This window comes from Amphiura filiformis, chromosome 16, assembly GCF_039555335.1.
Source record: "Amphiura filiformis chromosome 16, Afil_fr2py, whole genome shotgun sequence".
NCBI classification, from domain to species: Eukaryota; Metazoa; Echinodermata; class Ophiuroidea; order Amphilepidida; family Amphiuridae; genus Amphiura; species Amphiura filiformis.
Genome location: NC_092643.1, coordinates 45,434,810 through 45,578,988, shown reverse-complemented (window position 1 = coordinate 45,578,988; position 144,179 = coordinate 45,434,810). Strand labels below are relative to the sequence as shown.

The window sequence follows — 144,179 nt, the reverse complement described above, 5'->3', positions numbered from 1 at the left end:
GGGAAGGAGAGAAAAGAGAAAAGAGGGAAGAAAAAAGGAAAGGAGAAGAGAAAAAGGAAAAAGAGGGAAGAAGAGAAAGGGAAAGAAGAAAAGAAAAAGAGGGAAGAAAAAGGGAAGGAGAAGAGAAAAGGAAAGAAGATCTATACTACTTTCATTGTGAAATTTGTACTCTGAAACACTGATTTTTTAGCTTCTAATGTGCCAAAACCAGGAGCTTCAGGGGCCTCCGCCCCCTTGACCCCCGCCGGGGCTTTGCCCCTGGACCCCACCAGGGGCCATATGGCGAGCCCCTGGACCCCACCCATTTAACGTTTCGCGCCAAGCTCGCTCGCACATAAATACTACAAGTTTTTGTCAAAAATTGGGAAATTTTTTAATCTTGCCCCCCGGAAGGTCAGGTCTGGTTACGCCCCTGGGTTTTGCGACCGGCGCAAAAACTCCGATTTTGGAGTTTTTGCGTATACTAAAAGTAATTAAGATTAAGCATGTTTAAACAATTTTATAACATTAGTTTTGATGCGCAAAAACTCCAATATCGGAGGTTTTGCGACCGGCGCAAAAACTCCGATTTTGGAGTTTTTGCGCACGCTGTGGTGTTTTTTAACTATAATAGTCACTGTCGTCCATGCGCAAAACCTCCAAAACGGAGTTTCTGCGCACGTTATACGCAGAACCTCCGGTTTTGGAGGTTTTGCGCTCGGGCGCAGAACCTCCGGAAATGGAGTAACTTCATACCTCGTAATTTTGAACACCAGGGTTTAAAGGATTAGAACATGTTACACTAGTGTTCTGAGGTAATAACACCTGTGTTCTCTACATTAACACTAGTGTTCTCTAAATAAGTTGAACACGTGTCATGTGTTAAAAAACCGTTACATTAACCCTAACCGTACTAAATACTACAAAATACTACTTAATATATGCGCTGTTCGTGCATGCATCGTGGTGTGATGACGCAATCGCCCTAAGTGATATATAGGCACGGTTTCGCTGGCCAGCGAAGCCCAAGACCCGTGGGGTCTCGGGTTCGAATCCCACCCAGAGCAAACAACTTCTTTCCTTCTTTTCTCTCTTTATTCTTTCCTTCTTTCCCTTCCCGTCGCCAAAAAGCCCTTAGGCGGTTAGGGTTAATGAACGCGTTCCATGTGTTCTGGTCAATTTACAGTGTACCTGTTGAACGATTACAGCAATGGAGGGTTACGCATGATTGATGTCGAGGCTTTTTCCCTCCCAAGCTCAAAAACTAGTTTGGGCAAAGCATTTGCTGGATCCTAGTTGTGATGATTTTTGAAGCATTTGGAAACAAATGTACTTTCAAAATTTCAGACTGACACATCAGCTTTATGGAAAACAGATGCTCCAAATTGTGTTCTTGCCATGCTAAAAAAATACTTAACTGGCTGAAACTCTTAGGGTCTGGTATGTCTATAAGAAGAAAATAAAAGATAATCTTGGTTATAATATTATTATTTCCTTCAGGATTCCATTTGGTGAAATTGCAATACCGTAAAACCCCGTCTACAAGCATATAGAGTGCTTCTGATAAAAGCTAAATTAATCCAGGCGCCATTATGGAATTAGAGCAAATAAATTATAGATCCAAGCACATACAAACAGGAAGAAGAATAGAGCACGAAGTGCGATGGAATTGCAACTCCGATCATCGATGTGAGGTCAGCGAAACAGCGATCGTCACGCTTGCAACATGTGGACGTAGATGGCAGCAGCATTTTTCTTTAATTAGCATATTCGTGACGTCATGTTAACGTAAGTCTCCACAGCCCTTTTTTAGGTAGATTTTCGTACTATCGTGGTGGCAGCAGCATTTTTCTTTACTTTTCCAAAATGGCCCCGCCCGGGAGACGCCATTGGACGCCATGTTAGTGCAGGGTAATACACAGGGGAAGCCGACGCTGTCGCCACCTTTTTGTATTGCGCTAGTATACGAGTTGCAACGGCCTGATACAAACAAGTATTATTGTAAGACCACTCTATTGTATTTGCATATTTACGCATGTATCGTATTAATTTAACTTTCATCAAAAACACTATATATGCCTGTAGACGGGGTTTTACGGTATTCGTTTGAAAACCAAGAAATTCTTCTTTTATCAAAATTGGTTTGATCGTGGTATACATACCCTTGAGGATCTTAATAGAGGATATAATTTTATTAAATCTTTTGAAGATCTTGTTCTTGAATTTGATATCTCTATAGTATTATAAAAGACAGAAGAAAGTACAACTATCTTATGAAAGGAATTTCGATGGACTGGTTTTATAAGCCCCCTAATGTTCAAGAAAGTATTTTTGACAAGATTGTTGAAAGTTTATTTGAAAAAAGCAAAATTACCAAGTATTCATACACTAGAAAGGAAAACGAGCAAGGTACACCAACATGATGTGGGGAAACAAGTAACATACAGACTAGACAATATGCAGGGGGGGGCAAAACCAGCAAATGTAGGCATAGGAAGTAAGCAAAGTTCGATAGCCAAAATTACCAGTTCAAGGCTCACAAAAGTGCTAAACCTGCAAAAACAACAAGGATCAATGGTAATACAAAACTGCACTAGAACATGTGATGAAAATCACTGTGCATATAAACAGACACGCTAAACCAAACATCCAGAGTAGGCACAAAATAAGCAAAGTTCGATCCAAAAATTCAATTCCAGAGCCCACAAAAGTGTCAGGAAAACAGTACACTGGAAGTGATGAAAATCACTGTGTACATAGATCAAACACTAAACGGACAAAAAACAACCGACGTTTCGAGCAGATAAACTGCTCTTCTTCAGGGACAGACAACAAAATATAAAAGCAAACAACAAAAACTAGTAAACTGTGCTTCATTGAAGTAAGACATGCTTATTTTGCTCTGAGCTTATCTTGTTTGCTACTGAGTTCTATTTGAACTTGCCTTCAGTTTTTGACTTGAATTTGTTTTTAAATTACAGCATGTAGTTTTTGTTGTTTGCTTTTATATTTTGTTGTCTGTCCCTGAAGAAGAGCAGTTTATCTGCTCGAAACGTCGGTTGTTTTTTGTCCGTTTAGTGTTTGACTGCTATGTACACAGTGATTTTCATCACTTCCAGTGTACTGTTTTCCTGACACTTTTGTGGGCTCTGGAATTGGCAATTTTTGGATCGAACTTTGCTTATTTTGTGCCTACTCTGGATGTTTGGTTTAGCGTGTCTGTTTATATGCACAGTGATTTTCATCACATGTTCTAGTGCAGTTTTGTATTACCATTGATCCTTGTTGTTTTTGCAGGTTTAGCACTTTTGTGAGCCTTGAACTGGTAATTTTGGCTATCGAACTTTGCTTACTTCCTATGCCTACATTTGCTGGTTTTGCCCCCCTGCATATTGTCTAGTCTGTATTTTACTTGTTTCCCACATCAAGTTGGTGTACCTTGCTCGTTTTCCTTTCTGTTGTTTATATTCAAGGTATCCTCTTGTATCATTTATTGATCCTTGATGTGTTTTGTGTCCTCGTCCGTTGGATTCACCATTACCCACTTTTTTTATTCATACACTATTTTGAAAACACAGGATGGACCTGGAAAAACTGCATGAGAGCTTTTGGATTGATGTTTTAAATATGGATCAGGATACGGATTGGAATGAAGTTCACAATAATAACTTTTCTTGCAGTATTGAAACTCAACTTAGGGCTTTTTACTTTATAGTGTTTCACAGAGCAATTTGCACAAACAAGTTCCTGCATAAAATTGGTAGAATTGATTCCCCATTTTGTGGTTTTTGTAATAATTCTGAGAAATCCTTGGTACATTTATTTTGTGATTGTGATAAAATTAAATTCTTGTGGAACAGTCGGACCCAATTTATTGAAAGGAAAACGGGTGACAATATTACAATTTCTTACTACCGAAAATGTTTGGGATTAATGTCTATGACTCCATGGACTCTGAGCACAGAATTGTAATCAACTTTCTTGTATAATGTTTGAAGTTTTATATTCATAGATGTAAATTTCAAAAGACTGAACTCCCAGTTTCCAACACTGCAAAAACAAGTGTTTATATTTAAACACCATATTGTGTTTATCAGAGCAACACTTAATAAACACATAATTCATGTTAATGGTCTAACACTAATGTTAATTTTTCTAACACTAATGTTCATAAATTAACACTTGGTGTTATATTACAAACATTAGTGTTTGTAATATAACACCAAGTGTTAATTTATGAACATTAGTGTTAGACCATTAACATTAATTATGTGTTTATTAAGTCTTGCTCTGATAAACACAATATGGTGTTTAAATATAAACACTTGTTTTTGCAGTGAAGCTTTTATGAACTTTGTGAGATTGAAACTAAATAGGCCTACAGAGTATAGGATTGCCGAAGGTAAAGGTAAATTGGGCAAACATTTCAAGAAATTTACATGTGACCTTAATAAGGACTGATGTCACTTTGCCTGCCAATCTATTTTCATTTGCAATTCCTCTTTTTTAAACTTTTTTCTCATTCTGCACCTGATGAAAATAACATGGGAAACTTGTCCTTTTGTCTGTAGGCCTATTATTGTTTTTTGTGTTGTTTGTTTTCGTTTTGTTTTATCCTTTTTGATGTTAAAAAATTTATAACATAAAATCAGCCATCTTTTGTATAATATTATTAGTTTTTAAATCATAGCCAGTAACACCATAGCTGTCCAAAGATAAAAAAAAAACCTCTTAACAAGCATTCAAAACATGCATATAGCCTAAATACAGGGGCGTAGCCAGCTTTTTTTTGTCGTGGTGCAAAATAAAATTTTTGTGGCACAGACGAAAACATTACAGTTGCATCATACAATACATAGAGACAAAGGGCTTTATTGGGACGATGAGCGCGCGTAGCGCGCAAAAATTGGTATTTTACACTATTTCCGCCCATTATCAGGATGGAAAGGGCTTAATCTTTGCAATAGGCTATGTACGCGTAGCGCGGAAAAATTGTGTATTTTCGGGCTGAATTTCGGTAGAAAAGGGCTCCTTGCCCCTTTTCTTTTCCTTTGCTCTCCTGATTTTCCCTTTTATTTTTTGTCAGAGGGCACTTTTTCTTTCATTTTTTGTCAGGGGGGCACTCTGCCCCTCCCCCTGCTGGCTACGCTACTGCCTAAATATCTTCACTTTTTCATTTTTATTTCAATGGTTAGTTTCCAAAATGAGTAGGGGGGGAGAATATGAACAATTACAATTGAACAGACATATTTGTGTGTGTGTGGGGGGAGAGAATATGAACAATTACAATTGAACAGACATATTTGTGTGTGGGGGGATATGAACAATTACAATTGAACAGACATGTTTGTGTGTGTGTGTGGGGGAGAATATGAACAATTACAATTGAACAGACATATTTGTGTGTGTGGGGGAATATGAACAATTACAATTGAACAGACATATTTGTGTGGGGATATGAACAATTACAATTGAACAGACATATTTGTGTGTGTGTGGGGGAGATATGAACAATTACAATTGAACAGACATATTTGTGTGTGGGGGGGGGGGGGGGAATATGAACAATTACAATGAACATGTTTGTTTCAGAATCGATAGCCTGAAAGCCATAATGTGTGATTTGCTTCACAGCGACGCCCTCAATTTTACTCGGATTTCTACTTTTTGCATAATTATAAGGCCCATTGGTATACTAAAATACCACGTAAAAGACTAAGCCTGAAGTGCTTTAATAACAGTAAAATTTAACTTTTTGTATTAAAACCGGGTCGACCCGGTTTTATTCATAGTTCAACGATCGAGTGTTTGCTAACATGTACCGTGGATGTCAGCTTGTATACACGTCGAGCGCGATGCTCCGTGCAGTTACATGTAATACGATCGGCGAGCAGATCGGCGAGCGTAGTACACACATTGTAGACGTTGGAATGAAATCGCAATTTTCTTCATTATACCTCATTTGTTTAGTTCGAAATTAGATGAGAAGGGGATAATGTGATCAGTGAAAACAAAAATTTAAATAAGAATCTATTCTTTATAAAAATCACACATTATTGCTTTAAATAAGTCTTTGTGAATCTTTGAGGATGCGAGATTTAATTGCATATTAAAAAAAGAAATAAAACACTCTAAAATGAATATTGTTGGCACTGTTTTGAAGGAACAAAAAAAACAAAATGTGGAATTTTAACTTTGAACTAATTCCCAGTTTAGGTCATAGAGAAATATAAGTGCAGTATTTTTCCGATCATGACTATATATAGCTTCTAATCAACATCCAGGGTAGATCCTTCGTAGAATTTTGAACAAAAAAAATTGTATAAAAATTTAATAAATGTTGACTCATCCGATTCTTAAAACGAGATTTCAAAAGTTCACATTCACAGAAAAGTCAATGGCCAATTTACTTGTTGTTTGTTAAAGCCAGCAGAAGAGTCCTTTGTCCCAGGCTTTACCAGACAAATTCATACATATTTGTATATTTGGATTGAATGCAAGGTCACAAATGCCAATTGTTATTTTGAAATAATACCCACCTTCTGTATTTAAAGGCCTATTCGCTCATTCGGAAAATATTGTAACTATCATCCAAATTCATTTATTTGCACCTCTGTTTATAGATGTGCTGCCAGGGTTTACGCCGAAACATGTGTATTTTAGTTAAAACTGTATTTGAATGTGGCTTCAACTTATTCATCAAAACTGATTTTTGGCCATTTTTTCATTGCAAAAATACCAAATGACAATTTTAATGACTTGTCCTTCACTTTTAAGGGCTGGGGTATGAACGTTTGGACAGTATTTATTGTGGGATATTAGAGCACATCAGACATATCAAATTGCATTCTGAATACGAAGAATGTCCTTCTGATATCAAATAATTTTGATTGCAATTGAAAAAAATATATATCCACTTTTTCTGGGATCACTGAGTCAGCCTTTAATTGACAAGTTACTTTCATTTTCTGATATCCATGTGTATTACTAAGTCACAAAAAAGAGGACATTTTGGTGGAATTGAGTGTCGACCACAGAATTCTTTGCTTTGTTTGTTTGTTTGTTTGTTTGGACTGATCAAACAATAGTTTAAAAAGGTGTTATGGGAGGGATTGGGTGCTAAAAAAGCCATTTTTGGAATTTCTCTTATGATATTACTTAAACTTTCAGCTTTCTTTTACTTTTTATTTGATACAAATCGCACATCGCGGTCAAAAGTTGTGTGTAAAAAACTTCCAACCGATGACGCGAAAAACTGTCAAAATAAGCATTTATCCCATTTTAACACATGCATTATATTTCTTATGTATTCTTTTGTTTTCAAACAGTGTTATTTAAGTAATCAACAAATATAAATTAATTACAGGCCAAAATACATCAATGGAACATAACAAATTGCTGCATATATAAAATTCAAGTGATATGACAGTAAAAATAACCATTAATCATAATATGCTAATTAGCTAAGTAATATTCATATTTCAATGTTATAACTTTAAAATAGATTTTCTCCTATTTCATATTTTAGCGGAAATGCGCCTTAAAAAAAGTGGAGGCAAAAAAGTACACCCCATTGACAGAAATACTCTCAGAACCAGTGGCGTCACCAGTGGGGGGGGGGGCTGCCCCGGGCACAAAAAACTGGGAAGAAGAGTTAAAAATTGGGAAGGGGGAAAAAGGGGAAGGAGAGAAATAGAGGGAAGAGAAAGGGGAAAGAAGAGAAAAAAGAGGGAAGAAGAAAAAGGGGAAAGAAAAAAAGAAAACAAAGGAAGAAAAAAGGGAAGGAGAAGAGAAAGGGGAAGGGAGAAGAGAAATGGAAAGAAAGAGGAAGAAGATCTACTACTTTCACTGTGAAATTTGTACTCTGAAACACTGATTTTTTTCTTCTAATATGCCAAAACCAGGAGCTCCAGTGCGCTCCGGCCCTTGTCCCCCACCGGGGCTTTGCCCCTGGACCCCATCAGGGCTCCTAAGGCGGGCTTCTGGACCCCAACCGTTTAAGAAGGGCAGCCATATAGTGATCAACCTTAAGACTGAGGTCCCTGAATCGATTCCTTGTGCAGTCTCTTTCTTGTAAATCTTATCTCATTTGTCAAGTAGAGAAAAGTTTCTCCAAGTCTGGAGATCTATTTCGGGGGTTACGATGACGTTTACCAATTGACACCAGCAAATTTTACATGGTGGTACATTTAATATCATAAACAGTCCCTTACTATCATGCTTCACTATGTCTAGCTTCATAAATAGTCCCTTACTATCATGCTTCACTATGTCTAGCTTCATAAACAGTCCCTTATCATGCTTCACTATGTCTAGCTTCATAAACAGTCCCTTACTATCATGCTTCATTATGTCTAGCTTCACAAACAGTCCCTTACTATCATGCATCACTATGTCTAGCCCTGTCTAGATTCATAAACAGTCGATTACTATCATGCTTCACTATGTCTAGCTTCATAAACAGTCCCTTACTATCATGCTTCACTATGTCTAGCTTCATAAACAGTCCCTTACTATCATGCTTCACTATGTCTAGCTTCATAAACAGTCCCTTACTATCATGCTTCACTATGTCAAGCTTCATAAACAGTCCCTTACTATCATGCTTCACTATGTCTAGCTTCATAAACAATCCCTTATTATCATGCTTCACTATGTCTAGCTTCATAAACAGTCCCTTACTATCATGCTTCACCGTGTATAGCTTCATAAATAATCCCTTACTATCATGTTTCACTATGTCTAGCTTCATAAATAATCCCTTACTATCATGCTTCACTATATGTCTAGCTTCATAAATAATCCCTTACTATCATGCTTCACTATGTCTAGCTTCATAAATAATCCCTTACTATCATGCTTCACTATGTCTAGCTTCATAAACAGTCCTTTAATTAAATTAAATGCACTTGGCAAATCTAAGAAAAATACCTGACTTGATTGTAAACCAAAATGAAACTACAACTGGAATGACGAAATAGTTACTTTTGCCCAATTCCTGTAATACTTACAGTAAACAATTATATAAAAACAGGACAAATCTGTTCCAACTGACCAGCAGGGAACCAAAGGATGGATCCAAAAGTGTCACACTAGGCTCACTAGCAATAGATGAAATTAAAAACATGGAAAATATAACACAACATCCAAGGGGGGGTAACACAAAACATATATTAAACAAATTTTAAAAACCCGACATTTCGAAAAGATAAAACTTTTCTTTTTCAATTCCTTTTGGGCATAGAAATACGGATATGCTCTCTTAAGTTGCTTGCCCCATTTTTTAAATATTTTTATTATAAGACATAAAAAATAGCTGACCCGGCCAAGCAAAATGACTAAGGACAATGTTGACAAAATTGTTTTGTTTTAGTTCATGTTTTTTAGTGTTTACATACCCAATGATTTTCTTATGTCATTTTGATGCCACCTATACATATAGGCCTACTAAAATAGCAAATTAAGGGGGTACTACACCCATGTGGTAAATTTGTGACTATTTTTGCATTTTTCTCAAAAAATAATTACACACTGGTAGCAAAAGTTATGTATATTATTGGGGCAAGGAATCCAATTACTACACTGAAATTTCAGTGACTCAAGACAAGCGGTTAATGTTCAGTATATATGAAAGGAAATGAGGTACATCCTAGCGGTACCTTATTTCTGATCATAAATAAGGGGTGGTGCAATAATTATGTGTCCCCCGGGGTGGTGAATTCTCAAAATGGTCTGCTAAAAATCGCGTGCCCCCCCCCCCTTGCCTCCCCTTTCGACGTGCCAAAAATCTTTGCCCCCCTTACACATGCAAGATTTTGGGGAACCCGAATTTAAAACCTTAAATTGTCTTATCATATAATGCGAGCGCAGCGAGCAGGAAATTTTGCATATTTGAACGTGTTCCTAACGTTTTCCTACGCCTTTTTAGGGCATAATATAGAAACGGTACCTGAAATATCTGTGCCAAAAATGCTTGCCCCCCCCCCTTTCGACCTGCCAAAATCGCTTGACCCCCCTTTGACGCGCCAAAATGCTTGCCCCCCCTTTTGGCCTGCCAAAATCTTTGCCCCCCTATAATTCACCACCCCGGGTACACATAATTATTGCACCACCCCTAACAAACCGCTTGTCTTGGGTCACTGAAATTCCAGTGTAGTAATTGGATTCCTTGTTACCACTGTGTTATTAGTTTTTGAGAAAAATGCAAAAATTGACACAAATTTATCGAGGGGTGTAGTACCCCCTTAAAGCTGATCAATTGATTCTTCACAACACCGTCCTAATTTGACCTGATTGAGTCACATAATACAAAATAGAAAAGATATGTATTGAAATGATAACACACACATTTTCATTTACAAAATATAATAATGAAAAAAAAAAGTGATTGTTTGAATAAATTTTTGAAATATCATTGTAATGTGATATCCATCTTGGTTGAACAAGTTGTTACTCTATATTTATGATAATGCACAAATGATTTGAGTAAATAGCAGGGTTGGCGATTTGTTTTTAATTTTTTTTTTAAGTGATTTAAATCACATTTTTTGTTTTTTATTCCAAGAACTGCCATATCCAATGATAAAGTCAAAAGACACCAGTGGAATGCGCAATCATATAAGGTATTTACAAAAAATCAAAACGTGTTTTTACATGTGAAAATTTCAAAGAAATTATGATTTAAATTGTGATTTAAATCATGCCAACCTGGTTATCAAATCATCATCATCATCAGTCGGCTGCGGAGCAGGCGACTACAAGCTTTCTCCAACTGTTGCATGATCTTGGGCAAGCGAAACAATTTTGTTTGACTGCAGCATCCCTTCAGTATCTCCCAGGAGGTGCTGTACATACTGTACAGTATCCGCGGCCGTCCCGGTTTCCTCTTCCCATGTGGAGGAATATAAAGGGCGTATTCTTTCACAGGCTCGTCATTTTCAAGACGCAGTATATGGCCGAGAAATTTGAGTTAATGACGCTTGACTCTGGCAACCAGTGGAGTGGTGTTGGTCAGATTATATCAAATAGAAGTGAAAAACCTGCAGATCAACAGAAATGAAAATGAAAGACTGCCTATAAGCTCCTATATATAAATTGCAAATATGGTGAAATTTGGGCTGTAAATAAAATACCGTAAAACCTCGTCTACAAGCATATATAGTGTTTTTTATTAAAGCTAAATTAATTCGAAACAAGTGAAATATGCCAATACAATAGATTGGTCTTAGAACAATACTTGTTTGTATATGCTTGGATCCGTAATTTATTTGCTCAAACTCCATAATGGCGCCTGGATTAAAGCCATATTATAACATTTGCTGAGGAAGACGCCCTCACTGAATTTTTAAAATTCCTTTTTTTACACGATTAAATTGTACTTTATTAAACCAATATACCCTGCAAAAATCAAGACTCTAAGTGCTGTAGTTTTGTCAAAATCCGTGATTTTGAATTAAAGGCTGATTCAGCGCTTTATTATTACGATGGAATTATTAGTCGACCGCATACACGATGTTCATAACACACAGTACGTCACGGCGTGCGGGACGGTGATATACACAACAAAGGGTCGTACCAAAACATGACCGAAGGAGTGGTACGTATTGGCGACATGTGCGCTGGTAGTAAATTCCAATTTTCTTTGCTTTGCCGTAGTTGTTCGGCTCAAAAATAAAAGGGGATAGGCCTATATCTGACAGTAAAAGCTAACATTTTATGGCAAAGAAATGCGAATCTATTTTGTTTGAAAATGTTATAATATTGCTTTAATGGAGCTTTCATCAGAAGCACTCTATATGCTTGTAGACGAGGTTTTACGGTAGAGGTGTATGGTATTTCAACCTGCCGTGAATACACCCACATACACCCACAAAAAGACAGACATTGTTCTCGGTATGGCAATAAGAATTGAATACACAACGTCCACATTTGCTTCCCAGCAAACACAAAAACGTTGTTATGTTAAAATATTTAATTTATAATCTTAAGTTATAATTTGGGTTTTGGTTTAGGTAAAAACGTTTTAATAACATTAAAATGTCGGGTTATAAGGTCATGAAATCGTTTATCTCGCACACTTGACCGATTCAACTGTAGGCCTATCAACGATGACACAGTATTTTTGTGTGCTGATTCTGGGAGTATGATATGGCATAAAATTAAGTGGACACTAGTAGTACCCACTACCCAGTATCATAAAAGTAATTTGACAGAATCACACGATATTCCATATAGGGGGCCTATAAAGGCAAACTGAAAGTAGGTCATGTAGTTGTCAGAATAGAACAGAATAGTAGTGCCAGGAGCTGCCAGGTATTGACAATAAACAAAATTCCCTAAGATTAATGAAACGTGTCTGAATCTCCGGTCTTCTTAAAAATGAGACAAAAAGACAAATTTCTTGTCAAAAAGGAAACAATTTTTGTTTTAGCAACCCCGGTTAGCAACGCAAATCATTTCAGATAGAGTAGCCTATACCTAATACCAAAGGTTAAACAAGTTTACTGCAGACAGGCAAACCTAGCGGTTTTTAGTTCTTCGACTCTACACAAAGAAAAAAATTCAATCTCTTACAATTGGGGATCTATTCATGTATATAATATCAGGTCCCCCACTGTAAAAATCGGACCAGCCAAATTTGCATGCTACAGAACCTGAAATATAAGTTCCCGCGAATCACAAATTGACACACGTATGGGATCGGGAGCTGCCATGGGTGCTAATGGAGGTTGTACTTCATTAATATATTCTTGTTCATTGATTGGTTAAAAGTGGATCACATGACCAAAAATAGTTCTAACCATCAGTACTTCTATCCGCAAACTTACACCGTAAATAGTATTTTCAATGTCCCCGGATGAGCCGTAAATAGTAAAAGTAGGCCTACCTTTAAGCCGATCATGATGCAGTCATGTCTACAGTAGAATTCATCTCGACCTTTGCAGGACTTAAACCCCATTAAAAGCTTTTAAACCAAGATAACACTCATTGAAACAGCTCAACTGATTAAATCGGATCTTCTCTGGTTGTGCACATGTGTCTGTTTTACATGTGCGATATCGCAATAAAGTTGGTATTATAGCTTCAGTTGGGTAACCGATTATAAAGGAAACGGAAGTAAACAATGGTATGTGGACCTTTGTTCACGAAATGAGACAATGGCCTGCTTTTTGTTAACCAGCATTCTTGAAAATAAGCAACATAATGATTGTTGACTTTAATAACACGGTTTGGAAATAATTTCTTCATATTTTTGGTGTTATCTGTCGTTTACATATCCTTCCTAAAACACAAAAGTGCGACCTCTCCAAACACCTAAATTAGCTAAAATTTAGGACATGTTACAAAACTATATTTTCTAGAATTTCATAGAATAGTTTAAATGTAGCTTGTACCGTTTTTTTGTGGCATCCTTCAGAACGGAGCGGTCCGTTACCAATATAGCTCAATATTTTCGGTCAAATCTCCATTCAATTAACACGGGGAGTTGGCTAGCTATGAGCTAGCTATGCTTTGCCCTCACTCATATTCTACGAAAGTGCGACCCTTCTGAACATCTAACCTAGCTGTAATTGTAGGTCATGTTAGAGAAATATATTTGCTAGAAGTTTGGAGAATAGTTTAAATATTGGCCGGTTATTTTTCACACAATGATGTTAACTAGGCAAATGCAATATACTTCGAACGTACGCTATTTGTAGAGGTCACGTGTCAATGGTGAGAGCACTGTGTATTGTGTATAGGAAAACGGACAGTAACTGCAGTATGATAGTACAAATTCTATTCAAAAGAAACTAAATGCTGAAAACAACTATTATTTTCAATCTTGCATAAATCAAACTAACTATAAATCCAGGGGACCATTATTTTTCTTTATGGCATACAGGTTAACTCATGTAAAGGCTGGCAACTAGGTTTTGACTTCTACCACTGTGTACAGCACAGATGAGAATAAATCCCAAATCGGGCTATTCCAGTTGATATCCAGACACCCCCTATGGAAGATATGACCTTCTCCTACACGGGGAGTGTGAATTTCAAATGGGGACTACCTGAATAATCATAGGGTTCCCAAACTTTTTTCCTATGACCAAAATTTCATAAGCAAAATATGATATGACCACAGCATAATACAAATGCTGTTAAGTGTTACTTACCTAAACTTATTCCAGTAGCATTACATTACGTTACATTACATTAACCAACACTTAGGGCCTATATAGCGCCTTTACCGCTGGATTCAAAGCGCAATAAAACAAAAACAAAGAAGCAAAAAACAAGAAAAACTAAACATAGGAAATCTGAAACAGATGAGTTTTGAGAACAGATTTGAAGGTTTCAACTGTTGGAGAATTACGAATGTGATTTGGAAGATTATTCCAAGCTCTGGGCTAGCCACTGAGAAGACCAATGGTTGCTAGAACTGTGATGTCAACTCGAAGGTCAAACAATGAACTAGCAAAAGCAGCAACTAGCATTGAATCATATTGTAAATTTCCTATAATAGACTTTCCTATTGCATGCCAACTTCAAATCTTTATCATGCATGCTTAAATTGTTCAGTATTAACAAAATGCATTTTTTTCAAAAGGCATGAAATATCTTGCCCCTAAAGTGAAAGTAAAACTGTCATTTGCTTTCTCTGGTTTGACCGTTTCTGGTTAAAAAAGGGGTGTATTGTTCAGGTGAAATGAGATATAGCAATCTCTTGTCACACTTGACCTGATTGGAAAGGATAGAATTCCACGTTCTTTGTTAAATTCTTCTTCTTGATTATCTTATTTTCAGCAATCCCATGATTATGATGTGTAACTACTTTTTAGATATGACAAAGCATATTCTAAGCTTTCCCAGATAAAGAATTGCATTTCAAAAAAATTGTGGAAATGTTGATATCTTTTTGGAAAATATGATTTATCTCCCAAGGAAATGCAGATAATGTGGCTTTAACTTCAAGGTACGGCTTGTCAAGTCAACAACCTTCACAATGGCATCAATTATAAATGGTTCAGAATCATGGACAATGAGGTCTACCAATAGAAAGATAGTAGATTCATATCATTCGAACTCTGGTACACATGCTATACCGTAGAAGACTCAGCAGCAAATCAGCTGGACAAGATACGAGTATGTTTGAGTGTTAATTTTGTTATGGGTGGATATTAAAGGAGGATTTCGTAATCCTAGCATCCTCTTTTTATGACATTTTTCAGTAGATATCCACGAAAAAGTTTATTTCCAAAATTTCAGTTGATTCCGATTTTGCGTTTGCGATTTATGCATGATTATGTGTATTACACTGCTCCATAACCAATGTGTTGTAATTTCGTTCTGGTGCACCAGAACGAAATTCAAATTTGGTGATATTTTTGCTAAACGAATTAATCTGCAAGAAATATTTGGTACATAAACATTATGTAGCCAGAGGTATCCAGTGGTGTAAAAATCTCAACTTTTTTTGGGAAAAGTGGGGGATGAGGCTGTGGATCACGAAATGCCCTTTAAAAACATACCGGGGTAGGCCCTACATTATTCAAAACTTTAATCATAGGCCTACTAAATATCATTTCACTAGTGGAATGTGACCAATCGGATAAAATATTCTTAGAAACATCATTGAACAAGGTTTCCTTATGATCACTACGAGAACTAAGAAAGAACCACTGAATGAATGTAAAACATAATGTTGGACCCGTTGTTTGGAATAGTGAAGTTTTACCGTATCTGGGATGACCTCGTTCGTTCACTTTCATTTTCTTTTACAACAGTTTGCTCGCCTCATGAGGGCGTACGATACGACGAGCTGTAATTAGTAGTAATTAGCACGATAAAATAGTTTTGCGAAGAAATGGACAAATTGGACTATGTATTTTAGACTTTAAATGTTTTAGTTAGCTTAGTTAGATATTGCGATCGGTTGTACTAGTATTACTTCCAAAGTTTATTTTAGACGGAGGATCACAAATGTCCCATAATTTTCTTGGGCACAATACGGAAAATTGGCAAAGTTGGTAAAGCTTACCAAGCCAGCCAAGCAAAAAAAAATCCAAGGTCATTCATGCAAAAACTTGTTTAAACCCAATAGATTAAACCCGTCTAGGAAACCAGGAAATAAATTGCAACATGAGCTGGGAACGAATTCGGTTGTTAGTCCGTAGCTTTGGACTTGGTACAGACGATGCTGGTGTATTTAGCCGTACACAGGTAAGAAAAGGATCTAGTCGAGTCATGAATGATGAGGGAAATGTTTTAGGACTAGTAAGTATTGGATCGAAGTACAGTAGTGATAATTTTTGTAATGTTTTTCTTGTAATGTGTTTTGGGCTAAGGCCATATGGGGATGAAAGTTTCTGACTTGTATCAACCTGCCATTATGCTTTGAATGAAATTTTTATTTTCAACATTTTTTTCATCAAACAAGTACATGTAGAAAATTAAAAGGCAAATTCAAATTTATCATCAAACCACATAATTTTACATCAAATTAAAGACCTTGTGATGTATTACCGAATATTATATACCGCCCAAGACTACTTAGGACTGATTGACTGATTCGCCGCTCACCAGAAATAGTAAGTGCATAATATTTACGATATCCAACATTGGCGATTTAGATAAAACCGTTTTAAAAGACTTTTGCGAAGGAATTTTGGTATTGGGAGGAAGCTTAAGTGTTATAGACAATAACAAACACCAGTGGAACTTTTGTGATCAAGGATAAGACGGATTTTGAACCATTCGAGTTTCGCGGTAAGCTTACCTTTTGCATTTCTTGAGCAGACGACATTTTGCAACCGCGGCGGTATCGCGGTAGTATTTGAACACTGACGAATTTTACGAACTTTACGGATACGATTGTAGTAGTATTTGAACACTGACGAATTTTACTTAACTTTACGGAATACGATTGTAGTAGTATTTGAACACTGACGAATTTTACTTAACTATACGGAATACGGTTACTTGTTTCTCTTGTCACGATGGCAAAACAAACACCTATTTTTCATGAGTTTGATGCACAAGACGGCGATGTGGAGTGTTACTTGGATCAATTACAACAATATTTCATTGCGATGGACATTGAAGACAATGATGAAAATGCAAATAAAAGAAGAGCAATCCTTCTCTCCAGTGTGGGTACAGATGTGTACCAAACTTTACGGGATCTGAGTTACCCGCAGCAACCAAGTGGTAAGACTTACAAGCAACTTACAGACATGATGAAAAATCATTACAGACCACAGAGGTTAGTTGTGGCTGAGAGATTTCGATTTCATCCGACCAAACAGGCAAGTGGTCAGTCAATCACTGATTATTCTACGCAGTTGAAGAAGATGGCAGCGCTTTTGCGAATTTGTGGGGATCAGCTAGAACAAAATTTACTTAGACAGATTTATTTGTGGTTTGCAATCAGAGAATACACAACGGAAGCTACTATCCCGTAATTACACATTTAAAGAAGCGGTTGACATGGCTCTGGCGGAAGAGGCAGCACTGAAGGATGTACGAGATATGAGTGCCCGGGACAGGGTTCAGTCAACAAAATTGGTAAGGGAAACCAATATCATAATAATAGATACAAGAAACGTGATCAACAACAGCAGACATGGCAGAGTAAACCAAACATGAGTGGTAACCGTCATGACCGTAAGCGCTGTGATAGATGTGGATTGAATAATCATACGAGAGATCAATGCAAATTCAAGACGTACACTTGCTACAATTGCAACGAAATGGGTCATTTGAAATCAGAATGTAAAGCTCCGAGAAGGAGGAAGCAACCAACAAGTAATTATGTTGATGAAGATGAAGATCGTGACGATGATGAATATTATGGTACCTTAGGGGCAGTGTCCGATTTACAAATTTTTTCCTACCTGCACTGGTGCATGTAGCCCAAAATTTCTACATGCACAGCAAAAAGTGTGCATGCACCAAAATTAAAGCAAACATAAAATCACATTGAATCACGATCATTGTCAGTTAAGCTTGTAATAATATTCCCGGCTCCACTGTCATTGTCATTTTTATGCCGATCACTCGCCGATTTCTTAGCCAAAACACTGGATGCTGTGGCTTCATCTGCTCTAGAACTAGTCGCCGACGAGGTGCACGATTTCCAGAATGATGCAAGTGTTTTTGAGCTATTTCCTTTTTTGCTGGACATTATTATGATTATTTTCCGTACGTAAACAAATATTTCCCACGGTTTAAATTCGGTTCTTTTTTTTCAATGAAATGAAAATGACAGTTTCTACATGTGCGAGGGTATCGGGAATTGGTGGATGACGCCACATTACGCTAGCCCTCTAAGGGAAGTCATAGTCTCGGACCAGACTGTATGTGGCTATCTCGAATGTTCGTTAGGATCGACAAGTACTAGTATCAGACCGACGCAAACTGGCTGTGTAGGAGACTAGGGAAGTCAATGAAAAAAAGTGACAGTTCTCACGTGATAGGGGTATCGGGAATTGTCAATTGCGCGATTTGCGCCAGCCCTTCTAATGAAGTCAGGATATTGCGCTAAAAATAGATTGGGTTTTTCCAAATCGGACTGACTGCTTGTTTACTTTTGTATATTGCCTTGTCATATCGCTAGCGCTAAAATCGTACATGCACGCGTGCAGGCAGGGAGTGAAAAACTGCATGCACAGAGGGAATGTTACATGCACTGGTGCAGGTATGCAGGTGGTAAATCGAACACTGCTTAGGGGATTCTACTTTTATGATTGAAGGTGATGACGATGTGCAAGATGGAGATGGAATTCATTACTCCAAACCGCAGTGATGGTTCAAGTTAACGCTCAAGGTATACCGTTGAATATGGAGGTAGATACTGGAGCATCATCATCAATGATAAGCAACAAAGTCAATGAAAAACAAATCAAACATTAGCAATTGGGGCCAGTAGAACGTCCTTTACATGCATATTCTGGCACACCGCTGAATCTTGCAGGACAGATTGTAGTTGATGTTAAATATGATGGTCAGACAGCACAGTCGTTAGCCCTCGTAGTCGTATATGCTGACAGATATGCACCCCCATTGTTTGGTAGAGATTGGTTGGCAGTCATCAGACTTGATTGGCCAAGTTTGTTTCCAGAAGCAGGACTATACAGCATCAGTCATTCATCAATGGACAAGTTGAAAGGAAAGTACAGTGAGATATTTCAGTCGGGTCTAGGCACGGTGAACGGAGTGAAGGCGACGCTTCACGCCAAGGAGAATGCAGTTCCTATTTTTCACAAGGCTCGCTTGTACCTTTTGCACTACGTCCAGCTGTTGACAAAGAGTTACAACGAATGCAAGATTTAAGGCATTATTTTTCCGGTAGATTTCAGCGAATGGGCTACACCACTAGTTTGTGTACCGAAGGCTGACGGAAATGTGCGATTGTGCGGAGACTATAGTACAAGGTTTCAGTCAACAAATCCATCCACACCGATGAATTTCCAATGCCAACACCTGAGGAGGTTTTCAGCAAGATGGCAGGAGGTCAGAAGTTCTCCAAGATTGATCTGAAGTGTGCATATCAGCAAATGTTATTGGATGACAAATCACAAGAACTTGTTACGATAAATACGCAGAGAGGCCTATTTCGCTACACACACGATTACCGCTTGGAATTTCTTCAAGTCCAGCGATTTGGCAACGCTTCATTGAGCAAGTGCTTGCAGATCTTGATTACACCTGTGCCATAATGGATGATGTGCTAGTGTCTGGCAAAGACGACACAGAACATCTTCATAGCGAACGTGGAAAAAGTGTTCCAGCGATTTCAGAAGCACGGTCTCATGAGTCAAACCGAGAAGTGTGTGTTCATGGGAGACAGAGTAGAGTACATGGGTAGGAGGATATCTGCGAAAGGCATTCAAGCGACTGATGAGAAGATCAAAGCCATCAAGGAGGCACCAGTACCGCAGAATATAACAGAGCTAAGATCGTTCTTAGGCATGGTGAATTTCAAGCGCAGTTTGTTCCTCATCTATCGACTGTAGTTTATCCACTGAATGAGCTACTTGGCAACAAACCGTGGGAGTGGACAGAAGCTTGTACAACGGCATTCAACACAGTGAAAGAAACGCTCTCATCAGATAAGTTACTTGTACATTACGATACCAAGTTACCATTGGAACTAGCAGCAGATGCTTCACCATACGGTCTAGGTGCAGTAATTATGCATGTATTTGACGACGGTTCACGACGAACAATTGCTTACATGTATGCATCAAGAAGCCTCAACAAGCACGAGAAAGGTTATGCACAGCTGGATAAGGAAGCACTGGCAATGATGTTTGGATTGAAGCGGTTCCACAAGTATCTGTATGGAAGATTCTTCACAATCTTGACGGATCACAAGCCTTTGGAACGGATATTAGGACCGAAGACTGCCATACCAACGCTTGCTGCACAACGTCTACAGAGATGGGCAATCACTCTATCAGCATGCAACTATGAGCTCAAGTTCATTCCATCTAAGCAGAATGCATTAGCCGATGCATTATCACGCCTACCTTTGCCTTTTGTGGATGAAGAGACCGGCGCTATCTTCAAGGTGGAGGATAAGTTATTGGACAGTTTGCCCATCACTAGTAAGCTGATTAAACAGGCAACACAAACAGATCCAGTATTGTCTAGGGTATTGAATTTACCAGAACCGGTTGGCCAGCAGAAGTTGAAGATTTACGATACAAACCATATTTCCACCGCGAGATACGAAGTTATCGGCCTAACAGGACTGTATTCTGTGGGGATTGAGGGTAATCGCTCCTGTGAAATATCAGAAAGATATCCTGGAGGAGTTACATGTTGCACACCCAGGAATGGTCAGAATGAAAGAAATGGCGCGTAGTTACGTATGGTGGCCTAACATGGATCAGGAAATTGAACAAACGGTTCGACAATGTACAAGTTGTCAGCAAACGAAGAATAGACCAGCTCCGCCCCATTGACACCTTGGATGTGGCCCGGATCTCCATGGCAACGAGTGCATATTGACTATGCCGAGAAAGATGGTCGTCATTTCTTGGTTATCATAGACGCCTATTCAAAGTGGCCAGAAATCATCCTGATGAAAAACAACACATCAGCAAGCTCAACGATTAAAGTGCTTAAAGATTTGTTCAGCAGATATGGATTTCCGCTACAAATAGTCAGTGACAATGGTCCACAGTTCAAGTGAGGAGTTTCAGCATTTTCTGAAAGTTCATGGTGTGAAGAGTGTTAGAGTAGCGCCATATCAGCCGTCAAGTAATGGTGCTGCAGAGCGTATGGTGCAGTCTTTCAAGAGGAGTCTAAGTTCATCTAAGGATAGTAACCAAAGTTTGCAACAAAGGCTAGATAACTTCTTGATGATCTACAGAGCGACAAAGCATGCAACCACTGGTAGCACACCAGCCAGTTTATTTCTGGGCAGAGAGATTCGCACACGCTTGTCATTAGTACGGCCCAATTTACAAGATGCAGTGACAAATAAGCAGAGTGCACAGAAATCAGCACATGACGCCGGTACCAAATACAGAGAGTTCTTCACTGGAGATTCTGTTGTGGTCAAAGATCTTCGCAAAGAGGAAACTTGGTGGCCTGGTAGCGTGGCAGAGCGTACATCGCCTAAGTCGTACATTGTGACGCTTTACGGATGGAAGAGTATGGAAACGACATGTAGATCACTTACGGCGTGGAGAGGTGATGCCATCACGACAAACTACTCAAAGCAATTTGCTACCAGCTACAGAGAGTGATTTGCCAATAACGCCATTTCAAGGATCAGCTCCAAGTGAATGGACTGTCAGAGAAACAAGTCCAAATCTTCCGTCCCCAAGTGAAAGCACTAGTGACAAGACACCGGTAGATGTAAATATTCCAAGTCTAGCGATAGTATCTCGCGGAACTGTTCCGGAAGCAGCAGCGCAAAGAAATGCACGGCCAAGTCCATCATCGGTGCCACGTCGCTCGCAGAGGAATGCACGGCCTCCATGGAGACTAATTCAAGAGCTGTAACAATGTCACAGAAGAATTATGTATATACGCTTTTAAAAAGTTCAACTGTTTGGAGTTATGCACGTTAAAAGTTCAACTGTTTGGAGTTATGCACGCTTTTTTTCATGTTTAAAAGACATTAAGAAGTTTTACGCAGTTGTATTCATCGCTTTTGGAAAGATAAGGAGGAAGGAGATGTGATGTATTACGAATATTATATACCGCCCAAGACTACTTAGGACTGATTGACTGATTCGCCGTTCACCAGAAATAGTAAGTGCATAATATTTACGATATCCAACAGACCTGAAGTAGTACAGGGAACCTATACCATATCATGGTTCCTTTTGTTAAAATCTGACTTAAAGCAATGTGATTTGCATAAAGAATAGATTCGTATTTAAATGTTTGTTTTCACTGATCACATCATCCCCTTTTAATTTCGAGCCAAACAAATGAGGTTAAACGAAGAAAACTGCGCTTCATTCCAATGCCTACAATGTGTGTACTACGCTCGCCGATCATATTACATGTAACTGCATGGAGTACCGCGCTCGACGTGTGTACACACAAGCTGACACCCACGGAACATGTTAGCAAGTACTCGATCGTTGAACTCTGAATAAAACCGGTCGACCCGGTTTTAATACAAAAAGTTATATTTTACTGTTATTAAAGCACTTCAGACTTAGTCTTTTACATGGTATTTTAGTATACCACTGGGCATTATAATTATGCAAAAAGTAGAAATCCGAGTAAAATTGAGGGCATCGCTGTGAAGCAAATCACACATTATGGCTTTAAGCTGTCATGTCACCGACAGCACTTTACAAACTTTATAAGGCAGCATCAATAACGAAAATGTCATACCGATATAAAATGGCACATTTGTTTGCCCGGTTTTAAAGTTTGTGTTGTGAACTAGCCCTTGACTTGAGTAAGGGTTTGGGATTTTATTTTCCTACATAGTCAACTACCGTAATGTATTTTGTCATTCTTACATGTAAGGGCATTTCGTGATCCAGTGCATCATCCCCCCCCCACTTCTCTTTAAAAAAGTTGAGATTTTTATACCACTGGAAACCTGCTCAGTGCTCTGGCTACATAACGTTACAAAAAATTTCTGGCAGATTAATTTGTTTAGCAAAAATATTGTGAAATCTGAATTATGTTCTGGTAGTTAGTTTATGTACACCAGAACAAAATTTATAATACATCAATTGTCTATGGAGCAGTGCAATGCACATATAAATCATTCGCAAACTTAAACCAGGGTGACTTTGGACAATCTGGGGTGACTTTGAACACGCATCTAGGACAGGGTTGCTTGATAAAATCAAATGCTTTTTTGATGTAAATTTAATTCAATGATTTTTTTGAAAAAAAGTCCATGTGATTTAAATCGAGCAACCCTAATTTCCCATGCGTGTCTTAAGTCACCCCAGTGTTCAAAGTCACCCTAGTGTTCAAAGTCACCCTAGTGTTCAAAGTCACCCTAGTGTTCAAAGTCACCCCAGTGTTCAAAGTCACCCTAGTGTTCAAAGTCACCCTAGTGTTCACAGTCACCCCCGTTTACAGAACGCACAATTTATCGGAATCAACTGAAATTTTGTGAATAAGCTTTTTAGTGGATATCTGAAATATGTCATAAAAAGAGGATGCTAGGATCACGAAATACTCCTTTAAAACTGAAATGATAAAAATTTGATTGGTTCCGTTTATTCTTTGCTTCCCTGTGGTTCCCTGTGGATCCTGCCCGGGCCCACCTGAGGTGTCGAAGATCACAGTAGGTCCAAAACTTAAAAACGTTCCATCATATTATAATATATCTCAAATTGTTCTTCTCATCACAGGGAATAAAAAAGTGAATTGTCATGGTCATTTTCACAGTAAAGGGTGTAACTTTTGATTTTTAGGGTCAAAATTTCAAACCACTTAAATATGTTTCTGTTTACTGAAATCATGCATACATTGTAGAAGCAACTTAAATTCCAGTAAAATAATGTTTCAAGGCTTAAACCTTTTGATTTCTAATAAAAAATTTGACATTTCCATAACATTTTGGTTAAAATCTAAGAAAAAATGTATTGTACATAACCTCAGAAAATTATGACATGAAAGCTGGAATACATGTGAAATCCCATTCCAAAGTAAGTCAACAGATATAAGTTAAATTTTATACCATGTTTTGCTATGTTTGTAATTGCAGTTTTGAAAATTTTTAACATCAAGCGTCATTTACAATGGAAATTTCCCAACCTTAAACATATTTTTTAAGTTTTAATTGGGTTCCTAAAATAATTTGAATGTCTAACTTCATGTACATGTACAAATACTACTTGATGAAAGGAACCTCCCAGCCAAGTTTCACAGAAATTGGAGTTATTTTTAGAATTGGCAATTCAAGCGATTTGTGTTTCGGAGGCTTCAGTTAACAACACAGGTGATCATAAAAGTAAAATATTTGGCTAACTACTACAAGTTGACATAAAGAAATAGGTAAAAAATATCACAATTACCAATTTTCATGCTTTGCTTCTAAGTATTGAATTTCAGTTGTGGCAAAAATTAAATTATCCCAGCAAGTCATTTTTTTTGTTTCGGAGGCTTCATGTTAACAATAGTTAAACATTGCAGAAGTAGTTTTTTTGAAAACAACAGTGTTGGGATCATCTAAGCTGTTATTTTCTTGTGTGTATTGAATCAATGATTCTATGCGGCAGATATTGTAGATTTATCACATGAAAATTTTTTCACCCATTTGTTAAGTATGGTGTTTTTTGCATGTGAAGCCTCCGAAACAGGCTTTTTGGGGTATCAGTATATTTTTCAAACATAAAACCATAATGTCAAATTTTTTTTTAATTTATGACATTCTGCACATATCAAGTAATAATTACAATGCAGATATCAGTATGAAACACACCAATTTAGATATGCATAGATGATAATTAATCTTATTGTTGTTTCGGAGACTTCATTTGTTTCGGAGGCTTCAATTGTTAACGGAAAGTTTGTATTGGGTCCCATTTTCAAACGGTGATATATATCTCCACGATTTAAAAACATGTGACTTGAGGATCTACTTTGCTACATTTTGATAAATAGATTGGATGAGCTCTTTTATTTATATTTGCACAAGCTTGCTGAACAGTTTGTTTCGAAGACAAAAAAAAAGTTAACGGAAAAACGGCTCTTTGAAGTCAAGATTTTATAAAAAATTTTAAAAGCTTGCAAATCGACTAATTTTTGTTACCCATTTCAAGTTAAGATAACAACTGTTATGAATCAAGAAGAAGTGAAGAAATAACCAAGAATTATGAACCAAAGCTACACCCACAAAGTTTGTTAACAATTGTTAACGGAAAATGAAGCCTCCGAAACGACAAATATCGAAGTCCGGTTATCAAAAATACAGGGCTGTTCACAATTAAATCTAATGTGGCAGTGTTTACTGAACATATGACTGTACTTTCAGGATAAGAAAAATTATCCATGAACTAACTGAAGAAAACACAGGGTTTTACAAAAATGTTACTGTTTTTATAGTTTTTCAAAATGGCAATATTAAGTACATTTAAGCCTGCTAAAACTGAACGCAGTAACTCCCAAAGCTGATTATGCTACCCAAGGTAGCTGCTAACTAGATGACTTATGTGGCCAAAAATCATGGAATTCTGTGGCTTTATTAGAACACTGTGGATTAAAATGTTAAAAATCCAAAGTTACACCCTTTACCGTGAAAATGACCATATACTATGGTGCTTAGTTCAGGAGTTATTTAGGTTATACAGGTCAAATGTCAAACATTTCATACACAGATCAAAATTAAATAAGCGGCCTTTTTCATCAAATCTGGTCTCAAATTACTCCCCTTAAAGGAGGATTTCGTGATCCTAGCATCCTCTTTTTATGACATTTTCAGTAGATATCCACGAAAAAAGCTTATTTCCAAAATTTCAGTTGATTCCGATTTTGCGTTATGAGTTATGCATGATTATGTGTATTACATGTACACCGCTCCATAGACAATGTGTTGTAATTTCGTTCTGGTGCACCAGAACGAAATTCAAATTTGGTGATATTTTTGCTAAATGAATTAATCTGCAAGAAATATTTGGTACATAAACATTATATAGCCAGAGGTATCCAGTGGTGTAAAAATCTCAACTTTTTTTGGGAAAAGTGGGGGGATGAGGCTGTGGATCACGAAATGCCCCTTTAACATAGGAACTCTCAAACATTTCTTTTAAATCCACTATTTTAGTGTATTTTTGTATTAATATTATATTATCATGTCACCCTTCTGTTAGGGACTGTGCAATAATTACGTAACCGGGGAGGGGGTAAATTCCCACATGTATGACATGCCAAAATTGCTTGCCCCCCCCTCCGCCGGCCTGCAAAAAATTACACCCCCTCGGTCTGCCAAAAAAATCTTTGCCTCCCCACTTTGCACATGCCAAATTTTTTGGATCCTTTGCAAACCTTATTATGGTCTAGATGTATATGTCGCAAGCGTAATGAGCAGAAAAATGTGCATATGTAAGCGTTTCCGTATTGTTTTCATGAGCAAACTGGCCGTCTAAAATGACGGCCAGACGGGTGGCTAGCTAAGACCCTGTGTTTTATATCTAAAGACGTCAATGATTGTGTACCAAAAATTGCTTGCCTTGATAGGAAAATGTTAAGAACATGTTCAAATGTGCAAATATCCTGTTCGCTGTGCAAGAATCTTGTATGGGTGTTGGGGGGCAAAAGTTTTTTGGTATGTCAAAAGGGGACAAAGATTTTTGGCAAGGCCAAAGTGATTTTTGGCAGATCATATTTTTTTTAGAATTGACCATCCCGGGTTACACATGATTATTGCACAGCCCTTATGAACCACCTTACCTAACCATTATCGCTGCAATCAATATATTTTGTTCATTTCCACAGTGGAGATTTCCATGGGTGATATGGGCCATATGCCGCATTGTAGCTGCAGTCTATTACACAATTGCCATGTCTAGTACCTTCATATTCTTACTAGCTACCGACCCAATGAGTGCTGCAACCGCTCTCGTCTTTGTGACAGATTGGACGTGTATATTAGTAACTGTTTACTTTCTACTGGCCACTGTGAATCTGTTTCTAGATAGGAAACATGGCAGGTATTATCATTATTCAGACAGAGAAAGCTTGCCTGCTGTAGGTAAATATTACAATTTTTCTACATAATACAATGTAGTGTATCTGTGGCGTAACTAGCAGGGGGAAAGCATGCACATATTTTGGGGGGCTTTGGGCGCCAGCCCCGGGTCAAAGTAGAGGGCGGCAAAAAAGCGAAGGGGCGGTGGAAGAAGAAGGCGGCAAAAACAGGGCGGAAAAAAAGCGAAGGGCTGCAAAACGCAATTAGTAAAGAAAAAGGGCGCCAAAAATTGAAAAAACATAAAAAAATTTGAAAAAAGGTTGCTTTTGGGACGCTAGCGCCTAAAATCCCTTTTTGCTACTACATGTATGTACAATGTAGTACCGTATTCATTTCAATAAGCGCCAGTGGCGCTTAACAACTTTTGTCATTTCGGGTAGGCGCTTATTTTTTACCTCGTTTACCAAATTTTTTCTTAAGGGGCGTAACACGTTTATAATTGAGACAAATTTCCGTATGTTATAGGTCCTGAGACGTTCTAGTAGCTTTTCTGATGCAGAAAATGTATTGCAAGTTTACGCAGGACTTGTAGTCCTGCAGCTATTTCACTGTATCAACATCTATCTGTCACATTAACATTAATGGTACCCTTTAGCAAATGAAAATACCCTGGGTGGGCGCTTATTGGAGCATGGGCGGCGTTGGCACTTATTGGAACGAATACGGTATACATTTATTTTGAAAGTAAATTTCTCACCTAAAATAAATTGTGGCAATGACAAATCAATAAGACAAGATTTCTTTTGAACAAAACTGAAACTTTTACTCACTCTTGTCGGTTTCACCAGATATCATGTAATGGTTGATAGGCATCATCTGAATCACCAGAATGATAATTGTTGATCCTTACTTCCAGTTAGACTTATCCCAACTGTAAAGAGTGTATTTTCAGTCAGGAACTGACTTTTCCAGTATAAATGTGCAAGTGTGTGAATATGTCCCCCTTATTTTAGAAACTGCCTCAATGTTTTAGGAGCTGAACAGTGGTATAGCCAGGGGCAGATCCCCCCTGAGAAGTTTTGACCCCTGTCAGAATTGGAATACTCATAGTTGGTCTTGCATATTAAAGGAGTATTTTGTGATCCTAGCATCCTCTTTTTATGACATTTTTCAGTAGATATCCACGAAAAAAGCTTATTTCCAAAATTTCAGTTAATTCTGAAATATGCGTTTGCGAGTTGTGCACGATTATGTGTATTGCACTGCTCCATAGACAATGTGTTGTAATTTCACGATATCTTTGCTAAACGAATTAATCTGCAAGAAAGTTTTTGTATATAAACATTATGTAGCCAGAGGTTTCCAGTGATATAAAAATCTTAACTTTTTTTGAGAAAAGTGGGGGGATAAGGCTGTGGAACACGAAATGCCCTTTTAACTATATCTAGATACTAAATTGTATTTTTACTGAATTCTCCTTTCTACAGAGCTCTCATGGAGACACAGGGTACAATGGTGTCTAATGAACATCTACATGAATTTCAGCATTATCGTCACCGTCGTCTATTGGTCCTTCCTTCGTATGCCTTTACCAATCATATTTGACCTCACATGCCATACGTTTCCGTCTATCCTTGGAATCGTTGAAGTCCTTCTGACACCGATACCAGTCCGCATACAGCACGTGATCTACGTGTGGATTTACGGCGGTATTTATGTGACCTTTACTTTGATCTTTTATGCAGCTAATGGTGAGAGTCCCTTTACAGGAAGTAGCGAGATCTACCCCAACATCCTTGATTGGGCCAAACCAAGAATGACAATCAAAGCTATGGTAGTTGTTGTTCTGGCTATTTTTGGGTGCCAGTTGTTTCTCTGGGTATTGTATAAATGCAGGGTGTATGTTGCAAGGCGTTTTATGTATAGTGCTATTCCGCTAGCCAGTGATGCGTACTTACATGGAAGCGAAGAGCAGAATGGGAATATTCCTGGGGATGCGCCAGTGACAGCGTCACAGCAGAAAGGTGCTGAAAAAGAAGAGGTTGAGGAGGAAGTTTTGATGTTAAACTCGGCAGTAAAAAGCAGTGAAAATCAGGAAGTATGAATTTAAATCTTAATTAATGACCAAATCATTTTTATTGGACCATTTTTAACAGTAGTACCGGTATTGTATTATTTATATTGACAGATTTATTATATTATTTTTAAAGTGTAAAATATAATACTAACTATGTTATTTAAGGCTACTTACCAAGTCAGCAGCAGCCACGTGAATTCTGTATGGCTAGTCCTGCATTTTTTTAGTAGTTCTCCACTCAGGGGTGAAAATAAGAGAGCTTGAACCAGGGGTCACTTTGGCAAAAAAATGGCCCCAGGTTCACCAAGATTTGGAGTGAACCAGGGGCCGATTTGGATGAACCAGGGCCACCTACCAGGGGTGAATGTAAGGAATGGTGGACCACAGGCTACTTTTACGTAAAAATGGCACCTTATTCAACAATTTTAACTAGGAACCAGGGGCCATTTCCCATCACCAAGGGGTCAATAAAAATGTACTGGATGAGTTGAATAAGCACTAGTTTTTTTGAATTTGATATGTTTTGGTTCTCTATCCAGGGAACCAGTTTGATGAGAAAAGTGTCCCCTGGTCAGGCTGGTCTACTAAAATTGAGACGGACCAGAGGCCATTTCAGAGTTTCTGGGGGCCAAATGGCTCCTGTCTCCCACTTATTTTTGCCCTTGGCTCCACTATTGTCCCCAATCAAGCTAAATGAGGACAATGTTACCAAAGTTAAATACCAACTAATTTATGATTTGCCCGGAATATATTCACAATTAATTATAGCTGAACTATAGGCATAATGGGCTATATTCCAGTTGAAATCCACACACCCTGTGTATGGAGGACATGACATAATCTGCCACACAGGGAGGGTGAATTTCAAATTGAGTTGCCTGAATGGGTGACTCGGACTGACTCCACTTGAAATCCACATCCCCTGTGTGGAAGATTAAGATTGTGGTCTTCCATAGGGGTATATAAGGTCACTCTAAAAGGTTATTTGATGTTGTAAACCACATGTATAATAGAAACACTAATATACATGTAATATTGAATGGCTTTGAGTGTGATGCAAGAAAATATTGCACAAGAATTACATATATTTTGCATCAAGTGCAGTATATTCTTGTATCAGACAAAAATAAGCTATTGAATATTATTATTTTTTTTATTGACTGACTGGATAAAAATGAATTATTTGCGAGTGTAAAGCCGACCAGTTTAATTAATGCATGTGCACACATTATCTGTGAATACAATTAAAAATATTTGGTATTGTAGTCATCCAGGTACTTTGAAGGAACTGTGCAAAATGCAGATTTATTTGTACCACTCAGAAGGCTGATCTACATAATCATTGAAATAATAAAGGGGCATTTCGTGATCCACAACCACTTTTCTCAAAAAAAGTTTTTTATATCACTGGAAACCTCTGGCTACATAATGTTTATGTACATAAAATTTCTTGCAGATTAACTTGTTTAGCAAAAATATCGCCAAATTTGAATTACATTCACACCAAACTGAAATTACAACACAGTGGCTTATGGAGCAGTGTACACATAAGCATGCGTATCTCGTAAACGCAAATCGGAATGAACTGAAATTTCAGGAAAAGTTTTTTTCGTGGATATCTACTGAAAATGTCACAAAAAGTGGATGCTAGGATCACAAAATACTCTTTTAAGCAATGCTGCTGTACCACGAAAAAGGGACTCAAGTGCAACATTTTTACCAAAATGACCTTGGACTGGTGGTACGTACATTGTAGATAACATCAATATTTCATTCTAACCCCTTTTCTTGTACATATATAAAAATCAATGATAACTAAGTAGTCTTTCGTTGAATAGATTTATCAGGTTTGTTCAATAAACATTTTGGATTTTTGGCTTTTCGAAACCAAGTGAAATTTAACTCACTACAATACAATACAATCAGTCATACCTGATGAAGTCCTCCGACGCATAGGACGAAATATTGTAGTGAGTTAAATTTCACTTGGTTTCAAAAGCAAAAATCCAAAATGTTTAAGTAGTCTTTGTCCAGTATCACAGAATATCACTTTAAAGGTTTTAAAGCTAATCATCTCCTGGAGATGCGAGATGTCAAACTGACGACATCATCGGTTTAAATGTGATCCCTTGGTTTTTCAAAGAATAAGCAGCCATTCATAGCGGATTCAGAGAAGCAGAGAAAGGTAGATGACTTGACGACTTCAAAACAAAGTGAATTTAACATTTACACGCTCGCCCGATTTAATATATGCTTCAATAACCGTTATGGACTTGACTTATACCTGTGTTTTCGTTTACACTGCAAAATCGTGATTTGAAGTCGAGTTAAAAAAAGCTTGACCCAGGGTCTTCATTGTAAGTAGAGTTCGAAAATGCTGCGACCTTGTTTACACACAAATGAAGTTCAAATTACACTCAACTGACTTTGTGCCCTTTGTAAATGGGTATATGTGCTCTGTCCCTTTGTCAAGGTTTTAAACTATAGTAATAATTTAGATTTTCTCAGGGATCGGTGATGATTTTAAAGAAATAATTGAAATAACGGTATTATTAAGATGACTTACTTTAGTACTGCTAAACTGAAAACTGCCTTGTATCGTCTGTTTTCCATTTGTCATAAATCCTCTATGTATGCCTCTCTTGCCTTTCTATATTTTGACTCTCTCTTAGAACTTTGTACTCTGTTTGATGGATCTGTATGTAAGTTCATATGTTAGTTCGTAATATGTGTGAAATTTCACCGGCATTTGAGCTCAACTTGCAGCCCAGACTGCATATGTGGTTGTGGTTCAATCGCGAACATACAAATGTAGTCTGGGAACTTGTAGTCTGGGAACTTGTAGTCTGGGAACTTAGAATTTAGTTGACAGTGATTAGCCAGTTAATTTTGGTTTACTATCTATAGGCAAAATATCTAATTCTTGATCATGAGAGGATATACCTTCTTTGCGAGCGTACTTTTCGTGGAATAAAACGATCTACATGTACATGACTAGTACTGAACCTTGACCTTGCCTAGCGATGACTGTATTCAAAAACCTGATTGGTCAATTCTCAAAAGCTGTGTTTGCCCTGTAAGCGTGTGGTCTTTGCATAGTATGCTCAATGTAAATATCTGTGCATACCCAAGTTATCATGATCGAGAATTAGATATTTTGCCTATAACATCGTTCACAATTGATCAAGGACATTGAGGTATTGTGATCAAATGCAGAATGGGCAGAGCTTTGAATGTGACTAATCTAGAAAGAGGCTTACAATGTTTAAAGCAATTGTGAAAGTTTTTAACTATAGAGGGTATGTGAACAGGGTCATTTGCGATCACCCTTCATTATTGGTTTCATAAAAACAAAGGGTATTAGATCAACATTGCCATAGTTATTTCCATGGCATATTTGCATGAGTCATTACGCACAATTATACATGGGATTGGAAAATCAGTCAAGATCTAGTGGTTCTAGAACTGCCTTGTTTTTATGCTCCTTGTTTTACGTTTTAACTTGCCAAATTGATAGAAAGTTTTATTCTTCTAGTAAGTATTTTGCTTTCTTATTGTAGACAGTAGCGTATCGTATACAGCAATTTTTAAACGGGGCGCGCCCCCGGGTATAAAAAAAAAGAGAATAGAAATGGGAGAAACGGAGAAATGAAACAGCTGTGTGCATGTAATTTCAAATTAATCTTCATATTTGATCATTTCAGGTTTTAAAAAAAAAGCAAATTTAGGGGCGCTTCACACAAATTTGTTCAATTTAAGCTTCAATATGATACATTTTCATGTTTCATGATCCTTTCTTAGCGCTTTTAAGAAATATGCCCCCCCATTTTATGACGTTCTGTATACGCAGCTGATTGTAGATATCAAATGTAGCAGTGTTATACTGTTTCACTGTATTAATTAATCTTGTTAATATTCTTTGCAATACATGTATATACAAGCTTTAATACTTTAAACAATGTTTTCTCATATTAAAAAAAATGCATCTTTTTCAGGTCTGTATGTGTAACTTACTGTAGTGGGTAGACATATAAATGTTTTTGTTCTGAACATTTTGACTATGGAGAAACAAGGAATAAAAAGGGCTAAGAGTAAAATTGTACAATTATTATTGTGTTTGGGAGTGGCCTTCTATCTTTTCTCTTTTTCCTAGCTATTTTCTTCCATTTCTTCCTTCGTTTATCAAAGCTATCTAGGCCAGCATGCAATTTATTAGCCAAAACTGGCTATCCAGGCTTGTGCATTTGTATGAGCTTGGAACGGTCCATGGTGTTCCCATGGATTAGCATGTGTCCCTCACGGACCAACCTGGGTAAACAAACAAACAAACAAACAAATGTTCAGAACAGCAATTTCTGATCAAGTCCAAGTCCTTGATTTCCATAGAATATGTAAGTAGTTAGTTGGGCTAAATGACCCTTCAGAATATCACCCTGTTCTCTGCGGAAAATACAAGTATCTAGTATCAATACTATCATGGCTATTCACTCATTCAGGCCAGTGTTTATAATTTAATTAGCCATATTGCTGCCATAGGTAAAGATATGATTTCTCCGTGTACACAATTTTAAATCTGTGTTACAAATTGGACAATTTCTGTGATTTTCCGTTTTCCAATATAAAGCACTGAAAAGTGAAACAAGTTTTTAAAAGTGTATTTTGTGTTACCGTTTACTGTAGTATCTCCTCAACATCGCCATCGTAGGCTTAGAATTAATGCTAGAATGGTTGTTTAAGGTTACACGAAGAAACGTATAAAAAACGTATAAAAGACGTATAAAGTTGTTCTCTAAAACCGCGTTTTCTCAGCAATCAAATATCGCAGTGAGTCAAATGTTGGTGCATGGATGTATCTTTACATTATTTGTGTGTGTTTATAAAAAAATTTAGAATCCGTTTGAAAATCCTTCGTTTAAATCATTTTTACGCACCATGTTCACAAGATCAAAAACACGTTCCATGCAGTTTTTTCAAATGTTCGCTCCGTATAAAACCACGCCGAGTGATTGTTTTCTCCTTTTTTGTATTGTACTACAAATCGATTAAAGAAATAATGTTGCCATGGGGAAGAACCAAATACAGTACCGATTAAATTTAAAAAGCCCGTTTTTGGGGAACATTTTCGAGAATCTTGTCTGAGAAAAAACTGTTTTGTGAAATTATCGATATCTTGATAACGGGCGTTAATTTAGACATCTGAATACCTACATTATTTCTCAACATTCTGCCAATTGCTATCCCATTTGATTTTCACTCCAAATTGAAGCTAGTATTGCAAAAAACGAGGTTTTTCCTCCATCACTTCGTTCAAAATTTCAGCGCCGACATGCGTGTTTATTCTAAGAGCCATTGTGCGGACGCCTTGATTGTAATCATTAAGTAATTGCATCAATAGTTACATATCCGCTTCGAGAACAAGAAATTTCGTAAGCTGATGTATGGTCGAGTGGATAGGGTGTTGGACTGGGAATCTGTTATGAACAATTTTTGTGGGTTCGAGTCCCCGTGTGGCTGAATTTTCTTTCCTTTTTTTTTTCTCTTTTCTCATTTTTACTTTCTTTCTTTCCTCTTTTCTTTCTCTTTTCTTTTTCATTTTTTTAAATTTCTTTCTCTCTTTCTTCCTTTCTTTGTTGTTTTTTTCTTTCTCTCTCTCTATTTCTTTCTCTTTTTTTTTTTTTTTTTATTCTTTCTTGCTCCTTTCTTTTTAGTTTTTTTTGTTTGATTCGCTGACTGCAGTGAATCGTGATTGATTGTTTTTCACTTTATATAATTCAGAAATTTGTAGGCCTGCTAAGTCTGTCTTTTTGAATATTCTTCCCAAATTCGATTTGCAAATAATTGCTTTTTGATACTGTTGTTGATGTTATATTTAAAATTTATAAAATCCTTATGAAAATTGCCGAAAACGGCTTGTGCCCCTCCCTCGGCATCCGACCCGGCATGCCGCCCCTCATGACACCCCGCCCGCCCCGACTCACGAGCTCCGGGCACGAGCTAAGCCAAGTTTCATGTCTTGACCGTGGATCAATATTCTATTGTAAAGTAGGCCTACGTCCCAGCACGCTTGTTCATTTTCTGCATGGCTGTTTCTGTTATGAACTTACGCCTCTGAAATCAAGCGCATGAAAAACTCTCGGCTAACCTTAATGGTTGATTATACTGCTAAATAATCACTTTTCTTTGTTTTATTTTGCAAATCAACACAAAAGTTATACATTATACACAGTTTTTCACTATTTTGTGGCATTTTCAAATTCCCGTGAGCTAACCCCGAATTCTGTGAATTTTTCCTTATCACGGAGAAATCATCGCTTTAGCCATAGGTTTACGAAAGTGAAGATTTTATACTATTTTAGCAATAATGTCTTTCTAATCATGGTTAACCAGTGTGTGTTTGTACAGAACATTGTATTATACTTGCATATAAATTTTATTTACATATAATATAAATGTACATGTATATTGCTTTTTTAAGGTCCTCAGTTCTGCAATTGCTGTAGTACGTGTAGCACGTCCCAAAGATCAAGGTGATTTTAATACATTTGATGAAAATCATGTTATTTAAAAACTTTCATTATAACCTGTTCCTAATATATTAAATCCTTTCAGTATTTATTTTCTAATATTATTACCAGCGAACACAAAACGTGTAACAGAAAATGTTTCAATTTCGGGTTATATTAAGGGTATAAATATTTTAATAACATTCAAATAACATTTTTTGAGAACTTGCTGCAAAACATTCTGTTGTGTTATTTAAGTGTTGACAAAATATTTTGCAAATTATATGTTTGCCCAAAAATATTTTAAAAAAAAAAACGTTTTGACAACATTTTAAATTTCATAACCTTTATATACCCAGACATGTTATTGAAACATTTTGAATAAAACCAAATGCATTTATAGCATTTTGAGAACATTTTGTGTTTCTTGGATATCATGTACCATAAATAAATAAATGGAATCAGTGTGAATAATAATTTGCAATAAAAGCCATTGGGTAGTTGAAATCTATTGCATGTGATTTTGTGTGATTTGTACTGGTCAAATGAATGACATGCATAACATGTGATGCGATCAAGCAAAATCAGTCGGAACTCGGAAATACTGATTTTGAGATACAGCCAAACAGATAATATTTCTTTTTGTTTCCTGTTGTTTTGGAAACTCTTTAATTGCTTATATCTTTGGAACTGATTGTTCCATTTAAACTGGGTTTTCTGCAAAATGCAGCTTTGTAAATGCTTTTTAATACTATCCTATAAGAAACTGAAAATTTAATATTTCTGAGTTCCGACTGTTTTGCTTGATCGCATCACATATTAAAGCTGAATTTCTTTGTAATGTCAACAATATATTGCAATTATATAGACACATTATTCTGGTCCAACATGGTGTAATTGATACATTCACACTTTATACACAGTGTCTAAGCCAGCCAGCTGTACACCTGTCAATTTGGACGGGCAGTTTGCTCCTGGGTCTGGCATGATTGATGCCTCTGGCAGATGCTAAATTCTTAAAAACAATGCTTGAATAAGTTCTGTGAACTCAAAATCAGACTAATAAATCAAGTAAACAGATCATGGTGATGAGAAGGACATCATGGTTTAAGAGGCGGTCATGCTAAGGGACCTTGAGTCCTTCTCATCGCCACGATCCAACGCTTGCCAATAAATCCAGGCTATAGCAAGAGCTATTTGAAACTGACTGAACCCCCAGAAGGTACTTAGGCCTGGTTTATGTTTTCTGGGTCATATTTTGGTGAAAATAACAGACACTTGTCAAATCCTAGCTAAGACCTTGTTCATACATGCTAAAAATCACAACATTAATACAACTCACTAATTATCTGTTTCCTCCATATTTTATTGTAGAGTAAACCAATAAAACACCCGTAATAATGTTCATTTACAGACTGGTGAAATGGGTTATTCCAGTTGAAATCCACACACCCCCTGTGGAAGGCATGACCTATTCTTCCACAGGGAGTGTGAATTTCAAATGGGGCTAAATGAGTGACTCCATTTGAAATCTATGTACCCCCTGTGTTGGAGATTAAGGTCATGTCTTCCATAGGGGTGTATGGATTTCAACTGAATAGCCCAATACCGTAATCAATCATATAATTCATGAAAAACATAATAGAATCCAGTGTCTTCACTAGGTTTTAGAAGTGGCACATGGTAAACTTGCCTCCACTTTCGCTCCTAGTACAAAATGCCCAAGGTACAAAATGTACATGACTTTTTGAGAGCCAGTCATGGGGCTCTGTTATTACATGATGTAACTATTGCATATATTTAACAATTTACACTTAAAATATAAGTCACTATAATGATCATTTCTTACAACAACATTTCAAAAACTCAGAATGAACATAGTTCTTAGGGCTCATATTCAGTCCAAGAGAACGCCAAATATGGATCAGGAGTATTACATAATAATACCCTGCTATGACAATAGCTGCACTAGGTTAATCGTATAATCTCCTTATGTGGTTAGCATGGCTGGGCCAGGAAATCCACAAGGTCAGCCAATGTATGTACAGGTATTCGGTACATGTGCCATATCTTTTACAATGGGTGATAAATTTCTGGTTTGTTTTATTTCAAAACGCAACATTCGATAATATAAAGCTTGGTCCAAATCCAAGAGAAGAACCAACTCTAGTAATTTATGTGGTTTCAAATTATATCAGACGTTGCCTTTTTGATAGAAATGGTGTTTGCTGATGTGCACAGTTTCCCATTAGATCATAACATGCTGTTGTACATCCAAGGCCAAAGGTCTTTTAATCCATATTTGGCGTTGTTCTGGGACTGATATTGAAATCCCCTACCACGTTTTCACACAGAAAGAAGGCAGGATTCCCCTCGCTAAGCGTGCACCTCAGGAAAGCTCGATCATAAAACGGATGGATTGTATGCATCAGTGATACACCCTGCCCAGGATTTTAATAGAAGAAGGCTAGCACAGGAAAGCTGCAGGATGGCGCACACCTTCCTGTGTAAGGGAATTTCAATATGAGCCCTTATACAAAATTATAATAAAACCTAGATTGCATGGATTTACTTTAGTCCAGGGTAATCACAAGCAATATATTCAAGGAAGCACCATGTGTGACATGATCTTGTCCATGGAGGCCAGAGGAGGTATTTATGAAAATGAGTTATACACTTGTATAACTATTACCTCATACAAACCTTAGGCTACTAAAATATCAAAGGTCTTGCATACTTGACTATGACGTTTTGTGACGTCTGTTATTTGTTTTTTTATTCCATATTTTTGCCTTAATTTCAAATTTGCAGCCTTTGGCCTCCATGGACCAGAATGTCACATAATAATAATATTATTATTATCAGGGGTGTGAGTGACCTCTATTGAGAAAAGAGGAACTTTGTTCAAAAAAGAGGAAAAGCACTGAAATATGCTCAAAATGGGCTGAAAATGGAAATAAAAAGCTAAAATTTTGCCTCAAAAAAATTTCCAAAAGAGAGGAATTCAGCTTAAAAGAGGAGATTTCACACCCCAGAACAGAATGCCAATCCGGCAAATCAGCTACCAAATATCTTGCTGTCATCATAAATGCTGCAATTTGATGTCAAGTCAATGGTTAAAGGGTCAACAGTCCGAAGGGTCGTTAGTCCAAATAACTTGGTTATAACCCTAAACTTCATCCTAACCCTAACCTAAGCCCTAATCCTAACCTTAAACATATTTCAGACTGTAATCCTAGCCTTGGCCCTAACCCTATCCCTAACATGAACCTACCTACCCTAACCTAAATCTTAACTTAAAATACCCTAAACCCTAACTTCAACCCTTTTTGGACTAATAACCCTTTAGACTAATGGGCAGATCCCAAGTCAACAGACAGCCATGGTGTGGGGCATGACATACAGGATTTGAACAGGTGAGCTGAGCTTTCATATTCTTGGAATATCTATCATGGGGCATGAAAATATGGAAATCAGTAAGTACAATGTCATATTGCACAGGGTCTATACACAAATGGCTTGTAGGTATTTACTGTTATTTGTAGCCCTGAATAGTCCCCTATTTTTAAAATTACATCTGTGTGTCCAACTGATTTCTTACACATTTGAATAAACATGTTTAGAAAGAGATACATGATAGAATTGCTCAAATATAAATATATTATAACTTTCGTACATATAAATAATCATAAAAATAGAGAAAGGCAGTAATCAATATTCACCACTTATTCCGATGTACACATCCACTGCACACATGGCAATTATTAAATTGCAAAATGTTTCCTGACCTGACTTATATACAATATAATTGATAAGTTCAGATGCAAAACCGATATCAACTGCTCAGTGCAATAATAGCTGCCAAGTGTATAGATGAGTATAATAAACTGTGTGTAAATTGCCAAATGTTCACAGGGCAGCTATTGCACTTATTACCCACTTCTGGCACTGAGCAGTCAATATATCATTTTGAGATATAGACAAATATAACTGGTAAAATATAAAGAAAATTATCAAGTATATGCTAATTTTGATCATAGTTCAAAAAATTACCTATTCAGAAATGGTGAGTATCAGTTTCCACTGTTCACATGTTCTTTTTACTGGAAGGCATAAAAATAATATCACTCTGTGATTCTGATCCAATCAGACCAAAGTCAGTAATAATGAGATTGAGGTATTCGCTGTAGTAGTGAATACATCATACCTTAGTTACTGGTTCACGCTTGGTTTACACACCTAATAGCACCCATTGATGTGGTGTTGTGATCATTATGATCATGGTCCAGTAGCAACCATATGTGACCTGCTCCCACAAAATGAGAGTAAAGTCTCAAATTGGTAGTTTTGAGACCTCTTGGCTGCTGAGTTGATGTTCTTTGATGCACACATGTATGTTCTTTGTGAATGCCCTATTGTGCATGTTCTGCCCCATTCACAAAAGACATACTACTGTCATACAGAATGCCTCATTCACAACTTATTTCTCGCATGTTCAGGTGCGCATCAAACACAGAACATCAATTTAGTAGCCACAGGTCTCAAAACTACCAACTTGTGACTTTACATTCACTCGGTCGGACATCCGGGAACATAGTCCCCTTCGCACAAGCGCGTGCACACCAACTAGCTCGAGAAAGGGGAACTGCACATGCGCAAACTGGTTTTACAAGGCCAAGAGAATTCATTTTATGGGAGGCTGGGAGCATATATCATCACATTCAATGTGACTTGTCTTCCAATATTTCATATATTAATGCATCCTTTTCTTTGAGTAACTGTCTTGCATCCCGTAGCTCTGCTGTCCTTTCGATGAGTTCTTGTTGCTTTTGGCTAAGCAGCTTGGATTGTTCTGAAAGTTGTTTTTGAAGTCTGTTGATCATCTGAAAAACAAAGTTTGACAACATATTTTTTGTATTTTAATTGGTATGCCGTGGGATTCCAAATTGCACTCATGACAGCTCTTGAGACAAGACGAGACGAGACTTTACGTCTTATGGTAATAAAACAATTTACTGATCTCACAAAGTAGCGTACATTTTAACAAGCAACCTATATTTATTAGCACCTGATTTCTGCATTTGTGACCCATCATAATCAAAACAGACCACCTCGCGGCAGAAATGAAAATGGAGATTTAAACACTGGGATAAACTGCTGTTTTTTAGGTTTATCATGATACCTTGCTTGTTCAAATCAGATACAGTAAAAATGTTTTATGAGGCAAAACAAGCTCAAATTTCATTTTATTTTATTTATATTTTCTCATCTTCTTTCATTGTTACCTGCCAATGAAGCCAGTCGCGAAATGGACGGTTTGGATGTGATGGGTCACATTTACTGATATGTGCCTATTGCCTAATATATTAACCTTGAGAAATATTTCATCATTTTCTTTATTTTTCAATTATTTCTTGAACCTGATAAATTCACTTAGCCATCATATTCCCACAAGGATATTGCAACCATATGTATGTTGTCTAGATTAAACTGATTTTTAATTTTGATCTCTTAGATGTAACAAATTACCTCATCTTTGGACACAAAGAGCTCACTCTGTAGTACTTCATCTGCACTGGGTCTATCTTCACCATTCACTGATACTAGCTCGCCCATCATTTCACTCTATACAAAATCGTAATATTAACATCATAATAATATTAAATTGAAACATATCATTTATAAGAAGAGCAAGAGCAAGGACACCTTTAACAAATTTTACTACCAAAACAAAAAAGTAGTCCAAAAACAATCCCAAAACACACCATTTTTGGTGAAAAATACCCTAACAAGTTCAATATGATCAGAAAACTACAATTTTTCATGATTTTTTCCCAACCCTAAAGGAGTCATGCAAGTCATTGTCCAGTCACCGAAATCACACATGTTTTGTTTTCCCCAGTCTCCACCAGTTCAGATCTCACTTTTATTCAAATTCCAATCATTTACAAAGGAAAATCTTATTTTGAAGCACAATCTTTTGCAATGCTAAAAAACAGTTCCATGAATTTTCAAATAAATAGAAAAAAATAAGTAATAAGTCCATGGTTTAATTTGTTATCCTGGAAAGAAAAGAAAAGGACTGCTAACGTAGTGTTCTTCTCACTCGCTTCTCACCACTGCAGCCCAGGTTTAATTCCCCACATTGCCACATGTGCATTTTGTTGCGGATCCATGCCCATTCTAATGTGTTTTTCTCTGGGTGCTCCAGTTTTCTTCTGCTTCTATACTTGGGACCTCATCCCATATCCCTGTCCCATCATATTTGGTTGGCATCCCTTTAATTTAGTAGCCTCTGGAGCACTATTGGACTTTGCCTGGCTTTGGCCTAATGTTATAAATAAATAAATGAATGGAAAACAGCCTTCAGATCTACACTACTGTTCCAAAAACCCAAGCTAGTTTCGAAATCAGCAGAAATGTGACACTGATGTTGGTTGAAGATCTGGTCTTATTTCCACCCCTAATTCCAAACACATTTCTGTTAAAAAATGTGTGCTCATAGCTTAAGTTTTAAAAGAAATTTTTTGTTGCAGCTTCTGTGTTCCTTACCTGTAGTGGCCACCTTTTCATAACTTCTGTAACAATACGTCCGTGGCGTAGATCTCCCATACACCTAGCTCTCTCCATGCCAGTACTAAATGGATGAAATAGCTCAAATAAGATGATCCCAGCACTGTACATATCAGACTGAAAACAAATCAACAAACAAGATATTGTACATGTACTTATTTTTACAAAGAACATTCAGGGCAGGGAATGGGGAAGGGGAATGTGAGATAGATGCAACTAGCACTCCAGAACTGAATAGATGAAATAGTTTAAAATAGATGGAAATCATTCCACTGTAGACATTGGACTAAAAACACTAACATTTAATTGTAATACAGCTGTGATTATATGCCGGAGAATGGTGGCATACTTATCTCCCAAGCGCTACATGCAGAGCTAGCAGACAAAGCAGAGCTAGCAGACAAAGAAACATAACATTGTATTGCATGAAATGACTGGGCAACTCCGGACAATGAATGGGTGATGTGAAAGGAAAATATATACTATTTTCAGATAACTAGTCATATATTTTGCATTCTCGAAACCAGTACTGAAACACTGAATAATAATTTGCATGGTTTATACAAAATTGATTTAATTCTAGAAAATCTTGATTGTGAACACATCCATTCATGCAAATTCTCACCCATACAACTCTCAAAGTAACCACTCTGTCACCTCTGTGATGTTTTACCATGATGACTATACTTTCCCCAAGGCCCTTACCATCATAATCATGCCCAGGATGGAACAATTGATGTGGTGGTGAGCTGTGAGGAGCTTATAAGCACTGTACTATTTAAAGTGACCCCCACTCTCCAGACCATCATCCCACCTGATTTCACTCACCTTACTGTCATAGTCACCACTGCCATTCAGTTGTTCTGGTGATGCATAAGTTGCTGTGCCAACCCCCGATGTGTGTATGGAACAGTTAGAAGTGAAATCTGGAAATCAAGAACCAAATATGCATGTTATGAGTAGCCTCTTGTCAAGGACAGCATTAGCAAGCACCATCATCTTGTAACATGTTTCTACTCAAATATTTTCTGTGTTGGACACAGGTGGGCATGCTTTTCAGGTCAATAGAAACTGCCTATACTGTTAATTTCCATCAATAAAATAGTATGCCAAAATCACCATGTAGGTTTTGACAAATGACCATAAACTGATAAAGGGATGTGCCACATATGGGTCTCATTTTCTTTTTGCATGAACGCTGGAAAGGGACAACATTTATATTGTTATGCGTAAGTTTTAAAGAATTTAATTTTCCAAATATATCAGGTCACATTCCTCTAATGTTCCTTGGCTAGTTTGCAATTGTTCACATACTTACCCCATTTACTAAGAGTATCTAGAGGCATGAGAGGATAATCTTCATAAGCACCCTTGGATTTATCCACTACGTCATGCCTGGCTAATCCAAAATCTCCTATCCTCACATGGAGATTATCCCCATCAAGGAAAATATTCTTGGGCTGAAAAAAGAAAATAGATCACAAAGATTATAATGTTTTGCAAAATCCTTTTTACAAATTAAGCGTACTACTAACTGCCAGCAAGGCTGTATGCACATGCTTGATATTGTGCGGGTAATACATGAGGACTATGCTTAACGAGGATTTGGCAAAACAATACTAGCTACATGATTAGGACTTTTTTTTCATTGAGATATCATTAATTGTATGCAAACCAGTACATACTATTCTCAATGTGTTACAAATTTCCACACCATTCCATCATTTTTGTGCATTTTAATCAAGCATATATTTCTAAAACTACTGAACAACCTGCATTTTTTAAGATTAACCCATTAAACTTTTGTGACCTGCTGAAATTTACCGTTACATCTATTAAGATGCAATTAATTTACCCAATGCAACCACTGAAATATGCAAATGGAGCCATCATCATCCCACATTCAATGTTACCTTATTTACACAAGAAGTTGATGACTTCCATATTCTTTTGCCATAATAAGCTGCTAGAATTACACCAGAATAAAGCTTTCAAAACACTGACCAAATGTCTTTGCATTCCAGTCTTCAGCATTACAGGAACACATGTTTGTCAACCAGAATCTGTTCAAATATTTCTACCTTCCTTCCATATCCTCCTGTTGGAAAATAGTTTATTACCTGTGCTAGCTTATTTGCCAACAGGAATTGGGTTATTCAATTTAAAATCCACACTACCCCTGTGAAAGACTTTGGAAATATCTTCCACAGCAAGGAGTATGGATTTCAATTGGGATGAGCCCCGGGGGGGTCACTCCCATTGTGGCATGTACACCATCCGCGATAATCAACTTTTGAAAAGCACCCTAAACAAGGATTTCACCCTTGGCTAAAACGACACCCTAAACAGGGATTTCATTCCTAACATCAAATTTCATACCCTAAATTTCATTTCCAGATTTAGAAATTGCAATTTTGCTACCCTTTTTCAAATTGTTCATGTTTTGACACCCTAAACGCGATACGCGCATATCGTGCATACCCACGAAAAACGACCCTTTTTACGCGTTTTCATTATCGCGGATGGTGTACAGGCCACAATGGGAGTGACCCCCCGGGGGATGAGCACATTAAGCAGCTCCATTTGAATTTCATACACCCTTTGATAAAGATTCAACCTGAATATTCCACAGAAGGTGGGTGAGTTTCAAATGAGTTGCCTAATGTGTTCATTCCATTTGAAATTCATACTCCCCCTTCGGAAGATATTTCCAAAATCTTCCACAAAAGTAGTGTGCGGGATTTTAAATGGAATAGCACATTGTGACTCTTCCCATCCACTGGGAGTATTAATTGAATTCAGGTTTGTAAACATACCTTTAAATCTCTATGCATGAAGCCATTGGAGTGTATATACTGCACACCTTTCATAATGCCTTCAAATATCTGCATGTTAAGGCTTGCATCTACTCCTTCAAACGAATCTGAAATTTAAACAAATATATGGACAATATGTTTCTCATTATTGACTATTCAAAATGTTCTTCATTCTGGAAGGATTGTTCAATACAAAATTATTGGCAAAAAGGGTAAATTGGGAATTATTTTTGTACTGTGTGTGCTTTTCCACCTTCTCAAGAAATAGTTAGCACTATGCCCTGTATGTTTGATTGCGGGTGATGCGCAAGTGTGTAATTGGGAGTATTAATGTGCAGGGAAAAGAAGAAACACGCATAGCACAATTAAACACAAAATTACAATGGAAAAATAACATACATAGGCAGATAAACCAGAGAAACAACTCTGGATATACCTGCCTGTGCGGAGATGTGAACCCCAGACCTTTTGCTTGTGGGACGAACACTCTAACCACTGAGCTACACAGACTGCCCCTGATAAATGGGCCTTAATTAAATGGGCCAAAATTCGCACAACATGCTAGTACCAACCTGGCAAACTTGCAAGTCGTTCATTCCTTTCTTTCAACCATCCTGCCAGCGTTCTAGTGCACAACTGCATCTGTATATACAAAGTAACCGCTAACCCGGTAAACAAATTATCTCCAGGGACAACTCCCAAGTCCATATCTCCTCTTGACATCTCTGATGAGGGGTCAAAACTGACCGCTCGCCTCCTTAACTGCTGTCGTCTATTAGCAACATCAAGATTAGAAGATGTATTTTTAGTAGGATCTTTCAATTTGTCTCGGCTCGATTTCCGCGATAAATTCAGAAAACCGAAACGGCCTGAGAGTAAAGCACCATAGCTTGGGAAGTTGATTGAATTTCGTTCACACACTTCCATTCCACTATTTTTGATTTCGGTAGTGGTTTCAACTTTGAAAGAAGATTCCACCTTATGTTTATTTGAAACATGCTTGATGTCTACTTTTTCAGATTGCACTTTTGAGGAGAAATGTTCTGAAGTTGATGTATCCACTTGAGTACTGTTTTCAAAATGAATAGAAAGATCCGAGAAGTCACTGTCTGCCTCAGTTTTTGCATATGTACTTGACTTGGTTGTGAGTTTGAAATTGATTCCTCACAATCAGTAGTCGATGTCAGTTCATTGCAAGAATTGTCCATCACCTTTCGTTTTGATACACTGTAACTACCACTACACATAGAATTTCTACTGAGTAGATCATCTAAGGAGTCACTCGACTTGGAAGGATCCGACTCGTCACTTTTTTGTCCATTTGGTACGCCACAGTCAGTTTTGTTCCATTCATCACACTCACTTTCATCTTTTATCTCGGTAATGCATGGTGCCATGAAAGATTTGGAATTAAAATCGGGCCTCCTCACCCTCGAGTTATGGCCAATGAGGTATCTTGGTGGTTGAAAAGTTGCTTCTGCTGGTGCTTTTATGACAGTTGGTGGGGTTTGAGTCCTTGATGGTGCATTGGGTGAATGGACATTGGAAGGTCTCTTAGTTGTGGCAGTGAGAGTTGATGTGTTGGTTGGTGGACTTTGAATATTAGGCTTGGTTAGGAAGTCTGGTGGGGACTGACTAATACCCTCGTGACTGTTGCTTCGGGTAAACCGAACTTCAGTGCTTCTGTGGTAAAAAAGTAAACAGAATATACATTTAATAGAGGAGTCAATTTGAATTTGAAATGTTAAACAGTCAAGCAAATAAACAAATCATAAGGCCCGTTAATTTGAAAGTTTGTTTTAAAGCTCTTCTGATGTTCAAAATCTAATGCGGAATGCGGGTTTTTTGTAATATGATTTTTACTTACATTTTAGATATAATTGATTAACGACGATGGGAAACTGGGTTCTTGTATTGCATATACTGCTACATAATCCTTCATGCAAGCCAACACAGAATTAGCCTATTGTCAAGACTTCATTGAGGGATAAGACAGCTTTATTCTGCAAGCTGTATAATCCCTGTCTTGATACTAGGCTCACTCTTGAGTACATGCATACTTGTATGAAGATAATACCCTTTTTGAATGAGATCATATGAGACAGTTTTTATATCTATCAATAGATTTCAACAAACTTCATGATTGGAAGAATTTATTTGCCTTCATGAAAAAGTTAATTTTGAACTTCTATCCTGAGATCAGGATTAGCTATAATTTGAGACTTGCATGCAAGAAGGGCTGTAAGTGCTTTCTTATTACTATGCACTTATGACCTTCTAGCATTCAACTGACAAACTGAACTAACCTTAGATCTTCAGTTGGCAGTGTCCATATCTGTGTCTTAGTAGTACTCACAGGTTCAGCTTCAATCCAGGCAGCATTGTATCCTACAATATTGACATGATCAAGGCGGGCTAGCAGTTGAACTTCACGCAACACCTGTATCAAACCAAGGATTTATAAGAAAATGTAAAAATTGTGTTACACCTCAAACCCATAAGCTGCTGAAAACAAATAAGATAAGATTTTAGTTCAAATTTGATTGACAATTGACTTTATCACATCACATCAAGGTCCTATTATGAAAGGTCACATAGAAGGCAGCCGTAGAAGAGGTAGACAGAAGCTTAGATGGACTGATGGAATTAAACAATCAACAGGCCTTTCTCTTGTCGCAGCTCACCATCTAGCTCAAGACAGAAGCTGTTGGAATACCGTCATCAACGGGGTCACAGAGGGTCAGCCATGACCCACAGGATGATGACAACGATCGAGGGTTTAAGGTAAGAAGGTCCTACTTGCAATAATGGCTGCCCAATTATTGACAATTTCTGCATTCTATATTGTATACATCTAACAGAATGACACCTGGCAGCTATTGCTGATAGGGCCTTCTGATCCCAAACACCCACCAATGTGAATACATTCACAACCAGGGGTTCCAAACAAGTAGGTCACAACCATAGATTAAAGAGGTGCAGATAGAGCACCAAAGTCTCCGCTTTTGTAGGCAATAAGAATTCTCGCATATTATACCAAATCACATACAACCTTTGCCTATGTGTATACATGAAAAGGCACTGATGACTTGGGGGCCCCATCTGTTTATATTATTAGTCTATGGTCACAACCCTATGGGGTGGTCAAGGTTCCATTTTGTAATTTGCTTACCTTTCTAGCAGATTCTGGGTGTTTTTGTTTTAAGAGGATCTTCTTTACGGCATATTCTCTTTGATCAAGTTTGTTCTTCACCTAAAACATTGAAAAAGAAAAATGAAAAATGTAAGCACCTGAGGTGATTCATAACAAGTTATGTACTTTAACTACTTTTCACCGCCCAAATGAACAAATGGTTACAAATAAGACTACAAACAAACCTTATATACACTGCCAAATCCCCCTTTGCCAATTTTGTCTATTTCTCTAAACTCTGTCTTATAGCGTGAATTTTGACTCTTGAGGACTTCTTCTGTTCGTATGTCTGGTGTCCTTGGGCTGAGAGGATCGGTGCCAGCTTGGAGTAGGGCATAGGTTCTTTCATCAGCAGTGGATGGTAATGACAGGAACTTTGATGTGACCTGTAGGATACAATGAAACAGAATTGATGTCCTTAGTCATTGGTGTTGATGTAGCTACTGCTTGTAATCAGTTCTGCATGTCCAATCTGAATCACAGACAGGAGAAATCAAAAGTTATGGTCCAGTCAAAAGAAATCCAAGGACTTCAGCTTTGAAGGCTTTAAGACTAGTGTCACAGATGTCCAACAACATACTCCAGGGCCCTGTTTCACAAAACAAAGACCTTACAATTGATTTACCACACATAATCCCCTATAAATCAATTGTAAGATCGATCATAAGTCTTTGTGAAACAGGCCCAGAAGGCTGTTCCATGTGTGGAAATCAAAGTGAATGAAGCTCTTATCTAATTTAAGAGTATGATCTGATATCTGAATGGTGAGTGCATGGTCTGGCATAGATGTACTGAACCGAGTGATCACACAATGTCTATCCAGTTGAAGAAAAAGCATTGTATACACAGTTCTACTTTGAACTATCTGGAATTGATGCATTTTGTACATAACTGATACAGCAGCAATATGGCCTGATGGCGTATAATTACCCTTTATTTATTTATTACATTTGACAAAGGATTGAGCTGAGCACCTGTTTCATCAAAGTTCTTCAACACCAGTTCACTAATGTGACATCCTCACTAAAATGTGATGCGATCAAACAAAATCAGTCGGAACTCGGAAATACGCTGCATTTTGCAGAAAAGCCCATTGAAATTGAACAACCAGTTACAAAGATATGAGCAATTAAAGAGTTTCCAAAACAGCAAGAAACAAAAGGAAATATTTCCTTTGTTTGGCTATAACTCAAAATTTCTGAGTTCCGACTGATTTTGCTTGATCGTATCACAAGATAATAATAATGTTCTTAACTTGTCTGTTACCTGTTTGTCCATCATCTTTGTAATTGCCAACATCATATTGTGTACTATGCTGCTATACTGAACACGAATTGCACTGAAATTCTCTATAAAATCCCATGATGGTATCACCTGCAACAAGAAATAATAATCTTGTTTATATTTGAGTCATGATTAATTAAGAGTACAGTGCTAAAATATGTGAATCAACTGATCATGTAGCATGGCCCAGGAGAGGAGTGAAGGAAGGAAGCAAGCAAGCAAGCAAGCAAGCAAGCAAGCAAGCAAGCAAGCAAGCAAGCAAGCAAGCAAGCAAGGGAAGAAAATGTGGTAGAGGGACAGAGAGGAGGAAGGAGGGATGTGGGGAAGATGCAGGGACATGATGGAAACCTATATGTAACCCTCTCTCATTTCCTATCACAAAGTAATGGAATATGAGTGTTACTGCATGCGGTAATAAATAAACTTATCCGCCCTGAAGCAGCCTGACAACTCAAAACTAGAAACTATTACCGCATTCATTTCAATTTACCGCCCGTGCTCCTATAAGGGCCCACCCAGCGACTTTACTACACATGATCCTCCATGGATTTAACTACATAATGACTCTCCATCACTATGTGCATGGTCCAAACAAAGACGGAACCATCTGCACATAAAATCTGTATTTATGGGCCATTTTTTACGTATGCAATATATAAAATAAGTGCCTACCCAAAATGACTTTGTTAAGCACCCTTGGCGGTTAATAGAATGAATACAGTACCTATTGTTTTCAGAATTAAACACTGAAACAAAACAAAACCAAGGAAACACACAATATCTAACTTGAGACTTATTCTCAAATGACCATGATGATACAATAGGAATAAGAAATATACTCACCACCAGTGCACAAATATCAAATGGGCTATTCCAGATGTATTCCGAGCCCCCTATGGAAGACACTTCCGAATTGGGGCTAAATTGACAGCCGAATTCACATGTCAGGAAAAACCCATGGAAGACACTGCCGAATTGTGGTAATATGTCTAATATGGCCAGCGAATTCACGTAAATGTAAATGTCTTCCATAGGGTTCCAGCTGGAATTAGAACATTTTTTGTTTCCAGCCAGAATTCAAGTAAATGTGTTTCATAGGTTAATCGAGATGGTGATCATAAGTGAAGATTCTGCTGGAATTGGAGCATTTTTGACCATTTTCCAGCCGGAATATTAAGAAATGTGAATGTCTTCCATAGGCACATCATGGCCTTTCACAATCCCCACTCTTGTTTTTTCGCTTATTTTAGCAGCCGGAATTTCACCTAATCTCAATGTCTTCCATACCCTCCAGCCGGAATCTTTGCTAAAAATGACTGCTGGAATTCTAGACACATCTCAATTCCAGCTGGAATTGTATTTTTTTTAAATGTCTTCCATAGGGGGGGTGCGGAATACATCTGGAATAGCCCAATTGAGGGGTCAGTGCCACAAAGACGTAACTCCACTTTTTGCGAAAATGAGATTTTGATATCAAAATTTTCAGAAACATGATCACTTTCCATTAGTTTCCAATAAACACATAGAAGTAACTCCATTTAGCATCCCATTGAAATCAATGGCCAGTGAAACATAGACATAACTACATTAGTCAATGTGGACCATTATCTTTAAACTCATTTTTCTTAGAATGGCCAAAATGGAGATACATCTTTGTGTCACTGACCCCACGAAATATACTTACATTCATATCATCCAAATGCTTGCATATGATGCGGAACATTTTCTTCCTCCTTGTTGGGTCATGCTCATAAGCTTCCACTAGACTTTCTAAGAGTGATACCAACAGCAGATGGTTGGGTATTCTGGATTCAAGAGCCACTGGCCGTCGACTAGATTCAGGTGAATCTTGGAGGTAATCTGAATCTGATGTGCAGGAAACAAATGGGGAAGGTTAAGTGTAAGAACATAAAATTTAATGTTCACTTTCAAAGTTGAAATTGCAACAGTTACTGAATGAATTGTTTCTTATAAATAAATGTTTATCAATGTTTCTTTCTAAGATGGCTTCAAACTTTCAAAACAAACAGAACAACTAGACATAACCTGGTATTTGTAGGTGACAGTCCAACACAAGTGGGCTGTAATGTCGGCATTTTCACTTTTTGAGATATTGGGTGAGCAAATTCTCCTCAAAATATGCATCAATACAATGATAGATTATATGTCCCTATTTCTTGTCTCACAACATATGAAATGATCAGACAATATCTTTAAAACGATGTCATGAATGAAGTCAAGATGAAGACTGACAATGCAGTGTTTATAGGTCAATGATTTGCGCATGCCGATACATTTCAGCCATCACTAATATTTTGATCAATGAACATGGAGATGAAACATATATCGCAGATTTATTTAAAGAACAATACAATGATAGATTATATGTCCATATTTCTTGTCTCACAACATATGAAATGATCAGACACATGTGACACATGATGAAGCATTCAAACTAAACTCAAATATTTCAAAAAATTTTCCATTACAATATCTTTAAAACGATGTCATGAATGAAGTCAAGATGAAGACTGACAATGCAGTTTATAAGAACTAATTCAAGAACTTCAGGCTTAGTCTTGCACATGGTATTTCAGTACACCACGGTATTATAAGCCTGCAAAAAGTAGAAATTCAAGAAAAATGGAGGGTGTTGCTGTGAAGCAAATCACACACTACAGCTTTAATAATGCAAGAAAAGCGGGAGACAGACAGTGTACAATTTTAATCTCAAAATTTTACCAACTAAATAATTCTTACCATCAAAACTGTCAATAGTTGAAGGTTCATCTTGCCAGCTTAACATCAATGGGGTGCGATCTCCATCCATGGTTCCTACCTCAGGTGTTGATCTTCATTCACATATCTGTAATAATTCAAATTAACAAGCACTTTACTTGACACTGATCACTTACAGGGTTGTCACCAGGACCAAAAAAGTACTGGTTAAAATATTGAAGGCGAAGCGTAGCGAGTGAAGCTCTCGCGCCTCACACTATCTTTTTAGTGAACGCTAGGGATCGGGGAATAGGCTTTGAGAGTACCACCCCCCTAAAAAAATTGTCTTGCTCTTTTTATGATGAAATATCATCATCCACTTTAAAAAAAAATTAATAAATTTTTTTTTTGTGAGTGCCAGATGGCGGACGGCCCGTCCAGCGTAGTGACAACCCTGATCACTTATAGGATTGAAAATATTGTTCATATATAGATTGTGAAAACAAAATTATAACAAAAACAGTCGCTAACACAAATCTGATTGTAGTTCTCACAAATATAATCACATAATAAATAACAAATAAAATGCAAACTTTAATAGAGTTAAAAAAACATGTGCGCAACCGCAAGTTTAACAAATTATACAACTTTCTGGCTCACTGATTGAACTTCTTTGTTTTCTTTGTCCAAATAAACTTGGAAATTCAACCTTTTCTGTCAAAAGATAAACCATCATTTTAAAGATAAACCATCATTCAGAACATGTTTGAGAATGCTTTTAACATCTTGACCAGTCAAAATTAAAATTTACAATTCATCAACAATCACATTTTTTGTCTACAATCAAGTTAATTACCTAGGTTAATATGTTCACTATGTATCACTTGTTGGGAGTAAAATTGTATAAATTAATGCACACATACTGAGATGTTGATGTGTCTCATGCACGAGCCCCTTGATTCTCGCTATTTTTATAGCAAAATTGTCACTAAAAATGTTGGAAAATGCAAGTAAATATAAATGCATCCACCTGTAAGAAATTAATCATAATGAATGCGACCGAAAGCACTGTGCGTACTATGCGCCATGCAATTATACAATATTTATGCACAGGCACAGCTAGTAATTTACTAACGTTTGCTTTGATTGGTTCTCACTATCTAGGAGTGTACAATGTATGAATAAAGAACAAAGCACACAGTACTTACCATTCATAGCCTTTGTCATGTTTGTAGGTTGTGGTTGTGTGAACTTCATCCCATTTTTCTTGCCCTCTGCATTTCCATTCTGCATGTAAAGTGAAATATTTAATAATTAAAAAAAAATTAATTTATTATTTAAAATATTAATGAATTTGAGATTTATATAAATCTGATCTACTGGACTTACGTTTATGAGTGGCAATAGTACTACCTGGATGAATGATAATCTTCACAATCGTAATTTATAAAATACGGTATTATTAAATGAAAACATTTATTATAAAATCATGATATCAATCTGTATTACCCCCGGTATACATGTAAGGTCTCAATGATGTTCACAAAAAAATATAGTTAATTGCGTATAAAAACTGGCAAAATTTGAGAAGATAAATGTGGGGGAATTACAAGGGACATTTTATTTTGCAGCAATTGTACAACAAATGTCAAATGGCTATTAAATCATTTTAAAAAAATGGTTTGAATTTGCGCAGAACATCAATTGATAACATCTGAAGAAACATGAAAGCAAGCTGTTGCAGTAGTGAAAAAACATTAACTGTACTAACTGTAGTCTGTAGACCGCAGCAGCCAGAGGCCGAGACTGATTGTGTTTTTGATGTACAGTGTATTAGCTCGCACTGCCATGAGTGCACTCTCATTCTCAATACATGAATATATCGAGTCTCGACTGAAAACAGAATAGTGAACTGCACTGTTTGAATGACTGTTATACATAACATGTATACATATGAAAACAATATGACCAACCATGGCTTTCGACGTATCAAAGAAACATCTAGACTAGAGCAATCCAATATCACTTACAAGTTGCAAGAATGTTCTGGATCGATAAGCTTACTCATCATAATATTTACATGATTTAAAAATGCACAGCAGCCGACCCGGAAAAAACAATCGACAGGAAATGTACTTTTTCATGAACAAACTCGGGTTACTGAAATGCTCATAGCAATCGAGGTGCCCCCTCACACATGTACACTTGGTAAAATCACGCATTTGTTCCAAAACGATTTATTGATAATAAAAAAACAAGTTTTATACCCACGTTGGACTCTGGACTGATGCAATTTTGTTGATTTTTTGCATCGGGTCACGTCAGTGCTGCAAAGGTCACAGAAACGGGTAAAAGTGTTCAAGAAATTTTAACTAAATAATCATTAAACATGTATCTTAAGTCATATTAATTATAAAATAGTACAATAATATTTATAAAATATATTTAAATAAAAATAATATTCATTTATTTCGAAAAAAATGTCTTGTATTTGTGAAAAAGATGTTAGAACTTTGTTAAACATGCGAAAGAGGTTACAAAAATTTCCAAGATGTCTGCGCCCAGAGGAAGTCCTGTGATTGACAAAGAGAAGAAATATGATCGCCAGTTGAGGTAAACACGACACATTTTTTGAAAATAATGCTTCACAATAAGTATTTAACTAATGTTCTACTTCATGTGGCAATTTCCGCAATGGTGATCCTAGAAGCTATATAATAGTGTGATATAAGCTTAAGTTATAGCGTACTACATGTAAGGCTAAAGTAAAGGGGGGATGTCATTTTCTTTGGCGGGGGGTCATGATAGACATGAAAATGTCGGTGACCGAAGTCAATTTTTTACGACCCCCCCTATTGCGGGCTAAAATTTTTACGACACCCCAAAGTTATTGCGTGTCAAAAATTGTTGTGATCCATATATCCCCCTTCACACTATACAGACTCAAGACAAATTATTCATAGGCGGAACGGAAGTAAGGCGCAAAGTGCACCTAAAATAATTACAAAGCGGAGTGCGCAAAGCGCGATAAAAATTTTGATTGAAATATCTTGGTTGAAAAAAGTGGTGGGGGCATTTATTTGAAGGTGACTGTTGTAGGAAATATATTATACCCTTATTTTATGGTAACAGGAGAAAAACCTGTCAATCTGAAAATCTACCGGGAAAAAAAATACCCTGCAGATGGGATTTTCCCCCACACAGGTTTTTTGCCCCTGTCACCCTACTATGTTTTCAATTTTTGACTTACTTTTGAATTGGCGCCTCAAAAAACTCCCCCTTATTTTGTGGTACCCCCCCCCTTCCAAATTGATTCATCCCCTTTTCATATGGGAAATTCTCCCTCAGTTGGGTGAAAAGATATAAATTGAACTTGCATGGAAGCATATTATATTATGCGGGTTTTCTTCCTGTTACACACAAAATCATTAAGAAATACCATAACATATCTATGACTTCAAAGTCCATTTTTGTACTTTTGCTTATAACATCAATCTTATGGATGGTTTTTGTTACTGGAGACACTGGACAGGTAGAATTGGGGTTGGCCCACTCTTATGAGAGGCAAAATACTGTATTCAAAATATAAGGCAATTTTCTCAATTTATTATTTTAAATAGGTTGTGGGGAGACCATGGTCAAGCTGCTCTGGAATGTGCCCAAATCTGTTTAGTGAATGCAACAGCTACAGGAACAGAAATCCTCAAAAATCTCATTCTTCCTGGAATTGGATCTTTTTCCATTGTGGATGGAAACAGAGTGTCAGGAGAAGATGTAGGCAACAAGTGAGTATGCTAGAGCTCTTTACTGAAATTCCCCTTACCGTACTGTAATTCCTGACAGAGGCAGGCCTCGAATTAAGGATCTGAAGGGGCACGGCAACCTTTTTAGGGCAAGTTGATAATTGCCTTGGATTTTCACTGAAAAGGCAAGGCAGCATGACAGTTTGTAATATTTCAAGAGGGCATCATGGCAACTGTTGAAAATTTGAGAAGGGAACAAGGCAATTCCTCAAAAGTGAAGAAAACACACACAAACAGTCTGATAGATGATTTTATAATGAAGGGGCAGGGCTGGGGCACCGACAGCAACTTCATTAGAGGGCACGGCAAGTGACTGCCTTGGGTAAAGGACATATTTTGAGGGCAAAATGCCATGGATGTGCCATGGGTTAATTCGAGGGCTGGACAGAGGACAGAGATAGGGCAGAGTGTAGATTCAGGAATCACAATATTCATAGTTCATTACACAACCAGTCAGTGCAAATGTTAGAAAAATGCCAGGAGCTAGGAGTGTATCAATTGCATATAATTGGATGGGTGCGCATTCTACGTGCTACACTACAGGATTGATTTGCCAACATCACTTGTACAATGCACTGTGATGTTTATGCATCTAATGCACTACCCCTCCCTCCCGGAGCGGGGCTTGTACATTTAATAGACGCATCAATGTCTCACTATGCATGCATTATTTTGTACAGTTTTACTCCCAACAAGTAATAAGGCTTATAGCAGTTATTAACCTATAACCAGAGGAAATGGTTGTAATTATAATCGCCCATGCCATGAACAAAACATTTCTCAAATCAGTCATTAAACGCACACAAAATTAATCTATTTGCAAGTTAATACACGCCAATAGCAAAAGTACTTTGTAAAAACAAGCAAAAATGAAATTCTTGCAGTGGAAACTATTGAAGATACTGTACTAGTTCTAAAAGGGAGTTAAGTCACAAAATCATGAAAATGGAGATAGTGACAGGTCAGCTTCTGCTACAAAGGGGTTATCTATACCCTCTGTGTAAGTTTCATAGTGAAATAAGGGAACAAACCAAAAGATCGATGACGTCCTATAAACGTAACTAGCTTCGTTTCTCGGCCGACCCCCTCCCTCCCTGCCAGAAACGTAATAATGAAATGTTGAAAATTTTGACATAATAATAATAATGACACATTCTTCAGACCGATGTTTTTGTACAAACGTAATTGAGTATTTTTACCCAGTCCCCGCTTAACGAAACTAGTTTCGATTATAGGACGTCATCGATATTTTGGTTTGTTCCCTAATGTGGTTGAGCATTGAAACCACCTCCTTGCATTGAAACTATGTGGCCATAAAACCTTTCTTTTCCAGTTATCTTGAAATGCACTTAAGGGGGTACTACACCCCTGCCCAATTTTGTGCCTATTTTTGCATTTTTCACAAAAATTATAGAGCATTGATGACAAGTAAGATATGTATATTATAGGGGCAAGGCCTACAACTACTGCACTGGAAACTTTATTTCAGCACAGACAACAGTTGTGGAGTTACAGTCAAAAATGAGGGAAAACCAATATTTGATCAATAAATCAATAACTACTTGCCTTGAGTTGCTGAATTTTCAGTGCAGTAGTTGTAGTCCTTGCCCCTATAATATACATATCTTAATTGTCACCAATGCGCAATAATTTCTGAGAAAAATGCAAAAATAGGCACAAAATTGGCCAGGGGTGTAGTACCCCCTTAATGTGACTTAACCCCTTTTATAACTAGGATCTTCAATTTATCACATGAAAATGACCACTTTTACAGTGCAATCTGAGCCACTCCTCACATTTTGGAAACCGAAGGGAAAAATGGTACTTTTGATATGAATTGATCAAAGTTACAGACAAATTGCTCATTGGCCAACCTTTTCAAATTCCAATTTGACCTTCAAGTGAATTAAAAGATTGCCATGTGTCTCCATTGATAATAGTGTTTAATTTCTTCCCCAGTTTCTTCCTGGAGAAATCTAGCATAGGTAAATCGAGGGCACAGGTGGCTAAGGAATTGCTTCAAGAACTCAATAGCGATGTCAAAGGAGACTTTGTGGAAGAGGTCAGTCAAGCTCCTGATTATTTATTCCTTCAATAGTAATGCTTAGGTGATGAAAAATACGGGCCAGACTAACCCAGATTTTGCGTTTTGGGAGAAAAAAATTAGCAAAAAGGAACAAACGGCAGTGTTGATAAATAATATGAAGCTTCATTACATTTTATGTAGCTACATGTACAAGTGTCAGTATGGACAAACTGCTCCCAATATTGACGAAAGTGTGACCTAAAACGTTCAGTTTGATCACTTGCAGGGTATCTTAGCACACTTATAAATATCTGATTAATTTTTTGACTGACTGATTTGGTGAATCAATGATGATGGCTTTAATGGCCTATTGTACATGTATGATATATGTTTAATGTCCTACTGTGACATGTAAGTGCTATTCGTTTCTAACTTCTTGAACTCATTCTGGTTTTGAATTACAGAGTGCAGAGCAGCTGTTAGAGAATAATCCTAACTTTTTCTGTACCTTCAGTATTGTCATTGCCACTGACTTGGCAGAGAGGTGAGTAAAACCAATTGGCATGTCAATGAAATCTACAGTCTCTTGGTATCCAGTATCAGCACCAAGGGGGCATTGGAAGGCCTTTCCACTCCTATCACTTACGCCCTCTCAAAATAAAACATTTGAAATTGTTCAACTTTCTAGGCCAAAAATGCAAATTTTTAGCCACATTTTAATATTTCCCTCCTCCCAGAAAAAAATCCTGGTGCCACCGCTGCTGGTATCAGGAAGGAAGGAAAAAAAATCAAGATTTCTTCACAGAAAAGAAATTGTTATAGCCTACATATCTATCTCCAGTCACTGGCACTAGCTTTGAAGTTCAACATGTTGAACGTGTCGCATATGTACACACAAAAATAACGCTAAGCCAACGCAGCATACGCTGAACTTCAAAGCTAGTGCCGGTGACTGGAGGTAGATATATTCACTACTTGCACGGTTCTACCATTATGTACTATGTGCAAGGCGAGCCTCAAACTGATATCACATGAAAGGAATAATTAAATAAATTTACACACAATTTAAAATGACTGGTTCGATTATCATGTGTGCTGCCAGTTCGAGGCTGTCCTCGCACATTGTGCATAATGGCAGAACCATGCAAGTAGTGAATATACTATAGTCTGCTTAATTGGATGAATGTGCATGTGTCTGGTTTGTTTCACATGTTATTGGAATAAAGTTTGACTTGAATTGATTATCACCATACTAAACTATATTCCAGTTTATTGTCATTATTATTTGATTCATTCCAGGACATTACTTGATCTAGCAGCTTTACTCTGGGATGCACACATACCTCTATTAGTATGTCGTAGTTATGGCCTAATAGGCTACATGAGATTAGCAGTGAAAGAGCACACAGGTAATACCATTATTAGATCTTCAGATGTTGACAGGGTTAGATTTACCATAGGCAAGATGGGCTCAGGTTTCAGGGCTACATATCTAGGAGCCCCAAATTTGGGAAGATAAAACCAATAAAATGATTAAAAAAGGGGAAAAAAGGAAAGATTGAAAATTGATTGAAATACTGCTTTGGAATGAGAAGTAGGTTTACAGGGTTGGGTGGGTTGGGTAACGAGGGGTATAACAAGTGGATCGTGGATCAGGATAGCCTGGGACTCTAAAGTTTGCCTGTCCCAGGGCCATGAAAAGGTAGATCTAGCCCTGTATGTTGAGCCAACCAGTGCATTTTGCATATTAAGATCCAAGGATAGCCATGGTCCTATGAACCCTTGACCATGGTTTCAAATTGGGCTACATGCATAATGGCTGGATTTCAATATTTTTCATATAATATGGAAGTCAATCTTTGTATACATGTAGGATTTAAAATTAGAAGGCAAGACAATGAAAATATTCTTAATAATTATCATTTGTTTTATCCACAGTAATTGAGTCGCATCCTGACAATGCCTTTGAAGATCTCCGTCTTGACCAACCTTTCCCTGGACTTGTCCAGTATCTGGACAGTATGGACATGTCTAAAATGACCAAACAGGTACGTCTAATACTCCTAGTAAAAATATCACCTTGTAGTTCTACCCCCTTTGGTTGACCAAATTTGTTGATTTTGCCAGTCTAAATAATAAATGTTGGTATTTATACAGCACCTTTCATGTGTATTAAGGCGCTTTACATTTATTCCGCTGTTGTTAGAATATGTCAGCTGCCATACAATGCCCAAGGCATGCTCATACCTTTAGGTGATGCTCATTGGACAATATTCATAACAGCTCCCCATTTCACCCCTGGGTAGAGAGAGTCTACTAAGAGCACTGACATATATTGATCACATTTTGCAATGGGCTATTCCATTTGAAATCCACAATCCCCATGTTGAAGATTTAACAAAAGTCTCCCACAGAGGGAGTATAATTTTGAAATGGGATTGGCTTTTTGAATTTTGAAACCCATACTATCTTTAACAACTGGACTGAGTATTTCAAATGGAGGTTACCCAATTGTATATTCTATTTGAAACTCATACTCCCTCTATGGAAGACTTTAGCTAAATCTTCCACAGGGGGAGTGTGGATTTCACATGGAATAGCCCAATTACCATCAGTAGTGATGATTGAAATCAAGATCCCTTAGGTCTCTTACTGTTCCAAATGAATCAATCTTTTTAAAGTCAACCAAAATTTTAAAAAAAATAACATGGACTGCTAATGTTTTATGAATGTTGAAATAGCAGAAATCAGGGTGTAACTAACTCTTTGTTTTTCAACCTTGTCTAATGGTGCACATTCATTTCGAAACATTGATTTTCACCCACAGAGTAACTAGCTGTTCCCTATTTATACCAATAGAATAATATTTCTTTTATTTACATTCAGGAACACATGCATACCCCATATTTAGTTATCTTGTACAAGTACTTGGAGGAGTGGAAAGCCAAGGTAAGTTGACACAACATCTTTTGATTTCAAAAAAGCGAGTATAGGTGTCCATCTTTGCAGCATAGAAGTTACACCAGTTATCAGTCGCTGAGTTAAGAGTTGGGTCATGTGTCATGGGTGAAAGGTCAAATGTGGTAAAATAGATTTCTATAAACATTGTCCTAGGTTAATCCAGGTGGAGCTATAGCATAGGAAACAACAACCCTCCCTGCATCTGAACCCTAAACATAATATTGTGGATTCAATTTATTAAATCCTTCATTAATTTTAAAACCCTATCTACACCAAGTCCAACAAACCCACACACCCTGGGTGTCTTCTGCAGAACACACAGCGAGCACCCACCCAAACCACACCATTAGGGTTAGAATTAGGGTTAAGTGCTGATGTGCTGTGAATTTGCATGAATTTCACAAAAATACCCCCCCACACACACACATGCATACACCCCCCCCCCACACACACCCCTACACAAAGGTCCCCTTTTTTGGATATATGGAAAAATTCTTTACAAAAAATGTCCAAGAGACAGTCTGTTGTATTATAGTCTAGCTGCAAACAATTGGGCTATTCCAGATGTATTCCGCACCCCCTATGGAAGACATTTAAAAAAAATACAATTCCAGCTGGAATTGAGATGTGTCTAGAATTCCAGCAGTCATTTTTAACACAGATTCCGCTGGAGGGTATGGAAGACATTGAGATTAAGTGAAATTCGGCTGCTAAAATTAACAAAAAACAAGAGTGGGGATTGTGAAAGGCCATAATGTGCCTTTGGAAGACATTCATATTTCTTAATATTCCGGCTGGAAAATGGTAAAAATGCTCCAATTCGCAGGATCTTCATTTATGGTCGCCATCTCGATTAACCTATGAATGACATTTACAATTTACTTGAATTCTGGCTGGAAACTGAAAAAATGTTCTAATTCCAGCTGGAACCCTATTGAAGACATTTACATTTACTTGAATTCGCTGGCCATATTACCACAATTCCGCAGGGTCTTCCATGGGGTTTTCCTGACATGTGAATTCGCTGTCAATTTAGCCCCGAATTCGGAAGTGTCTTCCATGGGGGGTGCGGAATACATCTGGAATAGCCCATTAATACACAAAAACACACCTCATCACTTATTTTCAACTCAATTTTCACAAAATGTTCAAAAGTGGTCTGCATTATTTTAACTAGATTTGAAAATGTTTTATTCCTTTAATGCATCATTTTCATCACTTGTATATTTATATTGTGGCATGACAAACGCAAAGTGTATCGCGCAATGGTCACATGCACAGGTCAAAGCGGGTCACACAAACAGATCTTTCGCGCTGGCTCTGCATTTTGCGTTTTCCCTCGGATCACTCCAAATGCTGTCTTTTCACACAGGCTGTTTCTTGGACCCATTTTATAACTGATGACATCACAGGGAAAAGGTCTATACATGTTATTATGAATGACACTTTATTTTCCTTTGCCATTATTCACATACATCAGAATGGAGGAAAGCTACCAAAGAACTACAAGGAAAAAGAAACTCTTCGTCAGCTGATTCGTACCGGTATCCTGATAAACGAACATGGCGTACCAGAAGTAGAGGAGAACTTTGACGAAGCAGTAACCAGTGTCAATGCAGCTGTGTTGCCAACTCGTACACCTAGTGAAGTCAGTTCTATATTTCAAGACTCGTCATGTATTAATCTTACATCAGAGGTGAGTTCTCAAGATAATTATGTGATTTACTGCAATTACTAAATACATTTGGGTGACTTGAATTATCTATTATTTTGCCCTTCATTTGAGATATTTAGAATTGTTGAACTATGTTTCAACAGTTTTGCTGCCATAACATATTATAAATTAAGAAACAGGAAAAGTCTGGTTTAACATTAATACTCATTCCTTCCATCCATCCTGATATCGCCAGAAAATATTTTACGAGGGCCAGTCTGCCCCTGTCACCCTTGTTGGCATATGGGCGTCAATCCCGGGGGGACAGGGGAGATGTGCCTCCCACCTTTTGGCAAAATGACCCATTTTTTGTTCATTTCAGCCATTTTTTGACAATTCAATCCGATTGTCCCCTCCCCCTGTTTTAAGCTGGATTGGCACTAATGCTTGTTGGTTATACTTATGGAAGATTTACGTTTCTGTTAAAGGGACTCTGAGAGATTTCTTGAGAAACTCAAATCAGAAAATATCGCTTTACTTTGATGGAATGAATACTCAGAAAACCTACCAAGCAGTAATTTAGCAGATAAAATCAATAAAATTGAAAGTAAGAGACATATTGTGAGCACTGCATTAATCTTATCTCCTATAGAACTGTGTGGGGGAATTAATGTCTAGATCCAGACATTTATTACAAAATCATGCAATTATACATGAAAGATGCTGATTTACACTTAACTATTCCAGATGCTGATTAGTGTGTGGACAAACATTGCACACATATTAAAACCTGGACTTTGACCAAAATTGAGGATGTAATTTTTGTGAAATCTCAAAATGCCCATTTAAAGTTGTCAGCACTAATGTAGTTGTGTCTGTATAAAATAGTGCTATTTTTGCTTTCCCCTTTCTTTTGTATACAGAGTGCATCATTCTGGGTGATGGCACAAGCTGTGAAACAGTTTGTGGAAAATGAAGGCAAGGGAGTGTTACCACTAAGAGGGTCTATACCTGATATGTTTGCTGACTCTAAACGCTACATACAACTTCAAAATGTGTAAGTTTACACTTATAAATCACTGGCAGCAATTAATTAGATGGAAAGCACAACTCAAATATCATGGATTGGGACTGTCTACCAACTTGTATGGGTCATTCCAAGCAGCTGATAGATCTATCCCATCATGCTATGCAGTACCATTATAGAACTGAATGTGCCATAGAAAATGTACACAAAATCCCTCACTTCAACTTTCAATTACTCGATTAATCAGGGGGTGCTTAAACTTTAGTTTGAAAGAATATGACCTTTAAAGTATGTCCATAGCTTTCAATATTTAAGCAGCTCTTACTACTTTTTATATGTACTTGCTATGGAGCAAGCTGATAGAGACTGCAATGCATGATGGGATACTCCTTCAGCTGCTGTGGGGTCATTCTTCAGTAAGTGTATAAAGCTAATCAAGATGCTTAAACTTGACATTTTTGGCAGCCATTTTGGTGACATTACTTTAAACATGTATGGCATATGCCATACTAATTGTGGGCAATTTTATTTCTGTGAGATACATTTAGTTGCAACCCATAATCCATATGTTTAAAAAACCCAGTAGCATGTAGTTACAAGAGTTGACACATAAGCCTTTTGAAGCCCTTTTTGGCCATTCCTTTCGACTTGAAGAATGCTTTAAACGTGACTTAGTACAGGGGACACTATGGCCAGATTTGAAAAGGGCATAGACCATAGCCTTGACGTTTGGTCGTGATATCACATCAGCATTTCTATTTTGAGTAAGCTATGCCACCAGATACATTAATAACAAGTGTTTTTTCTGTTATATTTGTATTCTATTCAGATATGTAGAGCAGGCTAAACAAGATCAGTTAGCTGTATTATCCAGGGTACAACAGCTTCTAAAATCACTGGGCAGGGTAAGTCTTACCATTTGTCTGATAACCACTGATAATTACATGATTTATTCAACTGATTAACCAATCAGCATACAGCTTTTTATATTTCTTACCAAATTTAAAGTGTAATTCTCTTCAGCCCTATGACTTTTCTTACCATGTCACTGATTGGCTCAATTCATGATATACTCATCTTTGTAACCAATCAAATAATTTGGTTGGTAGTGCTCATGGGGATAAATGCCACGGAGCGGAACCCTTGCACACATGCCACCTTAGATACACGGCAACCTTTTTAATAAAAGATTCTTTCCATCAACTTCTTCCAATATCATAATTGGTAAATTTGAAAAAAAAGTGTTAAAATTAGGTCTCCTAGATTAATCAGGAAGGCTATAGGCTAATACGCAAAGAGGATCCCAGTGGTGCTGCCCTTGAATCCTTGCTGGGACATTGCCCCTAGTGGGGTTATTGCTCCTGGATCTCACCAGGGGTCCTATTCCAGGTCTGTGGACCAAACTCACTAAAGTTAATTCTTTATTACTGAGGTGTGCGCCAAGCGTAGACGAGCGTACACTCAGAAGAAATAAACAATCACGCTGACTGGCTGATCAACGGACTTGACAACAAGCCGGTTGACCCATTGGTCTTCGGCGTGACGCGTAGTAGGCGACCTTGTCACTTCTACGCGTTCGCAATTCACCAGCGCGTACCTGGACCACGGAAGTAATACAAAATTAACTTTAGTGGTTCCCACCACATAGCATGCCTAACACAATGGATCCTCAACAACAGCACACTGCTTGGAAAAGGTCACCTGCACCTGTTAAACTTTTTTTAGTTTAGTTAGTCTGGGTTGTTTCACTATTTGGGGATCCTCCAGGGACCAGGCTGTCCTAGTTGTTGTTTTTTGGTAATTGTAATTGAAGTTTGCTTGTTTTTATATTGAACATGTACTTAGATTATCAATAAGTCAAATCAAATCATCATCATGTACAAAAAGTTCAAGCAGAAATAAAGACTACCTAAGGAAATCAAGAGTTCAATTAGATGAATGCATTTATAATATTTTCCTTTGTTACACAATGATTTTGTAAGAGTACTTTTACTTTTCATACTTTTCATTATTTCCAGCCTTCTGATGCCATCTCAGAATCTGAGGTGAAGTTGTTTTGCAAGAACGCCCATTTTCTACGTGTAGTGCGCTGTCGTTCCTTGGCTGATGAGTATGCAACAGACACAGCCAATGTATCCGATCTAGGTGAGTCTAAAATAAACTGGTTAACACATCATAATGCAAAGGTGCAGTCAGATTGGTTGATTGCTTTCAAAATGGTAGGGGTACATGATTTCAAAAATGACCACCATATGACAAATGCATCATTACAGTAAACAGTTAAATATGCAGGGGTCGATAATGTTCTCAGCAAAATCTGCAAATGTGCCATAATGCCGTGTAGTTATGCTATATAGGCTAATGAGCAAGAAACATTAATCCTCTCCACACGGGTGTCGACTGCGGACGACAAGTCCCAAATTTTCTTTAACAATTAAAAAATGTCAGAATTGTTATTATTATTATTTATACTTTCTTTAACCAGGGTAATCCCATCAATGAAAAGACTGATCTTCCTGGGGGCCCTGCAAGAGCCGTACATTTACAAATTAAAATACAACATAAATAGAATTCATACTGAGTACATGAGGAAAAATATACATACTTGAAAATGAATAATTATGAATACATTATGAACTTATGCTGATGAATTAAATTATCTTGGTTGAGGTGCACAATGTAGCATTCTTAAGCATGGAGAGACTCATTGCATTATAGTTACTACGAATGTTAGATGGAAGATCATTCCATATTTTAACAGCTCTAACATTAAAAGTATGTTTACCAGAGTTTGAGTTCCATTTTGGTAGATAAAGCATATTAGAAATTTGGCCTCTGGTTGCAACATTATGTACAGAATGTGTGAATGTAAGGTTAGATGATAAGTATGAAGGTGCTTGATCTTTAATACATTTTAAAACAATAACTAACAAATGATTGTACCACCTTTTGTCAAGCTTAATCCAATTTAACTTATCCATCATTTCATCTGTTGGTGTTCTAATGTCAGCTGACAAAATAATTCTTGCAAGTCTGTTCTGGAGGATTTGTAGAGAGTTTGCAAGTTTTCCAGAACAATTTGACCATACAGGGCTGCAATAATCAAAATGGGGTAATGCGAGAGCATTTGCCAGCATGGTCAGAGTTGACTGTGGAAGATAATACTTAATTGGAATAGGATATTTGGAATCAGCATTTAAAATGCATTAAAATGAGTACAAACAAGCCCACTATTGGTTCAGAGATTCTTGAGATAGCTCTTAAGATAGCTCTTGACGTCACTGCCACATCAGGGTGAAAAATATTATAGCAAACAGAGCATTAAGAATTCTGTTGATAACCTGATGAAATGATATTGTGCCAGTAAACTGGGGCAGTATTTACACATTTCAACTCTAAGTTTCAGTATAAATTTCTTAAGTCTGAAGATTTTGAACATATTTGTGTGAATGAAATTCCCATAAACCTTCTTGGTAAATGGCAGACACAATAGGAGGGATATGTTCAGTTTGGGTAAAAAAGCCTGTTGAATTTCCCAGGAGATTCAAAAGGCTTAACCAAAACTGAACATCGCCCTCCCATTGTGTCCGCCATTCTTCAAAAAGGCTTATAGCTGAGGTCTCTACCTTCTACAATTAAATAAAAAGTAACCAATGTCTCATCTCTATATTTATTTTTCAGCCATGAATTTAGAAAACCCTGACAGTGAAATAGTGCTTTATGTCCTCTTGAGGGCGGTAGACAGGTTTCATAAACAGTACAATAGGTATCCAGGCAACTATGATGATCAAGTCGATGGTGACTCAGTAAAACTCAAGGTAAAATAATATAAGTTTATCTTATTGTCCAGTTTCTGTACAACAATCGTATGCATATCAAGATCTAAATACTGTCAAATGATTTAATTTTGTGAGAGCTTTAATACCGCGCATTTCTCGGGAGTCAGAGATTTGGGAAATTAAATCCCTTGCAAACTATATCACAGTGACAGTGTCCAAATTCAGCATATCTGGCATAGGTCACGAAGGCCATGCATGATAACCAAGAGTTTCTATAAGGTAAGCTGACAATATTATATTATAAAGCCTACCCAGTCCCGCTGCTGTTTTCAGCAGGATCCCGCACGTGAGGGGCGCCTCATCCCAATAATTCACACTTCTGAAAGTGGCAGTTAGCTGATAGCAATTAAGTAATTGGGTCGGCGACCTGCAGTATTGGAAACAAGATGTGGCGAGTGCATGCTACTGTAGGAAACCTTATAAATAATATTGTCAGCTTACCTAAAATCATTCATTAGGTTCCACTGCCTAAACAGAATTGATCATGTCTCACCTCCTTTTTCAACCAAATTGATGGTAATAACTCTTGCAAATTCAAGTCATTTTACAGTACACATAATTTATTACAGACCCGATTGAGATTTTTAGTTTGGATATTGTGACATCAATTTTTTTTCTGAAGTCCGCAGTGTGACCAAATAAACTTTAATTTTTTAATTTTGATGGACTATATAAAACGGATTAAAAAATAAACAAGGCATAAGTTATTTGTTATTGTGGGATCTTACCAGAACCCACAAACAAACAAGTAAACATGAATCAAACAAACCAAGTTATTGTTGGTATCCACAGAATTGGTAGGGTGGATTCACCCAATTGTTACTTTTGTAATGAATTGCCAAACAATTTTGCATTTATTTTGTGAATGCAAGAATGTGTCTCCCATGTGGGATGAACTATGTTTTTATATCAACAGTGTCACTGGGGATTCTTTTACATTTTCCAAATTTGATAAAATGTTTGGTATCAGGGATACCTCAGAACATGACCTGTGTATTAATTTCCTTTTTCTGTGCCTTAAATTTTACATTCATAAGTGCAGATTTAAACAGACTAACCTTAGTTTCAATGCTTTTCTGAATATGGTCAAATTGAAGCAGAAAATTGAGTATAAAATTGCTGAAAGTAAAGGTAAACTGTGGCTCCATTTCAAAAAATGGACCATTGATCTTGAAGCATCTTAAATTGTTGTCCTTTTCTTCAATTATTTTCAAACTGATTATGGCAGGATCGAGATGGGTGTAACTGTAACCAAGTAATGTGTGCACTTGTTTGACACAAGACTGGTGCTTGTGTTTTGTTTGTAAGAGTGAATGTTCTCTTTGTCCATCGTCTTTGTCTCTTTTGTGATTGTCCTTTGTACCTGTTCTTAAAAATTTTGACCATAATATTATGTTTTAATTCATGATCGTTGGGTACTGGTGGCCCATTGTGTATGTTTTTTCTCCCTCCACCAGTTCCAAGAACAGGGAATAAAAAACTTCAAAAAAAAAAAAAAAAAGTTACTGTTGGTATAAAAATATGTTTGTTTGGTTTCTAATTTTTCTTCCATTTTTTTCAGGGCTGTGCATGTGCAATGCTTCAGGAACTTAACATCCATGCAAACATCAAAGATGACTATATCAATGAAATGTAAGTAGCATGTAGGAATGGCGATCAAAGGTTTTCAAAAGTGGAGGGCCACAGGTCTTGATCCCCTGACTACTTTGTTGATTGATGTAGTGAAGAAACAATCACCCTAAGTTCTGAATATGCCGATCGCCAAAACTTTCTTCTTGAATTGGTTGATGCTATAAATGCTGATCTCAATCTGTACTATAGGAAAAATAACTCTGATAACATGTCTTATACTCACCGAGAAATTAATTAGGATGCCCTCTATAGTAATATTATTTTATTGACTTTTACTTACCAGATGAGTGCCATTTTGAAATGGAAATAGTGATTGTTCACTGTGATTTGCAGAAGGATAAAACAAGGCAACCACCTACCTATGATAAACATATCAGCTAATTGCTGTTGTGCATTTTGATGCATAAATACTGCTTTTGCATAAAAATAATTACCGTATTCGTCCGAGTATAGTCTTACGTTCGAGTATAGTCCCACCCCCCATTTTTATCCTATTAAGGATATCAAAATGCATTCAAATTCAATGCATTTTGATATCATTAATAGAGTATGACATGAATACAAATTATCAATTTTCATCTTAAAAATACAAAACATCTTGAATTTTTTTTTTGGTTTTGGGGTCAACTATACTCGGACCAATACGGTAATAGGTCGATTCCCATTCAGAACTGATAAGCTTAATGGGCTGATTCGGAAACTACTGATTTTGATATGTTCTTCACTAAACTGGATTGATTCATTGATTTTTTCCATTTGTTTGATCAATAGGTGTCGTTATGGGGCAGCAGAGATCCATCCAGTAGCAGCCTTTATGGGAGGATCCGCCGCACAGGAAGTCATCAAGATTGTCACGAAACAATTTGTTCCTTTCAACAACACATATATCTACAATGCTATCAATGCGTCATCTGCTACATATAGGTTATAGACAAACAACTCTGTACTCTTTCACAGTGTTACTGTTAGAAATATGGCTGGCTCTTGAAACTCACTGCGGACCCTTTTGATTTATTGAAAGTTTGTCACCAAAGTCAGTGCAACAGACTCAATGGGCTGTTCCATTTCAAAACCACACCCGACTGTAGACGATTTTGGAATTCCAACAAAATTCAACAGTTTAAATTTCTGATCTAACCATTTTCATCCATTTTCATCCATAAAAAGTGGAAAAGGTGTGGAAGCCTGCCCGGGTGTGCAAAATTTTGGAATTCCAAACAAAATTGTCTCATTTTAGGCCACATTGTGCAAAATTCAACTGGAATTGATAAATTTCCAGAAATTTCAGTCACATTTCCAGCTGGATTGACCATAAGGTTCAACTGGAATTGCGATGGCACTGAAATCTTCCATAGGGGCTGTGGATTTTAATGGAATGGCCCAAAATCAATCTTTCCATACTACAAGTATTTGGCCTTAACTGTTGTTGCTTTGTGAGTCAGACTTCTGTAAGATGCTCAATCTGTAAGTGTATTGTTATATAGGGTCTTACTACGGGCTGTTTGCATTACAATGTACAAAAAGTAGCCTGGGTTTGGAACAGTAACCTCAGATCGTGCATTGTCTACAAAAGTTCAGGTCCATAACATATGATGAGGGCAGGTATATTTTACGATCTAAAGGCCAGAAGATACTGACTTATTTCTAACACTGCTCTTTCATCTTTTTTGAACTCTGATAGCCTATCATGAAGCCAGCTCTTATATAATGACTTAATACTTTAAATAGCACATTTTGTATTGCCAATGCCCTGTGTGTAACACAATCACTATGGGAAATCTGCTGTATTAAATTGTCAGGCATGGGGACCAAAATTTGATGTCATAGTGAATACATCATACCTAAGTTACTGGTTCTCATGCATGGTTTGCACACCTGTTAGCAGTCCATTGACTTTGTGTTGTGATCATTTTGATCGTGGTTCCAAGCACAGAGATCATGAACCAGTTGCCATGACAACAATCTATATTGATGTTACTCTACAATGGCAAATTAATATTTCCCAGCAGAAGCCTAAAATAGAATTATACTTGGTGTATTACACAGAGATGGTAATCATGTTTTTGTGGTGTATGGCTAAAATAATGAGGGACACCTAATGGGCTATTCCAGGTAAAATTCATATACCCCTTGTGGAAGCCATTCTCTTAATCTCTTAAAATAGGTAACCCCATTTGAAATTCACACTCCCTGTGTAGAATAAGGTTATGTCTTCCAAAGAGGGTTTATTTCAACTGGAATAGCCCTATGGCAGAGTTTGTACTCTATTGGTCAAACCTCTGTAGTTTCTACCACAGAATTAGAGGAGAATCGGGACTCCCTATACTGCCACATACAATCGTGCCGTCAGCTATGGGGAGAACATTTGGGGTATTTGGATCCTTGCCGGCGGTGCGCTGAGACAAACAAAAACAATTCTGCATCTCATCTTTAGGGTCTTGCAATCGACGCATTTCACTATGAAGTGTGTCAAATTACGCTTAGCATGCGATATCTCTCTTGCACAACAACGGATAGCTTGAGAGCATTCCAAATACCTCCAATTTTTGTTCCATGCCTGTATCAAGATGGCGGTCGAGTCCCGATTCCCCTTCTCTAAATCTGTGGTTTCTTCCCAACACTATAAGTCAAAGTGGTCTCATCTCAGTGGTATAGTTCATCAATAACCATTCAGTAAGCATAGCTCAAAATTTGATCTCAAGTTTTGCAGTATGAGTTTTTGTACCCAGCACATTAAGGTCATACTATGAAAGTACAAATGTAGCAGGGTTTAACAGGGTTTAAGAACTGAGTCCTTTGCTTAAAAAGTTACCTTTTTCAGAGTCATCATTGAACAGCGACATAGCTTGCGACACCATCACGGTGTCTTCATTCAGCGCAGTGATGTGTTGTTTACTGAGTCCTGATTAGATGAGCATGATTGTAATCATAGTGCAAGTTGACAATGATGTCGGTTTGCACATTTAAGTTAACAGTGAAGTCACTTTGCACTAACAACAAGATGACCATGTTTTACGTTAGTTTGGTTCACTATTTGTGACACAATATTGCAGATTTTAATATGGGCTGGTGACAATGTCAACTTGAGAGAAAGCAAAATATACCAGTAGTTTCAATATGTATAGATATATTATTTAATATTGTATAATTTTGTGTGGAGGCATCACTTTCTAGAAGGAGAAAAAAAATCACGATGATATTAACCTAAAAATTAAGTGACCTTATATAAACATATAAATTGTGACTCAAACGCAAGTTGACGTCAGGCTTAACCATCATGGTCAGTCTAAAGGAACGGAAAAGCCTATTTTTGGCAAATTTGTGCTGGTCAGAGGGTGTTTGTTTCAGAAAATGGATAATTTTCAAAGAATTACTACCTTTTTCATCTAATTTGATTTTTTTTCTCCAGTTGCTCTTTTACCATGAACCCCCTCCACCTTGCAGGTGGAGTGACTATTGTTTTGCATCGCCCGTCACAAATTCTATTGAAAATAAAAACATGCACAAGGTTTTGCAAGTTGGGAGTGAGATCTTAATTACTGCTGAACAGGATAGAAATTGAGATTAAACCAAAAAAATTATCTGCTGAATGGCTGTGGTCCCCTAACCCTCCTTTGCACTATGTCACCTTTTTGTGCAATTTTGTTGAAGTCAGGGGAGGGGGTGCGGAATATCTTGATTCACCTGCTTGATACCTCCTGCTGAAGCTAAACTGGATAGAAAAAGAGATTTAAACTTGATAGCAGTTGTGGTCACCTGCAATCACTAACACAGCCAGCAGTGACCTCTTAATGAGTAATGACCCCAAATCTGTGAAGACCCAAACTTCATAGACAGTGGGTAATATTAATATATGTGTACATAATTATGCATCAGGTGTTACCTTGGTTACACTGCTATGTTATTTGTGGGAAAAGAGGCATTTTGAAAACGAGCACAGCCCGAATGGCGTTTGGCAAAAATCTCCTTTCTGGGTGCATTTCACTGTTGCATCCAGTTTAAAATTATATCTTGCATATTGTAAGCCCCCCAAAAAAAAAAAACCACAGAAAATGGAATACTGGAAGTCGCTTTTTCTTTTACTAAACCAGTAAAAATATACTCAGTACTAATTTTGTTTCCTTTTCCCCCAAACAACTAAAGAAACCAAAAGAAGAACACTCTCAAAACTATAGTGCACTAAAATTTTAAAAGCTATCTGAGTGGCTTTCTTTACTTCTCTTTTGGCCTAAGTTGCTTGATGTTTTGCATTACATTTTTTGTTGAGGTATTTTTGTTGATTCAGTGATATTGACCAGTCTGGCTGGTTTATAGTTGTAAGATGGTTAGTATGTCAAATCCTTGAAAACCTTGTTACCAATATCACCCCACCCTAATGCCATCTTAATTTAATAGTTTGTCTCAAAGCCCCTCCCAAGCAGGTTCCCAACCTAATGCAGAATGCATTTTTAGGGTTTTTTTTTACTTCAGAAAACGCAGGTGAATACTGAATATGCACACATAGTTTCACTGTGTTCAAGCAGAAGAATTTTACAGAGATTTACGAGATTTTTGTGTGGTGCATTTAGGGGAAAAATAAAATGTTCTCACTCCAGTAGGAATAACATGCAAAAAGCAGATGACTTTACTAGTGCACACTGGGGCTTTGAGACAAACTAAAATGGCCTAATGTAATATACCATGTAAAGACAGAGTTATCAAACTTATTACAATAATCAATCATGTATTTAATGGAAACAATTTTCAGATAACATCCATAATGCAAGTAAGGTTTTGTACTCACTAATATGTAGATAATTGCATGATAAAAGCCTGTTTGTTTGTTTATTTTTGTTGTTGATTTATCCTGTATACTTTGTAATGAGCAAGTTGTGCTTTTATTATGAAGAGAATAAACCTTGGTATTATAGATACCAAAACCTGACATGACGGTGTATGCTATTTAATTATCTAACTTAACACTCTGAAGCGTGTTGCCCACCCACTTTCCTGAAGTGGAGCCACCCACCCAACCTGTGGTATTAGGTAGGGTTGAGATTACTCTGAAGAGTGTTGCCCACCCCACCCTCCTGAAGTGGAGCCACCCACCCAACCTGTGGTATTATCATGTAAGGTTGAGGATACTAGATTATTGAAGAAAATGACGGACATCCCCCAAGGCCTGAATTGAGGGTGACCATGGTCAGCCAAAAAAGTTGGGGTCAAAGCCTGAAACTGGGAAGGCAAATTTCCACCAAAAAGGGAAAAAAGGGGGGGGGGTGGAGTTCACAGTTCAAGAATATGGGGAGGCAAATTCTATGAAAGACTAGGGCCCAAGTGAAGTCCAGAGCCTTAGGTTCTACCCACTACTACCTCTGCTTAGGGATCACCAATTAATTTGTGCCCCAGCAGGGGTGGCTAATGAAGTCCAATTTTAATATTTAGCAAATTTTTGGAAATGGAGCCAAAAACATGCAATTTTACAGGTAATTTTGCATGTTTTATTAGAATCGCAGTCACAATTCACAGACTTGACACAAGTCTAACCTTGTTGATTAATAATAGGTTATAAAATATAACACAATTTTTTTGACCAACTAAATGATTAGGAATGAACTATGTTTTATTCAGCTAAACAGGATAATATTTGTTTTTCGAAAAAGTTTTTTTGGGAATCGGCAGTAGTATAGGCCCAAGATCACTGAAATACTAGCATCCCTGCGTAGAATCATGACATGCCGCATCAAGAATTTTTACCATCAAACTTTAACTTTTCTACTGACAAACGTTAAACAAAATTTTTAAGAGCTCGGTCACCCTTTTGCGTATTTTTGTGGGACCGTGAGAGCTGACACTCCAGGCACCAAATCATTCTGAATGCATGCAAGGAATGTTGTCCTTCTGATATCAAGTTTTTTTTTTTTTTTTTAAATTCGTGATATAATTCAGAAAGTAATTTTTGGTGTGTCTGATGTGCTTTCAGGTCCTACAAAAAACCCTTCCTTTATAATAGTACTCCATTCGACACGGATCACCATTAGAGAGCAGCACCATAGCGCGGCTCCAATCAGGGGCTCCATTTGCACGACCAGTCTGGCGCCACCTTCGATTAGCCAATTAAGTTTATAACGAATAGATTGTGTATTAGAAATTACTAAATATTACTTTATGAGCAAAATAATATATTCTTGAATTAACTTCCTGTTTTAAATAAAATGGTACAATATATTCATTGCAATAAAATAGTAAATAATTTTACTATATATTTGAAAGAATTGAGTCGTAATGAATTGAAAAGTATATTTTTGAAAACTCATGCACCTGTCACGCTTTTGTTGATCACAAACTGTACGGTCTTTTAGCAGTGCCAATTCTCTGTAGCCAAGGCGAGTACGATGCCGAAGTGAAAGTGGTGATGAAATTTCACATTTATGGAATACGCAGAAACCCCTGATTTTCACCACATATCAAGAACTAAGGATTTAACATTTGGTGGACTAGATCTGGGTGATATTTGCACTGTCCAGGAGAAATTAGCCGTGAATTCAGGGTGGTTTTATTACTAGCTACCGGAACTGAGTATAACGTAAACACTGCAGTCAGTATGCAACGTATGCAAGTAATCTTGGTGCTCGCTGTGTGTGTAGCCTGCGGGTTAGCAGTGAAGGATGCAGCTACTGGTTACGATAGGGAGAGGGTGATCTGCCCTACAAAGACCCGTGTGTGGGGACCAGGGTTGGAGCCAAACTTTGTTGTGCCTGCTAGGTATTTTTATATTCAAGCAGTCGATTTTGAAAATAATAGGTGAGTGGGATTTATTTGACATTATTTTTGTTTTATTAGGTATTATCGCGATTGACAGGAAATGGACAGTTGACATTGTCATTGTGACCCTGGCAGTGACACAAGTCACAACTGAACCATGTGTTGATCACTGCATAATTATAATACTGCGTTAAGTATCTAGAACAAAATATTGAAGGAAGTGACAACATTTCTAAAGAATTGAATAGTTTTCAGCAGAGAACTTCAGCAGTTGTAAGGCCTAAAAAAAAATTGTTTGATTGTCAAGTGGAAGTTGTTCGAGCATATTCTCTAACACGTAATGCTTTAGCATTGCTGTTAGACTGCCTAACTGGCCTGTATCTCGTTTGCCAAAGTACGCCTGTAATACATACCTGTTTTAATGACTTTGCAACAATGTTTCCATTGTCAGCAATAACAGCTTGCATTCACACTTTTGAGTTTATATGGTGAATTTTCGTACACATCATAAATAAGTGAAATCAGAATATCCTGAAAGGAATTTAGGTAACGAATTCAACGACACTGACCTCGCAACAGCTAATGTTTTCATGTAAACATGGCGTCATTAGACATTTTAGCCCACGTTTCGTATCCTACTATTGGATCGTTGAAACAACGAAACCTCTATCCCCGGCCTCATTCACGAATTCACTCACCTTCCTACACCACCAGTTGAAATAAAACTCGAAACATCCCGTGTTATTCCTCAAAACTACATGCACCTTCATTAATAACAAATAGAAATCCTAGTAGAAATCCGTTATCGAAAATTGTTTGATATAAAACGTCACCAAAAGTAATTTTTCTGAAGAGTAGATACCGCGTGTCAAAATGGCGGCCGCAGTCGCATCCCCCAGCTTTGTATCGTGTACCCAGGTCACGGTATGTCTACGTGACGAACAGTCAAGGTCAGAGAACAGCGCAACCTGTCTGCTGTCATGACGTAATATAATGGCTCCGCCCAATGAACGGCGCTGTCAATCATCCTTATTGCCTTTGTCGAACAGACTTTTACGCGAGGTAAGAGCTCACGCTGTCCTCACTTTTAGGATCGACGAAGCGTCAGGCCGACACAATCTGGTTGTGTAGGAGACTATCATCGTGATGACCACGTTGGAACCATTGGATTACGGAAGAAATATTCATACCAGGACTGAAGCAAATGTGGCCATTTCTATGTTTGTACCGGGCAAGTACCGGACATTTTTCAACACGGAGCTAGCGGAAAATACTGCAAATTCGTCCAAGGTAAGCAAAGGGTTGGGGATCGCATTTTTAACTTCGACTAAACTGTTTTGGAGTTAAGGCACGCTAAAAGTAGACCATTTCGGGGGCTGTATTTGGTGTACATGTGACGTTTTGAAAAGAGTAAAAAACGACCACTTATTCGCTATTGCTGAAGTATACCCGCCGAATCATGTACCAATACACAAGGTATTGGTACATGAGATCAGGTATAGCATTGCTGTTAGAGATGGCTACTATGTCATCCTTGTGCATAGTCCGGTTCATAAAATTGTACCGGGACGTAAACATGCTTCATAGTTCACAAACACACTTCATAAGCGTGTCATTATAAGCTTTATTCTATTTCATGTATTACGCCGCACCTTTTTACATTTTCGATACTTACGATCCTAAAAATTGGAAGCAAATATAAGCTGATTTTTGCTGACTGCACAGCCGACAAAAAGATGGCAGAAATTTCCCGGTGTTATCACTTAACATTGACTATGTGTACGCATGATCGTTCCCAATTTCGAGAAAAAAGGGGTTATGTTTAAACTATGTTCGCTAACATAAAATGTTCGCGATATTTAAAAAATAGGGTTGTTTTTGACGACGGTGTACTCGAAATTAAAAAATAGGGTATGGTATATTTTGTGAATCCTGATGTTGAAATCATTATACCATTTCTTGCTCAATTTACTCCCGGATTTCACTTTTGTGAAACTTTTGTGCATTCCAAGTAATATTCAGGAACTCACTTCCCAGTTTGGCCGCTGTGTTCTTGGTATGTGGCCACGCGTTTTGAGTTGGGCCAGTAAATAGGTGGAGATGTTACATGCGCGCGACATTTTAGGGTTCATCTTTTTAATTTTCTCAGTTAATATGCAGCCTATGTAGTTAAATTTGGTGTCAAATTAAAGCTTGTGATGAGACCAATACAGTAAACCTTAAAAAAGTTGTAAGAAGTTATTAACATTTGAATAATTTGCATCTAATTAGCATAATGTTCGGGGTGGAGGAGGATCAGGAGGAGGAGGATCAGGAGGAGCAAATTCAATAAAAGTGACCCCCAGGGGTCATATGATGCAAGAGGTCCATTTCTTTTTTCACATTTTTTACAATTCACTTTAAATTGCATACTATAACACCATACAATCATATTCCAGGTAATTTAATTTGCTTTGAGAAGCAATTTTGCATATTTCATTTTCCGTTCGGGTTACACATTGAAGTCAATGGGAAAATATGCCTTGAAAGAGGCTGGCGCAAAATCATTTTAATTTTATTGAACCCTATGATGTTATATATGTATTTAAAGCTCTGACTGAGAGGAATTCAAATATGGAAGTTTTAAATATGTGGGGTGAAGCTAACTTCTTTTTTTTAATTTGTCAAATTTTACATTTTTTGCTAAAATATTTGGTATTTTCAGTTTCATAACTCCTTAGTGTTACACCCTATGTCATTTTAAAGTGCATTTTTGGATTCCTTGGTTCATTTGCAGCCAGAAAATGTATACATTTATATATGTTGGGTATAATATGTGAAAGATATTCATATCTAAACGAAAAACATGCAATTTTCATCTCGCGAATACATGTAACGCATTACCGCCCACCTCAAAACGCATGGCCATGTGTTCTAGAAATGTTAAAAAAGGGGTGCTTTTGTAAAAGTGTACTTGAAATGCAAAAAATAGGGGTAATTTTTATGCTAATTTGTACCCGTTTTTGTGTAAAATAGGGGTAACAAATGCTGAAAATGTTCTTGAAACCGTGCAAAATAGGGGGGTATTTTTGACTTTGGGAACGATCATGCGTTACGCCTTTGAATAGGAAGTGACAACACCGGGAGAAATTTAACCTCAACCTGTAGGGGCATTTGACGCAGGTAAATATTCATGAATAATGACTGGGAGGTCATAGGCTAACAGATTCTATAGATGAGAGTATCTTATTACCACGTGAGCTTACTTGACGTGACCTGACCTTAGATTGCTGCCCTCAGTCAGGCGGCGGATGACATGCATGATAGAGAGAGACGGCAAAACTGCTCAGCCGTATGCACATGATGGCACTTTCCACACAAGTGCGATGAATTTCGCAGCTACCGTGATCACTGGTACGCCGCCATTCAATTTGCACACTGAGTGATCGGAGCCTAACCAACACGGCGAATTACGTCCAGAGTGACTCTCATCCAGTAATAATCAAATTTTACAGTATTTAATTAATTTGAAGGTTATTTTTGTAGGGTTCATTATCGAACCCCAACGGTTTCAGCTTGTATAAATATTTATTAACATAGGCCTACTTGTTTGTGATATTTTAAGCGTTTTTAAATTTCAAAATAATCCCATTCAATTACACGGCTGACAAAGCAAATTTACTGAATTTAGAGATTGCACGGCGTCACCACCTGCATCTCTCTGACCTTTTACTTGAATTACTTCCTGACAAAATGGTGGCGCTAGCCGATCGCGGAAAATATTGGAGCAATTTCTCCAGAAATAGTAATGAAATATTTACCTAAATGCACCTGAAATGACACATAGAACTGAGAATTACGTCAACAACTCGCATCTAGTAACAAATTGGTAGGTAAAGCTACGTATAATGAGGTATTTAGGGGTATTTCAGAATTGCCTATTGTTATTACAATGACATTACGTAATGGTAAGCATAATGTAATTTGTTTACCGACCGATATTCCGGGCAAAGGAACACTAGCCACGAATGCGAGGGCATCCGTGAGCAAATTCGTGGCTAGTGTTTCTCGAGCAAAGTGGAAGTTAGTTTAACTTGTTGGGTCTAGTAAAACAACATTTAATTCGTGATTTTTCATATTTATCACTATTATTTTTTAAATAAAAACACATGATGGTCAAAGCTAATTGAATGCACATCAGTACAAATACTGTACAATGTACTTGCAGTAGTCAGCCTGAATTTTTGGGAAGTTTCAAAAATTTTGGCTAGTGAGGCAAGATTGGACTATTAAAAAAAAAATTGAGAACATTTGGAAAAAAGGACCCATCCATACACATTTTGTACCAAAATTGTACTGAGTATGATCGCGGACGTCCAAATTGTCTAGTAAAAATCAAAATCTTGACAAGAATTGAATTTGCGTGTTATGTCTGAAATTATCCCTATACCGATACTGTTGTCCCATATCGGTTGTTGCTTATCATATACATGTATGTACAGCTTTTGAATGAACATTTTTGTGCATGTCTTCTCTTTTCCAGTTTTGTATATTCACCAGGTGAAAAAGCTTTTCAAATCAACATCAAACCAGCGACTGGTAGAGGGCGCATATGGACTCAGTTACTAGACCGACATGATGGTTCTTTCATAGTACGATATCGCCTGTATGATTCTTACCCTGAGCTACACATTGAGGTCAAAAGTGGAGACAGACAAGTCGCAGATTCACCTTACGTACTGCAAGGTAAGTGGAATATTTAAAAAAATGCCCAAAAATGTAATTAACCCTAACCCAACCAAGTCTCACTAAAGCTCACTATTAAAACCACTGCACGTGCATGCATTCCACGTGATGCGATGACACAATCAGCCTAAGTCATATACCCAGGGTCCAGGGAATCGCTGTCCGGGCCAGCGTAACCTCTGAGGTTGTTGATCTTCTGTGCGGGTCCCAGGTTCGAATCCCAGTGGTACCAATTGAATTCTTTGTTCATCTTCTCTCCTTTTTTGTGTCTTCTTTCCCTTCTGATAGCATAAAACCATGGGTTGAGTTAGGGTTAGTTAACATGTTTTTCCTAGATTTCAGCCTTTATATCTGACATACTGAAACATTTAAATGTCTTATTTACAGCACATGTGTGCAACACTATAAATGTCTCATTTACCCCTTCGATCCCCTTTGTAGGAAGTCGTGCATCCAATATTACTTACACACATTGAGTTCAATGAGTTGTCATGAAGTTGACTAATCATCATTTCTATTTTTTGATATCACTTCCCCAGGTGACATTTTCAAATTACCATACCCAGTAATAACTTTTCTAAGCATCCCTTTTCACTGGACCATAGGTGTGCATTGAAAAGGGGTGCTTCAGATACATTGCATTTTTGCTGTACCATGAAATGGTATCAGCCTATAATAATGTATGTTACTTGCTTACTAACTTACCAACCTTTTGGTCCGAAATGGAAAGGACATACAATGTACATCCCCATTTTTGCTGAACCATGAAATGGTATGTGCTTATAATAGTGTATGTTACTTGCTTGCTTACTTACTACATGTAACTACATTTTAACTAACTAACTTACTGACTAACCTTATGGTCTGAAATGGACATATCTTGAAATACCACAAAGGTACAATGTTTGACCCCCACGTGGTGTAAAATGAAAGAGAGAAAAGTACAGCATAAAATAACAATTTTAATTTCCCCACTGGCAAAATATCACCCCACCAGGGGTAACACTCCTAATAACCTGGGTTAATATTCATATTTTGGGTCCTTTTCATATCTCGAAATGCCAAGAAGGTATGAAGTGAATTTCGGGAGGGGGGGGGGGTAAAATCAACCAATTTTGCCCAAAATTGCCACAAAAAGTGGGAATTTTTGTAATTTTGGGTTTTACTGGGGGTCAACAGGAAGGCAAGAGTTCTGGTGGGTGTCATTTTCCTCCATGCTCCCCATACATAGTGCTGTCACGGTGCCGCCACTGACCATTCACCACACTGGGGGTACACATTAAATATTGCACAGCCCCTAAATACCATTCTGTCATAACTATAACCAAGATAACCTTGTCCTACTTTCAAAGTGAAACTCATGTATACACATTTTGACATTACATTTCAAACTGGATCATATTCCCCTAAGAGAAAGTGTTAAGTTAGGCCTGCTAAGAATACGCGATTTTGGAGGCCAAAAAACGCACCCCGATTTTCCAAAAAATGCAAAAATCCGCGATTTCCCGCCAAAAAAACGCAAAATCTATACAAAAAAACCAAAAAAATATTTTTTTTATTTTTTGCGATTTTTGAATTTTTTTTTTCATGGTTTGGAGAGTCCCTGGACCTAACATCAAGTGCTACCATCATTAAAAAAAAAAAATTAAAATTGTGGTTTTTTTAAAATATTTTGCGGATTTAGAGAGTCCCTTGACCTAGAGTGAAGTATTGCAATCATTTTGTGGTTGATTTTTTAAAATTTTGAAAAAAGTTACCAAAAAATTACAAGTTTGTTTCCAAATGGGACCGATTTGTAACTTGTGTTCACTGCATACATTGTAGTCTATTGAAGATATAAAAATGCATTGGTTTTGTACACAAATCTATAGCTTTAACCATTAACTATAAAAATTGCTGATGTACTTCATAGCTTTAATACATTGATCTTATGATATAGGTAAGGCCCGGCAAAAAACGTGATCTCGCTTTTCACGCCGTGATTCTCGCTATTAACCAACTATCTCGCTTTTTAAAAAAGTTTCCAAGCAGTGCACTTACTATAAAAATGTTATTTATGCTTAGTTCGCCGCATTCCATTAAAATGCAGTTCAGACTTCGCCAAAGTGCAGAATTCAACAGCATTGCAATCACATGGTCGAGTGAAAAACCCATGCTATACTCAATCAAAACTGACATTTCATTGGAAATGAGTTCAAGTTTAGGCCAAATATCATTATATTTATTGAATTACTGGAATAATTTGACTATAAAACATAATTCAAGGTCAAATTTTTGTCACTTTTTTTCTTCGATACTGGCCGACCATCGGCAGGTTTATTTACATGTAAACATTACATGTTCTGAACAATAGAGGGCAGCAAATTTTTTTTCTTTTTTTTTTTTTTTTTTTTTTTTTAGCATTTGAGGCGTTTTGAAAGCTTCTTGTGCCATTTTTTCGGGGAAATCTCGCTTTTCTCGCTTTTCAAAATTTTGGATCTCGTTTTTTACTTCAAAAAATTGCGTTTTTTGCGGGGCCTAGATATAGGCAATGAGTCGAGAAAGCCAATAATCATATTTTCGTAGGTCTTGCGATTCTTAAGTTAAGGCTAATTTATACCAAAACCAAGGTTTGGGTGTTTTCCCCATCCCAAGTAAAGTCATGCGCATGGTTAAGAAAGGGCATCCCTTGGGAATTCCTTGTGTCTTCTTTATTAATATTTGTCTCAATATTTGAGTGTCAGCTTTTTATCTAGCGATATTTTAGTGTCAGCTCAATATTTGAGTGCAAACACCGTAAAGCAATGCTCCCCTCCCACCTGCCTTAAGCATCAAGAATGACCCTTGGACATTTTGGGGCCATCATCAGATTGAGTCATGCTTCCATGTCAATGCACAAAAAGTGGTTTGTGGTAGAAATTTGGAACACGAAGAGCTCGAAAATAAAAGTAGCACACAAAATTCCACTTTTACACTACTTGGTTTGTTTTCTATATAGTATGTACATGTATCATACCAAAGTTTTACATACATGTATGGGTGTATGCCTACATGGACAAACAATGAAGTGTCCCATTAAAATGTATGTGTTTTCTTTGCTTGATTTGAGTCCTTTACAGCAACAAATTAAAGACAAAAATATCCCCAATCAAGTGTCTATCGGTGACCAATGTTAAAATGTACGAGAAGTCTTGAAATTAATTTTTGAGATATGGTGGAAGAAAAAGCACCTTTTCCATCTATGACTTTTTCACGAACCTGCAAACCTGTTTCCGGTGTGAACTTACATTCCAACCCTTAAAATGGTCTAGATAAGATATGTGAAATAATGCAGTTTTGGCAGGGATTTTAAACTGCATTCAATCACCTGTATACATATCTTATAGTGGCGTTTATCCAGTTGGGCGGTTGCAACAACATACAGATGGGACCCAGTAATGGCCAAATGAATTCTGACCATCACTTTACTTGGCTGGTTGGATTCGTCTTTTACTGAATATTTGTCTTTGCTATGGATGTGCAGCTGTCTTTTGGGAACCTTCCCACAATTAGATTTCAAAGAAAGGTTGTGGTTGACTTTAATTTACATTTTGGAAGTGGAGGAAATTGTACTAATGTGAGAATGGCATGAAGTCAGCTCTGTTTTAAGGCTCTGAATTTGATAACTCTATCAATACCAAATACATGTAGGTCCCTACTAACTATATATTCTACAACATACGTTATTGCAGAAGTTACCAGCCCTGGTGTGTTTTATGGCAAAGCTGTTATTGACTTTATTATGTTTATGGCACGTCTTCACTTAAAGCAAACAGTTATTTATTTATTTTAAAATAATCAAAAAATTGAAAAAGGGGAAAACAAAATCAGATAAAATGGATATCACTGAAAAAAAGAGACCATAAAAATGTTTTTGTTTTGTTATTTGACAGTTTTGTTTGTTTGTATAACTGTCCCAGTTTAAAATGGAGTGAATTTTCCATTGATTGGCAATCCCCCAACTTTTGTTTTTCAACCAATTTTACATCACTTGCTGGTTAGTCCATGTACATGTGCTGTATCAAAGATGACCACTTGATTGAGTTGTCATTGATTTCTGGAACTTTTGAAAATGAAAATATTTCAAGATTCCCTGCCAGTTCCTATGGTGTAGTGTTTATACTGTAGAATAAAAGAACAGCAGCTGAAATGAAATCATTGTAGCCAATGACAATGAACAGGTGACTGGCTACATGTGGCATATCTTATTAGGCTTAAGGTGACATTGACCTTAGGATAAGAAAGTATTGCAAGAAGACACTTCTGCTGCCACAGACCACAGATGCACAGACCCACCCTACATGTAGAATTTCTTCAGAGTATGTGCTCCTTTTTTATATATATGCCATACTACAATTCTGATTACAAATGGCAAAATAGAGACTGTACGTTTTCAGAAGATTGGTGAAACTCAAGATAAAAGGGGGTCAATGAAGGTGAAATTCTCTGTTCATCAAATTAAAAACACAGACAAAACTACATACCTATGTTAGAATCTAAAGTTTTTGCTCGAGAACCAGTGGCAGCTCTCTGTGTGGATTGTGGAAGTGCCTTTATGATTGAAGAAAGTAATTTTGCAGTATATTACATGTGTGCCTTCCTATAGGATCCTAGACAGTGGTGTAGCCAAGGGGAGTGGCAAGGGAAAATCTTGCCCCCCCCCTCCTGTGGGATGGTGGCCACCCCCACCCCTTTTGCCCACCCTCTGAAAAAGTGCTGGCTATGTCTCTACTCATAGAAATGTGTTCTTGTTGATTTCTGTGATGAATATAATTGTACAAAATATACATGATATAGGCCCAACTTTAATTACAATACTTCAGAATAGTATTACATGTATCTCAGTACCCACTGATAGCCTAGATGAGATAGCCCAATGAGATAGCCGGATGGAGTGGCCATTTCATTCGTGGGTGGGGCATATTAGGTTGGGAACTGTTGTACTCCAGTACTTTGCAACAGATTCAATATTAACCATGCTAACTGGTTTGGCTGTAACAAGATGATGTTATATTATGATTCCCCATGGAGTCAGCGTAATTATGTTTTGATGTAGCTGCTTGACATCCTCATATCATAATAGAATATATTTGACCCTGTAGAGTTCACCTGATATGGAATGCTCTAAGGTGACACCAGACTATGTTTCAGTCAATAGTTCATCTTTTGACTGCTTCTTAGATATGAATGTAAAAGCTGCTTCTGGTGTTTGAAGTATGTTGATAACATTGTGTGAAATTGTTGACACACATTCATACCACCCCCCCCCCCCTATGTATGCATCCCAATCAAACACCTTGCAGCCAGTTCCGATCAAGGTAACCATGGTACATGTATCTGCTGGCTGTCTGTACTATGTACACCACATTCTATGCATCATGGAAGAACAGTGTCTGACATTGAATGATTGACTCAGGTTAAATTAAAATCTCTTTAAAAAGGGATGTGCTGGGACAAGGTTGTTCACATTGAGTAAATTTTGAAGTGCATAGATAATGGTGGTTCAAAACATTTTGGTGGACAATTCATTTTTATTTTTTTAATGATTCTCTCAAGATCATGCACTTTTTCCTCAATTCTGATGAGTGTTGGATTCCTTACATCAGTACCATTTTCATTCTTAAACTTTTATGCTCTTTATGTTGTTACTCCTCCACAGGTTTATTACATCCATCAACTTAAAGCCCTACTCTGTGCATCATGGAAGAACAGTATCTAAAATTGAATGATTGACCCTTGAGGTTAATTAATTTTTAAAGCAATTAAAAAAATCTCTTTTAAAAACACCAATAGTGAAAAGAGTAAATTATCCATTTACTTTAGGGCAGCCATTTTACAAGTATTACTAGGTCAACTGTTTTCTCACATTCTCATAACATACATGTAGCTATGATACAGGTGAATGATAGGACAGTTTTGTCTGGCAATTTGTCACATTTAACATCACATTTGGTGTTCTTTGTAAGAACATGAAAAATGAGATATCAAATTGGAATTCATAATTGCCTTATTTACTACAGGTGAGAACATTTTTCCAAGTTCATGTGAACACAGGTGGTGAAAGCAATGAAACTTACACCTAGGCTACATACAGATACCAGAGAACAGAGTTGGAAATTCATAGCCAAATATGGTTGTTTGTTCAATGATGTGTTATTGTTTTGATTCGGGTTTTTTTTTGGGGGGGGGGGTACTCAACTTCATTTATTGTTCATGCATGGTAGATGTACTACGTGGTAGCTCTGAATCTGAGCCCTTGGAATTTTGACCTATTCCAGTTTAGTGACTACATTGTAGGACACAAATCATGCACAAACTGATCTGATCACCACAGGTCCTGAGATTGCTCTCCCCTCTGATTGTAAAATATTTAGTGACCGCTTCACTGGCACATCTAGAGTCAGCTCAGAGAGGGTGGGTCATGGTTTTCACATTTTGTTTTAACATTTATAACAACTTTTATTGGGAAGCTGAGCCAGGAGCTGAGCTAGGTACACTGCCCTGGTACAGGGTTTCTTAGTCGAGTGTTTTCAATTCTATAATCTTCTAAATGGCAAGGTAAACTAAGTATAAGGCAAAATAACTAATTCTCGATCATGAGAGCCAACTTGGGTACACACATGTATTTGCGTCAAGTAAACTGCATTTTGCAAAACAACATTTATCAGTAATTTATAAAATCATTGTTTTCTTTGTAATATGCAATAATGACCTTGCAATAAAAGTACATGTGATTCATTTGTAGCACTCATCAAGATGATCAATGTCAGTGAAGTAATTGTGAATCAGTTGGTTTGTTATGGTTAGATATTGTTATATAATATGATATTCCAGATGTGTCTGGATCAGGGGCACTGAACTTTAGAAATGAAGGGTATGTATGTGCCTACTGGCTTCGTGAAGTACATGTAGGGGCCTATCATCTATAAATGTTGTTTAAAGGGGGGGGGGGTATTGGGTATAACAAATTTGAAAAAAGGGGATCATTGGGAGTAATAAAATAAAGAAAAAAGCAGGACATTTGGTATGCAATTTTGAAAAAAGGGGGTAGTTGGGTAGAAGATTTGCCAGAAAAGGGGGCCTATGGATACTTGGACAGGCACATTCCCATCACATCAATAGTTGGATCCTCTCCTGGATGATCCATATCTGCCGAATCAAAGGCCACCATTTTTGTGTATATATATGCCCGCCCCGGGGGTGGGGGCACTCCAACTTTGGAGGTGACGCATATACATAGGGCTGTTAACCTTTTTCAACATCGCTGTCACCCAAAGACCCCATATTTTTTTACAAACAGAACACATGCTCTGTCACCCGAAGACCCCTTATTTTTCCATTTGATCTGTCACCCAAAGACCCTTACAAGTTCAATTTGAACAGCAACTTTAATTTTTCACTGATTTTGTTACTTATTTTGAAAAACAATGAAATTTTCGAGGTTTTTGTGGCGCTGTTTCGGCTCTCACCCAAAGATTCCATTTAAAAAAAGGTCATGTTCTCACCCAGTGACCCCATATTTTTTACATTTTGCTCTCACCGAATGCCAAAAATCATGCTCTCACCCAATGACCCCATATTTGTTACATTTTGCTCTCACCGAATGCCCCTTAGTGCGAAAGTGCCAGCCCTACACCTATATCCATTTCATATTGAAGTGCCCCCCCTCCCCGGGATGCAGTATATCATGTCTAGCTGCTTGGATGATTATGCAATCCAATCATGTGGGATACCTCAGGGCTTGCAGTCACTTTACAGAGAAGTATTTTGTATAGACGAATCCAACGAGGCAAGTCATGGTCAGGATTTGGTCGGCCATTATTGGGTCCCCGCAGCACCTAACTGGTGTTGTGACTGCCCAAGTGGGTGGATTAAAGCCGCTTAAAATTCGATGTTAGATTCTTTTGTGTTGTAAACTGTCATCATTCTTTTGTCTACGTGTAACACAGGTGATAGAATGCAGTTTAAGGATGCACACAGGATCACTGAAGTGTCACATGGCCAAAATTGAGTTTTCATCACTAATGTCATCTTCAAACTGTATTTTATCTTGTCATTAATACATTTTAAAGAAATCTTAAAATTTGAACCATAAGAAAAGCTATTTTAAAGACCCTTTTTCATAAAAAATTCGTCAAAATGCAAAAGCAAATAAATCATTGTTTTCCATAATAGATCGCGTTCTCGTAACGCTGCATACTGCGCGCACAGCTAGCAAAGACACGCGCACATGGTAAACTTGATGGGTGAGGTGATTGCTGATTGAGGCGCTGGAGTCGCCAATCGCGATCACTACCGTATTTTATCGTATTGATCTCTTCCAAGGTAGGTAAAGCTTGCACCATTGCATTGCGAAACTGCGGGCCGATAGACCACCACCGTCCCCGTCCCAGAATCAGTAGGCCTACTCGATAAATTTCGCCAAAAAAAAAAAAAAGTGCTGGTAGTGGTATAAATTATAGTCTTTTTTTATATGAACATAATAGTGAATTTTTTGTTTGTTTTTGTTTTGTTTTTCAAGTTTCATTCTGAACAAAAGATGAAATTTATCTGTAAGAAGTAGTTATACCCGTAAGAAGCCCCGTAGGCCTAATGATGACGCAATCTAGTAGATACGTTAGAAAATGCATAGGCCCTAAATATTATGCTAGTAGGCTAGACTTAGCCCGTATAGTACATCATTAGGCTTATTATTTTATGTTTAAAAATTTGTTTTATTTCATTCATTCATTCGTTCATTCATTCATTCATTCATTTCATTGATTTACCAAGTTGTTGTAGTTGGACAAGAATATAGGCCTTTTATATTTTATGCAGTCCCAGCCTTGGTTCGGGGTCCTCTGCGGTCGTTCAGTCTCGTCTTAATTTTGAAGACCATAAAAAAGAGGCAAGCAGTTACTACTGGTAGGCCTATATTAGATACCCAAGGCCCTGAATAATGTTTCAAAGTGTTTTAAAAACACGGATTTAAGATTCGTTTAAAACATTCTCTACTCCTGATTGACTGTTAACGCAATGTCAAAAACGTTGACATTTCAATACATCATATCGACTATCTAGGCATAGGCTTACAACTCTATGTCAAAAATGTCGATATTTGAAATCGGCATAGTTAGCACGCGTTTATGAAAGCATTTACGTGAATGTTTTAATGCTAAATAATTTCAAACGAGAAATATAATCGAAAACGCAAATTCGTGCTTTTCCATAACCCATTTTAACTACATTTCCATTAGTAGGCCTAGGCCTATTAGGTCTACCATATACCATGATTGCGATAAAAGCTTTTGGTTTTACAACACTTTTTGCGAATGTTTTGGCCGAATGCCTTTTTATTTGCAATGTTTGTTCGGCTTTCAACTTTCACGTTTATAATGTTTTCTGCATACTTTAAAAAGTAACCTGCTTTAAAGCATTTTTCGTGAATGTTTCATGCAGTGTTTTAAAACGCTCTTTATAGCATGATGCCTATATACATGACGGTAGGCCTACTGCATAATCATACAGGGTCGTAAAACCACACTCTAATTTAAAGCCATAAGTGTTCCGTTTTCTACTTTTGAAATTCAGTTTTGTTAGGCTCAATTTCCGTGTTTTTCCGTTTTCTTGTGACCTCTCCGTGTTTTGCCCGTTTAACATATATAGCCTAGGCCTACTTTTTGTCCGTTTTACAAGAAGTTTATTCAAGACGTATTACAATAACCCCACTTTTTACACGTTTATTTGATTGAAAACAACAGACACACTTTTTTTATGCGGTGCAAAATATTTTACAACTTTATTGTGGCTTTAGGCCTATAATAGGCCTATGACTTTAGTAGGCCTACGTGTTTGATATTCCGTAAAAGGTTTAGAATAAAATATGATAACAACATACAATTACAATAACAAAAACGGAATATTGAGTAATTTTACTTGGGATTCCTGTGGTGTAGGCCTATAACGGGCGTTAAAATGATTAACTTTGGCGGCGGACGGGCAGCTGTGGTGCCGCTCAAGCACCAACTAAAAAGAAAAGGCAACAGTAGTAACAACATCTTGTTTGCGGTTCAGAAAAGGACAATGAACATAAAAATGCAATATTTGTCAACACCAAAAAAAGAAAAAGAAAAGAAAATCACCAAAAACGATAAATTAAAAACATTGCAATTTTTAGAGCAAAATTATGAAAATTAGGACAAAACAGAAATCGCAGTTATCATGATTAGGCCTATGTCTCAATTTTTTCTTCATTTCATAAAACTTCCTGATTATCTGCTAAAATAATTGCTTGTCAGTTATTCTATGCTACTTTTAATGTTCTGATGTCCGCAAATTTTAATACAGAGCATGATCATTTTTTTTTTACGGAACAGGACAAAATTGTGCTAAGTTAAATAATCATGGTTTCGTTCGGCAACACGACCCATGCACTGTGCAACTTATTACGTAACCTGTCTGTCTGTCCATGGCAGTCGCTCCTCAAGCGCCGACCAGCGACGCTGCGGCCTTGCCGGAAGCTCTGCTGCACCATGGAAACAAGACTGGAAGTAAATAAAATGGCTGCTCCATGTGGATAAACATCTGCCGAATGTGCACGGATAATTTTGTCATATTGTGTATTTTACCTTCTAAATCACCACAAAAATGCAAATCTGCTGCAGTTGGGCCCCTTGTCATTTTCTATCTTGACCAAACGTGTCAAGTCATCGGATTATATATTTATGGAATAATCTTCAAAAATTGACCTAAAATCCGCTGTATTTTTCTAAATCGCGATTTTCTGCAAGTTCATTTTTGACCACTTTTAACCATTTTTGGACCGTCATAGCATCTAAATGAAACATCACTGAGGTAAGTTTTTAAGTCAAACGTTTAGATATGGCCAAAATCTAGATAGTGTTTTTTCATTTTTTTAAATTAGGGCCTAGAACTTTTTTTATCACCCATGATTCAAAAATTTGACCACGGGTCACACGTTTTTACTGATGTTTTGTCTATATTTTAAAAACTAAGCAAAATTTCGAAAAAATAAAAAAACACTTTCTAGATTTATTTGTCTAAATTAATAAAATTCACGTTTTACAGTTTTTGGTTTTCAAATTAATTTTTTATGGCGGACCAAAAATTTTTGGTCAAAAAAGCCGTTTTTTGGGATTTTTTCGAAAATGATACTTTTTGGCCCCAAACTGACATTTTAATTGGATTTATGAGCTCATTTCCTTTCAAAAAATGTATACTTTTATATACTTTACATAAATAGTTTTCGAGTTATGAGGTGAATAATAATGGATAATTAGTGATCCTGTGTGCCTCCTTAAAATACCCTCCAAGGCCGCATCATTTCACATTTTAGGTGAGATGGAGCCGACAGGGACCCAGCTCTGGCTGCCATTGAGGTGTAGGAATGAGTGAAATTGGATTCGTCTATAGTACTAAAGTATTATTGATTGAGGACCCAAACAAATATTTAGAGGTTATGACATTATTACACCTCCAGCTAGTTTGAAGTCAACCTATTAGTAGTTTGTCACAGTTACACATAGACCCAGAGAGAAGATATCTTACCTTCCCAGAATCCTTTGCAGCATGATACATCACCTCATTTCATCAAAGGGTTGGATCAAGTGATACTCATTACTTTACAGGGCCGTAGCGAGCGGGGCAGCCGGGGATGCCATGGCCGCCCCACTTTTTGAGAAATTTGTTATGTTTTTCTTTATATCTTTATTTCAGTTTGGTTATATATTTGTATTTTGGCCACCCCCACATTTGTCATGGCCGCCCTACATTTTACAACCTTGCTACGGCCCTGTTACTTTATATATGTACCCTTTGTTTTCGTTCTGTGAACAGACTGGCTAAACATGGGCTGAGGGCCAATAGTCAAGATTTGGATGTGCTCTCTTCATGAGATAATTTTTGTCAATATTGACCCATGTTGCACTAGATAGCAAATCAGTACAAATACTGAAATGAAAGAAATGCATTGTGGGAAGGGCAAGACATCTTCTCTGCCTGTAGACCTGCTGCTAGGGTACTGAACCGCCCCAACAGGTAAATGTAAACATGGCCGGAATTCATTCTAAAGAAGCTCTACAAGTTCAGAAAGTGAGAAGAAAAGTTAGTTGGCCTGCAATGATATATTGATATTTTTAAACGTGGAAAATGTTTGTTAATTAGCACATTTATGCAAAAAAATGTTTATATTGTATCCCCAGTGGGTTCAGTCTTCACTCACAATGTGTACGCATGATGGTTCCAATTAGGGTACTTTTCAAGAAATGTCCATGCGAATTTTCGAGGACAAAATTGTTCATGCGATTGTCCAAATTAGGGGTGTTTTGGAGCAAAATTGTCCTTGAAATGGAAAATAGGGTGTATTTCTAGGACTTTCGTCCGTGTTTTACCGCTACAGTTTTCGTTATTGTCCTCATTTCCCCGTGAAATAGGGGGGAAATTCAAAAGCGTCCTTGAAATGGTAAAAATAGGGGTATTTATTTCGGAAAAATGTCCTTGATTCCTCGTAATAAGGGGCCCAGCAAACACAAAACGTTTTCGACATCATTCGCAAAAGGTTATAAAAGATTGTCAGAAAACGTGTAAATGTCGGGTTATATAAAGGGTATATTAAGAGTATAAAACGTTTTCATAACCTTAAAAAGCATTTTTTGATAATCTACTGCTCAGCAAATAAAAATGTTTTACAGAAAACGTTTAAATGTCGGGTTATATAAAGGGTATAAAAACGTTTTAATAACATTCCAAAAACATTCTTGAAAACTTGATACAAAACATTCTAAACAGAATGTTATTCTGGGGTTGAAAAAATATTTTGCGAAAAATGTTTGCCCAAAATATTTTCAATAACGTTTTAAAACGTTTTCATGACCTTTATATAACCCGACATTTAAATGTTATTAAAAGGTTTTGAAAAAACATTTTAAGAACATTTCTGTGTTTGCTGGGTTCAAATATTTTAACATAATGTTATTTAAGTATTAACACAATATTTGCCAAAAATGTTTGCAAAAATAGTTTACAATAACATTTTTGAAAACATTTAAAAATATTGTTGTAGTGTGTTTTCATACAAAACGTTTTAAAACGTTATCATGACCTTTATATAACCCGACATTTTAATGTTATAAAACGTTTTTACCTAAACCAAAAGCCAAAATATAACTTATTTAAAATGTTTTTAAAAAGCGTTTTTGTGTTTTGGGGGAAATGAAAATCGTCCTCAAAATGATAAAAATAGGGGAGGTATTTGGGGCAAATTTTCCTTGATTTCACGCAAAAATAGGGGTAAAATTGCTGCAAATGTCCTCGATTCCCCGTGAAATAGGGGTCATTTTCAAATCCTGGAACGGTCATACGTCCTACCTTTAAATACAAACTGAACCCACCAGGATTGTATCTTTTGTTGTGGACTGAACTGGTAGTGGTACAAGACACAACAACAAACTGCAGAAAAATGTTGTGGAGTAAAAATGCTGGACTGATACATGTGATAAACCTGCTGTTTGATATTGGCGACATATCGAGATTTTGTTTCCCTGAACAAAACAAGCCCAGGTTCATAATAAGCTATAATAAGCGCAGTGATTTTAAGAAGTAGACTATATGCAAGAGGACTCTGTGGGATATCTATTAAATGGAAATCTTGGAAATTTGTGAAATTGGGCAGAAGACTGACTAATCTAATAAGCATCAAAATGATCAACTAGCAGGCAAGAGGATTTCAATGTCCATTTCCCTCCAACGAGTGTTTTATATATTATCATTTTAAAACTTTAAAATACAAGTTTTACGAGTTATTTTTAGTGTAAATTTGAACTAATTCACACTAGCAAGTAGAATATATCACTTCTGTGAAAGTTTTGTGGCTCATCCGAGCATCACTTCGACAGCACTGGCTGGTTGCTGGATGCTGGTACTTCATGTTTTTCCGTGAATCAGATCACGTGATCAGGATATTGATCCCAAGTCACATGACCCGATAAACTTCTTTATCGAGAGGTGTGATGAGGGTTGAGGTCCAGATGGACAGCTGCAATATAAATGGCCTCCTTCATTATATTCCCCTCTGGTACTATCTAGGGTCCAAATCTAAAATTTGAGCTTTCTTTGGTTGGATTAAATGTGTGTTTGGCCGCTTTCATGTGGGCACCTACTGGTGACGCTTTGCTTGGACAGTGGATGCTCAGTTTCACCAATATGCTGCGGTGGGCAATCCTGGTATTTGATGTTATAAATTGTCCCATTGTGATCCAGAGTTTTGGGTTTGACTTTGGCGAAATCCTTGCTACAGGTGGTGTTTGTTGGCTTCACATGAATGGTCATGCCAGTCTTGGGCACCTTCCTGTTGACTTTTACGAGTTCTTGTTTGATTTAAAAATATAATTAAATGTTATTATTTTGCATATTTGTTTGTCTGTTTGTTGTTTGAAGGAGTGGCTGAGGACTAGGTCATATAAAACCACTGTGTAGGCGTATAAATTATGTAGACCACAAGTACTTTACAGGTTTCCTTCCTTTCTTTGAATTCATCATAATTACCTTAATGTTTGTCATGATTATTTGCCAAAGACAACAACTGATGAACCTCAAATAACAATGGCAGTGGTTTGATAGGTCTAGACTGTCCCACAGAGTTATCTTTATTTAGGACTTCTAGAACTGAAACCTCTTTCCCCAAATTGTCTCATATTAAAAAAGTTTTACATCATGCATGCAATGCATCACATATATGGACTGAATGGTGCAGAAAGGATGGTCCTTAAGGGATCTAAAATGGCGTTTATTGCGTTTAGACAGTATTTTTGTGGGACATGAGAGCACCTCAGTCCTGTCGAATTGCATTCTGAATCTGAAGCATGTCTTTCTGATATCAAATAATTTTCATTTTTGAAAATCACAATATAATACAAATTTTATGACAAATTATAAAAATTTGAATATATAACAGTCCTCGAAGTAAATTATATAACTCTAATGATATATTCTTAAAGTATATGTAGCAGGGAGAAAAAAGCCGACGGTCAATTGAAAATTTTGACCTTTCATATTGAAGATATGGATTTTTTTCCCAAAAAGACCTATTTTTTTTTTGGTGTTTTGGGAAAAAAATCCATATCTTCAATACGAAAAGGTCAAAATTTTCAATTGATCGTCGGCTTTTCATCCCACCTACACTTTTTAAGTATAAATCATCAGATTTATAAAGTTTACTTCAAGTACTGTTAAATATCAAAAATATCAATTTTTAATGATTTGCCATAAAATGCGTATTAAATTGCAATTTCAAAAATCAAAATTATTTGATATCAGAATGACATTCTTCGTATTCAGAATGCAATCGATATGTCTGATAATGCTCTAATGTCCCAAAATAAATACTGTCCAAACGTTCATACCCCAGCCCTTAACAGTGTTGGAATTACAGTCAAAATGTTCAGGGGACATTTGTGCCCATATGTCTTACATTCTATGGCTGTTATCAGTTTGTATTGTCCTGAACTCAGATTTGAAAATTGTACACGAACATGTTTCAAGCTATGAAACACATTTTGAGTTACACCCAGTGTAAACTTTATGCTAACATTGATGAAAATTCCACAAATATTTTCCCTACTCCTACCATGTGTCCACACATAGCCTACTCCTAGCACTACGCCAACCAGTTCTACCAAGCATTCACCTACACGTAGCTCGCTACTCTTTACTTCTGTCAGGAGTAAATCGTTGGACGTGCGACTGGCGGAAAATACGCTGACAATCGCTCACACTGCCACTACTCCTGGCAGCACATGTCGCTACTCCTAGCAACATGCACTGATCAAGGTATGCTGGGCGTACGTCCGACAATGTGAACACAGCTTCAGAGATCAACAAATAGTAATGGCATAACAAGGGGAAGCTTTAATCAGTTAGGGTGATTTATCAGTGGGCCCACTTTGATTTTCACAGCATTTGTGAGTGGACACTACGAATGAGCCGTAAACTCGGCAAATTGTATTCTGAGATACAGTGCAAAATGTGCGTGCAGGTCGTATTCATAGGTGTCACAATTAGGCGCGACATGTTTCTCATTTGATAGCGTTTAAACCAATCAATAATCCTATTGCTAGCTCTAGTCTTTGTTTGCTTTGGCTAAATCCTGTTCAAGTGGTGGGTTACAATTGCATTGTATTTTGTCTAGGTATGTATAACTAACAATAACAATGAGAGGACATTCCTGAACCTCGTTGACTTGGGGATGATTTGAAATGACCGCCAATTATGACTTTATTACCAGCAATGTGGAAAAAAAGACATGCGTAGAACCGAAAAAGGTACCATTTTGTTGAAGGAGCAGAGTTTAACAAACCATAACCCCGCTTCTGGATATCGTTTGAAGTCAAATGAAATGATATACTGTTTTAAAGCTTATGATATATATTTTCTGAACACAAAATAAAACAAAATTGACCGGGGGCCGACTTTATGGCTGATTTGTAGTGTCCAGTCACATTTGGCCTGAGGCCCTGTCTTATTTCCAACACTGTTTTCGAGTGAATTTGATCATAGATGAAATTTCAGATAAAAAAATATCATTAAAATACCCGCCAAATGGAAAGGAATGTCATTGATATCAGAAAACTGGCATTTGGAGAGATTTGAGGGTCGCAAATACTTGGTTTTTATGCAACAAAAGTTGATACCTGATGGCCATGTCACAAAGTATATATGTGAGGTGCTTAGCTTTTGCAGACTTTCTGTGCTAAACCAAACTTTTGGAGGCTTTTCCGCATGCCCCCACACAAGTTGCTCACCTCTTTCAATTCATTACGGTGATGCCACTCAGACCTCGGACACCCTAAGGTACCGGCATATATATCATGAATGGGTAATTTTTTTTAAACACTCGTTTATTTGCTTTTATTATAAAACAATGGATTCAATGGATTTATTTTACTCAACAAATTTAGATATGGGGTAAATACCGGGGCGAGGTCGCAACTTTGGTTTGGGTGAAGATATGCGACTGGGACTATGAAAAACTACTCGAGCTTTACACAAAATTTGATAAAAACAGACCCGAAATTATAGGGGCCTACCAATAAGCAAAATGGCTGAAAATACACCTGCATTTAAACTAAATAGCTGAAAATGCTCCACACATCCCTGTACCATCATTTCCACTATTCAAGAACTCCCCTTTTACTTTCAATCATGTTCTATTTTTGTTATTATCTATTTTAAGGAGTTCAAAAATGATACTAGTAAGATCTGACACAGGACAGCCCCTATTTCTTCCCCATCCGTAGCCAGCCATACTATTAACCATTGATTCTGATCGGAATCCTATGGTAACTTGTTGACCTTTGTGACAACTTCCTCCCATTTCGGAATATAGCATAGGATATCACTGTGAGTGATACCCCTATTCATTTCCTGACACGATCTAGGGTGGCTCACAAAACCATGCATTTTTTTGTAAGTATCCTAACGCCAATATTGACATAGACGATCCAAGTCGGCAATATATTCAGATATCCTGTTCTTGACTATTATAAACCCTTTATGATACACGTATGTATTAATATCACGAGGAAAGCTTGCAGACTGAATCAGATAACATTGAGTGATTTTTGTTGTATAATGGAGTTAATGTGATGAGAATGATTTATGTTATTGGTTTCCATGGCAATTAATCATTTTTGCAAATCAGATGTAATTACAGCCAAATGTTTTGGTTTGACATAGTTCTACAGTGTTCAGGCGCAGATCTAGAATATGTAGTTCAGGTGTATGTAGTACTATAGGACTGTGCAATAATTATCTACCCCCCCAGGTCGGCAAATATCAAAATCCTCCCCCCCCCCTTTGCATGTACCAAATTTTTGGGAACCCGATTTGCAAACCTTTAATAGTATAGATAAAAATGCGATAATCAGGAAGAGCAGTTGGATACTGCTGAAGGACTTTCTTGCTGAATACTAATATTATTTTGTTTTTTTTTGATACCTTTGTCTTCTTCAAACATTAATTTTAGAAAGCTGTCAGGGAGGGCAGAATCTTTAATCATAAACAATAACTTTACTGTATATTTCTCATTTGACAGGAAATTCTGTGTCTGCTTCCAAATATGTATTTCATTAAGTAGTGAATCAATCTGTCCGATGACTGCTACATACATGTGTACAATTTACATGGAAGTGTGATTCTTTACTTATTGACACTTTCCAGAGTTTCCACTCTGGCAGCCATACATATTCATGTGGCTGAAACTTTTTTTTTTCCACGGGCTCCATCCTGGGTGATATTACATTCAGTCAAGACCTTGCCCTTTGAATCGAAATTGGCTACTTTGAAACAAATTATAGGCAAATGAATTTGCTTCGTCCTCATTAAAATGAGGTATGTGACTTCCATATGGCCTGGGCTCTCCCTTTTAAAGGGTTTTTTATTGAATCCTTTAGACAGGATGAATGTTTGGTTAGGTTTTAAATTTTGCCCAAATTTTGAGCAATTTGTTGGCCTCTGATTGCTCTTTATATTAGAGCCACTTTTTAATTTTGAGAATATGGTATCAAAAAGTAGGTGTCATTAAATCCTAGAAGGGTGCAAAGTAGGCCCTGTTATATTATAATATTGCAGTCGAACTCACAAATGTTTAAAATGCAGTATGTTAGTTGTTACAATCATTTTAGCTGTTACTCATTTTGTCTAAGTTGAAGATATTGTCATTTTGCAGGGGACATAAAAACTGCTTCAGTGGTAAAAATATTGTTCTTTATAAGTTAAGTGTCTTTGATGTCTCCTGCCAAATGAGAATACCTTCAAATTTGACATTTTGTATGTACTGGATACCTGTTGTGCCAAATGCGTAACAGGGAAAATTTACATTGGAGGTGTTTGTGCCCAACAATGAAACAAACATTTGGGGTATGCAAATCATCTGTGCCACAAAAGTGTCACCTGAAATGGACCTTTCTAACACCATTGAACTTACAAATCCATACACAGATGAGAGAGATACAGATCGCGTGGAATCAGTCAAAGTCTCAGCATCACCTGATAATGAGGGCCGATTGTTCCATGAAATGTGACAGGTGAGACTGCTATCAGAGAGTTGATATTCTTGAGAGGGCACTCTATCATGAAGCAATTCCTGGAGAGGGCAATCCCTCATTTGCATGTGCCGCATTCTTATTTAAATTAGCCACTGTGTTATTGCTTAATATTCATATGTTATGGAGAGCACTTTACACCACCAGATCGGGCAAGTCATGAATAATTTAGCGCTGTGAAGCCAAATAAACTTATTATTTCCCAGGCTTGAAAAAAAATTGTAGGCAGAGGTGGGAATCGATCTCGGTACCTCCCGGTTAAAAAGCACAATGCAAGACCACTATGCCAGCTAAATATCTGTTGTGAGACGTGTAACATTAAATCAGTAATAAAAGAAGTAGATTCTTATTTTGGGCTGAAATTGTAGAAAAGGGGAAATGTTTTTCCCTGCTCTAAAGAAAATAAAAATTGAGATCTTTAAACAAAATGTTACGGCTCTATTGAAAAAAAAAAGATTGATATCAAAATAACTTGTCTATTTTATATTTATTTCACGAGGCGGCATTATCACAGACGAACACTGTATAGGCTAAAAACTAGATCCTCACCACTACCTGCCGTCGTAGGTCAGTGGTAGAGCATCAGACTGATGATGCCAAGATTGTTGGTTCGAGTCCTCCTGTCAGCAATGTTTATTTTTGTGAATGCAATGCTACGATACCATTTGTTAAAATTTTTTATTTATTTATTTATTTTTTTATTTGTTTGTTTATTTTTTTTAATGTAAATAATTATGTATTTATTTTGTTTAATCACTCACTCACACTCAAAGAGGGCTCTTGGTCGATCAGTTCATTTATTCATTGTTTGATGGTTGTGATCGTCTGTTGATCGAAATTGAATATCATATAATTTATTCATATTCATTGTTTGTGAATTGATTGATTGATTGATTGATTGATTAACTGATTGATTGATTTGTTGAGCCGGTGCAAGTGAGTGCGTAGAGGCGAATTACTTGAACAAGCCTTAATAATTATAATAAATAAATAAATAAATAAATAAATAAATAAATAAATAAATAAATAAATAAATAAATAAATAAATAAATAAATAAATAAATAAATAAATAAATAAATAAATAAATAAATAAATAAATAAATAAATAAATAAATAAATAAATAAATAAATAAATAAATAAATAAATAAATAAATAGCTTCCCCCTCTCAGCCTGCCAAAAATATTGTGACCACCCCCCTGTTGGACATTCAAATTATTGGGATTCCAAATAATGATTAAATACATCAGATTTGTAGATGTAGGCCTACAATAAGAAAACTGAAAAAAAAACTAAACCGATATTTTACTCATTATTGACCATGGTAGGCGAAATCATCAATAGTGATTAAAGAATTTTTGTTCAAAATAAAATTTCCATATCATAAGCGTTTCCGGACATTTACTGTTATCCTCCCGGGAGGTGAAAATACTCACGTACAAGGTTTCCCACGAAAAATCCTAAAACATGGGTCTACTGAAGAAAAAATCCTTAGACATGGGTCTCCCTTTTTCCGTGCTATGTGTGAAAAGGAAAAACATGCGGGAAAAACATGTTGCTTTTACTATTTTCAAGCTCAAATCCTTAGATATGGGTCCTTATTTTCCTGACAATCCTTAGATATGGGTACCTATTTTCGGTAAAATCGTGACCCTTAGAAATGGGTATGGGTTCGAAGCTCGGGCACACATCCCCGCGAAAAATAATCCAAGTCCCCCCGGTTATCCTAAGCCTTTTATAAAGCGTTATAAATCGCACTTCCATTTTACCCTCCCCAGGACTCAAAACTATTGCACAGCCCCTGATAATCTCCAATATTATTCAATTGCTTTTTTCGATGGGCCTAAACTCTTGTAATAGGCCTACACATATTAAATACAGCAAGCTGCATTCAAATTATACATCACGATACAAGTGGTATTCCAGAAACTCTGCACATCAGTGACATCACTTAATTAATATTACTACCGGTAGTGAACAGCAAGCTTCAAAGCTTGAAAGTGCGCCCGCTTTACTACCTGAGAGCAATCCGTAGCGGCGTTTCAATTTATTACTTGTTTAGAAATCCACAAGATCAAATAGAACGGTGAGTAATGATTATTTACTTGTTTTTAAAATAAACTTCTTAGGCCAGTAATAAACTACGCCACGGCCGACAACTATAGTTTGAATGATATTTATTATCACACGAGGAAATAAAACAAACGAATATGGCGCTTCACGTGACGGTAGGTCAGGTCAGTGGTCAAAGGTTTTTATCGCTAAATCGCTGGCTGGATATCGTATCAAATTCAAGTGATACACTACCGTCGTATTATTGACACCAATTTCTAATTTCGACATTACTATTGCGAAAGGTTATTCCATTATCAAATTAGTAGACTTTCTGTAAAAACAAATCATTGGTGCCTGATGGGAAATACTAGTACGCCATCACCGGATTGCTCTCAGCTCTGCTAGCTGGCGCTCTTTAAGCTTGCTACTCGCATTCAACAGGCAGAGTTCGCAAAACTAACGGCGTCGTTATTTGCCAACCCTAATTAACATGATCAAGGGATCGAAATTAATTATTCATAACCGATCGATAACTGGCCTCATTTTCTAAGTAGCAAGCCAGCGGGATATGTCATAGGTTTGCGTTGATAATAGAACAACCGTGAATCTAGTGTCACCCCCTTGACTCTATTCACGTGGTTTCTTTTCCAACGCTAAAAGATCACGAATTTTGGTGGTTTGCAAATAAAAAGTGTCCGCACTATCGATTGATTACGTAACTGTTATGAATAATTTATTAGGTTTTTCAATGCAATCGCCTCGACCCATTAATACATAGTATCTGTATTATCAAAGTACTTGGAATAGCAATCCGGTGAGTTCACTGAACTACGCCCTAATACTGATGGCGTTTTAATGGCGTTTAATGGCGCTAATCCTCTCCATACACAGATGAACAAATACAATAGATGAAGGTCAACACGTATGACCTCCTATGTGACATGTTATATGTGATGTACAAAAACCTGAATATCATAAAGATCAGTATTCGTTTGTGCATATGAACTGCACATTTACGTTGCTAGATATTACTCATTATATATAATGACAAATATTGGTATTATGACAATACGGTATATACATTGTATATAAAACGACTGATAGATCCTACTATCATGGCGTCAGGTCAATGTTCATCATACCCCGTATGTTTCTTAAAATTCATTCATATTTGAGACAAATTGCTGTGCCAATTTTATTGGTGCACAAGTAGATCCGTGTTTTTTTTTATTTTCATTTCCTTTTAATGAAAGAATTAAGGTTTTCCACTGCACGGTGGCCACACGGGTGATACTAATTTTAATGCTATATTTTCAAAACGAATACGTGCTCCCGATTGGCTCTATAGCGATTTCACAGAAAAGGTATTTCTAGTGCAATGCAGCGTCGGACTCTAGCTGAGAGCGTAGCCTAAGTCATAAAAACTCCAAAAAGGGCTCTCCATACACAAATGAACAAACACAAAGGAGGGTAGTCTCCTCCGTGACCGGCTTGATTTCGATGGAGCGGAACCAAATTGGCTGCGGAGGAGACGGGTCATTTTTCCATGCAAATTTTTCAGTGTCAGCCGCCTGCTGCTATGCAATTACGGCGTATTTTCACGCTCTATCGCGTATACTCGAAGGCACACAACGCTGGCGTGATTGTTAGACATGGTACAATCAAACAATCAAGCATCAAGCAAGCATCAAGCCCTCATGAATATGCAAGAACTCACATCATACAATGCACAGGGACTTTGATTCGTTGTAGGCGGTCTGTATCTCTCTCATCTGTGAGTCCATACTGGTATGAGAATGGGGAAATATAGCTGGGTTGGACATATATATATATATATATTCAAAATTGAAAGGCATTTCTGAGAAATGATGAAAGAAGTTGCCTAGTGCCTGTTATTACTAGGATTTAGGAAAATATTATTTCATGGGTAAATTTGTTAAACCATCTTTTCCAAATGGTGGGTGAAAAACTGCAGTTCAACCAGAGCGTTTATGTGTTAATGTCACAATACTGGTGATGTACATGTTATGAATCTTGTGAATTACTTGATAATGTCCCATGATTTCCTCTTCTCTATTCATTTAGTTTTAAATATAAAACAAATTTTCTTCTCATATCTGGTACATGTGGTATTGGATTTAGATCTTTACATACCACGGCCGGATCCACGGTAGTTAAAGAGCCGTGGTCCGATTTTTCATGTTCTGTTTTCTATCTTGCATTGAGGCATACCATTATCTTTCCAAATTTTGAGTTGTATTGCTCTAGTGGTTTTGATATGAGAAGCAAAAACATGTATAGCATACTCCATAGGATAGTACATACACTTCAGGGTACAAGCCACCAGAGTTTTGTTCACACCATTTATATTGAAAGTTACCTCTGGCAATAAATTTTACTGGAGTAATGCCTGAGGTAATGAGAAAAATATGAGCTTTCTTCCGACACCAAAATCACAGTTTTAAATCAGTTTTGATTTTGATCAAGAAAAGTGTGAGATAAGGCTGTCAATGGGGTCAAGTTCAACCCTCAGAATTAAAAAAAAAGTATGTGTATATTGAATTAAACAACCTCCTCACTCCAAGTTTGTTTTATGTTCTGTTTAATATTTTCTTTCTATTCATATTCATTTCCTCATATTTTCTCATTTTTGTGGCCCAAATTTAAAACCACTTAAAAAACAATTGGTGTTTTGCTGTTTATGTAACCATAAGACAGTTTGAACTTTTCACAATGAATTATTGTAAAGCAGGAAATGTTTGTCCATGAAAATTTTGTGAATTTTGAGAGTGCGGTTCATTTGTAAAATATTTTACGCCCGCAAATATTTTTTCTACCTAAAGGCGTTAAGAAAATGTACAATTTTGCAAAAATTTCATGTCCCCAAAACATGGGTTATCTCAAAATGTAAAATTTTATTATGCTGTGAAAATATCATGCTTTAATAACAGTCCATAAATTACTAAAAATAAACAGTTTATGTCTGATCTAATTTTGCGCTATATGTGTGAATAGGTTATGGGAAGAGGATGTCAGATCATATGGGTCAATGAACTCACAACCATGAACCTCAGCTGGGATCCTTAACCCAGAAGTTCCACTTTATGCTAAGGTGCTGCTAAATAATTATGGGAAACTAAAAATTCCCCTGAAAGGGAACGGTCACTAATTCCTATAAAAGGCTGTACTACTTGGAATGCCTACAAAAGGTTGTAATATTTAAAATACTAGTAGTATGATATTCATGATTTGAGTGGGACACTGTATTGATCTCTGATGAAGTCAGAGACACATCTGACGAAACTCACACAGGGACCCGCTGTACCGGTACTGTGATAACCGTCGGCGTACTTGTAGAAATACTATAACTTATTATTGATTTATTGTTTGCACATTTCAATGTATAAAGCATTTTGACAATTGACATGGCAATGGTTTTCTCGAGCACCCTGTATGAGTGACAATGCCAAATGTTCTTATAAATATAAAATGTTATGTTTGTATGAATGTTGAATGTACTCAGTCTTAAATTGACCAATTATCATGCCAAAATTGAGAGTGCAGTTTTATTGGACTCTTTGCAAGTCATGTGCATGTTGCAAATTTATTATCAAAACCTGAAACTGATTGCTGCTTGCTATACTTTAACACTGTTGGAGTGTTGCATTTTTCTCCACTGAATGCTTCTACCTTCAAATTGTGCAAGGATCTTTGCTTCCAGATCTATAGATCATGCCTGTACTATAGAGGTATGCTTAATAAACCATGCAGTATTTCCTAATAGACCATTAAATAAGGCGATGAGATACACAGGAAGCATTAATTACAAATGAAACTCGAGTATTTCCTTAAGGTTAGTCTTAACCCTAGAATTATGGAAACAGGGTTTAATTTACTTTAGAAAAAATTGTGTAGCAAATTTTTTTTTTTAGTGAAAGCACTATTTAGGTGATGTTCTTATGATATTAGCATGTTTGCTATTTGTTGCAAATGTTTGTTTTAAGAATTGTATGTTGTGTATTAATTGAAGTATAAAAATACCATCTTAATGTGTCAGAAACCAAGAGTTTATGGGGGACCACACCAGAGGCCCTAAGGTGGCCCCTGGACACCATACACTAGGGGAAAGCCTCTCATGAAAAAAAAAAAAAAAAGAAAAAAGAAGCTTATTTTAATAAGCTTCCTTTTCTTTTAAAATGGGATTTTATCCTCATTTTTCTTCGTTTTTTTGGCAAGCCTCACTCACACCCCTGTATGCATACTCTTTTGCAGATTTTAACATCTGTCTTCTGAAGCGAGACAACAAGTTAAACTTTCCTACATTTATAGCATTTTACATTTTCTCCAATGAGGTAACTAATAATACTAATAAATAATACTGTTTTCTAATATTTTTCAGGTCCTATTTATGATGAGAAATGTACCTGCCCAGAAGAAGAAGTCAAGTGGAAGGAAAATATGCACTGCCCGACCGACGTTCACCCGCAGATCACTCGAGATCTGTCGCTATTTCCGAGCATTGACATAGATCGCTTAGCAGAGGAAGCAATCCAGAGATTTGCCAGACATCACAGTCTATGCCATTATGTGATTGTAGATAACACTGTAAGTTGAGCATATGGGCATCTAGTGTATCAGCATTTTTCACTGCCGTGAAAAATTGTCGGTCTTTTTTTGTGGCAACAGAAATGTGCTGTAGCAGCTACACTGTGCAATGTCCTTAACAAAGCTTAGGCCAAAAAAATAATTGTTTGCTTGCCCTCGAATGGATTTTAAAAATTGGGTCGGTCGGTCAGGAAAAGTTTTTTTTTTTTTTTTTTTTTTTCCCTGTTTAGATGGTCTTTTTTCCAGGTACCAAACGTTAAAATTCCGTAGCTATAACATAACGCCATGGTCCAGCATCTGTGCTCGCCACTTGCACCTTAAAAAATTATAGCTCTTCTACATGTAGGCCTACGTTTAATGAAGTGTACAATTCTCCTAGTGTTTTCTGCTTTTCAAAACTACCTATCAGCGTTTTCGGTCCTTGCTTCACCTGTACAGCTAGCGCTACTCGTGTTGTGTCCACCATATTTAATTGAAATCATATTTATACCAAGCGATTTGTGCTCTTAATAAAAGTAGCCTCGACAAACATGTTGAAAAAAATAGTGCAATGTTACTTCCTTGTCAATACGAACAAATATCATGAATTTAAATATTTATTAACAAGAAATGAATATCTGGTACAACTGTTTTCAAATTTTATCTACTTTTACCATATTTTTAAATCTGCTATTGTATCCATTCTTGCACGATATGCACAATTATATTTTGCCTGTAAATAAACTCATCCCTAGATGCGCCGTCCGAAATGTGCAGGTGGATAGCAAGTTGTATTAGAGCTTAGACGCTGAGGTGGTATACGAAATTGCGGAACCCGACAGTCAGGTACAGCCGAACATGTAAACATGCAGGAAATGGTATTTTACAATGTTTCTTTTAAATCATCAGTTTTTCAGATGAAAAATACATGCCATTTTTGGGAAAATTGCAAAAAAAAGAAGTTCTACAGTCGGGACTGCCGAGACGGTCGGTCGGGCGAGGGCAAGCAAACAACTTTTTTTTGGGCCTTATGTTGCTGAGAAGCGAAAATTCAGGGGGGAAAGGTGCCTGGGTAGTACCCTGGGGTCTAAAATCAGCCTATTTTGAGATTTGGGCAATTCCTTGTCCCAACGCACCCAGGGTTGCCGCTGTTTCTGGATACACCACTGAATTGCAGTGGGGATTTTATTGAAAAAGGCACACAAAAGTCAGACTATAGTAAAGTGGTATTGCCTTCATGTATGCCTCCACAGAGTTAGCCTAGTATGAAGATGGGAATAAAGCCTGGGGAATAAAGCTGTCTAATCCATCAATGAAGGCTAATACATGCAGGCTAATTTGGTGTAGGCTATGGAAGATTGACTCCTTAATTAATAAACCCTAACCCTGCACAATCCTACAAAACCATACATCCTAAAGTTTGTTCAGTTTATATAAGGCTGAAAATATAAGACTCATAACACTGTATTATATAGAATGGCATGCGTAATGTGTGACTGGTGCACGCTTATGTGAATTTACACGAGCTTGAGTTGGGACTGTATTGATGTGTGCAGTAACAAAAGCTGAATAATTTCCACAGTATGTAAGCTAAATAAACTTTAGATCATGTCCCCCCTTGAGCTGATGGAAGTTGGCATTACAGAGGACACCTCTGACCATATCCCCCAAAGTGAAATTTCAATGAACACAGCTTTCAACAGCTGTATGTGATCCAACCGTGATCATATCTCGCATATTTCAAACTGCAACGCACAGTTGTACACGCAGCATGCATCGTGCAGTGAACTTGAAAAATTGTTACACTATGTCGGGCTGTGTTCATTCAATTGAAATTTCTACTGTTTAGGGTTAATATACAAAGCCCAAGGCAAATTTCAGAAATGTCTTTTGGTCAGCTGCTTTTACTGCACAAAATATGACTGAACTCTCTAAACCGACATAGGAGATATGCTCTCTAATTGAAAACTTTTCTGAAATCACTTTAAAATGGTCGATAAATTGGGAAAATACAATTGTACCATTTACTTATCTGAAATATCCACATGAACAAAGTATTTCGAAAACTTAAAGATTTTGGCCTTCATTGAGATCAAATCCCCTGTTAAATTTGCATAGAATTCCATGTGCCCAGGCATACAGAATTAAGATTTATCTATCTTGACTTGAAAATGCAGTGTCTAGCTTACTTATTGTAGGGGTTAGGGACTGATCGTTATTTACGGCAGGGGGATAATGGGCATTTTGGAAAAAATAACAAAATTCGCGTTCCCCCCTCGCGTCCGCTCAAAATTTACGGATTCCCCTTGTTTTTCTGAATTTCTCCATTTAAAACTTAACACTCCCCCCTTTTGATTCAACAACAAATTTTGCGTACCCCAATCAGGACCCCAAATAATTTTGGGTTCCCCCCTCAAAATGCCCATTCCCTCCTGTCGTAAATAAAGATCGCTCCCTTAGTTACTTAGAGAATAAAAGATAGGATTTTGTCTTTATTTTGCCTATCCAATATCGTATCATAATGGATGGGCTGGCCAGTATTTTGAGTAGTGAATGCCGGGTTTGTGAGAAAAACTGCTTTTTCCAGAAAAAAAATAAAGTTACTTTTGTGAGGAGATCCCCATTGTTTTTAATGAACGAATTCCTCACAAGCATCTAAGCCGCCGAAATGCATTCTTAGTTCTCGCACATGTATTACGCAAACGTATTATCGCACGATCATTGAGGAGCAACAAGCGTGCCGCCGTTGCGTGGCGGTGTGCACCCTGATATTATACACCAGAAAACCAATCAAATTATGTGAATTCTTTACAAGACATACCCACTGAATATTAATACATATTGTAAATGTTCTGATAGGGCCAAGAAATGGCATGTGTGTGGAATAGTGTGGTTTGAGATTGAGGGGATCTCCGAATGTCCCTGTAAAGTTCATGGCTAGTTACTCATTGTATATTTTCCTATGTCACTCAACACCTACAAATCCAGACCAGTATAACACCTATTTAATAAAGATGACTTTAATGCCATAAGGTCAAGTTTGCAAACTTTATACTACAACAAATCCTTGAAATTATATCAAGCATGGGGGGCTTAAGGGGTTAGTTTCCTGCTTGTAGTAGCATTATATAATTGAAGACCGAATTAAAAAGACTAGTTTGTGTCTGATGTTCTGTCAACCAGACCAAAATGCAGTACTCCGCTGCGCAGGTCAGCAACCAATAACACCGCGCCATTGCCCTGATGTTAGATGCAAACTAGTCTTTTTAATTCAATTATAGTTGTTATTTTTGCTGGACCAAGAAATCCAGCCTAGAAGTGTATCTTTACTTAATTGCTTACTGATGAACCTTGTCTTAAGGTTGGTCTTAACCCTGGAATTATGGAAATTTTTGGCCTCATAACTTCTTGGACAAAAGTATATAAAAGTATACATTCTTAGGGACCGTTCATTATTTCCACGGAGGGGGGCCGGGAGAATACATGGGGGTCAGATGGTTTTGTCAGGCAAAAAGGGGGGTCAGATGGTTTTTAGTTATTGAAAGGGGGGGTCAGATGGTTTTGCATCTCAAAAATCTTGAGCTTCCGGGGCTTCGCCTTCTGGACCCCATCTGGAACATTGCCCCATGACCCCTGACCATTAGATTTATAAGCTTTGCATGTCGGCCGACACTTTGGTCCTAGTCCGGACTTAAGTCGGGCCTCAACCTGTTTTTCACCTGCCACGGTGTGAATTGACATAAATTTGCACCAAAAGTAAGTAATTTATTATAACATTTTGAAAAAATGGGTCATTGGGTAAAACATTCCAAAAAATGGAGAAAAATTCTAGATTTTGCTTCTAATTTGCCAAATGAACAATACAAATTTGCTGAAATAAGAGAATTTTGAACCATATTTCATAAATACACATGTACACTGCCATTTTCGTAATAGAGAATTAAGAATAATCAAACTGCTGCACAATAATGCTGTGGTCAGACTCTTCTTTGTTCTTTTACAATGAAAAGAGACAACTACACCACCCCAAATCATCATCATCATCATCATAATAATAATACTAATAGAAATTCACCCTTTCAGAAATTATATTATGGTTGTGTGCTGGACAAATGTTCCGGACATTAATGTGCAGTGACTGCCACTGAGTAGTGAAAACACACAAACCACAGCCACCCTAGCTCTATGGATGGGGTGTACATGTCTGTGTGTATGTTTTCTCTCTTTCAAGAGTTTAATGAATTAGAAAGTTCCATGAAAGAAATTTTAGATATTTTTATATAGTCAAAATATTTATTATCAATTATTTCATTAACGATAACAGTCATGATTCTGGGAAGTGACAGACAAATCTAAATAATTTTGTGGATATGTTGGATATTATGACAACAAATTTTGAATCAAATGTGAGATCTATGTTGACATTTTTAGATAATCATTTCATATTTTACATGGATCTAATTGGACCTGTGTCCAAGTTTTGAGCCGAACCGAGTCTGTTTGTGTCCGAGTCCGGCAAAAAGTGGACTTGAGTCCGATCGATACATCACCATAGGCGTAGACCCCCCCCCCCCATATTTTGCCACGGGGGATGCTCCATACAATCACCCCCAATGTTGCTGAATATAGGTTTCTGACCACATATATATTTACCCATTTTAGCCCCAAAAGTGCAAATTTCCGTGCGCTTCGCATGCAAGTATTCCACTTTTGCACCATATTTCATCAGTCTAGCTTTAAAATATCAAAAATTTTCGCGCGCTTCCCGTGCATTTACCATAAACTGATTTTGTCGCCAAAAGGTGCTGGATTCAGTCACTATACTTCAAGAATTTTTTTCCAACCCCATCCCCCCCATGTCAAAAAGAAATATACGCCACTGTACATCACTGATTTATGGTAAGATGTCACAAACTACTTTTTATTCATTTTAATATACTGATGAAGAAGATTTTGCAACTCATTCATTTTACACCAAAGGGGGCTATATACTGCACCCAGTATCAACATGTATGAGAAGTTGATGCATACTTTTGAAAAATAATAAATGATAATTAAATTACAACTTAAAAAAATGAAATAAATTCGTTTTACAGCCATTTTACATAAAACTAATGAATTATAATAATTTTGACCCCAAGTTTCCAAACCTGCCACTTGAAAGATTGTTCTTGGTGCAAAAAAACTGTAGTCGTATGGATAATATCACTGTGGTTTATGTTCAGGGACCTGTGGTATTGAAGTACATGTACTAGCTGGGCACAGGGTGGCAGTTTGAACCAAAAACTGTGTACATGCATGTGAAATAAATAATATTTAGAAAAATAAATAAAACAAGTTAAAATACCCTGTGGGGTTCTACCTAGTTGAAGGTATATGAGGATGTGCCACGTTTTGGGGTCCTTTTCAGTGTTTTTGGTATATTGATGGGTGTCTATTCAGTAAAGACCAATATTTGGAGAAAAGTGCCCAATTACTGCAATTAGGGTAATTAGGTGCTTTTTGTGAAAAATTGGTATACTGATAGCCGGGTGGCAAAAACAGTAAGGGCATCATTTGTCAGCCTGATATGTGGCAGTGACGTGATGAGGCAGCTGATCCATGCGCGCATCTATTGCGCGTGTGCATACGCCAGGTGGGGGGGGGGTCATATGATTTTCATGTAGCTCAGAGGGGGGGTCATATGGTTTTTATTATCGGAGAAGGGGGGGTCATATAGTTTTCGGCAGTGACTTTCTGTCTGCTCCCGGCCCCCCCCCGGTAGAAATAATGAACGGTCCCTTAGAATGGCAAAGACATCTGTGAGGTCAAATTAAGGGCAAATATGCTCAGTTTTGAAGACAAAATTGTTTTACCCAAATTTGTTTGGCTAATATAACAAAAAATTGGCTCACATCGGCGATATTTGCACTGTTATTTAAATAGCAATTTTCTTTGTATTGCCTCATCTGTTTGGGCCAAAATGAAAAGAAGACATATATCTAACAGTGACAGCTAACACTTTGTGAAAAACAAATACAACTAGAGCCGCTGTGGCTCTCGAGCCACATATATCGTAGGTTTTTTCTGTGATGGCTGTTGTAACTCTGGATGGGGGCGGGGATGAGGTGGGGTTGGGGCTTGGTTGTTAGGATGTTGGTGGTTAGTTGTGCCTAATGCCCTACCAAAGGCTGATATCCTTCCCAAAACCTTTCCTATTGCACCACCAACTGCAAATTAGGTGTGTTTAGACGGTAGCCCACTTACAAGCAAGCCGGCAATTAAATTATGCCAGGGAAGTGAGACTAGGCTGCAAGGGAGTGTGTGTCCACACGGGACTTACTTCAGGGATCGATATAATGGGATAGGCATCGTAGTATTACGTAACACACCGAAAGATAATAGGCGCCATATTGCAGGAGGGTTAGAGTTCATAGAGGAAACGTTAAAGGTTAGTAGATTAGGTCACCCAGGCACATCACTAATGTGTTTCACGAGTTGTAATACCGACAGGTAAAAACATTGATTTTGTAAAATTCTCCCGATTTTTTTTTTTTACTAAATAAGGTTAGTACTTCAAACCATTCTTTGATGAATCTATGCAATATGACGGTAATTTTTTTTTTTTCTAAGAATCAATCTTAAACATCTTCATGATATTCATTTTTTTGCGCATGGTCAAAGCATGCTCTTGCGCTATCCACAGACTATCCGGTGGAAACTTCAAAGCAACGATCATGCGTTAATATTTACAAAATGGCTAATGATGTAGTTTAAGTCGAACAATAGCGTGACCGGCGTGACGTAGTTTTTGGCATTGTTCCTATATGCACTTTCACCCTCCTGCTTACTTGTAAGCCAACATGATCTATGAGCCAACTCAAAAGTAAGAGTGACCTTCACTGGTAAATTATGCCATGATTATGCACAATCAGAATAGAATTGGGTCATCAAGGTCATGCTTACATGCGAGTTTACAAGCAAGTCTTGTTCACACTGGCCTTACATTCAATGTATTTCGCTACCCGGGGCACTTCAATATGAAATGGATATAGGTTTAGGGCTGGCACTTTTGCAGTAAGGGCCATTCGGTGAGAGCAAAATGTAAACAATATGGGGTCATTGGGTGAGAACATGACTTTTGGAACCTTTGGGTGAGAGCCAAACAGTGTCAAAAAAATCTCAAAAATCAAATTTTTAGTTCAAAAAGGCTTCAAATTTCTTTGTTTTGTCAAATAATAGGTAACAAAATCAGTGATAAATGAAAATTGCTGTTTTGTATTACTCGAGTTTCGAGTCTCAAATTTCGAATATCGAGTGTCAAATTTTCAGGTTTTGACTTTATAATATCGAGTTTCCAGTAATACAAAAAAGTATTTAAACAAACAAAACAAGCAATCACAAAACATTCACAAAAACGTGCATTTTCACGATAATGACATTCACAACGGACCCTTTCTAATGGACAAATGACATTCAAAACCCACTCATATTATTTCTTGGTCAAAATACTATAAAATGGGTCAGAAATTTAGACCTAATTTCGAGTCTCGTCATTTTAAAGAAAACTGACCTTTTCTAATGGACAAATCACATTTAAAAGCCACTTATAATATTTCTTGGTAAAAATTATTATAAAGTAGGCGAGAAATAACTAATTAAATTTGGCCTCCTAGAGAGTTATAATCGAGACTCGAAATTTAGACCCAATTTCGAGTCTCGTCATTTTAAAGAAAACTGACCTTTTCCAATGGACAACTCACATTTAAAAGCCACTCATATATATTTTTTTGTAAAAATTACTATAAAGTAGGCGAGAAATAACTAATTAAATTTGGCCTCCTAGAGAGTTACAAACACGTCTACAAATTTAGGCCCAATTTCGAGTCTCGTCATTTTAAAGAAAACTGACCTTTTCTAATGGACAAATGACATTTAAAAGCCACTCATAATATTTCTTTGTAAAAATTATTATAAAGTAGGAGAGAAATAACTAATTAAATTTGGCCTCCTAGAGAGTTATAATCGAGACTCAAATTTAGACCCGATTTGAGTCTCGTCATTTTAAAGAAAACTGTCCTTTTCTAATGGACAAATCACATTTAAAAGCCACTCATAATATTTCTTGGTAAAAATTATTATAAAGTAGGCGAGAAATAACTAATTAAATTTGGCCTCCTAGAGAGTTATAATCGAGGCTCGAAATTTAGACCCGAATTCGAGTCTCGTCATTTTAAAGAAAACTGACCTTTTCTAATGGACAAATTACATTTAAAAGCCACTCATAATATTTCTTGGTAAAAATTATTATAAAGTAGGCGAGAAATAACTAATTAAATTTGGCCTCCTAGAGAGTTATAATCGAGACTCGAAATTTAGACCCGATTTCGAGTCTCGTCATTTTAAAGAAAACTGACCTTTTCTAATGGACAAATCACATTTAAAAGCCACTCATAATATTTCTTGGTAAAAATTATTATAAAGTAGGCGAGAAATAACTAATTAAATTTTGCATCCTAGAGAGTTATAATCAAGACTCGAAATTTAGACCCAATTTCGAGTCTCGTCTTTTTGAAGAAAACTGACCTTTTTTAAAGGTCAAATGACATTCAAAACCCACTCATATTATTTCTTGGTCAAAATACTTTAAAATGGGTGAGAAATAGCTCATTAAATTCTGCCTCCTAGAGAGTTAAAATCGAGACTCGAAATTTAGACCCAATTTCGAGTCTCGTCATTTTAAAGAAAACTGACCTTTTCTAATGGACAAATCACATTTAAAAACCACTCATAATATTTCTTGGTAAAAATTATTATAAAGTAGGCAAAAAATAACTAATTAAATTTGGCCTCCTAGAGAGTTATAATCGAGACTCGAAATTTAGACCCAATTTCGAGTCTCGTCATTTTAAAGAAAACTGACCTTTTCTAATGGACAAATGACATTTAAAAGCCACTCATAATATTTCTTGGTAAAAATTATTATAAAGTAGGCGAAAAATAACTAATTAAATTTGGCCTCCTAGAGAGTTACAATCGAGACTCAAATTTAGACCCAATTTCGAGTCTCGTCATTTTAAAGAAAACTGACCTTTTCTAATGGACAAATGACATTTAAAAGCCACTCATAATATTTCTTGGTAAAATTATTATAAAGTAGGCGAAATAACTAATTAAATTCGGCCTCCTAGAGAGTTATAATCGAGACTCGAAATTTAGACCCGATTTCGAGTCTCGTCATTTTAAAGAAAACTGACCTTTTCTAATGGACAAATGACATTTAAAAGCCACTCATAATATTTCTTTAAAATGACGAGACTCGAAATTTTAAATGTGATTTGTCCATTAGAAAAGGTCAGTTTTCTTTAAAATGACGAGACTCGAAATTAGGTCTAAATTTCGAGTCTCGATTATAACTCTCTAGAAGGCAGAATTTCATTAGTTATTTCTGACCCATTTTATAGTATTTTGACCAAGAAATAATATGAGTGGGTTTTGAAATGTCATTTGTCCATTAGAAAGGGTCCGCTAGAATTTCATTATCGTGAAAATGCACGCTTTTTGTGAATATGTGTGTTAATATGTATGTCTGTGAATGTTTTGTGATTGCTTGTTTTGTTTGTTTAAATACTTTTTTTTATTACTTGAAACTCGATATTATAAAGTCAAAACCTGAAAATTTGACACTCGATATTCGAAATTTGAGACTCGAAACTCGATATTATAAACTTGAAACTCGAAATTTGACTGTCGATACTCGAAACTCGAAATATAAGACTCGAAACTCGAAATATGAGGCTCAAAACTCGAAATATGAGACTCAAACTCGAAATATAAGACTCAAACTCGAAATACAAGACTCGAAACTCGAAATACAAGACTCAAACTCGAAATATAAGACTCAAACTCGAAAAATTTAACTCAAACTCGAAATATGAGACTCGAAACTCGAAAAATAAGACTCAAACTCAAGTATAAAACTCGAGACTCAAACTCGAGACTCGAAAATTTGACTCGAGACTCGAAACTCGAAGATAAGCAACACACATAGACGGGCACTACATGCACGTTTACATTTGAACGTAGTTACAAGCGACTTTACAAGCGATCGTCTGAACAAGCATATAGATGGGCAGTCGAAAAGTGCCGCAATAGCTTTGTTATTATATGGTTTACTTGGGGCCAGAAACCAATCACTCCAGTGATGACCTATTATTAACTTGTTGCTTGTTTATAAATACCATTTTTTTTTTGGCTATATGCCCAAACCTGAGATATTTTCCCCAATATTCAGAACTTATGACTCTTATGAGTTCGTTCTGTCAACAAGAACTAGCGATCTTGATTGTACTTATCATTTCCCCCATTTCATTCTGATCAATAGGCCTACTGCTGAAAATTCTGATCAATTGACAATTTTTAGAATGATTCCCTCAATTCATACTACATGTTCCATTGGCATTCATCAGTTCAAACTTGGTTCAGAAGCTTACCTTTTCCACCAACACAACTCAAAATACACATCACGAATAGCAAAAATTACAAACACAAATCACCCAACAAATCTGTCCAAATCCATCAAAATATTATCCAGTTCGGATGTGAAGACATATTAACATTGTTGCAATACCTCTTTATCTCAAACAAAGGTTAAGTTGTTACATCAACTTACATCATAAAACTGGTTTCAAAAAGACTTTTGACTGTTTGATACAATCAAGATAATTGCACTATGATCATTTTGTTCAGATATCTCCCTTCGCTGAAACAATACGCTTTGACAGAGAAAGTCACTGACCTGGTCAAGTTCATATTCATAAATACCACAGTCCCTATAATCTGTGGGTATGTACAGTGACACCATCTCCGTAAAGGCTATCGTCACCAGCATAATACCAATCATTGCTCAAATTTGACCTCATCTTTTGGAATATGAGTTTTTGTACCTAGCACATTCAAAGGTCATTCAATTATTGTACAGAAATATTGGGCAAAAGAACTGGTGCGATGGGGATTGATGTTAGTGTTACTACTGAATATTAAACAGACTCTCCCAATGGTCACCCATTCTTACAGGGCCTTCTCCTCTAAGGTTTACTATCTCCGGGTACTATCTATACCCTGATGAGGCAAGCAAATGGTTAGTGACATATTCCTCAAGTACTAGTAATATCTGTCTTTAAAGCTCTTAAACAAACGTTTTGTAATGAGTCAATGGGGTATGCCAACAGTACCACACGCTTACAACAACTGGGCACTTTACTCGAGGTATAAATACCCAGTTTACTCGAGTTAAATACCCCTCTCGCAATACAGCTAGTGTGAAAGTACCTTCGCATACTTACAACTGAACACCCCTTAGCTAGTGTGAACACCACTCCCTTCATTACAAAACAGCCACACCAATCCTGCCACTAATATAACAGCTCCTTTAAAACAAACGTCCCATATTACGCACAATTAAGAATAACACAAACAGCACCCACTCACCTTACAGCAGCTATCACACAAGTCATCTACAAAACTTTCTGAGTTCAAAGTAACTAAATTATTTGGTTACAACTTCCTACAACCTTGAACTTGGTTCAAGTCCATTCAATCAATATCACATTACTTACTGCACTTACAACTCCTAAAATCCCTACTGGTATTTCACTTCTAGTAAACACCTTTCACTACTCCCTAGGGATCATTGTGCATTCACAACCTTATCAATCCATATGTTAATACTCTCTCCATTAATCTCCATCAACTGAAAACAAACAATTTGGCCAAGTTCAACTAAACAAACTTACCAATTCCCACTGCAAATTCCAATTAATATTAACCCTTGAAACTCCACAAAACCAGTCCAAACATTCATTAACACCACATTCATTAAATCATCAACTCCTCCCAAAACACATTTTTCTACCCTGTCACGCTCCACTACACAAATCGCAATTGAAAAAACAATTCAATATCCATTAATTACTACACCACAATTTATCGAAACCTAATACCATGTACCCAAGCACTCACACTATTTCACTGAAAATGAAGTAAGCTCGTGGCCACGTACAAATTCAAGTATCGTAGGAGGATAGCCTCCCTACGATAAATTCTATTTCTTATGGAACAATGTGTATTGATAAGGAATGACTGCACGCAGTTGGGCGCAGCACTTAACGCTAGACAGTGCACAATCTGAGGTTACTGTTCCGAACCCAGGCTTTCATTACAATGCATACAGCCTGTAGTATGTCCCTCTATAACAATACGCATACTGTACTTGTAAATATATCAACACGTCCGTCAAAGCCTCAGATTGAGCATGTTATGTACACTAGTTCCACATTGCATAATATGTGACTCACACGCTTATGTGAATTAAGGCGGGGGTAAGTTGGGACTTTATTGATGCGCACAGTAACAAAAACCGAATGGTTTTTGCCAATCATAAGCCAAACAAACTATAGTTAAGTTTTGTTCATTGGGCTTCATATTATTTTGGTCTGTTCTGTAAATAGTGTAGAATTTTAATGATTATGATGTGCTGAACATAACTATGATCCGGGGGGTCACTCCCATTCAAGGCCTGTACACCATCCACATTAATAAAAACGCGTAAAAAGGGTAGTTTTTCGTGGGTAGGCACGTATCGTGTTTAGGGTGTCAAAAACATGAAAAATTAGAAAAAAGGTAGCAAAATTGCAATTGCTAATACGCGGAAATGAAATTTAGGGGATGAAATTTGATGCAAGGAATAAAATCCCTGTTTAGGGTGTGAAAACAGGCGCATGTTACCTGTTTATGGTATCGTTTTAGCCAAGGGTTAAATCCTTGTTTAGGGTACTTTTCAAAAGTTGATTATTGCGGATGGTGTACAGGCCACAATGGGAGTGACCCCCCGGGGCTATGATGCCCCCCGGGGCTATGATGCCCCCCGGTGATGCCCTGAAAAGGACCCTATGATACCCCTAAAAATGACTTTCATTTATTTATCAAATAATATGTAGCACTTACCACAACCCTGTTATGTATTGATGGTATGTGTTTTTTGAGGAACAATTTATTACCTCTGCTGGTAGTTAAATGGTTTGTGTTACATGAACATAAATTCACACATTATTCCATTTAATGCTAGTTTATGGCTGGTGATAACATCCAGACAAAATTCCCAGCAACATTCTAGATCATTTATTTCAAACACACATTGAGTGATTTATACAGGAATGACTGGGATATTACACATTATGTATCAGAATTTTATTGCAATATTGAAAATGTGGGGAAAGTTACTTACTTGTATAATCCATGCGTGCAGTACGCACTTGTTTCTAACTGGAATTTCTGACAAATTCTTGTCCGGCAATTATTGCCGTATACGGGCGTGTCAAACTAACAACTGCGCGGAGTGTGCGCCAGTTGCTGGTAAGAAGTTCAGCAATGCGCGAGTACTATGCTTTCATCGTCAGAAAAACTCATGAAATAACCATCTTGATTTGTTTAGTTAGTTATGTGAACTATTCTCTTACAGTTTATTGACTGTACATGTTGAGTTTGATCAAAACCATAGTTTCCCATAAATATAGGCAAGGTTTATTTGTAAGTGCCAAGATTTATTGTGTGGAAATGACAAAATGGTCCACTTTACGTGACAGTGTCTTAATTCACTAGGATCCACAACATGTTCATCTGTCAGGGCACAGTTCTTTAATCCCAATACATTTGTGACTCCTCGCCACAACTGAGCCCGGATGTCGCCAATCATCATTTTAGAGATATTCAACCAAAATATTCTGCTTGAAATTAGCTTTAAAATGATGTATATCATGTCTATAGTACTTGACATTTAAGTAGTGAAAAATCAATAAAACAGTCAATAAATCCTTTCTTTCCTATTGTTTATTGTTAAGTTCGATGGAGCATATCTCAATAGTGGCACTGGCGACATCCGGGCTCAGTTGTGGCGAGGAGTCACATTTGTACATTCATTGAATGACCTTTAAAAAAAATTTTGGTACAAAAACTCATACTCTGCAACTTGAGGTCACTTTTTACACTAAGAATGTTTAATTGAGGTTTTTGAACTATGCCATTGGGATGAGGCCATTGTGGTCCATAGTGATTTCCAGTAAATGGTGTCAAATGAATAAATGAATGAACAAAGAAATGAATGAATGCTTTCCAGGGGCGGAGCTAGGGTTTGTGATGCCAAAGGGCAAGGATACAGAATGTTTTTCAGGGTATGGTGGCTAGCGATAGTGGACTTACGCGGTTAATCTTTCTTGTGCGATCAGAGTCTGAGTATAGTCGGGTAACTAAGAAGAAAATGGGTCTTACTCATCTGACTACAATGTGGGCAGTTGATTGCATCATTTGTGTCCACAAAATTAGAGAAGGAGAACCAGGACTCTCTATACTGCCTCATACAATAGCACCATCAGCTATGGGGAGAAAATTGGGGGTATTTGTGTCCTTGCCTACGGTGCGCGTCTCTCAAATGCGCATATTGTCCATGTCGCGTGTGTATGAATACCCACAACTTTTGCTCCATGCCTGTATCAATTTGGTGATCGAGTCCTGGTTCGCCTTCACTAATTCTGTGTTTGTAGCTGAGAAAGCACCCTAAACAAGTATTTTTGAATTGGCTTGGAAATAATAGGTAAACAAGTAAACAACTAATTTTAACCACATATCACTTTCTTTTGTTCTGTTACAGATTTACAGAAAAACACATGGGGAACATGTAGGTTTTAAGATGTTTTCAGATGCATTCCTCACATCACTAGCAAGAAAGGTAAGCTTTAGGAAGCACTACATGTATGTCCTAAGTAGAGTTACATAAGTCACATTTTTGGGTTGCTCTTTGATGAGATAGAGAGGAGGTTATGGATCAGAATATGATCCATAGTTGAATAAAGGAGCCATATAACGGACAGGTGTCAGTTATAATGTAGTGTCATGGATTCTCATTAAAATTAAATATGTAACAATTATGTGAAACAAATTTGGGGAATCAAATTTGATTGCGAATATCAATATTGAATCACCTACAAGCATCCACCCATACAGCTTAACATTTACGGTTCAGAATAATGTCATAATTGGTTTGAAGAACTTGTACATACTGTATTTATAGGTAATAAATGTGTATCATTTGTTAGGAGTGAAATTGTACAAAATAATGCACGTGTACTGAGATGTTGATGTGTCTAATGCACGAGCCCTGAAGGGGGAGTGTATTAAACGCATCAACATCTCAAGCAAGGAGTGATACACATTCATTTCATACACGAGGGGAAAAAACATGATTTCTGCTGTTTTTATAACAAAATTATCACCAAATATGTTGGAAAATAGAACCAAATATAAATGCATCAATCCACACGAAAAAATGACTCGATTCTACGCAACACAAACGCATGTGAAAGCACTGAACGTAGTTCACAAAGTACCATTACACAATCAATGCACTCTGTGACTCCACATACTTTTCTAACCGATTTTCTGATTGGCTGCTTTGATATCGGAGTGTATGAATAGCTGTTGAATGTAGGTGCACATTTTCTCAAATGACATTATCGATGTTGGTAGCTATGCATTAAAATAACAAACATCACTTTCTTTCATTTCGCCATGCAGCAAGTATCTTGCAGACTATCATTGATAAAAATCAACATAAAGTTCCTATGGTAGTACACAACTTTCCATCCAAAGGAGTTTGTGCCACTCTTGAACCATCCCATATTTGACAGACTATCATAAAGAGTCTCATTGTATAGGAAGTCAGAGAGGATGCTGGGAAATTACTTTAGCAGATGATAATAATTGTTTCTATGTTCTGATTCCAATCAAAACCAGATTTAACAGCAGGATATTGGTGCTATTTGTGGTTTAGGAAGACTAACACATGATTATGGTTTACTTTCAGTAGTCAAAATATTGTCATTTATTGAATTGAAGATGTATGGTGCAAATTTAGGTGGTTTCCAGCTTGACTTGTAGGAGGATCGGAATAACCTGATTTCAGTTAGGAATACAAGCATTGGGTGGGAGCATGACCTAGTGGTATTTGCACTCAAATATTGAGACAAAAAAATCTGACACACAAGAGTAATGGTATGGGTTCTATAAAGGAGATTCCAAGACTTGATATAAGGGGTGACATTTCTGTCCCATGATTTCATGCTATGCATACAAGTGTGAGAGACAAACATTTAATTTTTCCTGGGCAAAGTTTGGTTAGTAATGTTGATGAAGAATGTATTTGATATAAACCAAACCTTGATACATTTGTACAAACATTGTCTGAGAAGGCAATATCAGAGAAATGTTACCATATCTTTTCCTTGGTGTTTGCGTCAATATTTAATTAGCCAAAGTTTTTGGCCCTCACAGACTTTGTGAGCATGTATTGGTCGGGCAGGTTTCTCGACCGATCTGGATATATAATTTGCAACATGGGTCAGTGGTACGGATGGGGGTTGGGTTCATCATTCACGCTCATATCCGCTGGCTGCACAGCACAGAACTCTGCAGAATTAGGAAATTGACTTTAGAGAAATATTGGGAATGTGCATTATGCTATCAATAATAATTAATGATACAAACCAAGTAGATTAAAATAAATAATTCATTGAAGTTCATTGTTTTGATTGCTTCTACAGGTTCGTTTACCAGATGCAGAATTTTTCATAAATCTTGGTGATTGGCCGTTAGAAAAAAGAGCCGCTACCGATAGCCCTCTACCAATTCTATCATGGTGTGGATCAGACGAGACGCGGGATATCGTCATGCCAACATATGATGTCACAGAATCAACATTAGAAACAATGGGAAGGTGAGGTTGGGTTTCTGCAAAAAAATGTCATGCCTATTGTGTGTCTCATCTCTAAGTTGAGAGTAACCCTATGTTAGATTTCAAAGTGGCATATTCGAATTAATACATTTACAAACCATGATCCTACATACATATGTAAACACCCTGCAGGATTAGATTAGTATGCTCGAATCGAATCTGCCACTGGGAAATCCAACATAACGTTATTCTCAACTTGAGATGAGACACGACTGTAGTGAATGTTATACCTTAGATACTGGTTCATTCTTGGTTTGCACATCTGTTTGTTAGCAACCTAATGACTTTGTGTTGTAATCATGTTGATCATGGTTCCAAACACAGAAAGTGTGAAACAGTTGACCTTGGCAACAATAAATTTTGATGTCACACTACATGTATACCCAATATGTGGAAGGTTAGCTTATTTCATTTTCGACATAGCAGGCTGTAAACAATTTTATTTTGGTACAGAGGAGACATGAAATGGGCTATTCCAGTTGAAATCCACTCATCCCCTATGGAAGACATAACCTTATTATCCCACACAGGGGGTGTAGATATCAAATCGAATCACCAATTCAGGTAACCCCATTTGAAATTCACACTCCCTGTTGTCCATAACATTTATCTTTTGTTTCTTTCAGAGTCAGCTTAGACCTGTTATCAGTTCAAGCCAACACAGGACCAAAGTGGGAAAATAAAACAGAGCAAGGTTTCTGGCGAGGAAGAGACAGCAGACAAGAGAGACTAGATCTTGTGAAATTATCCAAAAAGAAACCAGAACTTATAGATGCTGCACTTACAAATTTCTTCTTCTTTAAACAAGATGATGAACTTTATGGACCAAAAGTTAAACATATATCATTCTTTGATTTCTTTAAGGTAGGTTTCATTTTATAGCACACTCTTAGAAAAAAAGGGTGCTACAAAGGCTCTTTGAACACCTTTAAAAGGTCTTCAAAGAAACATTAAGGGGTCTAAAGGGGTCGTTAGAACCCCTATTGGTTCTCTAAGGAACTTTTTGAGTTCTTGAACATATAAAGAACTCTTGGAGAACTCCTTTTCCTGAGGGTGCTGCCTAGGACAAAAAGGTTCTAATTTGCACCTTTTTTTGCTAAGAGTGCAGGTGTGTAGACCAAATCATTGAGCATTAGCTGGGACTGGGGACTGACATTGATGTGTACTCATTGATGTAGATTGGGAGAACATGGACACCACCATGGGTGATTTTTGTTCATGGAAATTTTGAGTGCCTTCAAATTATTTTGCCACATGTAGCAAACTTTTGATTGCAGCTCCCAGCTAATGATTGGCTGATTTAGATTACCAAGTTTTTACTGCTAGAATACTTTTATCAATCATTTACCCAGCCATTTTTATCTACAGGTTAAGAACCCAAGTCTCATGATTTCCAGCAATATGCAATAATAGTAAGGCATATCCGGCCTTTATTATAATTTGCCGACTCCTACAATGGAGATATTCTGAGAGCATTGCTGTACATGTCCTCCATCATGTGCAGTTCATGATTTGAATGGTCCTTCTATATAATAACTGTACATTGAGAGTATTTGAAACACTTCCCCATGTATAACCAAGAATATAGAGTCTTGAGTGTGTATAGAGTTTGGGTGTCTCCTCCTTTGAGTCTATTCTTGGCACAGTAAACCTGTAGTACTTCTCTGAAGTGAGTGCATACGGGAATTGGTGATTTCCTCAAAAAATTATCCTGTCAAAGGGTGGGTGAGAGAAGGTCAGATTGGTTGGAGCTGCTGTTTGATATGTAAACAGTGTTCCCCCTGATAAAAACAAACAGACAAAACATGCCTTAATTACAGTCGTTGTATTGGGGCACAGAATAAGAATAATGCTAAGAGAAAAATTGTACACTTGATTTGTTGGGAGTGTCCTTTCTTTTCTCAAGTTTGGTTTGGTAAGGTGCTGAGAAATGAGAAGGTGACCAATCAATATACCAATTTTTAGAGAAAGTTTTATCTATCGACATACCAAGAATCAAACTTTTCGGCCAAATGTAAGAACTTCCCAACATTTTGAGAACATAATTCAAAAATTTGGGCTGCAGGTAGTCAAAATTTAGCTATTTTGAAACAATGACCCATCTGTACCGCAAAATTGGCTGAAAAAAAGGGGTCATTAATATACCAAAAGACTGAAAATGTATGTATACAGCACATCCCGTATGATAATTTGTACGGAATAATTCTGGTATACCTTGCGCACAAGTATATAACCCTGGCCCTAACCCTAACCCAAAACAGGGTATACCAGAATTGTACCATATAGGAATACAGGGCGCGCATGGCAAACCAGAATACCAGTAAATTAAATCGGACAATGATGCATGCTACAGCCATTTTGCAACAAGGCAGCCTTTGCTGACAGGTTTTTATATTTGCATCAATGAACATCAAATACGCTGTTTGAGATCTTGAATTCAAGTTTCAGATTGATGTCAAGATGTCTGGTTCTTTAAGGGGATACTTCTGGGAATATCAATGTCTAGTCATCAGCAATTTTCCCTGATGTATTAGAGGTGTTAAAAGTGACCTATGCATCTTATAGATAGAAGTTTGTAGGAACTTAAGTCATGTAAAAATGACATAAATATAAATAAAATAATATAAACTATGTATTTGATGGAAGCAAGTCATATTGGAACAAGGTACAAGATTCCGGCTAGTTTAAGGAGGGCGGGGTTCTTGATGGTTATTACATTTGATTTGTGACCAGATGTTGTCACATTGTTTAAGTATCAAACAAAAAAACAAAACACCATAAGACCTGCATTATTAGGGTAATATAATTAACTTTTAATTTCCCAAAGAATACTGTATTTGAAATTAACAGGACTGGAAAATATGTTGATTTCCCTAGATTTTAAGGAAAATTACATGCCGAGAAAGCAAATTTCCCATAATTCCCAGATTTCACATTTCTCCAGGCCTGTTCAACTAATATGCATCTTTGGCCTTTCATCTGAAGGAGCACTTAAAAGGCCCATTCAGTGATTTGCTCATCCGGACGATCGTAAAAATCATCAAAATTCAGATTTTGGTACCTTTGTTATTGTCATAGATGTGCTAACATAGCCTGCGAGTGGTTCAGCCGAAAGCCGTTCATTTAAGACAAAATAAGACATAATACACAAATCTGTAATCTAAATTAGCTATACTGTATTTGAATGGGGCTACAACTTCGTCAGTACTGCGGTTTTCTTCGTTTTTTTGCCAAATTTATCATTTCAAAAATACCAAATGACAATTTGAATGACTTATCCTTCACTTTTAAGCAATTTATAAACAATTTTAATTTTTTTACACTTGCGCTGAGATCACTGAATGGGTCTTTTAATAATAATTACCATATTTCACAAGTCAAACTCAATATTTTTTATACAAAGGATGTAATTCAAAAGAGTATAAATAACACCCATGTAGAACTACACTGCAAGATTCTCATCTGTGTGACGCCGATGTCATCACAATGTCACTCCATCGGAAACTACACCTCGGTTTTCCATATCGCCGGTCCGAAATAGCCGGGTAGCCAGCCTCCTAGGTTTCTATATAGTGACTTTCACAGCGCTGGTGACTTCGCAGGAGAGTCACACCGTGTGACTACGCCGACTGTGCCTGGGTGCTCAGTACCGGGTTTTGGGTTGCCGGTTTCGCTTTTATTGCCATATTTTTTATATTCTCTTGATTTATTCAATTAATATTCTTTATTTCTTGCTTTTTTAAGGGATTAGGGAGGGGGACATTACAAACTGCACTTTAAAAATAAGGGAAATATTAGATGAATAAAATAAATTTGTTAGAAAAAGAAATAAACATGATAAGTAAACAAAGTATAATTCAATAAACTAACATGATGAATAAGATAGGCCCTACATTTTTATTAATTGGTGGTCAAGTTATTTGAATAACTAAATAAATAAAAAAATAAGAAATAAATAAACATGAAGAAACCAATAAACATGCAAAGAATGGAAGAAACAAAGAAACACTTGAAAGAAAACAACTTGAGGAAAATTGCAATTAAAGAAGTTAAAAGTAGGAATATTATAAGAAGCATGTAGGCCTATTGATGAATTAAAATATTAAATGTGTAAAATAAATTAATAATAATAATTATAACAATAATAATTTATAACAAGCATTAATATTTGCGTGATAAAAAATAAGACATAGTTTCAAACAAACACTGCAATAGGCCTATATTGATGTGAATAAATAAAAACAAAATTTAGTGAAATATATTTAAGTGAATATCAAACTCAAGCAACAAAAACAAGTTACCGTAGCTATTTTTAAAAAGTGCACGCATCAAGTTTACAAAAATACACAGCAAACAAAAGTTTACCTCACGAGTCATGCCAGTCGATTTACAATAGCAACAAAATACAAATAAAAAATTCCCGATTTATAGGCATAATTTGATAACGTAAAAAAATCAACATGAAAAAGAAATCAAACTAATAGGCCTATAAAAAACACCATTTTGAAAAACGGAAAAAGAAAATAGCACAAGCCAAAGTTTTGCATAAACTTACGGCAGTAAAAGTATAAATTGTAGTAGGCCTATATTCAGGAAAGTGACAAGAAATAAAACAAAATGCATGCTAGGCCTATAAATCAATTAACAGAAAAATTCTTGCTTCAACATAAGTGAAGCTTTGGCAAATCAAAATGTATAAATTGAAAATGCTAGGCCTATAATAGGCATAGGCCTACTTTGCGAACTTCGGCTGAAAATAAAATTAATATCGCTTTTAACACAATTTATTTTAAATAAAAAAAATTGGCAATAGGCCTATAACGTTATCATGCAAAAATATGAAAAATAGGCCTAATTTGATTGCAAAACATGCCATAAATAAATAAAAAGTTAAGAAATAAATGAAACACTTCAAAAGAAAACAACTTTTTCAAAAAAAAATGCAAATAAAGAAGTTAAAAGTAGGAATATTATAAGAAGCATGTAGGCCTATTGATGAATTAAAATATTAAATGTGTAAAATAAATAAATAATTATAACAATAATAATTCATAACAAGCATTAATATTTGCGTGATAAAAAATAAGACAATTTCAAACAAACATTGCAACAGGCCTATATTGATGTGACACCGATTTATAGGCATAGGCCTACTTTGATAACGTAAAAAAATCAACATGAAAAACAAATCAAACTAATATAGGCCTATAAAAACACCATTTTGAAAAACGGGAAAAGAAAATAGCACAAGCCAAAGTTTTGCATAAACTTACGGCAGTAAAAGTATAAATTTGCAGTAGACCTTTCAGGAAAGTGACAAGAAGTAAAACAAAATGCATGCTAGGCCTATAAATCAATTTTAAATATAACAGAAAAATTCTTGCTTCAAAATAAGTAAAGTTTTGGCAAATCAAAATGTATAAATTGAAAATGCTAGGCCTAATAATAATAGGCATACTTTGCGAACTTCGGCTGAAAATTAATATCTCTTTTAAAACTTTAAAAAACACAATTCGTCTTAAATATAAAAAAGTTTCAATAGGCCTATATAACGTTATCATGCAAAATATGAAAAAATAGGCATAATTTGATAGCAAAACATGTCATCTAACCACTGAAGTAAACAAAGCAATGATATAAGTTTTGTGGGAAAACAAGCAAACATATAAACAAAATAAAAATGTTTGAAGTGAAACAAACAAACAAATAAACCAAGAACAAGAACTGCAAATAAAACACACAGTTGATGAGGTTATTAAGCAGGCACGAAAAGAATTAAAATATTATAAAAGAGAACAATAAATAAATGAAACAAAATGAATCGGAAGTCTCACAGTTGAAATATAAATGATAAAGAATGCAAAAGCACGATAAAAACAAAACAAAACAAAGACGGCAGTAGAACCACAGACCCACTGTACAGCATGCATCAATCAATTAATTATAAAACCAACTCCTTCCATTCATGAGCGTATACAAGCAGTAAACAAGCATGATACGCGTAAATTGTCATCATCAGCGCGTATTTGTTAGATATACGCGCGCGTCCCCAGAGTGTTCGAACTCATAACAGGGTTCGGTCAACGACCTTTTGGCAGCGTAGTCACCTTGAAGTTTGCCGACTGGGCACCGAGCAGGCGATGCATGGGGCACTGGCTACGGAAGTCACTTTGATGTGACTACAAGATGTGGACCACTGTCGGAATCTAGTCGGTGGTGTACATCATGAGTCGCCGATCGCGGCATCGAGCAGGTAACACATCGGAGGCTAGCAGTTGTAGTCACTACGTGATGACACTGCTGCATAGTACCCTACTGCCTTGTTTCCGATGTAGTCACTCTCCTGTAGTGACTCTGTCGGCCACCATAGGGTAGGTTATTCGGGAGTGACGGCGGTAGTGACTTCAGAGTTCCAGTGCGATGTAGTCACTCTGTCGCCAGGAATTTTGCAGTGTATATGGGCTATTCCATTTGTGACCCATACACCCCCTATGGAATATGAACTTAATCTCCCACACAGGGAGTGTGAATTTCAAATGGGATTACCTGAATGGGAGACTCCATTTAAAATCTACACCCCCTGTGTGGGAGATTAACAAGACGTCTTCCATAGGGGTGTATGGTAAGCTGATGAGATGATTTTTTTTCTAACATGTTTTGCCCGCGTATCGGTTAATAAAATCATCCTTTAACTATTTTAACTCTTTTTAAGAGTTATTAAGAGACTCAAAATATGTGAAAGGAAGGTCTTACCCTGAGGTGTGTTATCTTAACTTGGGGAAAAAAACATTTGTGTTAATGCACCATGATTGAGAAGCTTACATTGTGACCTCTCCCAAGAAGTAGTGCAAGCTAATTTGGTATAAATATAATATAATGATACAGTAATAGTAAAGGAAGTATGGGCTGGAAAGTGTAGCTATAGGGGCATGTTGCTGAGAAATTCTGATAATGCATTAAGACAAAGTGAATAATTAACCATTTCAGGGAATTTAATTACATCATGACCTTTCTGAATGTAGTTTGTGCTAACTTTGCATAACATTTAGGCCTATACATTATTATGATAGCAATAATGTACAGGAAGTATGGGCTTGGCAAGTGTATAGCTAGGGCCTGTCGCTGAGAAATAAGGTAATGAGACAAATTGAAATAAAAATGATTAACTATATACATTGTGACCTTTCTGAATAAGTAGTTCAAGTTAATTTTGTATATATGCATTAGGCGTTTAACATGCGGACAGACTTTTCAAGCAGGTTCAGTCAGTTTTTTTGGTTTTTTTCTTTGTTTTCTGGAGGCTAAAATGACCCTAAAATATCACCAATAGTTTGAAAAATCTGTAAAAAATTACATTATCATGATTTTAGCAATAACTACAAAATCTCCCAAAAGTGCAAACTCTGATTCGATCGGGCCGTTAGATATGTTTTTTCCCCGTCACCGTATAACGATATAGCAATTTTAAGGAAGGATGTGATGTGATTAGAAATTAATTAATTGTGATTTCTCCCAATACAAATTTATTTAGCATGAGCAGTTTAAGTGTAGACATACATTTTTTTTTTGAGAAGTTCTGATAAGTTCAAGACAAATGAACATTAGCCACATGTACCATGATTAAGGGAACTTGTGACCTTTCTAAATAAGTATAGTCCATATATCTACCTCGAGTCACCGGCAGTAGCTTTGAAGTTCAGCGTGTTCTGCATTAGCTTAGCGTTACTTGGTGCGTGTACATACTTTTATGCACGTGATCAACGTGCCACATATGTACATAAGAAACCACGCTAAGCCAACACAGCACATGCTGAACTTCAAAGCTAGTGCCAGTGACTCGAGGTAGATAGACTATAGGTACATGCATACGTATATGATAGCATTAGCAAGGCGTGTACATGTATAATAGGTAATTGTACCAAAAAGATAATAGACCCAAAGGTCTGTATGCACACAACAAGTTAGACCTGTTATGGAGGTTAGACTTAGGGAGGGATCCTTAATTCTTTTCTTTTCTTCCTTTACAACTAGCAAAGTCCAAAAATTAAACAGCAGGCATCTAATATTAAGCTACATCTATAACTATCTATCATGAACAGGGGCCGCATTTAAGGAGTTTGCGCATCCAGGGACATTTTAAACTCCTGAAATCACAAGTTGAAAGTGACCAAAGGGTCCGATAAAAACTGTATGGACTCCTTAGTTTTACGATGCACGGAGGCGTAAATCAGTATAAGAATCGTCAATCAAAAGTAAAAAAATAAAAAGATCAGTAAATCTTTCAAATCACCATAGGCCAACGACACTAATAATTTCACTGGAATATTTGACAAGTTCCAAAGTTTAGAATTTCGGACAGGTCGACTCCTTAAATTCTCATTGGACCCCTTAAATGTTGGTTTTGCAGGTACCAAAAGGTCCAGAAAAATTAAATTGGACCCATTGATTTTTTGTGCTCACGCTACCCCTGATCATGACTATGAAATAATTCACAGCATACAAAGCACAAGGACTTTGACTCTTGAAAAAAAAAAAGTCTGTATTTAATACATGTAGTCTATGACCATAATATCGTTGAATTGTACGTTGTATGGACTGGGTAAGTGTTGGGCTCTATGGCTAAGACAGATTTTATAGAAACTCTACTGTTACTGTAGTGTTTGCTAGGCACTGGCAGACAAAAGTTGGCACAATAACAAAATCAGTCAAATTACCTCTGACATAACACAATCAGTGGATTTACAACTGAAGTGTGATAGGGACTAGTTTCCAGTTGGTAACTTGAAATTTGTCGCAAATTTTAATCATTATTTTGTGGAATCTCAGTTGAGATTAAGCGTAAACCAGTTCTTGTAGAAAATAATAAGGTTTTTCATATTCTCAAAGGGATGTTGTTCCAATAAACATCATTTGCTTTCCTAGCTTCTGTCCCAGCTGGCTGCTGACTTTGATTATGTGTGTCATATAGCCTAAGTAGTTAAATACATGATCTTCCTCTTGAGAACGCTGTAATTCAGTATTAAATGAGAGTAATACGGAAATGAGGCGGCAATTATAATAGTATAAACCAGAAATGTAAGATCTGGATTCTTATTGACTGTGGCAACTTGGCAGTTTTGGATTGTGCATATTAGTTACCTTCTACAGGGTGTCCCTGAAAGAACTGCATCATCGGAAACTTAAATTGTTTGGGTATTTTAACGCCACAACTAAGCATAACTAAATAACTAGTGTGGTTGAATTTTTACATTTGACCACACCATTCTTGAAATATAAGAAATTGATGAAACTCCCTCATTTTCGATCCTTTCCACGGATTCTAATATCAATCAATGATCTGTATTCGGAGTGATAATCACTGCGCATCATCAGCGCATGAGGAATCTATTTTCATTGTTAGAAATTTGACTATGTGGAAGGGACTGGAAATAGGTAGTTTTGTAAAGTTCTGTTATTTCAACAACAGGGCGGTTAATTGTTAAAATTCAAAAATTATGTGATAGCTGATATATTTCTCAACCACACCAACTATTTAGTTATGTTTAGTTGTGGCTATAAAATACACAAAAATTAAATTCCCGACGACACAGTTCTTTTAGGGACACCCTGTACAGGGATAGGAAATACAGGACACATTATAAGTCATAGCTGTGGGAAACATAGCTCTACTCATGAGTTGTAAATCTGAAATCATAATATTACCATGCATCTCCTATGAACTTACGCTACATCCAGGGTTGCCAAAAATTTTCAGCCAGGATCACGGGTCAAATAACCGAAAAGTCACCCAATTTTTTTCTTAACCATTGGTTTCTATGGGACCGGAAACTTCCGTAAGATGCGGAAGCCAATGTTGAGAAGTCGCCCAATTTATTTCTTAACCATTGGTTTCTATGGGACAGGAAATTGTAAAATATTGTGGGGAAAATCTACAAAAGTCACCCAATTGGGCTACCAAATCACAGGTTTGGCAACCCAGCTACATCTGTAGCTGATCATGTTATAATGTGTGGTAGGCTAGGAAAACCCTTCACACAATCAATTTTTGGCAAATGAATTTGATTTCATAGACATCATCTGCATATTTGTAGCATTCCAATAAATTGAACAATTTTGATAACTGTTTAAAGAAAGAAAACACAAGGGTGAAATACTAAAGCAAAATCGGAATAAGGCAGGCGATAACAAAAATCCCTATTCCAAGTGCCCGATCGACCCAGATGTTATGATTTGGGATATTTTTTGCTTTATACTTGTAAAATCAGCCTTTTTTTGGCAAAAGTAGAATTTGACTGGAAACTGCGATCAAAGCGAGTGATTTTTAAAAACAACCAACCCTTCTTGAAAGGTCCGTCCACCCACCCGTAGAACAAGTTTTATAGTTTTTCTTTGTGTGTGTGTGGGGGGGGGGACCTGGTTAAAAAGTAAGACTTTCCTGACTTTCAACAGGTTTTCCTATAGGTAACTGTAAACATTTCACAAGTATTAATAAAAAATACTAATGATGATGAATCTTATTCTTTTCATCCTTCACAGTATAAATACCAGATAAACATTGATGGCACCGTAGCAGCGTACCGCTTACCATATCTCTTGGCTGCTGACAGCGTCGTCTTCAAACATGATTCTATTTACTATGAACATTTCTACAACCAACTAAAGCCATGGGTACATTATATTCCATTCAGTAAAGACCTCACAGATCTTGAAGAGAGATTAGTATGGGCAATGGAGCATGATGAAGAGGTAGGTCAAAGGTCACGAGATCAATCAAAGATTTAAATATATAAGACTTTATGGATTTAAGCTTCAATGTTATGTACACTAAGCCAAAAAAGAAACTTATAATTTTTCACAATGTCAGATCTTAAAATCCTCTCCATAAAAATGAACAAAAATTGCACACAGGATTACTTCAAAACACTACTCTAAACAATGGCCAGTAACCAAACAGTTGTCCAACTGACACAACAGCAAAATGCACTGACATGCAACACCTTCCTGGACCACATTCACAGCGCAACATATTTCTTTGGCTGGGTTCCAATTATTCTCCTGTACATGAACAAAAATTACACACAGGATTACTTCAATACTCTACTCTAAACACATGTCAGTAACCAAGCAGTTGTCCAACTGACACAACAGTAAAATGTACTGACACGGAACAGCTTCCGGGATCACATTCACAGGCGAATGATTGGAACCCAGCCAAAGAAATCTGTTGCGCTGTGAATGTGGTCCAGGAAGGTGTTGCATATCAGTGCATTTTGCTGTTGTGTCAGTTGGACAACTGCATAGTTAGTGGCATGTGTTTAGAGTAGAGTATTGAAGTAATCCTGTGTGTAATTTTGGTTAATTTTGATAGACAGGAGTTTAAGATATGACCTTGTGAAAAATTATAAGTTTCTTTTTTGGCTTAGTGTAGATGCACAAATTGAAAGTAGAAGGATATCATGCCCCATGCATGCAAAACAGTCATACCGGGCACTTTGAGTTGCTGACATATAGGGTGTCCGTGGGCCACCGGACTGGGGGTTTTTGGGACAAATTTGTGTAAAGCACAATTTTAATGCTAAAAAGGTCCATAATGAGGACAATTGTTGCCTAAAACTGGACCAAAGGAAGATGCACATTTTCATTGGCTAATTTTGTCCTGGTATTTTAAGTCAGGGGCACCTTGCTCCCTACCTCTTGCCCCCCCCCACTGGTTGGTATACCTCTGCTAATATAATGTAACCCCACCCAACATTATCCCTAATCTTGAAGCTAACCCAACCTTCAACACAGTTCTAATCATGCAAGTCCTAGCCCTAGCTGTAAATGTATCTCAAACCCCAACTCTTAACTTGCACTAAATTCTAAACCCAAACCTAGTCTCTTACCACAACCCAATCTCATGCCCAATCCTGGGTGCCCAAATCCCAAACCTAATCCTAACATGATATTACCCTAACACTATGTTGTATTCAGTCGTCAAATGTTTTCAGTGTACATGTAGTATATACTACCTCTTATCCAGTAGTGAGGAACTTAAACATTGGCCAATGAAACCAAAGTTTAACAAAGGCTGAATAATTACACCTTTCAGTGGCGAAGCTGCCAGGGGGGCAGGGGGGGGGGGCGATCGCCCCCTGGCAAAAATTGCCTATTTGGGCCCCCACCCCCTAGTGCAAGGAAAAAAGATGAAAAAGGAGGGAGAGAGAAGAGAGAGGGGGGAGAGGGAGAGGAGGGAAAAAGAGATATTGGAATCCATACAATATGCAATACCATACGATGATGGTATTATATCAATAAGCCTGGCAAAATTGTCTATTTGGGCCCCCGCCCCCCCTAGTTTGGGCCCCCGCCCCATACAGGCTTGCCCCCCCCCTGGAAAAAAATCCCAGCTCGCCAGCTGACACCTTTCTGATGTGAATTGCTACTTCAGTAGTCAGTATAGTTGCATAAGGTTCATAAATGGTTCAAGTAGGAATCCATCTAGCATATGACAGGAAAGCAAAGATGTCGTCTCATGCAAGCGCTGATTTATAAGTTCCTCGCTAAAAATACTTACATCCTAGAGAAATGTGTTGTGTTTTCTGTAGGCTAACCCCTTTCAGTCATTCAACATTAAGCATTATGTAATACTCCATTGAGTGGTGGAAACAAATGTGTTGATGGCTTAGGGAATTGAGGCTGTACTCAGTGCTTGGAGCTGAAACCGTTTGATCCTAGGAAATTAATAATTTGTTTGTTTTTATGAATTTGCTAAACATGTTATTTGAAAATAATGTCATTTGTCATTTGACTTTGGGGTTTACCCATTTGGGAGAGAAACTTCCCCAGCTTCAAAGTTTGTGAATTTCAGAACAACTTCTTTTAGTAGGTAAGCATATTTGAATAGGATCAATCGGTGTCCCTCATACCCAAATTGAGTATATAAAAAATTAAAATATACACAAGCAATCCAGCATCGTGTTCTTATGACGAACACTTGAAAAAAGTTACGGTTTTGTTTTCTCTGACTCAAATGCCTGTATCGTTCAAGGTTCAGGCAATTCATTCACAAGTATGACTGTTCTTCCGATTTTTAAAAAGACATTGCAGTTATACTGCGATTGTTCAAAAAACACCTGTGTGAGTGAGGCACCTATTGACAAAACTGCAACTGCATTAACCAGACATTTTCTTTCCAACCAAAAAAAAAATTGTGTGTGGGGGGGTTATACAGTACATGGAGAAACAATGTAAAGGTGCAGTAGTTTCCTCAACTTAAATAGCATGCAAACATGGTAGAGTCCTGTCTCCTGTGGTGTAATTGATTGATGTACCCAGAGGATGCCAATATTACAAAGTGCACATTTAATGCTTTTTTTACCTCCGGATTATTAATAGCCTGCTGAATGTATATCAAATGGGCTATTCCAGTTGAAATCCATACACAGTGAATGCAAATTTCAAATGGGGTTATCTGAATGGATGACTCCATTTGAAATTTACACCCCTGTGTGGAAAATTAGGTCATGTCTTCCATAGGGGATGAATGGATTTCAGCTGGAATAGCCCAGTGTAAGGGGTTGTGAGAATTGTGCACAGGCATGGGGGTGTGGTTTTTGAAAAAGTGGATCTTTTTCTTTTGGGGGACTCATGCAATTTAGTAAAACGTGTACCATCTTCCCAAATGTTTGAACCTTTTTTCACCAACAATGCATAAAAATCCTGATTTTATTTGCTTGCTATGCTTGCAAATTGGGATTTTTGGGTCCTTTTTATACTTTGCCCACCCCCACCGTGTGCAGGCATGATTATGCATATAAGCAAATTTTACACTTCAGTATTGTTTTTGTTTGTCATAATATTTACACTTGTGTGTCTGTTGATCCGTTCTACTGCATTTGACCTAATTAACACTTCCCTAAGGCTAAACAACAAAACCAGTATGTCTCAAAGCTGCCCTGAGCATTCGTTTTGCAGTGCCCATTTGTCTGGGAGAAATTGGCTAATTATATTTTTTACAAAAATATAGGTCAAAATATGTATTAAAACCATTTGTCATGTTTGTGGGGAAAATTGTGTCATTAACTTTTCTAATTATATGTAGTGAAGATATCTCATGAGAACGTAAGTTTTGACAGTTTTGAACATCTCAAGCATATTTTTAATGAGTTTTGAGTCATGGGGGGGGGGCACATTCTGCATTGGATTTTAGAATATTTGCAAACTTTTTGAGACATACTGGTTTTTTGTTTAGCCTAGTAAAAGTGCTCCCAGGGGTCCATTTCACTCAACTCTTAACCCTTCGTAACTCTGAGCTTCGTAAAGTTGAGTGAAGTGGACCCAGGTGTGTTATAAGCAGAGATGCCACTTTTCAGGTTTAAGCCTGAATTCCAAGTTTTTTGTGAGTCCAAATTCCCATGTTTTTATTTATTTTCAGTCCATTTGGGAGCTTTTTGGTCTGCATTCACATGCTTTTTTAGGTTTTTCTCACCAATTTTAGGTTGTTTGAGTGAAACTGAGTGGCATTTCTGTATATGCCAGTGTGACTCCACACGAAAGTGAGCTCAACATCAATGCACATCAATGTGTACTCCTGGGACCCGCATCAATAATAGCAACTGTCGAGTGCATTCGTTGTAAGTGTGTTACAATGTTTTACATTGATACTCTCTGTGAGCACAAGAGAAGTTCACATTGATGCACATTGATTCACATTGATGTGTATCCCAGGAGTGTGAATTGATGCAGATCTCACCTTGCCCAGTATTGCACTGAATTGATTGTATTTGTCATTATTTTGTTTTGATTTAGGCACAGACTATAGCAGAGAATGCAAGGACCTATGTCAGGGAAAATTTACTTGCCAACAAAATCTTCTGCTATTATCATCAACTTATCAAAGTAAGTAAATCTTTATTAACCACAAGCAAAAAAAGGTGGGTGTATGTTTGGCCTTGGTTGGAAGAGAAAGGTAGGCCGGTCAATTATCTTTTTTCATATAAAGCCAAAAAGATCTGCTCTTTGGAAATATGGGGTAGGGTAAAAACATCTGCTCTCAGGGAAAAATGAGGAGGGCAAAAAGATCTATTTTCAGGGGGAAGCAGCATAATGATCTAATGTCTATACAATATATTACAATAGAAAATGGTGAGATCTGAGACCAAACTTAACAAATCTTTTTTTTTTTCATGTGTGAAATTTCCAGAATTTTTGATTTAGGGCCCCAAGTTGCCAAAAATAATATTCCATATTGAAACACAAGTTGTATTCAGTCGTCTGCTGCATTTCATATGCATCTGTCAAGTCGGGTCACAATATTTTCATATCGGGTTACAGCTTTATTTACAATCTGGTGATGACTTATTGCATTCATAAAAGTTTGCTAGTTGTAAGGGTCCAGGACAGAGAAGATAACTTACACTTCCCATAATGCATTTCTCCCATTTTAATTTCCTGTCCTGATAAATTTGCTATCTAGTGCAACATGGGTCAATACTAGTGATGATAATGTACCTCAATGAACAGAGACCATCTAGATCTTGCAAAATATGTTTATTTCTTGAATATCGACCCATGTTTAACCAGTCTATTCTCAAAATGAAAATAAAGGGAACCTGTCCAAAGTAATGGGAGTGTCATTTGGTGGCATGAGGTGATATCATCACGGAGGAATAAGTGTGTTAATGTTATGCCCTGTCGGTAAGTGCTATACACTAGCGTGCTTGCCTTATCCCAGCGTCATGGGTTTGAGTCCCAGCAGGACCGGAAGTGGCTCAAGAAGGCGCAGGATACCTCCGTATACAGTTTGTGATAATATATCATGTTGCAAAGGATTCTGGGAAGGGTAAGATATCTTCTCTGGGTGACGAAATCATTTAAATTTGATCTTTGATGGTCAGCTAGAAGTGTGTGTCACATAAAATGACTAGACAGCATCTGTCATGCATTGGGCTATTCCAGTTGAAATCCATACACCCCTATGGTATGACCTTAATCTCCCACACAAAGAGTGTGAATTCCAAATGGTATCACCTGTTCAGGTAGTCCATATTGAGATTTGTGGGAAATTCAGGTCATGTCTTCTACAGGGGGGTGTTTGGATTTCAAATGGAATAGCCCGTTTGTGCTGAGTAATTCTGTATAGACATTTTCCCATACATCCCATGATGTACTATTGTAAGAAGAAATTCTATTAGCATTTAATGTGGGATACATGTAGAGCTAAAATAATAGTTTCTCGATCATGAGAGAATCAATGTACTGCGGGCACTGCGTAATGTCGCAAGTTTAGTGGAATGACACAATAGCGCGATTGATTGTGCACGCACAGGAAATGCAGCGCTACCCAAAGCGTGTGTGGTAGGTGTTGTACACTGACGCAATTGTCATTGCGTGCCTATTGAGCTCTCATGATCGAGAAACTATTATTTTAGCTATAGTGCATTTTTACAGAAAATGACAGTCAATATCTAGGGATAGCATTCTAAACGCATTAGTTCAACTCTTTGTGATGGGGGGGGGGGGGGTCAAATATCATATTTCAAAAGATACCCTCAACAGGATTTGCCCTTTTGAGTAAAAAACAATTAAGCATCATTAATTTGATCTTGTGCTCTAGTTTGTAATTTTTGAATATTTCTATGTTCCAGTGTATGATGCATAGGCCTCTTCCATTGTTTGTAAAAAACACGCCTAAACAGGAATTAAGTGTGGTTTCGACTTTACCCCAAAACAGGTTATATATGAAATTTACCCCTAAGCAGGATTAGATCTGAAATGTATATCATTTTTACAGGTTTGTGATAAAATGCACCCCTTATTACATGTTCTTTGTGTTGTTAAAGTTTTGTTTGTTTGTCTTTTGCAAATATCATATATTGATGAAATATTTCTTTTGCCACCATTTTGTTTTCAGGAATATGCAGCTAGACAAACAAGGCAACCCACAGTGAGGGACGGCATGGAGCTAGTAGAACAACCTACCGATAGACGCTGTACATGTCATCGAACTGATTCTGTAAGTAATCAACAACCAATCAGAACGGACCTGTGATATGTGGATGGCTCAGATCACAGGGTTAGTATGACTCCTGTGATTGGATGTTGATGCATGGCTAAGTAATCAACAACCAATCAGAACAGACCTGTGATAAGTGGATGGCTTAGATCACAGGGTTAGGGGGATGTCATTTTCTTCCGCGAATATGTCGGTGACCGGAATAATTTTTTTTATGACTCCCCTAGGGTAAAAGTTTTTTACGACCATCCCCCCTATCTTGGGTCGAAAATTATTATGAACCCCCCCCCTTCCGCCTACACAGACTCAAAGACAAATTATTGCCGGAACAAAGGCGAAAGTGTGCGGAGTGCGTTAAAATTTTGATCGCGTGTGTAAAGAAGGCGCAAGGAATGCGTAAAAATTTTGCATTATATAACAAAAGATTGTGCGCACATTTTGATTGTTAAATGAAAATAATGTGCATGTAGCGCCAGCCCTTAATAATTCTATAACCCCCCCTATTTTGGGTGTTAAAAAATTATAACCCCCCTATATTTGGTCTAAAAATTCTATGATTACCCCAGTATATTCATGACCCCCGCTTCCGAAATAAATGACAGCCCCCTTAGTATGGCTCCTATGATTGGATGTTGATGCATAGCTAAGTAATCAACAACCAATCATAACGGACCTGTGATATGTTGATGGCTCAGATCACAGGGTTATTCATGTGATTGGATGTTGATGTATAGCTAACTAATCAACAACCAATCAGAATGGACCTGTGATATGTGGACACATCATGGGGTTAGTGTGACTCGTATGATTGGGTCATTTTTGGTGTTGATGCATAGCTAAGTAATCAACAACCAATCAAGATGGACCTGTGATATGTTGATGGCTCAGATCACAGGGTTAGTATGAAAAATAAAGCTACCAAAATCAATCAGAAAGAACATGTAATAAAAGGTTGCCTTGGTTCACAGGATTAGTTTGAATTAGATGTTGTCATTGGATGATATTGCATATGCCAAAGTTATCAACAACCAATCAGAAATAAACTTTGATATGTGAATACATCAAGTTATAAGATCAGTTTCAATCAGATGTTATGAAAAGACAACAACTTTAGTCTCTGATTAAATTAGAAGTAGGATGAATAAAAGTATTTTTTTCAATAGCTAGTCATTCTCTGGATTTTTCAGGTCAAATAGATATTTAAATTTCTACACAACTTTCTAACAATACCAACTGTTTTTACATGTTTTCCCTTTCCTACAGAGACGAGATGAACTTTGAAGAATAGACCCGGGGAATATACTGCAACAGCTAGACTCCATCACAGTCATTAGAATGTAACAGAAGTACTCACCACAATTTGTTACACACCTTCAAGTTCACCATATTTCTGCTAGATATTCATGTGTGTGAGACTAGTGTGTTTGAAACTGATAAATGTAGTAAGAAATGATAATTGCATCAGGCAGGTGTAAGGGAACAAGCAAAAATATCAATGAAGACTTATGAGGGTACTGGTTATAAGTAAATCTCTAAGTGTTGGTCAACATAATCAGTAATTTGTACATTTGGTTTCAGCAATCTTTTTGTTTGTTCCCTAAGATGTTGTATGTAGATGAGAGCAGATCAGTGAGTCATAGAATTACATATCGGAGTACTGTAAACTTCATGCTGAGAAAAAATTGGGAAGATTTGAAATATTAAGCTATATAATTTAGTGAAAAACTGATTTAAGTGGATTGGTCAATATCACCATGCACATACTAAATAAAACCACAAAAGTTTGTATAAGTAAAATAAGCAATAATTATTTCACAAAATGTCAACATGGTGTTATCAAACACTCAGGGATATTGTTCAAATTCACTTGTCTGCTCAGTTTCCTACCATAATGTTTGTTGAATGGTGCTAACTCATCAAGTTTTACAGTCACCAATTCATATATTTTTGAGTATTTTGATATACTTCATCATGTAAATTTTCACCAGACTGGGCTATTCCAGTTGAACTGAATTTTATGGGAGTGTATGTTGAATTCAACAGTCTAGCCAAAAGGCCTTAAGCCCGATCCTGACTCCACATCGCAGCGCGATGCGATGCTATAGTAACTGTAATCTGAGCCAGGTTTTTACGAGCTCAGCGGTGAAAATTCTCATCGCGCGGTGGAAATTTTGGTCGCGGTGGAGTTGAACAATGTTCAACTTTTTTTTTTTCCCGCTTGCGATATCGCAGCCGTGCACGCTTCTGATTGGCTGCTGGAAAATCAAGGTCGGTAGAATGACCTTAAAAGGAGATGTAGACCCCACATGCTTTTAAAACACCGCAACATCGCGCGATGAAATTAAAATGTACATTTTAATTTCAACGCGCGATGCTGCGATGTTTGAAAAGCATCGCAGCATCGCATAGCGCCGCGAAGCGGAGTCAGGATCGGGCTTTACTGTTGTCTTATGCTGATGTCATACTGCCACGCTACTTGTTGCTGAGTTGTGAAACACTTCATCATGCCGCTTGCATTTTTTTGGCAGTCACCAAGCAGCACACCACTGAGCGGCAACGACATGACTCTGAAATCTAGTGTTGTCGCCACAGACTACTACAGACCATGTATCAACAGTTAAAGTCCCTGTGCATTGTATGTTGCGAATTCTCGCACATTCAATCACGCCGGAGTTGTGTGCTATACGCGATAGAGCGTTGAGTGCCTTTGCGATTACGCGATAGATCGTAAAAATATATGGTAAGTGCATAGCAGTCTCGCCTGTCACATCTCATGGAACAATCGGCCCTCATTATCATGTGATGCTGAGACTTTGACTGCTTGTACACGGTCTGTTATGGTTTTCGTACATGGTTGTCGCTCTTTGCCCATTGGTCAAGAATTTAATCACACGCCAGAGAGGTAAAACTCCTGAGCCGACTTGAATTCAACTCCCAGCAATTTGCCAATTTGGACATTGGTTGACAAAAAATAGTCATCAGAGTGGCAAGCGACATGATACTCTACAACCAGCATTATTTTGTTATAGTTTTTAAAAATTGAATATTTATGAAATGCAGGATTACTTTATTTCTGATTTATGCAAATCAGAATTATATTTTGCAGGCAAGTAAACTACATTCCACTCTTGTCTATCTGTCATTGAATTCATGTTTCAGTTGCACGGGCAGCTTAATCTATTTTGTGCTTTTAAAATCAGGTCCTCTGAAGGCTTAGTGTGTCTATGCAAATCTGTGTCTACTCCCTCCAACATGACAGCAGTAAGTCGTGTGTATTATTCTGTTTCATGCCACAAAAGTAGGGTATTTGCAATAAACAAATAAAGCTGTGTCACTATTATAATGAAGGGCAATGCAAGTTTTGTTTGGGACTTGTGTATGGATTTTAGAGTATCATTAGAGCAATATTGTAACATTTCTGGAAAAAAATACATTTTCAATTTTTCCCCACAAAATGTTAGTTTCCACTATCAGATATTTGCCCTTTTAATTTTGAGCCATACTATTACTAATTACAACAATTTAAGAAATTGCCTTTTCATTCCAGCACCTATATCATGTGTATGTGCTTATCAGTCAGTCAAGTGTTACTGAGATCCATTGGCTTAATGTGCTACTAATAATTCCATGGAATCTTGGTATCCAAAGATTTGATTAAAATCTCTGTCAAGTTCATGAAAATACATTGAAAAAACAAACAAATTGAAGGCATCTCACAGAATTAGAGGAGAACCGGGACTCGACCACCATCTTGATACAGGCATCCATGGAGCAAAAATTAGGTGTATTCGGTTTGCCTTGGAATGCGACATGCAATGATGGGTGCATTTGAGAGGTGCACTTGATGTGCACGCGGGTACCAAGACGCTTCAGATGAGATGCAGAATTGTTTTCGTTCGTCTCCACGCACAGTCAGGAAGGACCCAAATATCCCCAATTTTATC

At 37.1% G+C, this 144,179-nt stretch overlaps 5 protein-coding genes across 8 annotated transcripts; 3 read left to right on the top strand and 2 right to left on the bottom strand.

The window, feature by feature from the left end:
- The first annotated feature begins 15,801 nt into the window (after positions 1-15,801).
- On the top strand, positions 15,802-33,895 carry LOC140136076 (protein rolling stone-like). Its single transcript, XM_072157783.1, has 3 exons — positions 15,802-16,182; positions 26,896-27,151; positions 28,576-33,895. Exons 1-3 carry the CDS (start codon positions 16,102-16,104, stop codon positions 29,190-29,192), a joined length of 954 nt encoding a protein of 317 aa, XP_072013884.1. The 5' UTR covers positions 15,802-16,101; the 3' UTR covers positions 29,193-33,895.
- A 6,092-nt stretch (positions 33,896-39,987) lies between these two features.
- LOC140136075 (eukaryotic translation initiation factor 2-alpha kinase 1-like) lies at positions 39,988-45,984 on the bottom strand. The gene is made up of 7 exons (XM_072157782.1): positions 45,630-45,984; positions 45,058-45,164; positions 43,560-43,701; positions 43,070-43,167; positions 42,221-42,358; positions 41,198-41,293; positions 39,988-40,551 (listed from the first exon to the last, which is right to left on the bottom strand). Exons 1-7 carry the CDS (start codon positions 45,982-45,984, stop codon positions 40,390-40,392), a joined length of 1,098 nt encoding a protein of 365 aa, XP_072013883.1. The 3' UTR covers positions 39,988-40,389.
- An 80-nt stretch (positions 45,985-46,064) lies between these two features.
- LOC140136073 (eukaryotic translation initiation factor 2-alpha kinase 1-like) lies at positions 46,065-54,589 on the bottom strand. Of its 3 annotated transcripts, none has more exons than XM_072157779.1 (9): positions 54,524-54,589; positions 53,461-53,539; positions 52,295-52,400; positions 51,219-51,400; positions 49,517-49,624; positions 48,436-48,636; positions 48,230-48,310; positions 47,364-47,497; positions 46,065-46,740 (listed from the first exon to the last, which is right to left on the bottom strand). In XM_072157779.1, the coding sequence occupies exons 3-9, from the start codon at positions 52,362-52,364 to the stop codon at positions 46,065-46,067; spliced, it is 1,452 nt and encodes a 483-aa protein (XP_072013880.1). In that variant the 5' UTR covers positions 52,365-52,400; positions 53,461-53,539; positions 54,524-54,589. The 3 variants fall into 3 exon arrangements, with proteins under 3 accessions (XP_072013880.1, XP_072013881.1, XP_072013882.1); XM_072157780.1 differs by having other exon boundaries at positions 54,520-54,583; XM_072157781.1 differs by having other exon boundaries at positions 46,627-46,740; positions 47,414-47,497.
- A 206-nt stretch (positions 54,590-54,795) lies between these two features.
- Positions 54,796-70,493, top strand: LOC140136072 (NEDD8-activating enzyme E1 regulatory subunit-like). Its single transcript, XM_072157778.1, has 14 exons — positions 54,796-54,865; positions 55,873-56,037; positions 58,015-58,117; positions 58,546-58,625; positions 59,381-59,490; positions 60,020-60,129; positions 60,968-61,030; positions 62,523-62,738; positions 63,620-63,753; positions 64,553-64,628; positions 65,742-65,868; positions 67,405-67,541; positions 69,124-69,194; positions 69,966-70,493. Exons 1-14 carry the CDS (start codon positions 54,804-54,806, stop codon positions 70,123-70,125), a joined length of 1,614 nt encoding a protein of 537 aa, XP_072013879.1. The 5' UTR covers positions 54,796-54,803; the 3' UTR covers positions 70,126-70,493.
- Positions 70,494-75,531: 5,038 nt separating this feature from the next.
- Positions 75,532-142,349, top strand: LOC140136080 (protein O-glucosyltransferase 2-like). 2 transcript variants are annotated; one of them, XM_072157787.1, is made up of 10 exons: positions 75,532-75,977; positions 80,461-80,663; positions 106,233-106,438; positions 121,101-121,178; positions 123,049-123,221; positions 123,866-124,103; positions 133,776-133,985; positions 138,030-138,119; positions 140,134-140,295; positions 141,499-142,349. In XM_072157787.1, the coding sequence occupies exons 1-9, from the start codon at positions 75,778-75,780 to the stop codon at positions 140,269-140,271; spliced, it is 1,536 nt and encodes a 511-aa protein (XP_072013888.1). In that variant the 5' UTR covers positions 75,532-75,777; the 3' UTR covers positions 140,272-140,295; positions 141,499-142,349. The 2 variants fall into 2 exon arrangements, with proteins under 2 accessions (XP_072013888.1, XP_072013889.1); XM_072157788.1 differs by having other exon boundaries at positions 75,533-75,977; positions 140,134-140,235; positions 141,499-142,348.
- Positions 142,350-144,179: the final 1,830 nt, after the last annotated feature.

Bases quoted from the DNA above. Each gene is read 5' to 3' on its own strand.
- LOC140136076 (XM_072157783.1), top strand. From the start codon at position 16,102: ATGAGCTGGGAACGAATTCGGTTGTTAGTCCGTAGCTTTGGACTTGGT. The intron at 16,183-26,895 runs GTAAGAAAAGGA...TCATTTCCACAG, and splicing joins GTGTATTTAGCCGTACACAG to TGGAGATTTCCATGGGTGAT. The intron at 27,152-28,575 runs GTAAATATTACA...TCCTTTCTACAG, and splicing joins AGAAAGCTTGCCTGCTGTAG to AGCTCTCATGGAGACACAGG.
- LOC140136075 (XM_072157782.1), bottom strand. From the start codon at position 45,984: ATGGAAGTGTGTGAACGAAATTCAATCAACTTCCCAAGCTATGGTGCT. The intron at 43,168-43,559 runs GTAAGTATGTGA...CTTGATTTCCAG, and splicing joins AGATACTCTTAGTAAATGGG to ATTTCACTTCTAACTGTTCC. The intron at 40,552-41,197 runs GTAATTTGTTAC...TTTGTTTTTCAG, and splicing joins TCTTTGTGTCCAAAGATGAG to ATGATCAACAGACTTCAAAA.
- LOC140136073 (XM_072157779.1), bottom strand. From the start codon at position 52,364: ATGGATGGAGATCGCACCCCATTGATGTTAAGCTGGCAAGATGAACCT. The intron at 49,625-51,218 runs GTAAGTATATTT...TTCTTGTTGCAG, and splicing joins AGCATTTGGATGATATGAAT to GTGATACCATCATGGGATTT. The intron at 48,637-49,516 runs GTAACAGACAAG...TGTATCCTACAG, and splicing joins CAAAGATGATGGACAAACAG to GTCACATCAAAGTTCCTGTC.
- LOC140136072 (XM_072157778.1), top strand. From the start codon at position 54,804: ATGTCTGCGCCCAGAGGAAGTCCTGTGATTGACAAAGAGAAGAAATAT. The intron at 62,739-63,619 runs GTGAGTTCTCAA...TTTTGTATACAG, and splicing joins GTATTAATCTTACATCAGAG to AGTGCATCATTCTGGGTGAT. The intron at 67,542-69,123 runs GTAAAATAATAT...CATTTTTTTCAG, and splicing joins GTGACTCAGTAAAACTCAAG to GGCTGTGCATGTGCAATGCT.
- LOC140136080 (XM_072157787.1), top strand. From the start codon at position 75,778: ATGCAACGTATGCAAGTAATCTTGGTGCTCGCTGTGTGTGTAGCCTGC. The intron at 121,179-123,048 runs GTAAGCTTTAGG...TTGCTTCTACAG, and splicing joins TCACATCACTAGCAAGAAAG to GTTCGTTTACCAGATGCAGA. The intron at 138,120-140,133 runs GTAAGTAAATCT...TTTTGTTTTCAG, and splicing joins ATTATCATCAACTTATCAAA to GAATATGCAGCTAGACAAAC.